Below are 126,649 nucleotides of genomic sequence, written 5' to 3' on the forward strand. Positions count from 1 at the left end.
CACATTTTCCAGCAGACCGTTATTCTTAAAAGAAACAACATGTCTCGGGAGCCTTGCGAAACAGCCCAGTAACTTCTGGTGTAGAAAGAATCATGTTACCAAATTAAACTGAATGTTCGTCTGGAGAGCGGTCAGGAGAATGCTGATCTGGCCCGTTTGTTGAATAGTGGGGAACCCTGCTCTGCATTCCAAATGGCACCCTATCCCCTTTACAGTGCATTACTTTCGACCACTACTTTTGATCAGAGCCCAGGGCTCTGGTCAAAAGTAGGGCACTATAAAGGGAATAGGGTGCCATTTGGGACGCTACCCTGAACACCCGGCCAACACACGGTGCGCTGCAGGGCTAGCCGAAACCCTGCAGATGGTCTCCCCCTCACCGGTTTTAATCTGTCAGTTTGGGTTGTGGTCTGGGGCGTCGGGAAGGGGAGGGAGAAGGGCAGCTCCATGTTCCCCACTCCCTACATACAGGTGTGTCCTGCTGTTCATGGCAGCCTGTCATGAGAAACCCGGACAGAGAATAAGATCCAGCAGCACTCAAGGTCACAACATGGCACCCCTGCAGTAATTGCCCCTGCAGTGTTGGTCCTCAGAGAAAATGGAAAATAATGCCCTAATGTCATCCACTAAATGTCTGTCTCCTCTACTGTGAACAGGGGGGTTGAGATGGGGTGCAGGCAGGCAGGGAGACAACCAGGCAGAAAGGCAGGGCAGGCAGACAGGCAGACCGGCAGGCAGGCAGCAACAGGATCATGTATTGGAGGAGGTATTTTGTTGAGTGAGACTGTGGAATATTAATTGCTTTTAGTAGGATACTATGACATTTCACTGTAGCCACATGGTCCCCAGTGAATCAGGCTGTTGTGTGTTGGTCACTGTCGGATCCATACTGCTAGTAAGGTCAAACTAGAAATGTCAAGATGAACAATGAGTTTCGTAACTTCAGAATTGAGAGTGGGTCGAGATTGTGCATTCAATATTTCATAAATAGATAAAGCAGCTACTGTACTACAACATATTTGTCACAATCTCTCTCCTCTTATTTTCCCTGCTATCCCTTACAAACAGTTTATCTGAACCTTCTGCTTCGATTCACACTATGCTTTCTTTTTTTATTTAATTCTAGGACACAAGGGCATCTCCCAGATAGAACAACTCCATTCTCCTGACCGTTCACAAGCTCTCCCAGCAGGACGTGACAGGACCTGGTCATCATGGCGATGAAAGGCCTGCTCCTAGGCTGTGTCACCGTGACCGTGTTGCTCCAGCTCTCCAGCGCTGGCCTGGTCAAGAAGATAATCCGCCACCGCAGAGAGACCCTGAGAGACCCGTCTGAGAACGTGACCCTGCCCCACCCCGACCAGCCGGTGGTCTTCAACCACGTCTACAACATCAATGTCCCCTCCAGCTCCCTGTGTTCCGTAGACGTGGAGAGCCCCGGAGGAACCGATGTCAAGCCCAAAGGAAGTCCAGTCCAGTCGGACATGCAGACCACAGAGCACCTGGAGCACACGGTGGACGGGGAGAACCAGATCGTGTTCACCCACCGCATCAACATTCCCAAGCAGGCGTGCGGCTGTGACAACCACATGCCCGACATGAAGGACATCCTGAGCAGGTTGGAGATGCTGGAGTCTGAGCTGTCCAGCCTCAGAGAACAGTGTGGCAGTGGAAGTGGCTGCTGTGGAGCTCAGATTACAGGTACAGTATGGTACAGTTGCCCTACAGACACTTTAGGGCAGTGTTTCCCAATCCTGGTCCTGACACACCTTATTCAATGAAAGGTTTGATAATGAGTTTATTAGTTGAATAACGTGTGTTAGTGCTATGACAAAAACAAAAGGACCAGGATTTGGAAATACTGCTCTCTGGGCAGTTAGTTGTAGTTTCGACTTAGATAACATTTTTAGATTGGTCTTAATTCTTCTATAGTTCAGTGACCCCTATTCAGACTTGTCTTTGTCTTTTTGAATAATATTTGTGATATAACTTTTAGTATTATAATCACCAAAATTGATTTCTGTGTTGCTCCCTCCATGTTTCCGCAGGTGAGGTGGCCATCAAGCCTTATTGTAACGGCCGTGGTAACTTCAGCACTGAGACCTGCAGCTGTGTGTGTGAGCCCGGCTGGAAGGGACCCAACTGCACCGAGCCTGAGTGCCCCAACTTCTGCCAGGACCAGGGGCGCTGCATCGACGGCAAGTGTATCTGCTTCGAGGGCTTCGATGGAAATGACTGCAGCATAGAGCTGTGTCAGGTGGACTGTGGGGTCAACGGGGAGTGCATCGACGCCATGTGTATCTGTGAGGAAGGCTTCACAGGGAATGACTGCACCCATACCAACTGCCTGAACAACTGCCTTGGGCGTGGCCGCTGCGTGGACGATGAGTGTGTGTGTGACGAGCCATGGACGGGCTACGACTGCTCCGAGCTCATCTGCCCCAACGACTGCTACGACCGCGGTCGCTGCGTCAACGGAACCTGCTTCTGCGAGGAGGGCTTTACCGGAGAGGACTGTGGGGAGCTCACCTGCCCCAGCAACTGTAACAACCGCGGGATGTGCGTCAACGGCCAGTGTGTGTGTCACTCCGGCTACAGCGGGGAAGACTGCTCCAAGCTCACCTGCCCCAATGATTGTACTGAGAGAGGCCACTGTTTCAACGGGAGGTGCATATGCGACCCAGGCTTTGAGGGAGTGGACTGTTCCATCTTGTCCTGCCCAGACAACTGCAGCGACAGAGGCCAGTGTGTCAACGGAGACTGTGTCTGCAATGTAGGATTCGAGGGCGACGACTGCTCTGAAATCTCCTGCCCCATGAAGTGTCTGAACCAAGGGAGCTGTTTGAACGGACAGTGTGTGTGCAGTAAAGGCTTCGCCGGGGATGATTGCAGCATTAAGACCTGCCCCAAAGACTGCCTGGGACACGGCGAGTGTGTTGACGGCAAGTGTGTGTGCTTTGTGGGCTTCACAGGCAAAGACTGCAGTGAGCTGACTTGTCCCAACAACTGTCTGAACCGTGGCCGCTGTGTCAATGGCCAGTGTGTGTGCAACCAAGGCTTTGCTGGTGAGGACTGCAATGAGAAGACGTGTCCCAATAACTGCCTGGAGAGGGGTTACTGCGTGGACGGGAAGTGTGTGTGCTTCGAGGGATTCCAGGGCCTGGAATGTTCTGTGCTGACCTGTCCAGGAGACTGTGAGGACCAGGGGAAATGCATGAACGGAGTGTGTCTGTGTAACGAAGGCTTCATCGGAGAGGACTGCTCTGAGGGTAAGAGCCAAAGGATGTGTCCACCCTATTCCCTTTATAGTGCACTATATTTGACTAGGGCCAATGCGGCTCTGGTCAAAAGTGGTGCACTATATAGGAGCCAGCCAGCCAGCCAGCCAGCCAGCCAGCCGATGTGTCCACCCTATGTGTCCACCCTATGTGTCCACCCTATTCCAGCAGCCAGACAGACAGACAGACAGATAGATCCTTTGGTTGATGGGAGTATTGTTTGATGTGATGTCATTTGTTTATGTTGGCTGATATTTTTGTGGAACATTTCCACATGATGACATTCATTGAAATGCTAATGTGTCTGGCATCACAACAAATGCTTTAAATGAATAACGTTGTAGTTTAATGTGGTTGTCGAATGATGACATACACTATCGGTCTAAAGTTTTAGAACACCTACTCATTCAAGGGTTTTTCTTTACTTTTAATATTTTCTACATTGTAGAATAATGGTGAAGAAATCAAAACTATGAAAACACATATGGAATCATGTAGTAACCAAAAAAGTGTTAAACAAATCTAAATCCAAACACATTTTATATTTGAGATTCTTTGAATAGCCACCCTTTGCCTGATGACAGCTTTGCACACTCTTGGCATTCTCTCCACCAGCTTCACCTGGAATGCTTTTCCAACAGTCTTGAAGGAGTTCCCACATATGCTGAGCACTTGTTGGCTGCTTTTCCTAAACTCTGCGGTCTGACTCATCCCAAACCATCTCAATTTGGTTGAGGTCGGGGGATTGTGGAGGCCAGGTCATCTGATGCAGCACTCCATCACTCTCCTTCTTGGTCAAATAGCCCTTACACAGCCTGGAGATGTGTTGGGTCATTGTCCTGTCGAAAAACAAATGATAGTCCCACTAAGCGCAAACCAGATGGGATGGGGTATCGCTTTAGAATGCTGTGGTAGCCATGCTGGTTAAGTGTTCCTTGAAATCTAAATAAATCACAGACAGTGTCACCAGCAAAGCACCCCCACACCATAACATTTTACATTTTAGTCATTTAGCAGACGCTCTTATTCAGAGCGACTTACAGTTAGTGAGTGCATACATTTTCATACTTTTTTCATACTAACACCTCCTCCTCCATGCTTTATGGTGGGAAATACACATGCGGAGATCATCCATTCACTCACACCGTGTCTCACAAAGACACAGCGGTTGGAACCAAACATCTCCAATTTGGACTCCAGACCAAAGGACAAATTTCCACCGGTCTAATGTCAATTTCTCATGTTTCTTGGCCCAAGCAAGTCTCTTCTTATTATTGGTGTCCTTTAGTAGTGGTTTATTTGCAGCAATTCGACCATGAAGGCCTGATTCACACAGTCCCCTCTGAACAGTTGATGTTGAGATGTGTCTGTTACTTGAACTCTGTGAAGCATTTATTTGGGCTGCAATTTCTGAGGCTGGTAACTCTAATGGACTTATCCTCTGCAGCAGAGGTAACTCTGGGTCTTCCATTCCTGTGGTGGTCCTCATGAGAGCCAGTTTAATCATAGCGCTTGATGGTTTTTCGACTGCACTTGAAGAAACTTTCAAAGTTCTTGAAATGTTCCGTATTGACTGACCTTCATGTCTTAAAGTAATGATGGACTGTAATTTATCTTTAATTTGAGCTGTTCTTGCCATAATATGGACTTGGTCTTTTACCAAATAGGGCTATATTCTGTATACCCCACTACCTTGTCACAACACAACTGATTGGCTCAAACACATTAATTCCACAAATTACCCTTTAAGAAGGCACACCTGTTAACTGAAATGCATTCCAGGTGACTACCTCACGAAGCTGGTTAAGATAATGCCAAGAGTGTGCAAATCTGTCATCAAGGCAAAGGGTGGCTATTTGAAGAGTCTCAAATCTCAATATATTTTGATTTGTTTAACACTTTTTTGGTTACTACATGATTCCATATGTGTTGTTTCATAGTTTTGATGTCCTCACTATTATTCTACAATGTAGAAAATAGTAAAAATAAAGAAAAACCCTTGAATGGTGTTCTAAAACTTTTGACCGGTAGTGTATGGGTTGACATTTTCCAAGGCTATTGGCTTTATCATGGAGAATTTATATATAATAACTCAGATCAGAGAAACATTTCAAATTATACTGTTCGAAGCTCACCCTCTATTGAATTGTAGTTGTGATGCTGTAATTTTGAGACCAAAAAGTATACACTTAGCCAATCTTGACATTTTAATTTCCCTGCCCTATAAAACTCTGGCCTACTTGAACTTGATAGTGATTTATAGGCATTGTTCTTTGCATTTGTGATACATATCATAGTTCTGTGTTTTTCCATGATTTGATCAAGCTTCCATGATATAAACAACAAAAACCGCTTATCACGTTAAAAAATATGAATATGTCCCCTAACATGTTGTGGTTTTGTGTCTCTCCAGTGTCTCCACCCAAGGACTTGACAGTGCTAGAGGTCACCCCAGAGACAGTGGACCTCTCCTGGGCTAACGAGATGCAGGTGGCAGAGTACCTGGTCAGCTATGTGCCCACCGCCCTTGGAGGCTTGGAGCTGGACATGCGTGTGCCTGGGGACAAGAAGACTGCCACCATCAGTGAGCTGGAGCCTGGTGTTGAGTACCTGATCAGTGTCTTCGCTGTCCTCAACAACAAGAGGAGTGTCCCTGTCAGTGCCAGAGTGGCAACACGTAAGTCAGGAGTAGCATAAAGTTGACCCAAGACGCTGACCTTGGGTCAGTTTAGCATTTTCCCCACTAATGGTTAAGGTTAGGATTGGGGGAGAGGAAGCTGTTCCTAGATCTGTACCTAGGGTAAACTTCACCTCGGAGCCGTAAGACACCTCTACGGTGCCCATATTCGAACAGTCTCAGTCTCAGCAGGCACTCGTGATAAGGCTGACTAAAGTCTGACTGAGACTGTCCTAATATGGACACCGTACACCCTTAACCTCACCTTTGATGCCTGACTGCTCTGGTGTAATGCAAAAGTGCCATTCATAAAGGGCAGTCAATAAAAATCAAATATAAATTTTAATATCAACAAATTGATTGCAGCTTATGCAAACATCTGTTGCCAATGTAATTTCATTAAATCACTAATTTGTACCTGGGATGTTGTAGTTTTTCAATGTTGTTGACCTTGATCTACCCGTCATTGGAACCAGTTAGCCGTGAATCCATGTCTGCTTCTCAAATGGCACCCTATTCCTTATATAGTGCACTACTTTTGACCAGCGCCCATAGGGCTGGCTCTGGTCTAAATCAGTGCACTATATAGGGAATAGGGTGCCATTTGAGATGTAGCCCATGTGCTGGGTGTCCTGAGGGTTAAGTAAACAGAACATCAAATATGTTCTAATTTGTCCGTCTCATCCCCTTAGATCTCCCTGAGCCTGAGGGACTCAAGTTCACATCAGTGAAGGAGACTGCAGTAGAGGTTCAGTGGGACCCCCTGGACATCCCCTTTGATGGCTGGAACCTCATCTTCAGAAACACTGTGAGTTAGCAACAGTAGTTCCCTCATCTTCAGAAACATTGTGAATTAGCAACAGTAGTTCCCTCATCTTCAGAAACACTGTGAGTTAGCAACAGTAGACACCTCATCTTCAAAAATATTGTGAGTTAGCAACAGTAGTTCCCTCATCTTCAAAAACATTGTGAGTTAGCAACATGTCACGATCGCTGGAGGAAGTGGACCAATGCGCAGCGTGATGAGTGAACATACTTATTTATTTATTAGAGAACAAAACAACAAAACGATAACGTGATGTCCTTTGTTACAAACACTAACCATACACGGAACAAGATCCCACAACACACTGTGGAAAACAGGCTGCCTAAGTATGGTTCCCAATCAGAGACAACAAGCAACAGCTGATTCACGTTGCCTCTGATTGAGAACCACACCGGCCAACATAGAAACAAATGAACTAGATAATAAACCTAGCACACAAAACACATAGAAACAACACACCCTGGCTCAACATAACAGAGTCCCAGAGCCAGGGCGTGACAGTACCCCCCCCCCCCAAAGGCAGACTGCGACCTCGCCAAACATAAACCGAACAGGGGAGGGCCGGGTGGGCATTCCTCCTCGGCGGCGGATCCGGCTCCAGGCATGACCCCCACTCCCTCTCTAACCCCCCAAAGCGCCCCTGGTCCGGTCTGGCCCTGCTGGCCGGAGCTGGACTGAACACTGGTGGAGCGGATTGCTCTAGCTCCGGAGTGGAGCAGCTGACCGGTGCCGGACCAGGCACCGGTGGAACAGGCACGGGCTGTGCCGGACTGACGACGCGCACCACAGGCTGGGTGCGGGGAGCAGGGACGGGCCGGACCGGGCTGACGACGCGCACCATTGGCTTGGTGCGGGGAGCAGGGACGGGCCGAACCGGGCTGACGAAGCGCACCACTGGCTTGGTGCGGGGAGCAGGAACAGGCCGGACCGGGCTGACGACGCGCACCTTTGGCTTGGTGCGGGGAGCAGGGACGGGCCGAACCGGGCTGACGAAGCGCACCACTGGCTTGGTGCGGGGAGCAGGAACAGGCCGGACCGGGCTGACGACACGCACCACAGGCTTGGTGCGGGGAGCAGGAACGGGCCGGACCGGGCTGACGATGCGCACCACAGGCTTGGTGCGGGGAGCAGGAACGGGCCGGACCGGGCTGACGATGCGCACCACAGGCTTGGTGCGGGGAGCAGGAACGGGCCGGACCGGGCTGACTATGCGCACCACAGGCTTGGTGCGAGGGGCAGGAACATGCCGGACCGGGCTGGCGACGCGCACCACAGGCTCGGTGCGAGGGACAGGAACAAGCCGGACCGTACTGGGGACACACACCACTGGCCCTACGCGGGGATCAGGAATGGGCCGGACCAGACTGGCAACACACCCCAGTACCTCTCGCCGTGCCTCTACATTCTCCTTCCCCCTGGTGACCAGTGACTCCCTTAACCTGGCGGCCTCCTTTGCCAACCCGCTGAACCACTCTATCCCGGCCTCCTGCTGCCCCGTCGTCCACGGCGTGAGCCCCCCCCCCCCCCCTAAACATTTTTTGGCCGTCTCTCCTCCCCGTGGGCCAGGCCTCCATGGCTCTCGCCAGACTCTCGCTCCTCTGCTCCCAAGTCCAGCCTCTCTCCTCCTCACGCTGCTTGACCCAGTCAAGGTTGATATTCATTAGAGTCCTCTCTGGCGTTGGCTCCTGGACACGCTGCTTGGTCCAGTTATGGTGGGATCTTCTGTCACGATCGCTGGAGGAAGTGGACCAATGCGCAGCGTGATGAGTGAACATACTTATTTATTTATTAGAGAACAAAACGATAACGTGACGTCCTTGGTTACAAACACTAACCATACACGGAACAAGATCCCACAACACACTGTGGAAAACAGGCTGCCTAAGTATGGTTCCCAATCAGAGACAACAAGCAACAGCTGATTCACGTTGCCTCTGATTGAGAACCACACCGGCCAACATAGAAACAAATGAACTAGATAATAAACCTAGCACACAAAACACATAGAAACAACACACCCTGGCTCAACATAACAGAGTCCCAGAGCCAGGGCGTGACACAACAGTAGTTCCCTCATCTTCAGAAACACTGTGAGTTAGCAACAGTAGACCCCTCATCTTCAGAAACATTGTGAGTTAGCAACAGTAGTTCCCTCATCTTCAGAAACACTGTGAGTTAGCAACAGTAGTTCCCTCATCTTCAGAAACACTGTGAGTTAGCAACAGTAGACCCATCATCTTCAGAAACACTGAGTTAGCAACAGTAGACCACTCATCTTTAGAAACACTGAGTGAGCAGCACGCCCCTCTCCTGTCTCCCATGGGGCATTGCATGTTGTTAATGGATCTCTCTCTACATATTCCACAAGGAGGAGGTTGAGATCTTCAGAAGCCCACAGCCTATCATTATTCCCATTATCCCTGTGGTAGAAATCATATACGCCGCATAACAGAACAGACACCCACTCCAAGCTTCAGTAATTGCCCTAGCTATGTGTCGGTGTCCCAAATGGCACACTATTCTCTATATAGTGCACTACTTTTGACCAGAGCCCTATAGGTCTATGGGTCCTGGTCAAAAGTAGTGCACTATATAGGGAATAGGGTGTAGGGTGCCATTTGGGATGCAGATGATGTGAAACAGGGTTAGTATCCTATGGAAATAGTTTAGCCGAGCCAGTATTCAAAGTCTGTTTTCTTTAAGTCTCTAAGTTTAAATGTGACTAAATGTTCTGTGAGGCTTCTGTTGACTGCTCTAATGGCCATGTACTGCAGCCATGAGGCACAGAATGATTATTGTTTCTAAAAGCTTTTTTTCTTTTCAAGAACATATGAGAAATAGTCCTAGGACATGAAATCCACAGTTCATTACATTCAGTTCCCCCCACACCCCCTACTGTAGTTCAAACATCACAGACAGGACCCCTGAGTATGATGTGGCTGCCCTATTCCCACACCAAGTGTTTGTCCCAAATGGCTCCCTACTGCCTATATAGTGCACTACTTTTAACCAGAGCCCAATTGGCCCTGGTCAAAAGTAGTGCACTGTAAAGTGAATAGGGAGCCTAAGCTTGACTTTGAGGTGGGTAATGATAGATACACTAGATAGATAGGTACTTTATTAATCCCCAAGGAGAACTGTGCCATCATGAAACATGCCATACCATTTTAATGATTGGTGTTGTTTGGTGTTGGCAGAAAGAGGAGAATGGGGAGATTCTGAACTCTCTGGGCAGCCCTGACACCATGTTTGAGCAGTCAGGGCTGGGACCTGGTCAGGAGTACGAGGTCAAACTGGAGGTGGTGAAGAACAACACCAGCGGACCCCCAGCACGCAAGAACGTTTTCACAAGTGAGTTTATATCCATTCGTTTACAGGACAATTGACTCCTCCAGGCCAATAACATTCAGTTGGAAAATTAACCTGAATGTTGAGCCTGCGTAGATGGTAGCTTGTAGGACGAAAACCCACCTAAGTATTAACACTTGGCGACAGCTATATGGAGCCAGGACACTTTCTTAACCCCCATCTTTTAAAAAAATCTAACCCTGAGAATGGCTTATTATTATAATTATGGCCCAGTTGACTAAGCCTTGAACTGTTCAAATTGTAGCACTGTGATACCCATGAGTATCACGATGGGTAAATGCAAGGTTTACAGAATCATATATACAGTAGGCCTTTGACTTAATGCCTCAAGGCTTGAATGACTTATCCCTGAAGAAGCTTTGAATTAAATGTTCAGAATTCATTCAGAATTCGATTTTTTCATCCTTGCCAATGCTGGCTACACACAATTAAAGGTAAATAACTAATTCAAAATATGGAGAGCTTCACACAGGGACCTGCCAGCATCAAGTGTATTGTAATCCTTGTTTTCATGACATATTTGCATGGGAATAAGCCATAAACCCCTCTTACGCCATTCTGACCGTCTGCATGACATTTTAAATATGATTTACAGCAATACAGACAGACAAAGAAGCGGCTTACAGCTGTCAAAGTTACACACAGAAACACATTGTCACCTTGATTCAATCGATGTCTTGAATATCCCCTCTGCTGCAGCTCTGAGTTTGTGTCCCAAATGGCACCTTATTTCCTATATAGTGCACTACTTTTGACCAGGGTCTGTTCAAAAGTAATGCACTATGTAGGCAATAGGGTGCAATTTGGGATGCAGTCGGACAGTCTATCCAAGGCATCCTGAAGTTCCAACATTGCGTGATTAGCTCATTACTTTTCATAGCATCGTCTTGATTTACTAGAGGCAGTAAAAAGCCATCACTACCCCCTTGGAAGGTTTAACAGTTATGAGGAAATCATATCTCCATCAGGCTGCTGCTATCAAGGCTAATGGCTTGTATCAGGGTTTGGGATCAATATAACTACAGGTTTTGGGGTTGAAACTATACTCCACCTGCCAGCTTGGTTCCCACCAACTCTCTCACCAGCCAAGCAATTTTTAGGTGGCTCGAGGGGAGGTTAAAATATACTGCACCACCAACACATTCAAGACTAGTCATGGAGAATGGTGTTTTATTATATATATATATATATATATATATATATATATATATATATATATATATATATATATATATATATATATATATCTTTTAAAGCTTTGTGGAACATTCCAGCACTGAAATGGGATCTGAACAGTGTGAGCTTTCACCCCTGCCCCAGAGAGTTCTGTTACAACAAATCAGAATAAGGCGATTTCAATATGCTGAAGCAAATGTTCTTCTCAAGGTTCTCTACTAACCTTTATTGCCTCACCTCCATCCCAAAGCAAGGTCAGACAATCTCTGCTTATTTATGGTTTGAAATCTGCCCCCGACTTGCCAGAGTAAACAGAACAAGGAAAGGAAAAGCCATTAGCTACCTGACATCCTCTTATACACCTCCTCTTTAGGATCGAAGAGTAGTTTACATTATAGCGTTGACTGACACTATAGGTCTAGCATTTATGTGTGTGAAGTCTATGGAGCTGTTGAACATTGGAACCTGAGCGCCATACTGGGTGGTGTTAAGCATACACCCACAAACACACACACACACACACACACAGCAGCACTGGGATTATGGGGTCCCCTAGATCTCCATGTCACTCAAGGCCTCTTTATGTCTGCCATTAACACACATAGACATACTGTAGTGGGATTTGCATTCTGGGGGTCTAATTGCATGGAGTGATCCCATCCCCCCTCACTCTCTCCTCCCCTCCCCCCATGGTGTGTATGTGTGTGGGAGGGAGGCACCACTCAGGAGACAATCACAACCCTGGAACAACACACACGCACGCATGCACTCACACGTATGCACGCACACGCGCACGCACACACACACGCACAAGCACGCAGCTAGGCTCATTGGGGGTTACATTTGTGCTAAGCTCCAATGCAGATTCCATGTCTTATCTGTCTTTTGCAGAAGGCTGACTTTCCTGAAGTTGCTGAATGTGACAAATCAGTTCCATCACACTGTAGGGAAAGTGCCTTTCATGCTCCAGGTTTTGATGTGTACTTACATGAACAACCTCATGCATGGATGCATACTAGAAAATACAGTGTTTTCAAACCATTATTGGTAGTAAATGCTCTCACTATTTATATTCAACCCTGTAGCAAAGGTTCTGATGAGAGCTCCTACTCTCCTCTCTCTGCAGAGATCGATTCGCCCAGAGAGGTGGATGTGCGTGACGTGACGGACACCACGGCGCTGGTGACCTGGTTTCTGCCGGTGGCCATGGTGGACGGGGTGAGCATGTCCTACTGGCCCAGCGACAACCCCTCAGACAGGAGCACAGTGGAGCTGTCCTCCAGCGACACACAGCACCACTTGGGCAGCCTGAACCCTGACACAGAGTATGAGGTGTCTCTCATGGCCAAGAGGGGAGAGATGACCAGCGTGCCCGTGTCTGAGACCTTCCTAACAGGTAAGACAAGAGCTGTATCCCAATTGGCACCCGATTCCCTTTATAGTGCACTACTTTTGACCAGGGCCCATTACTGCTCTGGTCAAAAGTAGTGCACTATATAGCATGGTTGGGGTCAATTCCAATTGAATTTGAAATGTAATTTAATTATTGAATTCACTCATGAAGTGGAGAATGTACATTGAATTAAATTCGATTTTTCAACAATCGTCAAGTTACGCAATTGGAATTGAATTGGAATTGTTTGGACCGTTTGAATTAGAATTGTAAAAACATTTTTATTTAATCTTTGGAATTTAATTTAATTGGAATTCAATATTTGTATATGTCCCAATTAATATAATTAATCCAGTATCAAAAATTGACTGCATGATTTGTTTAAAATCATTTCAACTTGTATTTCTATATTTCCAGTATAGCTAGGCTGTCTGAACAGATCAGCATGAAAGCCTGAGGGAATGTAATTTGAATTTGAATATGTAGAAGTTTTGGGGATAATATTGAATTGGGAATTATTGGAATTTACCTAACATTGGAATTGAGAGGAATTGAATTATCTCAGAATTCAAATAATTGAATTAAATGGAATTTATAGGGAGGGAATTTAATTAGAATGTAATTTGTGGAATTAACCCCAATCCTGCTATATAGGGAATAGAGCGCCATTTGGGAAGCAGCCAAGGGACCTGGAACAAGCCTTTCATACAGCACTAGGGTTGCAAAAAAGTGGTGGTCTGTTCTCAACTCGGAGTCTGGACCACACATGGTACTGTATTTACAAGAGAATCATAACATTCCCACCTCGACTGATCTGTGATTGGATGTGTTCCAGACCTGGATGCCCCATGGGATCTGCAGGCGGTAGAGCTGACTGACGAGAGCATCACTCTGGAGTGGAAGAACAGCCAGGCTAAAGTAGACAACTACCGCATCAAATACGGCCCCCTTTCTGGAGGAGACCACGGAGAGCTGCTGTTCCCTACCGGACCCCTGGACACCACCCAGGCCAAAATCAGTGGTAAGTAATTTCATTTTAATATCTGTAAAACCCTGATGAAAAAAACAATAAATATGTTTTTTTAGCAACTTCAACTGCCCTCCAAGAGTTTCTCTTCCAAGAACTTCCTCTTCACTTCTGTTAGCTCCTCAATTCAATCACCTTTGTTGGAGAGCACGGTAGTGGCAGTGTTCCCTTCCCTTTGGTAAGACAGAACCCCTCCCACTAGTCTAGAGTTATGACAGGATGCTGTGGTGGTGGTGATGTTGTGTAATATCTGGTGGTGCTAGTCTAATTTCACACTCTACAGAGGAAGTGAACTGTGCTTCTGGTACATTTTCAGTTTTTAGATACTTTTGTTTGCTTTGGGTTTACATTAACTCATTACCTCTTTAAAAATTGATTGAAAAATGATTTATTTCAATGTGATAACAGCTTTAAAACAACCATCCTGTCTTTGTGTAAATTAATAGATATTGTTTTTCAATGTAAACAGCGACGTCGTTTTACCAACTATTCCGCCGCCAAGCATTTGTGGTCCTCTTTCAAAAATGTTCTGTATTAAATTCAATGCACTTACTATATTTCCAAATGGGCTGCTTTGTTTTTGTGTCATGAAACATTTGCCCAGCCACAAAAGCCCCCCACTTTATTAGAAAACAGCCAACAGGAGATTGCATTCGGGCCTTAAATGGAATAACACTGCTGCTTGTTTCAATGTGAGCTCCATCCTGGTCAAACAAGAAAAGCAGGTAGGGCCTTTTTTCATCCTCGTGCACCGGCTCCCATAATGCTCCAAGCTTTGAGGCGGGCGGGCGGGCGGGCGGACGGACGTGTCTTTCTAAACCATGTGCCACTGCATCGAAGGATTAGGCTCCCTGGCTGAGAAAAAAAGGAAAAAGGTTCCAAACGGGTAATAGTGTCTTTGTCTGAGGCCCATTCTTTGTCCTTGGGTGCCCCATCCCCTGTAAATAAGGCAGTGGGTACGTCCCAATTACCTACATAGTGTTTTACTCCCTACATAGTGCACTACTCAAAAAAGTGTACTATATAGGGAATAGGTTGCCATTTGGGACACACACAATGTGTCTATTCAGCTGACTGACGTCCCCCTCCACTCCTCTCCGATCCTCACACACCTCAGCACTTTTTTCACACAGTTATTATCTGTAATTGCCTTCACACTTGTGATTTTATTGATAATGACTTTCCTCTGCATTAGGTGTAATTTCATGCTGCAAGACTCCTAGTGCCTGGCTGCCTAGTGACCTCTGTGGGAGTTAATAAAGGAAATAATGGCAGTTGGACTGAGGACCGTTAATTGCACCGCACACAGCGATCTCAAAAGCCTCTTATATCATAGCAAATGTTGTTTCTGGCCCATAGAGAGCCTCTTCTAGAGCCATCAGTGCAAATAAAGGTTCCAAATACAGGTTCCAGAATGAAGAGGCTGAAAATAAACCCAATTATGCTTGAATCTCTTAAATAGGCAATTAAGACCTTGAAGAGCTTCAGTCTTTTTCATTGTTGTCGAAGATATTAGCTGCAAACAGCTGGATGTTTTTCTATTACACTATTTTCATAGATCAAAACCTGATCATTGGTCAATACAAAAACATATATTCCTCATGCTATTTGCATGCATCCGATACAATAAGTGTTATTTGTCTGTGTGTTGTGTAGGCCTGAGGCCTGGGTCAGAGTATGGGATGGGAGTGACAGCCGTGAAGAGCGAGCGAGAGAGCCTTCCTACCACCACCAACGCTGTTACAGGTGAGATCTATTAACTTTTGCTGTATTGTAAATAAATACATTGTTTTCATTTACTGTCATGGATAGTAGTAATAATCTACTAATAATAATTGCCATTCAACTATTTACTTCCTACAATCCACAAATACACTACCGTTCAAGATATGGCTTTTTCTTTGCAACTCTGCCTAGAAGGTCAGCATTCCGGAGTCGCCTCTTCACTGTTTATGTTGAGACTGGTGTTTTGCGGGTACTATTTAATGAAGCTGCCAGTTGAGGACCTGTGAGGCGCCTGTTTCTCAAAATAGACACTCTAATGTATTTGTCCTCTTACTCAGTTCTGCACCGGGGCCTCCCACTCCTCTTTCTATTCTGGTTAGAGCCAGTTTGTGCTGTTCTGTGAAGGGAGTAGTATACAGTTTGTACGAGATCTTCAGTTTCTTGGCAATTTCTCGCATGGAATAGGCTTCATTTCTCAGAACAAGAATAGACTGACAAGTTTCAGAAGAAAGTTATTTGTTTCTGGCCATTTTGAGCCTGTAATCGAACCCACAATTACTGATGCTCCAGATACTCAACTAGTCTCAAGAAGGCCAGTTTTATTGCTTCTTTAATCAGCACAACAGTTTTCAGCTGTGCTAACATAATTGCAAAAGGGTTTTCTAATGATCAATTAGCCTTGTAAAATTATAAACTTGGATTAGCAAACACAACGTGCCATTGGAACACAGGACTGATGGTTGCTGATAATGGGCCTCTGTACGCCTATGTAGATATTCCATAAAAAAATCAGCCGTTTCCAGCTATAATAGACTTTTACAACATTAACAATGTCTACACTGTATTTCTGATCAATTTGATGTTATTTTAATGGACAGAAAAATTGCTTTTCCTTCGAAAACAAGGACATTTCTAAGTGACCCCAAACTTTTGAACGGTAGTGTAGTTCTCTCCGCTTGTCTTGCACTATTTGAAAACTACAGTCAGACTTCCTATTCTTGTTAGCCTGAAATACACTCCTTCTATACTTCATATTCTATATTCTATATTCTCCTTCTTTATTCTATATTCTCCTTCTATATTCTCCTTCTATATTTCATATTCTTTGTTCTATATTCTCCTTCTATATTCTACTTTCAGCATTGGATGCGCCTAAAAACCTGGAGGTGGAGTCTTCCACTGAGACTCAGTTGGTGCTGGTGTGGCAGAAGCCAGTGGCTAAGATCGACAAGTACAAGCTGCTATACGTGTCAGCCGACGGGCACAGGGCTGAGTTGACACCCTTATCCAATGACATCAAGTACACCCTGAGGAACCTGATGCCTGGCATGCTGTACACTATCACCCTGACCGCTGAGAGGGGACACAAGCAGAGTGACCCCGCCACCATCTCAGCAGCAACAGGTCAGTGAGGACAGTACACCTCTATCTCCTCTAGCCTTGTCCCATACATAGAATTAGAATGAATAGAGCAGGCATCCCCATTCAGGTCAGTTATGCCACAATGGGAAGACTGGCGGCCATATTGAGTGTCCCCTCATTCTATATACAGTATATGGTCCCATACTGCAGTAGCCACAAGTCAGTGTGGACAGAAGCTCTCCAAACCTGGTCCCATACATATGTTTTTATGGTCTCATAATGTATGTAAACGAGCCACAGGTCAGTGTAAACAGTACTGGAATTTAATTGACAATAACTGTCTTGACAATGACATCTATCAAGTTGGCAAGAGCACAAACTTATCTGGAACCAGGCTAACAGTACACCTCTCCTAGCCTGGTTCCATACTGTATGTACAGTATCTAGCCTAACTATCTTCTAACGTTGTCAAGCTGTTCATTGGCTAAAGCACAAACAGACTGGACAACTAGGCTAAATCTCTTCACATGATGAGTTTTAGAACAGAATTCTGTTAGGCTATACCTTAGTACTACAACTATTAATCTTCCAGGTGCATTAACTATCAACAATCTCTTACTGTATCTTAAAAAGCTATAGGAGGGATTTACACTGTCCATCATCCATGTTGATGCTTTATAATAGGGGTATGGAAGAAAGCAAAAAAAAAATGAATTCTGTGAGAATGAGTTTGGACTGTGTTTTGTGTTGTAGGGTTTTGTATTGTAGGACCCCAGCCTTTTTCTCATTAACCAAAGATTCAGTTTTCCCCTCCAGGCCATCAGCCAAACCTAGGCAATGAATTGAATTCATTGTTGCTACTTTTCTGTCTGTCTCTGTTTCCCCCCTCAAGCCTTTAATTTAACTGCATGTGGGTTTATTTTACTGAAATACGGAAAGAAAAAGAAAAGATGATTGTGACATTTTTTTGCTAGCGCCAGTGGTCAGGGTGCTTCCAAACCAAACATCTGAGAAGAAAGTCCTCCAGTTATGTAACAGGGTACCCATTACTGTGTATGGCTATGGGCTAAATTGATATGGCATTAGGAAAACGCTGGTATGGTTCAGAATAACTTTATTTTGTTGAATCTGTGTCCCATGCTGCCAAGGTGCAGAATGGAGGTGGTGTGTACTCCATACAAAGGCCATTCATGTGATAATTGTTCTTTTGTGCGATTTGACCACGATGAACTGTGGGTCTGTCAGATAAAAGGACACATGCGGGGGCCCCTGATAAAACATTGTGTCTCTGAAATCAACACTCCTCTAATCCGCATGCAGCATTCGTTCCTCCGACCGTTTTATAATCTCCAGACGTGTAATACAAACACAAAGCATGCTGCATGTTAGCAGGGATATAAAGGGATTGGACAAGGGGGGAGGGGTGTGGGGGTTGCCCACCCTTTGCCCACCCTTTCGCCCCCCAGGTCTGGGCCTTACTTGTGTTTGACAATCATCAGGCGTTGAAAGGCTTACAAGAATCTGAGTTCAAGTGTTTGGAGACCCACTGGAGAGAGCAAATAAGAAACCCAATACCTCTGGCAGGAAAAAAAGCTTCAGAACAGTGGTTCTGAATTTTGAGGCTATTTCAAATGCTGAGCAAGTAACCAAAATTCATTTGATATAATAAACCTCCTGCAGCTTTATTGTCTCCTGATCTTCCTGTACATTTCTGACTGCTGGACGGATCTGGTACTTTCAAATTACCAGGATTCTCATAATATAGGCTAATCAGTATATTCAGGGACCCATCGAGCCTTTCTGTAAATTGAAGGATCAGGCACAATGAGAGAGAACTGTTTGATTGATCATATCTTGAGCAATAGTCAATAACCATACTAAATATACAAAACATATACAGTGCCAGTCAAAAGTTTGGACACACCTACTCATTCAAGGGTTTTTCTTAATTTTTACCATTTTCTACATTGTAGAATAATAGTGAAGACATCAAAGCTATGAAATAACACATATGGAATCATATAGTAACCAAAAAAGTGTTAAACAAATTAAAATATATTTGAGATTTGAGATTCTTGAAAGTAGCCACCCTTTGCCTTGATGACAGCTTTGCACACTCTTGGCATTCTCTCAACCAGCTACACCTGGAATGCTTTTCCAACAGTCTTGAAGGAGTTCCCACATATGCTGAGCACTTGTTGGCTGCTTTTCCTTCACTCTGCGGTCCAACTCATTCCATTTAATCTCAATTGGGTTGAGGTCGGGAGATTGTGGAGGCCAGGTCATCTGATGCAGCACTTCATAACTCTCCTTCTTGGTCAAATAGCCCTTACACAGCCTGGAGGTGTGTTGGGTCATTGTCCTGTTGAAAAACAAACAATAGTCCCACTAAGCGCAAACCAGATGGGATGGCGTATCGCTGCAGAATGCTGTGGTAGCCATGCTGGTTAAGTGTGCCTTGAATTCTAAATAAATCACTGACAGTGTCACCAGCAAAGCACCCCCACACATCACACCTCCTCCTCCATGCTTCACTGTGGGAACCACACATGCGGAGATCATCCGTTCACCTACTCTGCGTCTCACAAAGACACGGTGGTTGGAACCAAAAATCTCAAATTTGGACTCATCAGACCAAAGGACAGATTTCCACCAGTCTAATGTCAATTACTCGTGTTTCTTGGCCCAAGCAAGTTTCTTCTTATTATTGGTGTCCTTTAGTAGTGGTTTCTTTGCAGCAATTCGACCATGAAGGCCTGATTCACACAGTCTCCTCTGAACAGTTGATGTTGAGATGTGTCTGTTACTTGAACTCTGTGAAGCATTTATTTGGGCTGCAATCTGAGGTGCTGTTAACTCTAATGAACTTATCCTCTGCAGCAGAGGTAACTCTGGGTCTTCCTTTCCTGTGGCGGTCCTCATGAGAGCCAGTTTCATCATAGTGCATGATGGTTTTTGCGACTGCACTTGAAGAAACATTCAAAGTTCTTGAAATGTTCCGGGATGCCTGACCTTCATGTCTTAAAGTAATGATGGACTGTCGTTTCTCTTTGCTTATTTGAGCTGTTCTTGCCATAATATGGACTTGGTCTTTTACCAAATAGGGCTACGTTTTGTATACCACCCCTACCTTGTCATAACACAACTGATTGGCTCAAATGCATTAAGAAGGAAATAAATTCCACAAATTAACTTTTAACAAGGCACACCAGTTAATTGAAATGCATTGCAGGTGACTACCTCATGAAGCTGGTTGAGAGAATGCAAAGAGTGTGCAAAGCTTTCATCGAGGCAAAGGGTGGCTACTTTGAAGAATCTCAAATCTCAAATATATTTTGATTTGTTTAACACTTTTTTTTGGTTACTACATGATTCCATTTGTGTTATTTCATAGTTTTGATGTCTTCACTATTATTCTACAATGTAGAAAGAAAGAAAGAAAAACCCTTGACTGATTTGATGTGTCCAAACTTTTGACTGGTACTGTATATGTTTAGTATATTTAGTATGGTTATTGACTATTGCTCAAGATATGATCAATCAAACAGTTCTCTCTCATTGTGCCTGATCCTTCAATTTACAGAAAGGCGTGAGTGTTTGTGTGTGTGTTGGAGTGACACTGTGTGTGAGTGTGTAGGGCCCTGTGAGTGTGCATAGAGACTGAAATAAAAGGTCAATAAAGATACAAGGTAAACTCGGTCCGTATAGCTATTTTGTTAGCTATTTATCAGTCGTATTGCTTGGGATAGAAGCTGTTCAAGAGCCTGTTGGTGTCAGACTTGATGCACTGGTACCTCTTGCCGTGCGGCAGCAGAGAAAATAGTCTATGGCTTGGGTGGTTGGGGTCTTTGACAATTTTCTGTTAGTCTTTTGACAATACTTTCTGTTAGTGTGTGATTTTGAGTCATTTGAGTGTAATCAGTACTATAGGGTGTGTCTTCAATGCCCAGCCAGTCATCCAAGTCCTCATCTGTCTTTCTATTTGTGCTGTATGTGTAAGTTACCAGTCCAGCCACTGTGGAAGTTCTTTGCTCATTAGTAATTTCCCCAATACAAAAACAAAAACCAGTTTTAACCTCTTCCCACTCAAATCATGCCTCTCCCATAACCAATTATTACCTAACAATACCTCCTCCCCCATTGTGTTTCCCTCACTTTGATGCAGTAACTGTAACATATATCTGTCCACATAATAGAACCACCCCACCCAGACAAAAACCATTCAGTTCAGATGAGGCCTGGCATGGCCTGCGGTGGATCTACCTTTGATCCACCCTAAGCAGACTATCTGCCTGTCAGGACCTGCCATGAGAGAAAAAGCACCTGGAACATTTCTGAACTGTCAGTCGGCCCCCGTGTTATCTGTACCATGGGTAGTGAGTAGTGATTGACTGCAAAGAGACAGCAGAGACCCAACAGGTGCATTGATTTATCCTCCCAACCAATCAATAATAGTAATTATCAACCATTCACATTCTGCGGATTACAATGTTGTGGACTGAATGGATAGTGAACAATGTACAGAAAAATCTCACTTCAAGACTACTTGCTTTGTTTGCTGTTAAAGCAATTGAGGATTTTGGCATGTGCTTTGAGAATGTAGAAACAGATTAAGCAGTTGTTACAATAAGTAATAATAAGTATTTATATGCAGTGTTTTGGGCATAAGCGACATAGGCGGTGACCCCGTGGCAAACTGTTTAGAAATTAACTTTAAAACTTGTTCTCTCCGCCATCAAGAGGGGTGACACTAAAATGTTTGCCCGCGAGGTAGGGGGGACTCCCAACCAAATCTTGCTTAGGGCACGAAAAAGGCTAGGGCCCAGCCCTGAGTGTTGTCCAATGTATCAGTAATCTATTTTCAGTTGGGATTTAAGTTGGGTTTCAGCCATCTGTTTTGACAGCTTAGAGTACATAGACGAACCTGGCCTCTGCATACTTCTGCTGTCATGGAGAGAATAATACCTGTCATTTCAGATCAGTTAGCCCCCACCCACTCTCCAATAAACACTCACATAGAGACCAGGCTGCACACACACACATAACTTTGTTATTTTGAGGTCTTCTATCACCTGCTAAAAAAACCTGCCTCAAATTAGTTGTCCCTCATCTACTTATTTGGTCACTTTAAAAGGGATATATTTGAAATTATCCTTTCAAAGCAAATTTAAAATGATTATTTATTTTGACAGATTTTAAGTTTTTCCATTGTATACGCACAGTATAAACAATACGGGTATTGTATCATTGTTAGTAAACATCAGTCAAAGCACATGATAGTTCAGCTGTTCCCAGATAATGATGATTCAGCAAATGGATGGATGGAGAGTCAGTGGTTTCTTCAAGTCCCTGAGGAGCTTTTGTTTCATTCTGTGAAGGCTCTGTTCTGTATGCACCCCCAGTTCTCCCTCCATCCCTAGACTCAGACCCTCTGCTCCACATTCTCATGCTCACATTGACACTGTGGCCTGGAGCCTGGAGCCTGGAGCCTGGAGCCTGGTATTGGGGTGCCAGGGAGTGTTGGGGCTTGCTGGGGCCATGGCTCAATGTGGCACACACTCAAGTCTGCTCTGAAGCCCATTGTCTGCATGTTAATGATCTGAAGAGAAACCAGCCCCAACCCCAACGTTTCGTAATTGTATGTTACTGTAGTTCATGGGAAAATATGGCTGTTTTTTCCATTTACTGAAAAGTTTGTTTTGGAGCTACCATGTTTTCTTCAGACAGCGACGATTGACATTAGCCAAAACATAATCTATATACAGTGGGGAAAAAATGTATTTAGTCAGCCACCAATTGTGCAAGTTCTCCCACTTAAAAAGATGAGAGAGGCCTGTAATTTTCATCAACTATGACAGACAAAATGAGGGAAAAAAATCCAGAAAATCACATTGTAGGATTTGTTATGAATTTATTTGCAAATTATGGTGGAAAATAAGTATTTGGTCACCTACAAACAAGCAGGATTTCTGGCTCTCACAGACCTGTAACTTCTTCTTTAAGAGGCTCCTCTGTCCTCCACTCGTTACCTGTATTAATGGCACCTGTTTGAACTTGTTATCAGTATAAAAGACACCTGTCCACAACCTCAAACAGTCACACTCCAAACTCCACTATGGCCAAGACCAAAGAGCTGTCAAAGGACACCAGAAACAAAATTGTAGACCTGCACCAGGCTGGGAAGACTGAATCTGCAATAGGTAAGCAGCTTGGTTTGAAGAAATCTATTGTGGGAGCAATTATTAGGAAATGGAAGACATACAAGACCACTGATAATCTCCCTCAATCTGGGGCTCCACACAAGATCTCACCCCGTGGGGTCAAAATGATCACAAGAACGGTGAGCAAAAATCCCAGAACCACACGGGGGGACCTAGTGAATGACCTGCAGAGAGCTGGGACCAAAGTAACAAAGCCTATCATCAGTAACACACTACACAGCCAGGGACTCAAATCCTGCAGTGCCAGACGTGTCCTCCTGCTTAAGCCAGTACATGTCCAGGCCCGTCTGAAGTTTGCTAGAGTGCATTTGGATGATCCAGAAGAGGATTGGGAGAATGTCATATGGTCAGATGAAACCAAAATATAACTTTTTGGTAAAAACTCAACTCGTCGTGTTTGGAGGACAAAGAATGCTGAGTTGCATCCAAAGAACACCATACCTACTGTGAAGCATGGGGGTGGAAACATCATGCTTTGGGGCTGTTTTTCTGCAAAGGGACCAGGACGACTGATCCGTGTAAAGGAAAGAATGAATGGGGCCATGTATCGTGAGATTTTGAGTGAAAACCTCCTTCCATCAGCAAGGGCATTGAAGATGAAACGTGGCTGGGTCTTTCAGCATGACAATGATCTCAAACACACCGCCCGGGCAACGAAGGAGTGGCTTCGTAAGAAGCATTTCAAGGTCCTGGAGTGGCCTAGCCAGTCTCCAGATCTCAACCCCATAGAAAATCTTTGGAGGGAGTTGAAAGTCTGTGTTGCCCAGCGACAGCCCCAAAACATCACTGCTCTAGAGGAGATCTGCATGGAGGAATGGGCCAAAATACCAGCAACAGTGTGTGAAAACCTTGTGAAGACTTACATAAATGTTTGACCTGTGTCATTGCCAACAAATGGTATATAACAAAGTATTGAGAAACTTTTGTTATTGACCAAATACTTATTTTCCACCATAATTTGCAAATAAATTCATAAAAAATCCTACAATGTGATTTTCTGGATTTTTTTTTCTCATTTTGTCTGTCATAGTTGACGTGTACCTATGATGAAAATTACAGGCCTCTCTCATCTTTTTAAGTGGGAGAACTTGCACAATTGGTGGCTGACTAAATACTTTTTTTCCCCACTGTACAACACTATGAAGTATCCATACAAACACTGTCGGTCTGTCTCCATTGGTTGATTCGTTTGTGTAATGTATGTTCAACACACTTCTGAAAGAAGTCTAGAAAAAAAAATTGCACTCCTGGGTTGCGTCCCAAATGGCTATTCCCACTATTCCCTATATAGTGCACTACTTTTGAGCAGGGCCTCCATGTCCCTCTCTACCTCCCTTCCTTCTTCCCTGACTGGCTGGCTGACTAGCTAAAGCAGGCCTGCTCCGCTCCTAACGAAGAGCGACAGCACCCGGGAAGTGTCTACTCTGGTTTTCATTTTCCACCACTTCTTCTCACAACAAGTTCCCTCGTTTCACGTCAGCCGAATCCTCTGGGTTCACCTTGCGACCTTAACGTTTGGTGTAGTGTTCTAATGAGTTATGTCCCTGTATCTAGCCAGGCAGCACTGAGGCGGCACTGAGGCCACTTCGAGGTCTGTATGCTGCTGTCTGTATGCTGCAGTCTGTATGCTGCTGTCTGTATGCTGCTGTCTGTATGCTGCTGTCTGTATGCTGCTGTCTGTATGCTGCAGTCTGTATGCTGCTGTCTGTATGCTGCTGTCTGTATGCTGCAGTCTGTATGCTGCTGTCTGTATGCTGCAGTCTGTATGCTGCTGTCTGTATGCTGCTGTCTGTATGCTGCTGTCTGTATGCTGCTGTCTGTATGCTGCAGTCTGTATGCTGCTGTCTGTATGCTGCAGTCTGTATGCTGCAGTCTGTATGCTGCTGTCTGTATGCTGCTGTCTGTATGCTGCTGTCTGTATGCTGCTGTCTGTATGCGGCTGTCTGTATACTACTGTCTGTAAGCTGCTGTCTGTATGCTGCTGTCTGTAAGCTGCTGTCTGTATGCTGCAGTCTGTATGCTGCAGTCTGTATGCTGCTGTCTGTATGCTGCAGTTTGTATGCTGCTGTCTGTATGCTGCAGTCTGTATGCTGCTGTCTGTATGCTGCTGTCTGTATGCTGCTGTCTGTATGCTGCTGTCTGTATGCGGCTGTCTGTATACTGCAGTCTGTAAGCTGCTGTCTGTATGCTGCTGTCTGTATGCTGCAGTCTGTATGCTGCTGTCTGTATGCGGCTGTCTGTATACTGCTGTCTGTAAGCTGCTGTCTGTATGCTGCAGTCTGTATGCTGCAGTCTGTATGCTGCTGTCTGTATGCTGCAGTCTGTATGCTGCTGTCTGTATGCTGCAGTCTGTATGCTGCTGTCTGTATGCTGCTGTCTGTATGCGGCTGTCTGTATACTGCAGTCTGTAAGCTGCTGTCTGTATGCTGCAGTCTGTATGCTGCAGTCTGTATGCTGCTGTCTGTATGCTGCAGTCTGTATGCTGCTGTCTGTATGCTGCAGTCTGTATGCTGCTGTCTGTATGCTGCTGTCTGTATGCTGCTGTCTGTATGCGGCTGTCTGTATGCTGCTGTCTGTAAGCTGCTGTCTGTAAGCTGCTGTCTGTATGCTGCTGTCTGTAAGCTGCTGTCTGTATGCGGCTGTGCAGGCGGTCGATCTACTCTCTCTCTTGCTCTCTCTCTGACTTCTGCCGAGCACTTCCTCTAACAGCTGTAGACTCCCGCTAGCTCAGCTCCTCTACTCAGCCATTATTAGCTACTGCTAATGACTAGTTAACACAGTTGACTTTTACAACACTGTATACGTACAGACCCATTTGCCCTGATGTCACCCAAGCGCTTAAAACTCTAGTAAAACTCTGGCTGACTTGAATGTTCCTTTTCTTCTGAATGTAGATGACTTTTCGTATTAGTGTATTAAGGAACTGATGCACAAATATCATGTGTTCTTTTGCAGTCATAGCATCAATAAACTGAGGGTTGAATTTGATCAAACTAGCTGGTAAATAACAATGTACCTACCTACACCAATAAAATGCATGTTGTTACTTTCATACTCACCTAGGGTTTCAAAATTCCTGGAACTTTCAATAAATTCCCTGGTCTTTCAGTAATCCTGGATGGAGGACTCCGGATTTCCTGCTTATTCTCTCCTGATCACGGGAATCCTCCAACCGGGATTTCGGGAAAACCAGGGAATGTATTTATTGATCGAATTTTGCAACCCTACACTCACCACAGTGGATGTGATGTACAGACACTAAGCACAAGGTTAGGATGCCTAAGTGGTATAAACACTTCACTTGTGCCTGACACAATGAATACTGTTTTCAAAGTCAACATGAAAATCATTATAATTCTTGGAAATAACCTCTTCATTTTCCCCAGGATGGGGTATGTAACAACTCTTAATTATTGCATCTTGTGAACCTGCTCTTCTTGTTTGAATCATATGGATCCATAGATTGATATGGATCCATAACCAATTGTGATGTCTATTGTACAGACAGATGGAATAACTGTCACTTCCTGATCTTCTGTAATCTTCATAAGAACTTATTTAAGTACTCTTGAGGTCTAGGGGACGAAAACAACATGTCTTCCCTTATCACCCAGAAGCTGAACCCATCGTGGAGAATCTCTCAGTCTTCGACATCACCCCAGACAGCTGTAAAGTGGCCTGGTCAGCTGAAGAGGACCTCTTTGATAGTTTTGTCATTATGATCAATGATACTAGCGACGACCTGGCTTCCCAACAAGAGGTGGTTGTGCCCGGGAAGGAGAGAACAACAGTGCTTACTGAGCTAATTGAGGACACAGAGTATGAAATTGAGCTCTATGGGGTCATTTCGGGACGGCTCTCCAATTCTATTTCCATGGTGGCAAAAACAGGTACGCGGTATGACATCACACCAGCAATGGCCTAGAGCTGCTGGATAGATGTTAGGAATGTATTCATTACAACTGTAAATTGTATATTCTCAATGTCTCCATTTTTACTATTAAATTAACAGCATGGAAACAGGGTCAATGTTGGGTCAATGTTGAATATCTTCATCATTGAAGCCATTTTTGTTTACTAACCTGATAACATTGTGTGATAATATTAGTTCAAGGCAGCAATCTGGTAGAATTATAATTAGTTAGCTTTGCAAATTAATTATTAAAACCTGCTTCGGCTGCCTTGTGTGTCTTGTGTCAGCAGCTATGTGTGATGTGGTTTGTTTACCCGGTTGGACGTGTCTGTTCAGTGTTCACTGTCCTGTCATTGTCTTGTCTGTCAGCACTCCTGAGTGGTTCCAGTGGAATCATCCAGCAGCCCTCTCATCTAAAACCAGCCCCAGTGTCTGTGAACCAACACACTCTCTGTCTGTCTGTCTCACTGTCTGTCTGTCAGTGTAAACACCACACTCAGCTTCTGATGGCCTCTCATTCACAGGGGTCCAGAGAACTGCTCAGGAGATTTACTAATCTCTTCATTTGCTCCGTTTTTTTTGTCTATATATCTGTCAAGTTGTCTCCAATGTTGTCTTTAGCTGGCTTGCCCCAAATGGGTTTGTCTAATTGTCTCTAAACCGTAAAGGGAAAATTGTCTGTCTGTGTGTTGAGTGTCTGAATGGCTCTCTTTCCCCTGAATTCTCTGGGGCTTCACTCTCGGGTCCAATGGCCCTGCTGCATGTTTCACTTTAGTATGTCTGCAATGGGGGCAAATTAATCTCCCACTGTCGTGTCTGTCACGCAAGATACTGTGGCTCAGTGCTGACGACAGGCGCTGGAAGCCCTGGCCTCTTTGTTTCAGTCTGTCTCCTTTTCTCTACTTTAATTAGTGGTTCTCAATGCCGGCGTATCTGCTCACACAAAATAACAGAGTAATGTGTATTTTCTGGGTTATTAATGGATTTAATATGATATTTATGGATGTATTTAGGGATGAGATCTTTAGGAATGCTTTAGGGATGTGTTTTCCAGTTGTTTAGAAAATATGTATAATATACACACTACCGGTCAAAGGTTTTAGAACACCTACTTATTCAAGTGTTTTTCTTTATTTTTGTACTATTTTCTACATTGTAGAATAATAGTGAAGACAGCAAAACTATGAAATATCACATATGGAATCATGTAGTAACCAAAAAAAGTATTAAACAAATCAAAATATATTGTATATTTGAGATTCTTCAAATAGCCTTGATGACAGCTTTGCACACTCTTGGCATTCTCTCAACCAGCTTCACCTGGAATGCTTTTCCAACAGTCTTGAAGGTTCCCACATATGCTGAGCACTTGTTGGCTGCTTTTCCTCACTCTGTGGTCCGACTCATCCCAAACCATCTCCATTTGGTTGAGGTCAGGAGATTGTGGAGGCCAGGTCATCTGATGCAGCACTCTATCACTCTCCTTCTTGGTAAAATAGCCCTTACACTGCCTGGAGGTATGTTGGGTCATTGTCCTGTTGAAAAACAAATGATAGTCCCACTAAGCCCAAACCAGATGGGATGGTGTGTCGCTGCAGAATGCTGTGGTAGCCAAGTGTGCCTTTAATTCTAAATAAATCACAGACAGTGTTACCAGCAAAGCACCCCCACACCATAACACATCCTCCTCCATGCTTTACGGTGGGAAATACACATGTGGAGATCATCCGTTCACCCACACCGCGTCTCACAAAGACATGGCGGTTGGAACCAAAAATCTCCAATTTGGATTCCAAACCAAAGGAACATTTCCACCGGTCTAATGTCCGTTGCTCGTGTTTCTTGGTCCAAGCAAGTCTCTTCTTCTTATTGGTGTCCTTTAGTAGTGGTTTCTTTGCAGAAATCCGACCATGAAGGCTTGATTCACACAGTCTCCTCTGAACAGTTGATGTTGAGATGTGTCTGTTACTTGAACTCTGTGAAGCATTTATTGAACTTATCCTCTGCAGCAGAGGTAACTCTGGGTCTTCCATTCCTGTGGCGATCCTCATGAGAGCCAGTTTCATCATAGCGCTTGATGGTTTTTGCGACTGCATTTCAAGAAACGTTCAAAGTTCTTGACATTTTCCGTATTGACTGACCTTCATGTCTTAAAGTAATGATGGACTGTCATTTCTCTTTGCTTATTTGAGCTGTTCTTGCCATAATATGGACTTGGTCTTTTACCAAATAGGGCTATCTTCTGTATACCGCCCCCACCCCACCTTGTCACAACAGAACTGATTGACTCAAACACATTAAGAAGGAAAGAAATTCCACAAATGAACTTTTAAGAAGGCACACCTGTTAATTCAAATCCATTCCAGGTGACTACCTCATGAAGCTGGTTGAGAGAATGCCAAGAGTGTGCAAAGCTGTCATCAAGGCAAATGGTGGCTATTTGAAGAATCTCAAATATAAAACATATGTTGATTTGTTTAACACTTTTCTGGTTACTACATGATTCCATATGTGTTATTTCATAGTTCTGATGTCTTCACTATTATTCTACAATGTAGAAAATAGTAAAAAATAAAGAAAAACCCTTGAATGAGTAGGTGTTGTAAAACTTTTGACCGGTAGTTTATTTGTAACCAGTATTATTTTATTTTGATATGTGATGAGGCATTATTTGATATCCTAGGATCTGGTATTCATTTCTCTTCACTTAAAAGCCTGCCCACTGAGTCTTTAGCTAACTAGCTACCTGTCTTCTGTTTGTTTGTTGTCCTCTCTATCTTTTATCCTATGCCAGGGCTGGGCACACCCAAGGGCATCCGTTTCTCTGAAGTCACTGATACCTCTGCCACCGTACACTGGGCAATCCCCAGAGCTCGAGTGGACAGCTACCGTGTCATTTATGTCCCTGCTCAGGGAGGTGAGTACATACAGATATAGCTATACTATACATACCAGTGGAGGCTGCTAAGGGGAGGACGGCTCATAATAATGGCTGGAACGGATCAAATGGAATAGCGTCAAACACATAGAAACCATTCCACCCCAGCCATTTCCACGAGCTCGTCCCACCCCAATGAAGGTGCCACCAACCTCCTGTGATACATACCTATACTGTACATACAGTGGCTGCAAAACCAGGGGTAAGTCATTGACACATGTGGTGTGGTCATATGGAATTAATGTTCTCTGTGAAGAGAACTGATCTATCCTGCCATCTAGTGGCTGTTCTGTCTATTTGAGAGGATGTGTCAGTTTGAAAGCAGGGAGTCAACACAACTTTGATGTCAACTGCTTCATTACTGGTTCACTATTTCACCTCACTACTTGATGATAATGAAAACATTCTATGAAGTTAATACACATAATGCTTGAAAACATCCTTTTTAATGCTGTGTATTATAATACACTAATCATTTGTTATGACACTGACTTTGTATACAGAATCAGACGTCTGACTGACCTTTTGACCGTCCATGTCTTCATGTGTGTGTGTGCAGGCGCTCCCAAGACTGTGACAGTGGGTGGAACTGAGTCTCAGACCGTGTTGCCCAACCTGACCCCTGGAGTCACCTACCAGGTGACCGTCATCTCTGTGAAGGGACAGAAGGAGAGTGAGCCAGGCTCCAGCAGCGTCACCACAGGTGTGGGTCACACCTGTTCACAACACAAGATCTGCATCCCAAATGGCACCCTATTCCCTATATAGTGCACTACTTTTGACCAGAGCCCTATTTGGGATGCAGCCAAGACTTTGGTTTATGTTAACGCAAGACTACATACACATACTTTAGACACTGAGTGTGCAAAACATGAAGAAGACCTTCCAAATATTGAGTTGCACCCCCTTTTGCCCTCAGAAAAGCATCAATTCGTCGGGGCATGGACTACAAGGTGTCAAAAGCGTTCCACAGGGATGCTGGCCCATGTTGACTCCAATGCTTCCTACAGTTGTGTCATGTTGGCTGGATGTCCTTTGGGTGGTGGACCATTCTTGATGCACACGGCAAACTGTTGAGCATGAAAAACCCAGTAGCATTGTAGTTCTTTACACACTCAAACCGGTGCGCCTGGCACCTACTACCATACCCCATTCAAAGGCACTTAAATATTTTGTCTTGCCCATTCACCCTCTGAATGGCACACATACACAATCCATGTCTCAATTGTCTCAAGGCTTAAAAATCATTTTTAACCTGTTTCCTCCGCTTCAGCTACACTGATTGAAGTGAATTTCACAGGTGACATCAATAAGGGATCATAGGTTTAACCAGATTCACCTAGTCAGTGTGTCATTCCTAATGTTTTGTACACTCAGTGTACATCATCACAACAACGATAGGTTTGTCTTGGTATGCTCTACAGAAATGGTTGGATTCATTCAATATTTCTAAAGAAAGCATCAAACATTTATGATGGTAACACGTCTCTAAAGGCTGAGCGCGTAGCCTATTGGGAAAGCTGTTAGTGTGTACAGATGGAGCATGGCTGGGGGTGGATAGGCTTTGTGTTTCCGTTCAACAACAGAACATGGCTCTATCCTTGGGGAGGTGTTTGATGTGGTTCTGCTCAGAGTAACCATTGTGTGTGTGTGTGTGTGTGTGTGTGTGTGTGTGTGTGTGTGTGTGTTCTATGTGACAGCTCTGGACAAGCCCCGTGGCCTGACTGCAGTCAACATCACTGACACTCAGGCTCTGCTCCACTGGCAGCCTGCCATCGCCACTGTAGACGGATATGTCATCACCTACAGTGCAGACACTGGTACGGTATCACAAACACACACACACCATCTGGATGTACTGTACTGTATATTACAAGGGATTATGGGAGAAAAGGCATTAGGCCTCCCATTGCGTGTGTTGTATGTTCCTTCATTGTTTGGATTTTAGAAGAGATCTAAATCTTCAGATTGCTTTAATCTCCTTACAGTATATTGTAGACAGATGCTGATCGGGTCCTTACTGTAAGGATACTCTCCTTTACTGTCTCTGTCTCTGTCTGTCTCTGTCTGTCTCTGTCTCTGTTTGTCTCTGTCTGTCTTTTTCTCTCTGTCTGTCTTTCTCTGTCTCTGTCTTTCTCTGTCTCTGTCTTTCTCTGTCTCTCTCTGTCTTTCTCTGTCTCTCTCTGTCTTTCTCTGTCTCTGTCTCTGTCTGTCTCTGACTGTCTCTACCTGTCTCTGACTGTCTCTGACTGTCTCTGCCTGTCTCTGACTGTCTCTGCCTGTCTCTGCCTGTCTCTGACTGTCTCTGACTCTCTTTGTCTGTCTCTGTATTCTTACTGTATCTGTGTGTTCTGTGTGTGTAGTTGCCCCAGTGATGGAGAGAGTGTCTGGGAACATTGTGGAGTTTGAGATGAGCTCCTTGACCCCTGCCACCCACTACACTGTCAAGGTCTATGCCATGAGAGCGGCTGCTAAGAGTGCCGCCACCACAACTGAGTTCACCACTGGTGAGTGGCCTAGAGGGCCTAGACCTAGAACATTCACTCCCACACACAAATTCAAACTCTCACTTCCAAGTCTGCCAGTTGTTTTTTACCCCCTACCATTTCAAACAGACAACCTGAACCTGCAAAAAGAAGGTAAAAAGAAGATGAAGTACTCAGTCTGAACTATGCAATCTCTCTCCTAGATGTGGATGCCCCTCAGGACCTGGCAGTCAGTAACATCCAGACAGAGAACGCCATGTTGACCTGGAAGGCCCCACGCGCTGACATCACTGGCTACATCCTCAGCTTCGAGTCAGCTGATGGCACAATCCGGGTAAGTAGTGGTCTGCTGGAACCATAGAAATAGAACCGTAGAAATATAGTAGATTATATTCCAATAGAATCTGTTATAATATGGAACCTATTTCTATGGGTGGAACAACCTTGCATTCCTTAAATTCTAAAATAGATTATTGTTTTGTCCAAGAGGTCATAATGATGCGTCATTGGGGTGTAAGAAAAAACCTTTTCTATTGATGAATAAATATTCAAGAAAATCACCTATATCAGTCTATATTAGGATAGACACAGTCTCACAGTCTCTATGGACACTGTCCTATCTAAATCCAATGTATTTTTATTAAGTATTATTCATTCTGTATCTCTGGCGTATATTCTGACTACTGGGTTGTGTTGTGGTGTTCCTCCAGGAGGTTGTTCTGAGCCCCACAGCCACCTCCTACAACATGGCCCAGCTGAGTGTCTCCACTGAGTACTCTGTCAGACTGCAGGCCATCGCAGGGCCCAAGAGGAGCAGAGTCATCACCACCGTCTTCACCACCAGTGAGTGTGTTACCACAGTGATGCCGGAGTCCAGTGGTAGCTCTGCCAACTCCGGACAGAACATATCCCCTGGCAATAGGGTTATGGATCCTGCCTCGGCCCCTACTCTCTGTTTTCCTCTGGATCTGTTTCCCTGACTGTCACTGTCCATAAATGCTAAAATACGAAAATATATATTTAACAAAGAGTGTAATGAATAATGAATAGAGATGGTCTCAGTGGAGGTCACTGCACCCTCTGTTCTGTTCACCATCCACTGAGACCATCTCCATTCATTATTCACCTCAAGCTTAGAGTTTGTTGGGCAGATGGAACTGTTTAGTAACTAATCCTCTGTGCGTGTGTTTGTGTGCGTTCCTGCATGCGTTTGTGTGCGTGTGTGTGTGTTTGTGTGTGTGTGTGTGTGTAGTTGGCGTGCTATACAAACACCCCAGGGACTGCTCCCAGGCCTTGCTGAATGGAGACACAGTCTCTGGCGTTCACACCATCTACCTGGGTGGAGATGAGAGTCAACCCATACAGGTCTACTGTGACATGGCCACGGATGGAGGTGGATGGATTGTAAGTCACTGGCTAGTATACTGTACAACCCAACTTGGTAACACTTCCTATGAAGAGCATACGTATAATGCTTTATATAACGTCCTTTATCATGCTTTATAATGTGTTATGACACTGACTATATAAACAAACTCATAAGAGGTTATAAAGCTTATTGATTCAGATGTATCTAATGTAATGTAATGGATCTTAGTCCATAGGATGTTTGAATGAGTGAGCTGATGTAGTTTGGCCCCATTCCATGCAGGTATTTGTCCGACGCCAGAGCGGTAAACTGGAGTTCTTCCGCAACTGGAGGAACTACACTGCTGGCTTTGGTGACATGAACGACGAGTTCTGGCTCGGTATGATCATATTATGTTAAACATTTCAACACACTAATTGATTTAGGTATAGGACTATTGTATGATTAAATCAAATCAAATCAAATCTTATTTGTCACATGCGTCAAATACAACAGGTGTAGACCTTACAGTGAAATGATTACTTACAAGCCCTTAACCAACAATGCAGTTTTAAGAAAAATAAGTGTTAAGTAAAAAATTGATAAGTAAAAAATAAAATCTAATTTAATCTAAATAATTAAAGAGCAGCAGTAAAATAAAATAACAGTAGGGAGGCTATATACAGGAGATACCGGTACAGCGTCAATGTGCAGGGGCACAGGTTAGGCGAGGTAATTGAGGTAATATGTACATGTGGGTAGAGTTAAAGTGACTATGCATAGATAATAAACAGAGAGTAGCAGCAGCTTAAAAGAGGGGGTGGGGGGTGGTGGGGTGAGGGGACAATGCAAATAGTCCGGGTAGCCATGATTAGCTGTTCAGGAGTCTTATGGCTTGGGGGTAGAAGCTGTTAAGAAGCCTTTTGGTATAGATGTCCTGGATGGCAGGAAGCTTGGCCCCAGTGATGTACTGGGCCGTACGCACTACCCTCTGTAGTGCCTTGCGGTCGGAGACCGAGCAGTTGCCATACCAGGCAGTGATGCAACCAGTCAGGATGTTCTCGATGGTGCAGCTGTAGAACTTTTTGAGGATCTGAGGACCCATGCCAAATATTTTCAGTCTCCTGAGGGGGAATAGGCTTTGTCGTGCCCTCTTCACGACTGGCTTGGTGTTTTTTGTAGTTTGATGGTGATGTGGACACCAAGGAACTTGAAGCTTTCAACCTGTTCCACTACAGCCCGTCGATGAGAATGGGGGTGTGCTCAGTCCTATTTTTTTTCCTGTAGTCCACAATCATCTCCTTTGTCTTGATCACATTGAGGGAGAGGTTGTTGTCCTGGCACCACTGTTGTGTCACCGGCAAACTTAATGATGGTGTTGGAGTCGTGCCTGGCCATCTGTGGATCTGTTGGGGCGGTATGCAAATTGGAGTGGGTCTAGGGTTTCTGGGATAATGATGTTGATGTGAGCCATGACCAGCCTTTCAAAACACTTCATGGCTCCAGCGTGAGTGCTACGGGTCGGTAGTCATTTAGGCAGGTTGTCTTAGTATTCTTGGGCACAGGGACTATGGTGGTCTGCTTGAAACATGTTGGTATTACAGACTCAGTCAGGGACTTGTTGAAAATGTCAGTGAAGACAATTGCCAGGTGGTCAGCGCATGCTCGGAGTACGTGTCCTGGTAATCCGTCTGGCCCTGCGGCCTTGTGAATGTTTAAAAGTCTTACTCACATCGGCTACGGAGAGCGTGATCACATAGTCATCCAGAACAGCTGATGCTCTCATGCATGCTTCAGTGTTGCTTGCCTCGAAGTGAGCATAGAAGTGATTTAGCTCGTCTGATAGGCTCGTGTCACTGGGCAGCTCGTGGCTGTGCTTCCCTTTGTAGTCTATAATAGTTTGCAAGCCTTGCCACATCCGACGAGCGTCGGAGCCGGTGTAGTACAATTCAATCTTAGTCCTGTATTGACTCTTTGCCTGTTTTATGGTTCGTCGGCGGGCATAGCAGGATTTCTTATAAGTGTCCGTGTTAGAGTCCCGCTCCTTGAAAGCGGCAGCTCTAGCCTTTAGCTCAGTGCGGATGTTGCCTGTAATACATGGCTTCTGGTTAGGGTATGTATGTACGGTCACTGTGGAGACGACGTCATCAATGCACTTATTGATGAAGCCAGTGACTGATGTGGTGTACTCCTCAATGCCATCGGAAGAATCCCGGAACATATTCCAGTCTGTGCTAGCAAAACAGTCCTGTAGCTTAGCATCTGCGTCATCTGACCACTTCCTTATTAACTGAGTCAATGGTGCTTCCTGCTTTAGTTTTTGCTTATAAGTAGGAATCAGGAAGATAGAATTATGGTCAGATTTGCCAAATGGAGGGTGAGGGAGAGCTTTGTACGCGTCTCTGTGTGTGGAGTAAAGGTGGTCTGGAGTTTATTTTCCTCTGGTTGCACATTTAACATGCTGGTAGAAATTAGGTAGAACATATTACGTTTTCCTGCATTAAAGTCCCCAGCCACTAGGAGCGCTGCCTCTGGATGAGCGTTTTCCTGTTTGCTTATGGCCTTATACAGCTCATTGAGTGCAGTCTTAGTTCCAGCATCGGTTTGTGGTGGTAAATAGACAGCTACGAAAAATGTAGATGAAAACTCTCTTGGTAAATAGTGTGGTCTACAGCTTATCTACCTCAGGTGAGCAAAACCTAGAGACTTCCTTAATATTAGAGTTTGTGCACCAGCTGTTGTTTACAAATATACACAGACCGCCACCCCTTATCTTACCGGAGTCAGCCGTTCTATCCTGCCGATGTAGCGTATATCCCGCCAGCTGTACGTTATCCATGTCGTCGTTCAGCCACGACTCGGTGAAACATAAGATATTACAGTTTTTAATGTCCCGTTGGTAGGATATCCGTGATCGTAGGTTGTTTATTTAGTTTTCCAATGATTGTACGTTGGCTAATAGGACTGATGGTAGAGGCAGATTACTCGCTCCCCGTCGGATCCTTACAAGGCACCCCGACCTATGTCCACGATTAGGCTGGACAATAGAATGAGTCAAATTTCACCCAAGTCTGAAAAACGGCCAAAGAACGTTGGTTGAGCCTCTTTTAATTCATTTGCAAGGCCATAGCAAATGAATTAAAACTAACCTTCGCTGAGCCTCTTTTGACTGGAATGGTCCTTAGAATTCAATTTTCCCTAAATGGCACAAAAAAATGAATACCTTTTCATTTTACTACTACAATCTGAAAAATAACAACTTGTGTAGAAAGTAAACATTCGCACCTCGATGGTGCCAAGTGTGCTTATGTCTGCATAACGAGGAAGTAGGAAAAAATGGCAACTTCTGACAATTTCTGGTCAACGATCGATGCTGCTATTTGCCTTTTTTTGTGTTAGAAATGTTGTGGTTTGAACTAGGCCTCTATGGGAAAGCGTGGCAATAACTTATTAACTTCTCATTAGTCACAGATTGACTTCTCTGATGACATGGCAGGCAGGCAGACAGGCAGCACACCTGAATTTCAGCAAAGCAAAGGCTATTTAAAGAGCTACCAGATTTATTTAAAAAGCACATTTTCTGTGTCCAGTGTCTGGGTTTATATGTTAAGGGGGTGTTACTTTGGCATATAATGTTACCCATGTAAAGAAAGTGTTTTTTAAATAATTAACTAAATCTATGGTGTTTTATGTACAGTGGGGAGAACAAGTATTTGATACACTGCGGATTTTGCAGGTTTTCCTACTTAAAAAGCATGTAGAGGTCTGTAATTTTTATCATAGGTACACTTCAACTGTGAGAGACGGAATCTAAAACAAAAATCCAGAAAATCACATTGTATGATTTTTAAGTAATTCATTTGCATTTTATTGCATGACATAAGTATTTGATCACCTACCAACCAGTAAGAATTCCGGCTCTCACAGACCTGTTAGTTTTTCTTTAAGAAGCCCTCCTGTTCTCCACTCATTACCTGTATTAACTGCACCTGTTTGAACTCGTTACCTGTATAAAAGACACCTGTCCACACACTCAATCAAACAGACTCCAACCTCTCCACAATGGCCAAGACCAGAGAGCTGTGTAAGGACATCAGGGATAAAATTGTAGAACTGCACAAGGCTGGGATGGGCTACAGGACAATAGGCAAGCAGCTTGGTGAGAAGGCAACAACTGTTGGCGCAATTATTAGAAAATGGATGTTCAAGATGACGGTCAATCACCCTCAGTCTGGGGCTCCATGCAAGATCTCACCTCATGGGGCATCAATGATCATGAGGAAGGTGAGGGATCAGCCCAGAACTACACGGCAGGCTCTGGTCAATGACCTGAAGAGAGCTGAGACCACAGTCTCAAAGAAAACCATTAGTAACACACTACGCCGTCATGGATTAAAATCCTTCAGCGCACGCAAGGCCCCCCTGCTCAAGCCAGCGCATGTCCAGGCCCGTCTGAAGTTTGCCAATGACCATCTGGATGATCCAGAGGAGGAATGGGAGAAGGTCACGTGGTCTGATGAGACAAAAATGAGCTTTTTGGTCTAAACTCCACTCGCCGTGTTTGGAGGAAGAAGAAGGATGAGTACAACCCCAAGAACACCATCCCAACCATGAAGCATGGAGGTGGAAACATCATTATTTGGGGATGCTTTTCTGCAAAGGGGACAGGACGACTGCACCGTATTGAGGGGAGGATGGATGGGGCCATGTATCGCGAGATCTTGGCCAACAACCTCCTTCCTTCAGTAAGAGCATTGAAGATGGGTCGTGGCTGGGTCTTCCAGCATGACAACGACCCAAAACACACAGCCAGGGCAACTAAGGAGTGGCTCCGTAAGAAGCATCTCAAGGTCCTGGAGTGGCCTAGCCAGTCTCCAGACCTGAACCCAATAGGAAATCTTTGGAGGGAGCTGAAAGTCCGTATTGCACAGCGACAGCCCCGAAACCTGAAGGATCTGGAGAAGGTCTGTATGGAGGAGGGGGCCAAAATCCCTGCTGCAGTGTGTGCAAACCTGGTCAAGACCTACAGGAAACATATGATCTCTGTAATTGCAAACAAAGGTTTCTGTACCAAATATTAAGTTCTGCTTTTCTGATGTATCAAATACTTATGTCATGCAATAAAATGCAATTTAATTACTTAAAAATCATACAATGTGATTTTCTGGATTTTTGTTTTAGATTCCGTCTCTCACAGTTGAAGTGTACCTATGATAAAAATTACAGACCTCTACATGCTTTGTAAGTAGGAAAACCTGCAAAATCGGCAGTGTATCAAATACTTGTTCTCCCCACTGTATATGCGAATGGTCCATCAGTTTTATTGTTATGCTGTAAATGTTTATTTTATGGTTGTAAAATGAACTAGAAAATATTTTATATTCAGCAATTCTGAGTAATTACTACTTCAGTAAGGATATACACTTTATTCAGTGACCTTAGGTATAGAAACGTTGATGGTCTGATCAGATTGTTTAAAAAAATTAATGAACTGCAACTACTATATAATTCCAATAGATGGAAGCATAAGGCCACAAATGAAATTTCAGAAGATCCGTTTTCTCCATGGATACACCACTTAGTTTTGAAATTATACTTTGTTACTATAACGATTATCAATAAGCCTGAACATTAATTCAGTCACCTCTGGTCGACAAAAACGTATTTTCCTAGTACACTCATTGTCAAATGTATCAACCAGAAAAGAGACGCTCTGCCTTCTCGCACAAGTAGCCAACTCAACAAGATCTTATGCTCCCATCTATTGGAAATATTTAGCAATTAAAATTTATTCATTCACATAAAGACATTGGTGAGGCAGCTGAGAAATAAAGTGTATCCAAATGCTGGACTAGTTTTACCAGTCAGGTTTAGGGTTACTGTTAGGGTTAGGGTTACCATTACAGCTGTAGGTGCATTGTGTTACCAGTCAGGGTTAGGGTTACAGTTAAGATTAGAATTACTGTGACCATTACAGCTATAGGTGCATTGTGTTACAAGTCAGGGTTAGGGTTAGGTTTATGGTTAGACAAATGGTGACCATTACAGCTATAGGTGCATTGTGTTACCAGTCAGGGTTAGGGTTACAGTTAAGATTAGAATTACTGTGACCATTACAGCTATAGGTGCATTGTGTTACAAGTCAGGGTTAGGGTTAGGTTTATGGTTAGACAAATGGTGACCATTACAGCTATAGGTGCATTGTGTTACAAGTCAGGGTTAGGGTTAGAGAAATTGTGACCATTACAGCTATAGGTGCACTGTGTTACCAGTCAGGGTTAGGGTTAGGGCTAAAATAGGTTATTCCTAGGGTTAGGTTTTTTAAGGCAAAAAAACAGAATGGGTTTATAGCGCTCTTGTTACTCCCTGTGGGCTTCTGTGGGTACTACATAACTCATTCGCGACACTTGCTAGGCTCATAATCTGAGGTAGCAACTGCGTCAGATCTACCAATCAATGAGCTAGACCTTTCCATTTGCTTTGCAACTCAGTGAACCTGGGCAGCATTCGCTCAATTCGATGCCTACGAACAAACAGATTTCGGCGCATTTCAAATTACTCAGCAGCCATTTGAAAACAACAAATCGTTAAAAAAAAGGTTATTTCTTAATTAAAGAATGTATTCTGGCTGTTTAAATCGTCACATCTTGAAAAAGACGATACGGACATTGGTTTTGTTCAGGTTTACACCTTTTTCTGAAAAAAGATATGGTTAACCATGACCAGAAAATGTTTAATGTTTAATGGGTATGCGCCAACCTGTACGACGAGGATATGGGCCTTGTCGGGTGTCTGTAGAATATTCTTCATGTCCGACTCGTTGAATAAGAAATATTCGTCCAATACGAGGCGAGTAATCGCTGTCCTGATATCCGGAAGCTCTTTTTGGTCATAGAAGACGGTGGCAGAAACATTATGTACAGAATAAATTACAAATAGCGCGAAAAAACACATAATAGCACAATTGGTAAGGGGCCGTTGAATCCATGTAGTATTTTGTCAAATGTTTAATCATCTTAAATCTTAAATCTTTTAGATTAGATCCACAGAGGAAATTCATTTCCACAGCTCCCACATTTACATAAAAAGTAGCCTAGACTTGATTTTATATCTTTTTCTCCAAAGGCCTGTCAAACCTCCATAAGATCACAGTAGCAGGACAGTATGAGCTTCGTGTGGACCTCAGAGACAAGGGGGATGCAGCCTATGCCCAGTATGACAAGTTTTCAATCTCTGAGCCCCGCAGTCGCTACAAGGTCCACGTTGGAGGCTACAGTGGTACCGCAGGTAAGCCTTCCTTCTATACAACCATTAGATACCTAATACAAAGTCCAAGAAAGCGTCCCAAATGGCCCCCTATTCTCTACATAGCGCACCATTTTTGACCAGCGCCCAAAAGTAGTGCACTATAGAGGGAATAGGGTGCCTTTTGGGATGCACATCAAATAGATAGGCTAAACCTAAGTTATAAAGTACTTTACATGGTGTTAGGTGTGAGTATGATGTGAGCATGGATTCAAAGCCTCCTTTCTCAAGACTGATCACTTTCTCTCTGCTGCGCTGTGTAGGTGATTCTATGACCTACCACCATGGTCGCCCATTCTCAACCTACGACCATGACAATGACATCGCCGTCACAAACTGTGCCCTGTCCTACAAGGGTGCCTTCTGGTATAAGAACTGCCATCGCGTCAACCTTATGGGACGATATGGAGATGACAGTCATAGCAAGGTGAGCGCACATATTCTTGAAAGTACAAAACTAACAGCAATTTCTACATCCCATATTTAAAAAATACTTCTGTAGTGCAGTATGAAACTGTTGACAGAAATGTTAGGATACAAATTGACTGTGTAAAGGTAAAGGAGGAAATTCAAGGCATTTGTGTTAATAAAATAACTTGTCACTACTTACCTTACTCTGTGTTCTTCAGGGAGTCAACTGGTTCCATTGGAAAGGCCACGAGCACTCCATTGAGTTTGCTGAGATGAAGATCAGGCCATCCAACTTCAGGAACTTTGAGGGAAGGAGGAAACGATCGTAAACCAACCGACCGATCCGCGCACCGACCCCTCTCTTTGTCGCTCCGCTTCGTGACCCCTGAACCCGTCCTCCATCCTCTGCCCCTGCTGATTCCAGGGAAGCATTCCAAATGGCACCCTATTCCCTATGTAGTACATTACTTTATGGGCCCTGGTCAAAAGTAGTGCACTACATAGGGAATAGGGTGCCATTTGGGACACAACCCACACCTCCCTGCAGCTACCAAAGCCACTGCCAAGAGCCCAGCCACTTCAAATTACACCCCTCCTCCTGCTCACTCACAGAAATAAGCACAGATACAGTCAAATTCACTACAAATTCCACTATCCAACCCCTCCTGATACAAAATGGTTGTGTGCAGTAAAAATACTGTCAAAGCCAAATTGATGTGAAAAAAAATGGACTTAAACGCAACAAACCAAGCCCACACAGATTAAACATGCACCAAAGAGAGCATATCTATGAAACCCAAGTATAAAGCATTTATTTCTTTCATCTCACTCATAATGTTACAGCACTAAGTGGAGGGGTGCATTTGAGTCTGGTCTGGCACATTAACATGTAGAATACTGATGTTTTCTGCCTCTACAGTGTGTCCATCTCCTCCAGCCACAGTAGCTAGTTCATTAGGGTGTTTGCAGAGAGGGCATGGCTGTCTACATACATGTGGTCTTGTTTTAGTGTCAGGGCCTCTTCAATAATACTGGTAACCTCTAAACTGGATTATAGAAATTCTATTCTTTGAATAACACACCACCCAACAAAAGCACATACTGTACAGTACGTACATTCAATTCAATCATCTGGATTGAGGTGATGTTATTGATCTTCTGGATTGAGGTGATGTTATTGATCTTCTGGTTTGAAGTGATATTATTGATCAAAAAGGATTTTCCTCATAAACTGCAAAACTCATTAAAATGTGTATGTAAAGTGGAGAGAGCTCACAGAGAAAGCTCACAGAGAAAGTCCTATCTTGTCATTCATTATTCTATGTGTGACTCATCCTTTGTCACTTTATCTTTCCTTCTCTCCCGAAATCCCTTCTTCACCTCAACTTGCAAACTGTCATCTGAAATGATATGGGCAAAATTAATGACATTCTGAATATAGATCATCTGCTGCATCCCACACAGGCATACGTGGATGACATGATGTGTTTCCATTGATTGTGTGGGCCATGCAGGTGCTGTGCAATTTTCTCTTACACATTTACCTGAGCTAGTACTATTTGATCCTCCAGCTATCATGCATTAGCTACAGTCAATGTGTTTGATTTGTTTTTATTTCCTTTATAAATCCAAGGCAGGACCTATTATTCAATATATAATGAAATGTTGGGTGATTGTTACATTTTTGGAAAATGTGAAATACATATATGGATTCAACAAGAGTCAGAGGGGAATATTGTGTTGAAATACAAAAGATATGGATGCTGAAAATAGGCTAATGGCCAATTCCAATTTACATTGTAAGGTCACAGTGTTCACTCTGTTCTGACCCCCCACCCCCCCTCCATGCCAGGAGACGAAACCACTGACCCCACCCCCTCCACCCCCCATGGAATACCTGTGTAAATTAAACGTTTCTGTGCTTCTGTGGTTTAAAAAATGTTTTGGTTTATAACTGGGTGAACAACAGGTGTTTCTCTGTAAGACGTATTACAATAAAACAAAGTTTGTTTAAAAATGACGAGTCATCAATATTGTCTGTCTAAAGCTAAACGTTTTATAATGCACTTAAGACGCCGATCAGGTACCGCCATAAATGTGTTGGTTTGATATTTGGAGTTGGCTCATCAATAGCTCTTAGACGCACACGTGAATGAGCCATGGAGTCTCTGTATAGCATATCTTAAAGGCTATTTATAGCACTGAGAAGAATGCACACCTCATAATTAGAATGAGATTGTATTTTTATGGTAGGTGGCCTACACATGTAGGCCTATCGATCACATGTATTGATCAATGACGCGTGAAGGGAGCACTATTGCAGCGCAACAAAGCACCGCTGTTATGATACTGATGGTTCGCCGAGACTGATGGTTTGTACAGTTGTGGCTACCAGTACAGCTCCATCTAGTTGTGACGTCGGGGATAACAGTTCTTGACAGCTGTAGCGTTGTAGCTAACCCCTAACTCTTTAACTAACCTTAACCTTATTCTCATAATCTGCCGCGTTAATTATCCTAACCTGCTATGTAAACAAACCACCAGTGCTAACAAAACGTCAGTATCACCACACCGGCCATTACAGTTTGACCTGTATACTGTTTAGTAGTCAGAGCTTTTAAGGAGCTCTGAGTCAGAGAGAAAGCTATTTTCTTGGTTTCTCTTTGGCCTGGGAGTGGCAACACGGAATCATAACAAGGAAACGATGCAAGTTTGATGTTGTCGCCACCATAAACGCTTTTCTTTTGGCATTACAGGAACCTAGCAATTAATCCGTTTAGGAATAAAATCATTTACACTCGAGATACGGATTTTATATGATTACTTTGCAATGCTTAAAACGTCTTACTGGAGGTTAGTAAAGTTCTTTATCATTGCAGGTGTACTCACATTTGTTGTCAATATCTTACTGAACAAAAAAGCTCAGCCAAAGACAGACTTATCAACACCAAGTCCTCTGTCTCAAGAACTTTACAAGGTGATTTCCCCAGAGACCTACAAATATGTTGTCAACCATGCATCTGTGTGTAAAGACAGAAACCCATTTCTGGTGCTGATGGTTCCAGTGGCACCCGCTGATGGGTTGTCCAGGGATGCTATCAGAAAGACATGGGGCCGACCAGGCCTCATCTCTAATGTGGATATCCTCACTCTGTTCTATGTGGGCCTGCCCAAGGAGGGCCAAAGCTCCCACATTCAGCAGGACCTGGAGAGGGAGAGCAAAGAACACGTTGACATCATCCAAATGGACTTCCTGGACAGCTACCACAACCTGACTATCAAGACCATGATGATCATGGACTGGCTCGCCACCCACTGTCAGGGTGCCTCTTTTGCGATGAAGGTGGATGCAGACATTTTCGTCAACGTGTTCTACCTGGTCAATAAGCTGTTAGTTGGTGGTGGCCTTCTCAGGCATAAGTACATCACAGGCTCAGTCATCAGTGACGGCAAGCCTCGTAGGGATAGGAAGAGTAAGTGGCATCTGTCTGAGGACGTTTACCCTGAAGACACGTTCCCCCCATATGTCTCTGGAGCAGGGTATGTCTTCTCTATTGACCTGGCCAACATGATCTCATGGGCATCCAGGTTTGTGAGACCCATCCCCCTGGAGGATGTCTATGTGGGGTTGTGTCTCAGGGTACTAGGGGTTCGGCCTGTGTACTCCCAAACGCTGCTTCCTCCCAGGAACCTGTTTGAGATCCGTCGGTTGGATTATGAGAGGTGTACGTACGCCACGCGGGTCATTGTCACTGGATTTAAACCACATGAGCTGCTGGACATTTGGGGTGACTTTCAGAAAAGCCATCTCACCTGCTGATGTCTCAATCCAGTCTTTCTTATGCAATAAAAGGAATAACTAGCCCTTAAATGTGTATGTTCCTTTGTTTTCTAGTGGAGGCAATGTTCTTTGATGTCATACACAATATCTTGAACTTGACTGGTGTTTGTTGGTAAAATGATAAGCTAACATTTGGTGAAAGGTTTATTATCGACCTTTAATACTAAGGCAAAAAGTTAGTTGATGTAAAATTAGATGTAATCATGTCAAACGTAAGCAAGATCTGTAGTTACACTTTATAAACAGCTGGTGGCATAGTTCACCCACTTTCCTATTACAATGAGGTGGAAGAGAACGGATCAGCATCACAGTGCAATGGAGTGGGGTATCATGACCAGAATATCACTACAAGTCACATATGTTATTTAATCTTATCAATTGAAGTGCCTTCTGATCAAATACTGAATCTGTCCAATTACTCCAATTCATTTTTATCCTCTGCACTGAATAGTGTCATTGAACAAGTAGGCCACACTCCAAATTCATCTGACTATCTTTAATGCATTGTAATTTAACTGAGAAATGTTATAGTATAGTAATCCATATCATCATAATGAAATGTTTGTTGTTGGTGGTGACTGTTACGTAATTGCTGTGGGAAAAGAATGAAGTAAACGGAGGAATGAAGATGTCCTCAGATGCTGTATAATTACAGGGTGGTTGGATGGTAAAATGATGATATAACGATATAATCTCTCTGCAGCAGAAGAGAGATGTGTCAGTGAGTGGGCTCAAAAATAGGCTGATGATTCATGAACATTAGAGTCGGCAGCCTGCTTCTCTCAGCTAGCCTGCAGCAGATGGCTAACACTCAGGCTGTAGGACCAGTCACACTAACCATAGCACCACAAGACAGTGACAAACAACACATTTCAGCCTTCCTTTTGTTTTGCTACTCTTCCTTTGCCTCTGTTGTATTCATTTGATTCCCATCACTTTCAGAGCGAGTTTATGCTTAGGCTGGTCCACTCAAGCCTGTAAAACAACCTTGTTCCTCTTTCCCAGCTCCAATGTTACCTTCATACAAACTCTGTTTGACGTCACAATGTTTCTAGAAATATAGCTGGTTCATATAATGTATGTGAGTTTAGTTACAGTGACTGTCTATGTCAACACTGTGTTAAATGATTATATATTAAAGACATAGCTAGAATAATGTCTATGTCTTCAATACTGCATCATTTTACGGATTGTTATATTGTGTTATTGGGGGGGGGGTTCTGACCCGGGTTAAGTACGTGTAAATGGAACGTAATTCCCTTTTATGAACTTTTCCCTCTATGCGTATTCTGACCTTGAACTTAAGCATGAGAATAGCATGCTATTCACCTGCTAGTCGTTGGCAGTGGATATCAAAGAAATGAAGGTGTGGCGGAGGTGTGTCTACAGATACAACGTATTCTGACCTTTACTTAATTCCCTCATAATTCCACCACCTTTACGCACAATTAAATGTTGAATAAGGTTGAGCAACCTGTCACTACCAAGTGGAACAACATATACTTTATTTTCCCCTTAGAAATAACACCATTCTCCATGCACTGTAATTTACAAATTGATAAGAGCTATTGATAAGAGCTAGGTAAATGAGTAAGACGGATTAGGGGATTGTAAATATCAATGACAATTGTTTTAGATCTATTTTACCTTATGATCGCTGGAGACAAATGTGAAACCAGTCATATGGCAGCAAACTAAAGCATATCAACATATCACCTTTTCCACAGTGAAGTTTATGAAATGCTGGCCTTATAACTTGGGATGAAATTTGAGACCCAAGCTATAGTCTTCTGTAGCCATGAGGGGGGTATATCGGCAAACCTACTGAGTTGATGATTTCTAGAATGTTTTAATTATATACCCAGACTTTTCAATGTATTTTCTTTTACAATTTGTAGTGTTAAATATTAGCCACTATCGGTAGCCACGCTCAGTTATACCCACATACATTTATAATTGTCACTAACTTTATTTGTTAGTCTCCTTACATTTTGCATCATTCCATTACATCGTCAGGTTATCTTTCTTTCCTCTGTCACGTTCATGTGGTTGTTCCTGAGGATCGCAAGCAATAGTGGATCATATTAGGCTAACATATTGAAGGTTGTGCGTTAATTTGGGACATGTAGCCTATTTGAATCATTATGGAACGCAGACTATACATAGCAGTTTAAACCCAGACCCTGGCACACGGTTCACGACAACTGGACCATTTTCATCACAGTTTCATGATTAGTGAGGGTTATCAGGGTAGATTTATAGGGCTACTATTCAACCCCTATTGTACACTTTTCTCACCTTCCAATATTTCATGGATTGAACAATTGAATATGTCAACTTTCAGGATAAATTAAACCATTGTATTTTTGATTCATCAATATATTTTGTGCAAGGGCGGACTGACCATTTGGCATTTCAGGCAAATGCCAGATGGGCTGGTCCATTTTTAGCCTAATGGGCCTATCTAACTTGTTTTTATTGCGCAAAATGATCATTATCTGACTAATAATGGGGGCCTCGAGGAAAAAAATGTGCCGGTGTGTTAGAAATGCCAAGGCCGATTTTTGGTCACAGTCTGCCCTTAATTTTGTGCGTAAAGGCTTTCCAAACCTGTTTGTTAACTTTACCTAAATACTTTCCTAACCCTAAATAATATAGAAGATCAGAGTATTTTTAAATCTACATATTGGTGCTGAAAGGAGATGAATATGCGTATATTTACATGGCTCTCTTTCATTGATCTCTAATATTCTGAACCGTTCCATATACACTACATGACCAAAAGTATGTGGACACCTGCTTGTCGAACATCTCTTCCCAAAGTCATGGGCATTAATATGGAGTTGGTCCCCCCTTTGCTGCTATAACAGCCTCCACTCTTCTGGGAAGGCTTTCCACCAGATGTTGGAACATTGCTGCAGAGACTTGCTTCCATTCAGCCACAAGAGCATTAGTGAGGTCGGGCACGGATGTTGGGCGATTAGGCCTGGCTCGCAGTTAGCGTTCCAACTCATCCCAAAGGTCTTCGATGGGGTTGAGGTCAGGGCTCTGTGCAGATCAGTCAAGTTCTTCCACACCGATCTCGACAAACCATTTCAGTATGGACCTCGCTTTGTACACGGGGGCATTGTCATGCTGAAACAAGAAAGGGCCTTCCCCAAACTGTTTCCACAAAGTTGGAAGCACATAATCATCTAGGATGTCATTGTATGCTGTAGTGTTAAGATTCCCCTTTACTAGAACTAAGGGGCCTAGCCCATTATTCCTCCTCCACCAAACTTTACAGTTGGCACTATGCATTCGGGCAGGTAGCGTTCTCCTGGCATCTGCCAATCCCAGATTCGTCCGTTGGACTTCCAGATGGTGAAGCGTGATTCATCACTCCAGAGAACGCGTTTCCACTGCTCCAGAGTCCAATGGCGGTGACCTTTACACCACTCCAGCCGACGTTTGGCATTGAACATGGTGACCTTAGGCTTCTGTGCGGCTGCTCGGCCATGGAAACCCTTTTCATTAAGCTCCCGACAAACAGTTATTGTGCTGACATTGCTTCCAGAGGCAGTTTGGAACTCGGTAGTGAGTGTTGCAACCGAGGACAGTCGATATTTACGTGCTACGCACGTCAGCACTCAGTGGTCCCATTCTGTGAGCTTATGTGGCCTACCACTTCGAGGCTGAGCCATTGTTGCTCCTAGATTTTTCCACTTCACAATAACAGCACTTACAGTTGACTGGGGCAGCTCTAGCAGGGCAGAAAGTTGACGAACTGACTTGTTGGAAAGGTGGCATCCTATGACAGTGCCATGTTGAAAGTCACTATGCTCTTCAGTAAAGCCATTCTACTGCCAATGCTTGTCTATGGAGATTGCATGGCGGTGTCCTCGATTTTATACACCTGTCAGCAACTGGTGTGGCTTAATTAGCCAAATCCACTAATTTCAAGGGGTGTCCACATACTTTTGTGTATATAATGTATTTTAGTGAGTGTCAAGAACATTCTAATTAAAGGTACACCAAATTTAAAGGGATGGCTTTAGATAAATGTACTGAAAACCCGATTGAATGAAAACCCTATGTGAAAATCTGTTGGCTAGCAAGTGGGTGGATTTTCAGTGGTTGAACAAAATGTATTCAGGGAGCACAAGGGAACCACCCCTGCAAAGCCCAATAAGCACCTGCATAAGGTAGCCTACTATAAATCTGAATACCAACTACTGAGAAGTGCATAAGAAAGGCTGCACAGGAAAGGCATACATTTCCTAAGTCTGAATTGGCCCCAGAATAAATGCATGAAATATATATATATATATATATATATATATATATATATATATATATATATCCATTGTCTTCTATTGCAACTGATTTCATAATGTAGCTTCAAGCTTCTTATTGCAGATTGGGTGGAGACTGAGTTGAGCCATATCAACCGACGTAATCAAAGTTGGTTCCTAAAACAAACCATCAAACATGCATTTCATCAAGATTGTTTCACCCCCCTCCGTCGTGATACCGCTTTCAGACCGTGAACCCTGCATGAGGCGAGTGCGTTCGTTGGAGACTGAAGAGCCGCACACCCTACACGGAAACAGTGAAGCGCGCCCAGAATTCGGTGCCCAGTGAATTATATCCTGTGTAGAATAGAATCAAGACATTTCTGGGCGAGCACGTTACTTGCCTTTATAAACGAAGTGGACTGTTGTTATAACCATGTAAGTAGGCTACAGTTTATACCGATCAAGTATGTGTATGTCGTAAATAGATGTATCAAAGGTTGGAGTTGTAGCCTAAAGTTTCCCATCTTTTTCTAAAAACAACATATTGATTGAAGACGTGACGATTAGGCTACATACCACTAAGGTATAGAATAGAACATCTATGATGACTGAGAAAATGGCTGGCTCTTATTCAAGAAAATCTAATCTCATTTTAAAAGATTTGTCATATAGCCTACTTTGCTTTTGTAATCCTGCTTTTAATTGAAATATTTTAATAGGTAGGGTAGTTTGGGGCAACTAGCTTTCTGTGTAACCCCCCCTGTAATTCTCACAGAAACCACCTTATGTCACCAGTTTTTTCCTAACACTTTCCCCTGACTCTTTCTCAACTAAAAATGTAATCTGTCTCATCTACATTTTTAAAGTCACTCCAACAAAACGGTTTAAACGTAAATTGATCTAATATTTTGTCATTTAGATTTTTTTTTATATATATACAGTATATTACCTAATGAAGTTAGATCTATACACTCCACATTTTGTTGTGTTAAACCTGAATTTAAAATGGATTAAATTGAGATTTTGTGTCACTGATCTACACACAATACCTCATAATGTCAAAGTGGAATTATGTTTTTAGAAAAGCTGAAATGTCTTGTGTGTAACTATTCAACCCTTTTGTTATGGCAAGCCTAAATAAGTTCAGGAGTCAAAATGTGCTTAACAAGTCACATAATAAGTTGCATGGACTCACTCTGTATACAATAATAGTGGTTAATTAAGAGTCTATAGGCGGACCTGTGCGTCAATCTAATGAACATAATATAAAAAATCCCCATCAAAATCCATAAATTTGCATGGGCTGCGTCTTAATCCACCGCATCCGACTATGTCACCCTTCCACATCTGCGGTGGAAAGTGGCAGAGCTACAGAACTGTTAGTCAGACCAGGAGACATCCCAAAAATTGGTGTTCTCCGATTTGCTCTATGACCGTTACATGTGTCACAGGACTCGTCTGAAGGTAACCCATCCAAATGAATGGAAATGATGGAGGTAGTTTGGTGCCAACAAAAATAAGGGGTTAAATATGTGTCCCCACATTTTTTTTCCTGAGCTTTCATATATCTCCTAGATATAGGACAGACACTGCAAAACCTTATTCCGTATGATTTATTTTTGGACTGTCTTTTTTTGCCATTTATTTATGTGTTATTCAATGCGTTTCTATGGGCTATAGTAATAAAGGCCAAATTCAATATTTTATCAAATAATTTGTAAATATTTTTTGGGATACCCAAAGGGGTCCTAAAATTCAAAATCAAATAACTAAATGATCCATGGTATGACCATCTTAAAGCAATTTCATATGTTAGCTTAGTAGAACATGATTTTTAAATGACTACCCCATCTCTGTACCCCACACATACAATGATCTGCTCTGTCGAGCAGTAATTTCAAGTACAGTTTCAACCACAGAGACCAGGGAGGTTTAATAATGGTTCGCAAAGAAGGGCACCTATTGGTAGATGGGTAAAAATAAAAAGCAGACATTGAATATCCCTTGAGCATAGTGAAGTTATTAATGACACTTTGGATGGTGTATCAATACACCCAGCCACTACAAAGATACAGACATACTTCCTAACTCAGTTGCTGGAGAGGAAGGAAACTGCTCAGGGATTTCACCATGAGGCCAATGGTGATTTTAATACAGATACAGAGTTTAATGGCTATAGGAGATAACTGAGGATGGATCAACAACGTTGTAGTTACTCCACAATACTAACATAAATTACAGACTGAAAAGAAGGAAGCCTGTACAGAATAAAAATATTCCAAAACATCCTGGTTGCAATAACGTACTAAAGTAATACTGCAAAAAATGTGGCAAAGAATATATTTTGTTTCCTGATTACAAAGCTTTATGTTTGCAGCAAATCCAACACAACACATCACTGAGTACCACTCTTCATATTTTCAAGTATGGTGGTGGCTGCATCATGTTATGGGTATGCTTGTCATCGGCAAGGACTAGGGAGTTTTTAAGGATAAAAATAAATTGAATAGAGCTAAGAAATCCATTTTAATCCTACCTTGTAACATAACAAAATGTGGAAAAAGTCAAGGGGTGTGAATACTTTCTGAAAGCACTGTTTATATAACATTAGGGAGCCTAAAGATAAATTATCCACTTGTTTAGAGAAATAAATTGTAATCAGTTTTTAATTAATGCAATCAATGGTACCTAAATTAGCAGTTTCCAAATCATGTCCAAATCATCTATTAATAAAGTTACATAGTCATTTTTTGATACTTTAGGATGATTTGGACATGAAAATGAAAAGAGGGACATTACATTAAAACCTCATCAAAGTGAGGATATTACTAGTGAGATGTGCAATGCCATTGTGTTTCAATATTTGATGTATTTAATACAAATAAGATACCTAGACTTTAGCGTTTAAGAGTTAATTACTAAAAAATTTCAAAATAAGTGAATGAAACAGGTTGCCAATTGAATTCATGTTTATGTCTGCCTCTAAATGTTGCCTGCATGAAAGAAAAGCTTAGTGTTTGTCACTGCACAGTAACAGTCCTGGGTCTGTGTGAGTGTGCTCATTGTTGCATGTATGTGGTTTTCCCCAGCTTCTGGATAAAGACTATAGCTACTGCCCAGCTGGCTTGGGTATTGTACTGACTGACGGCCAGTGCATTTTCACCCATCCTCAAGATGCATATGAATAGCTTATTAAATCAATGGAGTAAGTACTGTAAAAACTACCATTTTTTTCTTAGCCCTTCTAATTTCCCTTGCAATGGAAATACACTTTAAAAATCCCCAGCTGTCATATCCTATGATTCTCCTGTGACAACTATGTATAATATAGGAACATTTCACAGCTTTACAGAAGTAGTGCTTTGAATTTGGATCCTAAGGCCTATTTTTACTCCTAATCATATGCCTATGAGTCTGATTGATACTTCCTCAGACAGAATACCCTTTAAGCCCTGTTTATACCTGGTGCTAACATGCATCCTTTGTTCTGATCTTGTCCACATTCTGATTGTGCTCATATTTTTAGACAGGTGTAGACGATTAAAAGACACATTGTGATCTGATTGTGATCAGATCTTCCTCACCACCTCCGGAGGTAGTCAGCATGTATTGTGCCTGGATATCAATCAAGTGTAAACAGATCTGGAGGGTCAGACCATTTAAATCATCATTATACCGGCCTCTAAAATCATTGACAGGTAGCACCATTGACTTATGGCATCAGTAATTGTCTTAAAATAAATACATTCATATTATATCAAAATAATATTTGTCAAATAATTTGCAGGGAGGCACCAGTTAATCTGGTCACAATGTGGACACAGTGGACGGATCAGAGACACATTGTAATGCTCGATAAACCTTGATCAAATAGTGATTGGATCATATTGCTCAGATCACGAAACTCACATGTTAGCACAAGGTGTAAATGAGGCTTCAGACATAATTGTTTTATATCCTAAATTATCAGTTAAATCAAACATTTTGCCTGCTTCCCAGTGTTTGTGATTATAGCGTATGTGCATGGAGCTTCAGTTTCTAACCCTGTATCCTTGTTTAGATATTGAGTCTCTCCTATAGTGTGACTAATGAGTGTCTCAAATGGCACCCTATTCCCTATATAGTGTACTACTTTTGACCAGAGCCCATAAAGGAATAGGGTGCATTGTCCTAATATAGAAACTCCTCTCCTCAGCATATCCTAACCTTGTTCAGAGATGTTGAGTCAGGGAAGTGTCCTGTTACCCTGTTACCTGTATACATCTATCCTGATCAGAGACTCATTCTCTAAACAGACTCCAGCTAAATAAATGAGATGAGAGTGATGCACAGGCATGTTAGAGACTTGAGCATCTAAAATAGCCTTTGGAGCCATGCCAGAGTAGGAGTGCTGATTTAGGATCAGGTCCCCTTGTCCAGTCATTATATCGGTAATCAAAAATGCTAACTTGATCCTTGATCAGAGCACTCCTACCCTGAGGTGGTTTATGAATATGTGCCCTGAAGACTTGCTGTAAATTGTTGTTTTCTGTTAAAGTGGTTGCTTGTGGTTGTTAAGTGGATGTTTACTGAACATTTTACATTTTAGTCATCTAGCAGACGCTCTTATCCAGAGCGACTTACAGTAGTGAGTGCATACTTTTTCACAGAAGCGATAGAGAATGTGCAGGGCCTTTTTATGTTTCTGTTTGCCATCTGACCAGCACAGAAACAAATGGTCTGGTTCATGTGAAGCCTGTCTGTGGTGGGGGTCAGTACATTGGAGCAGAGGGGAGGGGAGGGCAAAGGGAGATGAGGGGAGAGAAATGGAGGGGAGGTGGAGTCAGGAGAGAGGACTCAGAGCAGGGAGGGGCTGGCATGCAGGGACCAAATAAATCCCACTCTTCTCTCTGGGTTTGTTGTTGTTTATGATTATGTAATCAGAGGGGTTGAGGCTTTTTGTCTGTCCTCCTCAGAACCAGGATTCCCATAGTGCTGGGCAAATAGACAGACTGACTTACAACGTGTATGTTCTGTCCTTTTAACTTCTTAGCCAAAGCTCACACACAGATGTCACAGTGTATGTTACATAGTGAATGATGCATGGGGATAACCTCAGGTTTCTGTAAGTCTGTTGTCATCTGTTATGGTTCCATCCCAAATGGCAACACTACTTGTGCACTCTATTACGAATTGGGGGCCATTTGGGACTCACTATATATGTTTTTCACTGATGTACGGCATATTTTTTATTATGTATCGAGTGGTGTATTTAAACACCCAAAACTATTTCTATGAGGTTTTTTCATTTCTTCCCACTGACACGCCACTCTTCCCTCACCTGACCGATGACTTTCAAATTATGGTGTTCCTTCCTATAAGCGTTTCCCGTCCAAGACTGTCCAGGAAACAGACTGTCATTTACCCTCCCAACGTTCCTAATACATCCTCCCTCACTAAATGTCAATTCCTAAACAAACCCTAGCTCCAGTTGGTTGTTTGACCACTGCACGGTAGATGATAGGACAAAGCTGTGTCTGAAATGGCACCCTATTCCCTATATGGTGCACTACTTTTGACCAGAGCCCTATGAATGACCTGGTCAAAAGCAGTGCCCTATATAGGGAATAGGGTGCCGTTTAGGACACGCACAAGTTGGAGAGGGACAGAGCTATATTGTGTCCTGCTGACATTTTGTGTGACCTCCCATACAGTACAGCATCCAGCCTACTCCCTCCCATCCCACAATGCTCTGTTGTTCTCAAAAGTCATTATGCTGCCGGAAAGCATTTAGTGCACAGTTGATCCATGTTGAGCAAAGCCAGCGTTTCCACAACTGTTAACAACTACAGTGTGTTGTGGGCCTGCATGGTCTGCATCAGTATAATTTGTAAACAAGGCTTCATCATCAAAGTAAGGGTGCCTTTTATACTGTTTCTTCCCTGCTTATACTGTATATTTAATTAAATTATAATATGTATATTTTTTATCCTATAGCATCTAAGCAATGTTACACTGAGTGTACAAAACACCTGCTCTTTCCATGACATAGACTGACCGGGTGAATCCAGGTGAAAACTATGATCCCTTATTGATGTCACTTGTTAAATCCACTCCAATCAGTGTAGATGAAGGGGAGGAGACAGGTTAAAGAAGGATTTTTAAGCCTTGAGACAATTGAGACATGGATTGTGTATGTGTGCCATTCAGAGGGTGAATGGGCAAGACAAAAGATTTAAGTGCCTTTGAACAGGGTATGGTAGTACGTGCCAGGCGCACCAGTTTGTGTCAAGAACTGCAATGCTGCTGGGGTTTTCACCCTCAACAGTTTCCCATGTGTCTCAAGAATGGTCCACCACCCAAACGACATCCAGCCAACTTGACAACTGTGGGAAGCATTGGAGTCAACATGGGCCAGCATCCCTCTGGAACGCTTTCGACACCTTGTAGAGTCCATGCCTCGAATAATTGAAGCTGTTCTGAGGGAAAAAGGAGGGATGCAACTCAATATTAGGAAGGTGTTCTTAATGTTTTGTCCACTCAGTGTATATGCGCTTACATAGTTTTGGCTGGACTGGATAGTGTTCATTGGGAGTAGCCTAATACATGGAATATAGAGGTTGGAGTTAGGCTTTGTACCAGGTAGGTATTCTACTGCAGCTCCTTAATAATTAAACCCTGGGTACCTGCTACCATGCCTCCCATTGAGGCGATGAACCAGTGCAGAGTCTGTGACAGCCTGAGAAAGGCCTAAATGGATAGAGTTATAGACTAACAATGGAGGTGAAAAGATGCGTGAGGCAGAGCTGAGAATGCCCTCCAAATAATTCAATGGATTCAAGGGGACGCATGGCCCTTTTCTGATGCTCTCGCTGCATGGCCATTAATGGCGAATGCATGTACTGCACAGCATTACGGTCTAGCTACTTCTTTATATAGAACCCTGTTTTACTGTATCCTCCAGAGGTACTGTATCTTCACATATTTATGGTTACTGTCTGACATGTTGATATGGTCTGTTCTTGCAACAGATACTGTGCTAAATTCACGTGTTGCTTTCATGTGACCATCATTTGTTGAATTCAACAAGTTCTTGCCTCTTGGAATGATGGTAGAAGACAGCCTATCTTTGTGTTATGAAACTCTGAGTTTATTGATGAAGAGCTCCCAATTTGTGAACAAAACAAGGACAGTAAGCAATCGATCCAGAAAGTATTGGTCCATGCTTTGATTCAAGGAATGCCTCCATCTTTTTCACCTGACTGGGTGTGGTTTGATTGGTTAAATTAAACACCTCATCCCAGTACATTATTGAATACTTATGGACTCATTTGTTGACTATATGGCAGCCTATCTGATTCAGTCAGCCACTTAGACCTTGTTTGTGTCCCAAATGACACCTTATTCCCTATAAAGTGCACTACTTTTGACCAGACCCCTATGGACCCTGGTCAAAAGTAGTGCACTACATAGGGAATGGGATGCCATTTGAGACGGAACCCTAGTCCTGATCATTCTGGGAACCAGGCCTAGGGCTGTGTGATTGCATGTACACCGGCTCTGCATCACAACTTGTTATTTTTTTAAACGTTTTTCTCATAATCCTAGTACATTTGATTAGGCACTGGGAATTAGTTTGAGTTTCAGGGGATTATAGCTAAGTAAGCACTGTGTATAGTGTACATTGTTCCACACTTAATTAAAATCGTTTTTTTTTTTCGTTTGCAGAGGAAATGGATGTCAATGGATGGTCAATAGGCCTACGTCAGTTAGTGACAACTGCTAATGTAAAATGGGTTTCTAAAATAAATGTGATTGACTGATTAGTTAGGATTTCCAGGTTAGTTGATCAGTTGCTGGTCACTCCCGTGGAAGCTATGGTCTTTGCTTTAGGCTGCTGGTACTAAGATCTAGTCCAATAGTGGGTTAATGTGAGATACTAGAGGTCCCACCCACATGATCAAACAATGATATACAGTAACAAGAAAATATGATGGGATTTTTCTGAATAAATACATTGTATAAGAGACAGAGGAACTGTAACACTGATGCAATTACCTATCTTATTCCTGGCAGAAATGTTCTCAATGAAAGTATACATTTTTCTTTCTTTCTTTCTTTCTTTCTTTCTTTCTTTCTTTCTTTCTTTCTTTCTTTCTTTCTTTCTTTCTTTCTTTCTTTCTTTCTTTCTTTCTTTCTTTCTTTCTTTCTTTCTTTCTTTCTTTCTTTCTTTCTTTCTTTCTTTCTTTCTTTCTTTCTATCTCTCTCTATTTTTCTCTCTTTCTCTAGAAAGCATTTCAGCTGTTCATGCAAATTGAGTTATACATGATTTGGACTCTCAGGCCACTAACTACAGGCTTAGCAGTAACCCAAACTCAGACAGACCGCCATACATAGCACATGCATATACTACCAGTCAAATGTTTGGACACACCTACACATTCAAAGGTTTTCTTTATTTTTACAATTCATTATATTGTAGAATAATAGTGAAGATATTAACACTATGAAATAACACAATTGGAATCATGTAGTAACCAAAAAAGTGTTAAACAAATCTAAACATATTTTATATGTGAGATTCTTCAAAGTAGCCACCCTTTGACTTGATGACAGCTTTGCACACTCTTGGCATTTTCTCAACCAGCTTCATGAGGTAGTCACCTGGAATGCATTTCAATTATCAGGTGTGCCTTCTTAAAAGTTAATTTGTGGAATTTCTTTCCTTCTTAATGCGTTTGAGCCAATCAGTTGTGTTGTGACAAGGTAGGGGTGGTATACAGAAGATAGCCCTATTTGGTAAAATACCAAGTCCATATTATGGCAAGAACAGCTCAAATAAGCAAAGAGAAACAACAGTCCATTATTACTTTAAGACATGAAGGTCAGTCAATACGGAAAATGTCAAGTACTTTGAAAGTTCTTCAAGTGCAGTCACAAAAACCATCAAGCGCTATGATGAAACTGGCTCTCATGAGGACCGCCACAGGAATGGAAGACCCAGAGTTTCCTCTGCTGCAGAGGATAAGTTCATTAGAGTTACCAGACTCAGAAATTGCAGCCCAAATTAATGCTTCACAGAGTTCAAGTAACAGACACATCTCAAAATCAACTGTTCAGAGGGGACTGTGTGAATCAGGCCTTCATGGTCGAATTGCTGCAAAGAAACCACTACTAAAGGACACCAATAATAAGAAGAGACCTACTTGGGCCAAGAAACACGAGCAATGGACATTAGACTGCTGTAAATTTGTCCTTTGGTCTGGAGTCCAAATTGGAGATGTTTGGTTCAAACCACCGTGTCTTTGTGAGACGCAGTGTGGATGAACGGATGATCTCCGCATGTGTAGTTCCCACCGTAAAACATGGAGGAGGAGGTGTTATGGTGTGGGGGTGCTTTGCTGGTGACACTGTCTGTGATTTATTTAGAATTCAAGGCACACTTAACCCAATTGAGATGGTTTGGGATGAGTCGGACCGCAGAGTGAAGGAAAAGCAGCCAACAAGTGCTCAGTATATGTGAGAACTTCATCAAGACGGTTGGAAAAGCATTCCAGGTGAAGCTGGTTGAGAGAATGCCAAGAGTGTGCAAAGCTGTCTTCAAGGCAAAGGGTGGCTATTTGAAGAATTTCACATATAAAATATATTTTGATTTGTTTAACACTTTTTTGGTTACTACATGATTCCATATGTGTTATTTCATAGTTTTGATGTCTTAACTATTATTCTACAATGTAAAAAATAGTAAAAATAAAGAAAAACTCTTGAATGAGGTGTGTCCAAACCTTTGACTGGTACTGTACGTTTTAAACATAAAATGACAGTGTCTTTGGCATATTCCACCTATATGAGGTGACCTATAGTTGATACTGAGCACAGTCAGCACCACAGATATGTGTGGTCTGGCAGGGTGCTGTATGTTTCAGACCTATTGATCAGCTGTAGAGCCACACAACATGATCTCTCCATACTGTTCCTGTGTTGATCACAGAACTGCAGACGTATGCAGGAAGCATCAGGGCTCCTGTGGCAGAGTCACTTTCTTTGCGTGTGAGAGGGTGCAGCACGATAGTCAGAATCTCTGTAGTGAAACTTGTGTCGGTTGCGTATCTGTGTGAAGGTTGTGTAATCCCTTCAGACCTGTTGATGTGATTTCATCTCAGTCCGGAAATGACTTTGCTGAAATGTTTAGTTCAGATGCCTCTGACTCTCTCTCTGTGGCCCACATTTATCACACAGAATATCCACTAGAAACCCTCTTCCGCTCTCTCTGCCCTGAACTAAGAAAGCAGTCAGATCTGTTGGACTTCCTCAGAAAGAGAGTCATTCCCCTGAGGAATAGTCTCACCCTGGTGTGAACTGATCTCACTGTTAAAGTCTCATAACACACATTCCTTATCTGTAGGTGGGACGTCAGTAGGGCGGTCCTACTTGTGGTGTTTCCCATAAAGGTCTCTGTGGTCAGACGCTAGTCAAAGGTCAAACTAGTTTAGTGTGATAACAGGCCTTTCCACAGGAATCACATAACTAAGGCCTGTGTCCTAATTGGCACACTATTCCATTCATAGTGCCATACTTTTGACCTTTGGGCCCTCATCTAAAGTAATGCACTATATAGCGAATAGGGGGCCATTTGGGACGTCCACTAACACTGCTTTTCTAACCTCTATGTGCCTTCTAAATGTCATACTTTTTTGCAGCTCTTAGCTCAGTGACAAAGCTAAAATAGACCAACTAAGAAATCTGATTTGTTAACACAAATTGAATCCAAACACTATGAAATTCAATTTAGAGACAGAGATTTGTTGTTTGTATACCGAGATTCACTCTCAATTAAAGTGAAGTACAAGCAGACTGATGCTAAGGGGGCCTGTCACAATGACCTGATTAATCTACCAACATGTATTCATGCAAAACAGTGTTCCAAATGGCACCATATCCCCTACATAATGCACTACATTGGGGCTCTGGTCAAAATTAATGCAAGATATAGGGACTAGGGTGCCATTTGGGATGCATGCAGACTCTCATCCACATCCATATCTTCTGTGTACCATATACTGTAGGATGTCATGTGTTTCTGTGAAAGTGACTGTGTGATTGATGAGGGTTGCAGTGTAGATCTGGTGACTGTGGAACCGTCAGTGTGTCTCTATGATATACAGTGGCTTGCGAAAGTATTCACCCCCCTTGGCATTTTTCCTATTTTGTTGCCTTACAACCTGGAATTAAAATTGATTTTTTGGGGGTTTGTATCATTTGATTTACACAACATGCCTGCCACTTTGAAGATGCAAAATATTTTTTATTGTGAAACAAACAAGAAATAAGACAAATAAACAGAAAACTTGAGCGTGCATAACCCAAAGTCAATACTTTGTAGAGCCACCTTTTGCAGCAATTACAGCTGAAAGTCTGTTGGGGTATGTCTCTATAAGCTTGGCACATCTAGCCACTGGGATTTTTGCCCATTCTTCAAGGCAAAACTACTCCAGCTCCTTCAAGTTGAATGGGTTCCGCTGGTGTACAGCAATCTTTAAGTCATACCACAGATTCTCAATTGGATTGAGGTCTGGGCTTTGACTAGGCCATTCCAAGACATTTAAATATTTCCCCTTAAACCACTCAAGTGTTGCTTTAGCATTATGCTTAGGGTCATTGTCCTGCTGGAAGGTGAACCTCCATCCCAGTCTCAAATCTCTGGAAGACTGAAACATGTTTCCCTCAAGAATTTCCCTGTATTTAGCGCCATCCATAATTCCTTCAATTCTGACCAGTTTCCCAGTCCCTGCCGATGAAAAACATCCCCAAAGCATATGATGCTGCCTCCACAATGCTTCACTGTGGGGATGGTGTTCTCGGGGTGATGAGAGGTGTTGGGTTTGCGCCAGACATATTGTTTCCTTGATGGCCAAAAAGCTTTTAGTATCATCTGACCAGAGTACCTTCTTCCATATGTTTGGGGAGTCTCCCACATGCCTTTTGGCGAACACCAAATGTGTTTGCTTATTTTTTTCTTTAAGCAATGGCTTTTTTTCTGGCCACTCTTCCGTAAAGCCCAGCTCTGTGGAGTGTACGGCTTGACAGATACTCCAATCTCCGCTGTGGAGCTTTGCAGCTCCTTCAGCGTTATCTTTGGTCTCTTTGTTGCTTGATTAATGCCCTCCTTGCCTGGTCTGTGAGTTTTGGTGGGCGGCCCTCTCTTGGCAGGTTTGTTGTGGAGCCATATTCTTTCAATTTTTTAATAATGGATTTAAAGGTGCTCCGTGGGATGTTCGAAGTTTCAGATATTTTTTTATAACCCAACCCTGATCTGTACTTCTCCACAACTTTGTCCCTGACCTGTTTGGAGAGCTCCTTGGTCTTCATGGTGCCGCTTGCTTGGTGGTGCCCCTTGCTTAGTGGTGTTGCAGACTCTGGGGCCTTTCAGAACAGGTGTATATATATATACTGAGATCATGTGACAGATCATGTGACACTTAGATTGCACACAGGTGGACTTTATTTAACTAATTATGTGACTTCTGAAGATAATTGTTTGCACCGGATCTTATTTAGGGGCTTCATAGCAAAGGGGGTGAATGCATATGCACGCACCACTTTTCCGTTATTTATTTTTTATTAATTTTTTTCACTTCACCAATTTGGACTATTTTGTGTATGTCCATTACATGAAATCCAAATAAAAATCAATTTAAATTACAGGTTGTAATGCAACAAAATAGGAAAAACGCCAAGGGGGATGAATACTTTTGCAAGGCACTGTATTGTGGGTTGTCAGTGAGAGACATGATAAGGCTGCACTGTAAGCGTTTTCTCTGACAGCCAGTTGGGCTAGGGTGGTGGTGGTGGGGGTGCAGTTTAGCTGAATATGCTGTGATTGTTTGTGCACGCCTGTGGCTGTGAAGACAATGGCAGCATGTGTGTGTGCTAGCTTTTCTCCCATGCTGAATAATACCATGGTGGGGTTGATTCCCACTTGATTGTCAAAGCCCTGCCAATTGTGTCAGCGTGTCAGTCCGTGCTGTTCACTGTTGTCATTGTCAGGACCGAGTTTGTTGTTGTCCTGGAAAACAAACTCCCACTGCCCTTAACTATGTTCCCCCAATACCGGAAGTCAAGTTAAGATAACCTATTTTAAGTAAGATGTAGTGATGTGCTTAGAGGCTTATGATTGTCCAGTGGGTGAATGTTATACTTGTAAAATAAACGTTGTTTGATTCAATAGACTGTATGTGTGTTGTAAGGGAAGGACAGTTCTGTATGTTATAAACCATATAATGTCTGTGCCACACAGCATAGGAGCCTGTCCTACTGCTATAAAAACAAACAATGACAGTGTGGTTTGGTTTGCTGCACAAGCTTCCTGTTCGAGGTTCTCTTCTCAGCTACAGTTTCCTGTATCAAGTGATTCCAATAATTTGTGTTTGATGTCTGATAAGGGCTTGGTACAAGAAGGCCTCAAAACCTTAAAGGACTCCTTAAGGAAAGAATCACATATTGATATTTATAAATAAAGCAATTGAGGAACATAATCTTATGAGAAAAAGCTGGTTACAAATTAATAAATCATCAAAAGAACACATTTTACTTTCAAATGTCTCCCCCTCATCCTGTGAGTGGACTACATGTCCCACTCATTTCATCTCATTAAAATGAATAGAACCCCTCTCCATCTTTCTTGTTATGATTAGCCAGGAGGGAAAACAAGTCACTTGACTAGAGTATGCTACACTGGACAGTCTCTCACCTGCATTGACCAGGCCTGCTACACTCTATTTTAAGGAACCATTATTCATGCCTCTTTGTTTCACTCCATAAAGGGAAGGCATAAAGGGTAGGCACTTTCCCTCCTATCTAGCTAACGAGTGTGCGATTTAATTATTGTGTTCTTGTCTGCTCTGTCTTTCACCCACTGTACTTTATTTCTGCACAGGGTTATTTGGGGGTTTTGCAGACTCTTTGTTTGACAGCCATTCTTTCAATGTAATCTGTCACAGAGGTGAGGGGTGTGACTAACGTGTGGGTGTGTGTATGTATGTGTGTGTGTGTGTGTGTGTGTGTATGTGTGTGTATGTGTGTGTATGTGTGTGTGTGTGTGTGTGTGTGTGTGTGTGTGTGCGTGTGTGTGTGCGTGTGTGTGTATGTGTGTGTGTGTGTGTGTGTGTATGTGTGTGTGTGTGTGTGTGTGTGTGTGTGTGTGTGTGTGTGTGTGTGTGTGTGTGTGCGTGCGTGCGTGTGTGTGCATGCATGCGTGCATCTTCATGTTCGTGTGTGTGTGTTTGTGTACCCTAGCAGACATCACTCCCCACTCCAGGATGTGTGACTGTGACGTGGACGTGTCCTCGGAGCCCAACAGCCCCACGCTCTACGGCGAGTCCTCTGACAAATACTACCATGTGGACCGCTGGCAGAAGCTCCGCACTGCCGTCCGCAAGCTGGAGTTCTGGGAGAACTTCACAGCCGAGCTCATTGGAAGCGGCTTCTTCTCCAAAGTCTACAAGGTTCCTGTTCCCTCCCTAGCCATCTGTATTGAACGTAGCATATATTACCTATATAGTGCACTACTTTTGACCAGAGCCCTAGGGGTGCCATTTGGGACGCATTAGGACAAAGAATGCTTTGTGTTGGATCTAATTGGGACATACAGTAGTTGCCATTACACGATTAGTTTACACTCCATCATGGATGCCTGAGAAATGGTACCCAACTGTGCTTCAGCTAACATAACTTCCCCAATCTGCACTCTGTACAGAAGCAGAGCAAATGGAGGAGTAACATGGCATGCATTTAGATTTTGAAGTGGAATGGGCCTGGGGAGAAAGACAGATGGGATGATTACAGAGTTAATCTATTAGTCTACTAGATTTGAACACTGGATGTTCTGAGTAGAGAGAACACTGCTGGAGATAATACTGGCCATCAATATGTTTTATGTTATGTGATGATTTAATCATATTAAGCTATTAATAGAATTGAGCAGTGCCAGTGAGATGGTAAGGTAATACGTCAGAGGGACTGAGTGGAGGTCACTGTAAAACCATGGGGGCTGTTCCGAATTAAAATTAGGGCAGTGTTAATTAATGGCGGTGTTAATGAATTTACTTGCAAAAACAGCTCCTTTCAGACAGACACCTAACAGTTTTTTTTGTACAGGTTTCATGACTAAGTCTTGAGCAGGTATTTTAGTGGTTAAAGGCCCAGTGCAGTCAAAAACTGGATTTACCTGTGTTTTATACATATTTCCACACTATAAGGTTGGAATAGTACTGTGAGATTGTGAAAATTATGATAATGCCCTTTTAGTGTAAGAGCTATTTGAAAAAATCGCCTGAAGTTTCAGTCTGCTTTGGTGGATTGGAGTTCTGGCCTTCCATGGTGACATCACCATGCTGTAAAATAGTTAATAATAGACTAATAACAAAGAGAGTTCCAAACCTCTCTGCCAATAACAGCAAATGTTCTGTTTTTCCCTCCCCACTCGGACCACTCCCAGACAGTTCTGGCAATATTCTTGCTTATGAAATTGCTCTTTGCTGAGAAGCTATTTTTGTTTATTTTAATTGAAAACAATCAAAGTAAGGTACTTAATTGTTGCCCAGAATTATTAGAAATTGAGATTGAAAAAAACAGCTGCATTGGACCTTTAATCTGTAAACCCTTGTCTGTTTCTCTCAGGTGATTCACAGTACGACTCGTAAGGTGATGGTGGTGAAGATATATAAGAATGATGTGGACCAGGATAGCATCGTGCGTGAGATCAGCCTACTGCAGAAACTCTCCCATCCCAACATAGTCAGGTATTAGTCAGTTACTCACTTATACATTTTGGTATATGTCCTTATTGATACCAATTGGAATGTAGGGAAGGTTTGCTTTGTCTACTATGTGGTGCAGTCAATGGCACAGGAACATAATAGCCTAGTAGTCACAAAGGTAAATTACCTCTCTGAAGTGGTTACATAAGCTGTGAAGGCATAGTTTCAGGTGGATATTATGAAGTGCACCACAGAATCATGGCATACCTTTCCTGCATTCCAGTCCATAATATAGGATATTATACTGTATACTGTATTTACATACTTATATACTGTATATTATGTTGTACACGCTCAGAAATGTACCTTAAAAGTGCCAATAGTGTACCTTAGGGGACAAGGTAGTACAGGCACGAAAGCGTACCTTTGGAAAGGGTACAAATCTGCCTGTTTAGGGTACACCACAGTGACAAAGCCGTTTGTTCCTTTTAAATGGCAAACATTGGGTGTTGTTTTACACTGCAGGGTGTATGTACCAACAAAAAAAAAAGGGTATTGTTTTAACACTGTAGGGTGTAAAGCCTTATTTGCATATTTCCCAGGGTGCCTTTCAAGTGCATTTTAGAGTTTACCCCATCTGTGGTCTGAAACTGTTGGTTTGCAGGCCACATCAGGCAAGGAACATTATGCTGTCTTGTAAAGTGATATGTAATTCCTATTGAAATACAGGCAGAGTTAGGATATCCCAAAATTGGAACTTTTAATCACCCAGATGATGCATTTAGAATGACTGCCAAGGTAGGGAAAATGTATAAATGAGACTACCTAAACCATCTAAACGGGAACAACCATCTCAGTAACGGGTGCAATAAGTCCAACTACTAACAGATTGGATTAGTTTCGAAAAATATATGTCATTTATCTTTGTGTAGCATAAGATCAATCAATCAATGTGCATGCAAAAAACACACATATTGAAACAAACAATTCTAAAAATCTAACTACAATAGAGCATGCTGGGAAATATGATAATGATTGCAATAGTTTTTGAGAGTGTGTGATGATTGTACCTTTATATTCAAAATATTGGGTACAAAAATGTACCATTATACTAGATTCTTCGCACATTTACCCTAAATGTACCGAACAGGTACCTCTGAAGGTACATTAGGTGTATTTTGATGTTTTTGAACCCCAGGGAACAATACTGTACCCTAACCATACCCTTTTTATCTGAGAGTATATATTGTATATATATATATATTTTGGACTGGAATGTAGCGGAGGTACGGGTATGCTGCTGAGTCTGTGAGGCGCAGTCATGGGCACAGCAGGAGGCATACAATAACACCTTGTCACGTAGGCCCACTCTACCGCTATGAGAAGTGGTTACATAAGGTGTGAAGGAATAGTGTTTGTCCAAGCAATCTTATTAGCCTTTTCGCAAGGTCACAGTATCAGAGGGAATCAAACAGCGCAGTGTATCTGCTGATGTCAGAACATAGAGAGTCAGTGATAATGCAATATGTACCTGGCACAGACAGGGCATCCATCCCTCTGTGAGTGGGCACTACTCAAACAATGATGTGAAAACATAGCCTTCCTCAGACACAGTGGGTGAATCCCAAATGGCACCCTATTACCTACATAGTGCACTTTATTTTACCAGAGCCCATAGGGTGCCATTTGGGACGCACTCACTGTGTTTGAGGAAGGCAATGTTCTCAGGCTCCGACGTCAGAGCACTATAATAAAATGGAGACTGAGTTGTTCATGTCATTGGTAATAACATTTCAGTGAAGGATGGAGTTTTTAGGATGTTAATCTCGGCAGCCCAGGCGCGTTTCTCGACATTTTGTCTGTCCACAAGAGACTACCCAGCAAACTGGGAACATTCCCAGGCCATTAGCTAACATTGCTGTGAAGTTAGGGTTCGAGCAACATTAGAATGAAAACGTCCCACAAACGTTCAAAGAATGTTATTTATCACCAAATATTATTTCAAAGTAAACTTTTGAATTGAAATTTCCTTGGAATGTTCTCTTAACATTCACTAACATGTTGTTAACAACATCTGTAATAACTACCACAGAACATTCCCCTAAGGTTCTTATTAGGTTGCCAGGGAATGTAATAATACAATGTTCCTGTAATATTCTTCAACATTCTGCTGCAACAAAATGTGGGAGCAATGAAAGTAGTTCTGAGGAAACATTACAGGAACGTTCTGCTAATGTTGAAGGATATGTTATCCTAAACAACATGCAGCGAACATCCCCGCAAGACTGTCATATAGTTATAGTGTGTTGTTATGTCATGATTGTTCCAGTGACTTTCCCTGAACATACTGTACTTCAGCAATACAATGTTGGAGCAATAGAAGATGTTCTGAGAAAACAGTCCTGGAATATTCAACTAATGTTGATAGAGATATTACTACAAACACCTATAACAACAAAAAAGAAACATTCCGTCAAATTATTCTGTAATGTTATGACATATGATGTTCCAATAATGTTCTGAAAACATACTTCAATGATAATGGAAGTAGTTCTGAAACATTGCTGCAATGTTCTACGAATATTGATGTGTAGTGTTACATTATTATATGAAGTTGCGAAATGTTTAAACAAATGGCATTTCAATCTTCTTACGTCATGATATTTGATAAGGATATTGTTCAAACATAGTAGGCTGCGTTTAGACAGGCAGCCCAATTCTGATTTTCTTTTCACTAACTGGTCTTTCAATCAATCATATCAGCTCTGAAAAAGATCTGATGTGAAAAGATCTGATGTGATTGGTCAAAAGACCAATTAGTGGAAAAAATATCAGATTTGGGCTGCCTTTCTAAACGCAGCCCATGTCTGCTGTGCCACCAGGATCCTTATGTTTCAAGTGGATTTCCCTTTGCACTGAAATGCTTAAATTATTCATCAAACTATGGCTAAATGTCTTAGTACCTATGCACATATATGTACACCTCACCACTATCTGTCAGGCAATAATTTAACATAATTTCTGAAATCAAGTGCGTAGGGAAAATAAAAGTCAAAACATCCCAATTTTAGGCTATATAAAGAAGATTGTCAGAGTAAGAAATAACAGAGGATGATTCATTTTCTAGCTTTAGTCATCCTCTCTTTTGCAAAGACAAAGACCACAAGCTGGAAATCAGAATAAAGGTGTGAACAGCTATATATTTGTGTAAATCCCATCCCAGTGGTGCAGTGGATTAATTCCAGGGATAACACTCAAAAGTTCGATCCGAGCTTGCGACTATCTACAAAATACGGTAAAACTATGTTTGTACAATCAATGTGTAATAAACTTCAAAAACCGTATATGTTTTTACAAGAATTGTTCTACAAACAAATTCCTCAAAAGTAAGATAGCACTAACACATTAAAAAAACTCCATGGACGTTTGAAAACTTCATTTGATCATTCTAGGAATAAGAACATTGAGGGAATGTGTTGTGCACCCTGATACAAACATTGCAAGAATGTCATCACAACTGGACATATTTTGTGTTTTGGGAACCTATATCCAAAATACTATATATCCATTTTAAGAAATGTTGGCAAATTAATTAATTAACTTAAAAACGGGAAGCATAGAAATAGTGCACATAGAACATATCTATCGCTTCTTAGACTTGCTTTTAATGAGAATGACAGATCGATAACTCACATTTCTATATGAATTTGGTCAGGTCGCTTAAAAAGTTACATATTGCAGCTTTAAATGTTTTAGGAACTTCAAAAGAAAAAAAAAATCTGTTAACATTCTTGCAACATCAGAGAAATGTTTTGTCCACCCTAATACCAACATTGTATAATCATCAACACAACTGGACATATTTTTTGAACTTATATTATTAGAACTTTTAGGGGGAATGTTCTTACACCTTTCCCACAACTTAATGAAATGTTCTGGGAACACTCACAGAACCAGGTTTGCTGGGTAGGTTGTTGATGAATATCTGTCTCAGCTGGTCCTCGAAAATTAATTAACCCCTGATCATCTTATGTACCCTTACTGTATAAATTTTATACAGTAATGAGCTGGGAGACAGATAGTGTGAAGACCGAAGGGGCCGGGATCCGATCGCATATGTACCAACCGCTCAAGCACATAAATTGTATATTCTAACTGTCATTATGTTTCCACATTATAATTCTGTTGTCATTCATTCTAGGTATCTGGGGATCTGTGTGAAGGAAGATAAACTCTACCCTATTTTAGAGGTGATTGTTACTTTCTCCACCTTGGATTGATGACGTGTTCACACTAGTGAGATAAGTGAGGAGACACACTAATGTCTATTTCTGAGACATGTACGTATGTACACTATTATATACAAAAGTATGTGTACACCACTTGAAATTAGTGGATTTGGCTATTTCAGCCACACCTGTTGCTGACAGGTGTATAAAACCGAGCACACAGCCATGCAACCTCCATAGACAAACATTGGCAGTAGAATGGCCTTTCTAAAGAGCTCAGTGACTTTCAACGTAGCACTGTCATAGGATGCCACCTTTCCAACAAGTCAGTTCGCCAAATCTCTGCCCTGCTAGAGCTGCCCTGGTCAACTGTAAGTGCTGTTATTGTGAAGTGGAAACGTCTAGGAGCAACAATGGCTCAGCTGCGAAGTGGTAGCTCACAGAACGGGACTGCCGAATGCTGAGGCGCGTAGCGCGTAAAAATTGTCTGTCCTCGGTTGCAACACTCACTACCGAGTTCCAAACTGCTTCTGGAAGCAACATCAGCACAATAACTGTTCGTCTGGAGCTTCATGAAATGGGTTTCCATGTCCGAGCAGCCGCACACAAGCCTAAGATCACCATGATCAATGCCAAGCGTCGGCTGGAGTAGTGTAAAGCTTGCCGCCAAAGGACTCTGGAGCAGTGGAAACGCGTTCTCTGGAGTTATGAATCACGCTTCACCATCTGGTAGTCCGACGGACTAATTTGGGTTTGGCGGATGCCAGGAGAACTCTACAGCATACAATGACATTCTAGACGATTCTGTGCTTCCAACTTTGTGGCAACAGTTTGGGGAAGGCCCATTCCTGTTTCAGCATGACAATGCCCCTGTGCACAAAGTTAGGTCCATACAGAAATGGTTTGTTGAGATCAGTATGGAAGAACTTGACTGGCCTGCACAGAGCCCTGACCTCAACCCCATCGAACACCTTTGGGATGAATTGGAACGCTAACTGCGAGCCAGGCCTAATCGGCCAACATCAGTGCCCGACCTCACTAATGCTCTTGTGGCTGAATGGAAGCAAGTCCCCGCAGCAAATTTCCAACATCTAGTGGAAAGCCTTCCCAGAAGAGTGGAGCAAAGGGAAGACCAACTCTATATTAATGCCAATGATTTTGGAATGAGATGTTCGACGAGCAGGTGTCCACATACTTTTGGTTATGTAGTGAATATAAGGTTGGGTTGTGTGTCTGTGTAAGTGAGCCCCTCCATCTGGGAAAATATGGCCTGCAGCGGCCAAAACATGTTTTTTGTTTTCAATAAAGAAGCAGTTTTATCAACTTCCAAGAATTTCCTCTTCACTTCAGTTTGCTTCTCAATTCATGCACATTGGTTGGAGAGTAAGGTAGTGGCAGTGTTCCTTTACTTTTGAACTTAACCCTCATTTCCAGGTCTGTTTTAGTATGTGAGGCTGATTGGTCTTTTGGGCTGTTCTCAGTATGTTAGTAGGGGCTGATGGGGTGTCTATCTGTTGCAGTATGTGAGTGGAGGCTGTCTGGAGGAGCTGTTAGCCAGGAAGGATGTGTCTCTGTGCTGGAGGGAGAAGGTGGACCTGGCCTGTGACATCACCAGGGGAATGATCTACCTGCACTACAAGAACATCTACCACAGGGACCTCAACTCCAAGGTACAGTAGACCAGGGACCTCAACTCCAAGATACAGTAGACCGGGGTCCTCAACTCCAAAGTACAGTAGACCAGGGACCTCAACTCCAAGGTACAGTAGACCAGGGACCTCAACTCCAAGGTACAGTAGACCAGGGACCTCAACTCCAAGATACAGTAGACCGGGGTCCTCAACTCCAAAGTACAGTAGACCGGGGTCCTCAACTCCAAGGTACAGTAGACCAGGGACCTCAACTCCAAGGTACAGTAGACCAGGGACCTCAACTCCAAGGTACAGTAGACCAGGGACCTCAACTCCAAGGTACAGTAGACCAGGGACGTCACTGAAAAAAAGGAAAACCCCAAGCATATCTAATTGTAGATTATTGTAACCCTTTATGTACAGGAAAAGTAGGAAGGTCCACACTCAGGAAAAACAGTAGGGGTTGTCACATCACACACTGGCTGTGTCTGAATTGGCATCCTATTCCTTATATAGTGCACTAATCTTGGTCTGGCTACAGCCACTGACTGCTCTCCTTGACATCAGGAAAACCCCTACTCTTACGTCAAATGTTTGCAACATCAGTGCTGTGGCATAATGTAGTGATCCCATTGGCTGGTCACCCTTGTAAAAGAGGTCTCCTGATCTCAATGAGACTTCCTGAGTAAATAAAGGTGAAATAAATAGTTTTTTGCTGTTGTGGACAATGCAGGATAAGGTTGAATTGAGGCTCATTCAGTAGTCAGACTGAAGCTGAGGATAACTCTCTCCCATGTGGAGAAGACAGCAGCGTAGACACATCATTTGACTCTCTCTCCCGGTTGCCAGGTTCCACAGAAGTGCAGGTCAGACATGTTATGCAGAGGAGCCGAGCAAAAGGCACAGTCCATTGTCATGTTAATGTACTCCCACTCTGAGCGGTGTTATTGTACACTCACACAGACATGTACACACACAGGAACGCACACACACACAGGGTTGGGGAGTAACTGATTACTTCATGGATTACTTTTAAATTCAGAAAGGATGTTTGCGAGAGAAAAAAAATACATTATGACACCTTTCTGTTTTCTCAATGACATTCAATTCAGCATCAAATTGACCACAAGTCAGAGACCACTATGATGACACATTAAATGCATTTCATGGACCCCTTTTGTCTTCTTCTAGTGCCTCTTAAGGGGAAAGTAATCTGATTACTTTGTTGAGTTTGGATAATCCAAAAGTTACGTTACTGATTACAATTTTGGACAGATAATCAGTAACCGTAACAAACTACATTTAGAAAGTAACCTACCCAACTCTGCGCATACACACACACACTCACACACGCAGGCAGGCACAAACACACACACACATACAAACACACACACATCCAGACAGTCTCGCTTAGTCTGGGAAAGTAGGGTCAGTGAGCAGTGAATCAATAGTGGAAGCCCACCACCCATCCTCTCCCTGTCCCTCCACTCTCTCTCTCTTCCCCTGACCAAGTTTTTACAGCGACCCCTCTTTCTCTTCCTCGCTGCTCTAACCCTGGGAACACTGATGGTGACACTGACGTGTTCCATACTGACATTTAGCACGTCACCCAGAGAGACAATCCATTTGGCTCTGGTCTCAATGGTGACATTTTACCGGAAACTAATTGGTGTTTCTGCAACATAATACTGTTGTTTTTCCCCCCTAGACCCCCCACCGGTATCATTAGAGTTGGCACTAGGATGCAAACATCTATCTTATGACCAACAAACAATTGCTTTCTTCACAATTACAGAGTCTTTCAAAAGAGCACTGGAAGGATGTATGACAGAAGTATATAGACAAGACAAGGCATCTTCTCATGTGCAGTCTATTTCAATCGTGAAAGAAGGGACTTCGTCCCTATAAATAACATAGGATCCAAGCTAGACATGCAAGGTCATTTATTACGTCCAATAAGACATGTGCAGTGTATTTTCTGAAGAGGTAATTTTGGGTTAAATCCATTACTGTTTCAGTTAGAGACATGAGGTTTGGCTGCATAGTGCAGGTCTTCTGACATCTCTCCTGTAGAAGCAGTCATTACCAGGGTAAGGAAAGGCATGGTGGATGTAATTGCAAACATAGATCATTTTAGTGAGCTTTACAAGAGTAACTGGAATCCAGAGTTAGCTCTGAAGGTCTTGCTGTGAAGGTCTTGCTGTGAGTCCCAAATTGCACCCTATCCACTATAGTGCACTACTGAGATCATAGGGCTCTGATCAAAAGTAATTCACTGTATATGGAATAGGGTGCCATTTGGGACAGAGCCTTAGTTGCAGTTTAGGCCAATTCCTCAGAGTTCCAGTGGCACAGCCTTTTTTTATTTTCCATCAAACTCTCCATTCTAGATCTGTTACTTTCTTTGGCTCTGAGGTGAGGGCCCATGCTAAATTTAGCGGTCAGTTCTGGTGCTTGGAGCGATCTCCAGATAGCCCAATAATCACAGGCTACTGAATGGAAACGCTGGAGCGGGAGAGAGGGCCTGTGGCTCCCTCCATAATGGGATCCAGATGCTTAGGAGACGTCAGCCAGCAGGGCCCTCCCTCACTCCCTCCCTCCGCCTGTTTTCCCTCATCAGCAGTTCCTGCTCTGCTCCACACCCCTGTCTGCTTGACTCTCTGCCTGACTCTCTTTCTCTTTCTCTCTGCCTGCCTGTCTGTCTGCCTCTCTACACCCTAACCTCTCTGCCTGCCTGTCTCTCGGCCTGTCTGCCTTTCTGCCCTGCTTGCTTGTCTCCCTGTCTGCCTGCCTATATTTCTGTCTGTCTGCTTGCCTGCCCTGCCTGACTGTCTCTTTGCCTGCCGGCCTGTCTCACTGCTTGCCTGTCTCTCTGCCTGCCTGTCTACCTCTCTTTCTGCCAGTCTGTCTGCCGGCCTGTCTCACTGCTTGTCTGTCTCTCTGCCTGCCCGTCTACCTGTCTTTCTGCCAGTCTGTCTGCTTGCCTGTCTGCCTGCATGCTTGTTGCCTGCTTGCCTCTCTTCCTGACTCTCTCTCTACCTCTGTCTGTCTACCTGTAAGCCTGCCTGCCTGTTTCTCTACCTGTCAGCCTTCCTACCTGCCTGCCTCTTTACCTGCTCGACTTATGTAACCACTCCACTATCTTAGGTCCTCTAGAGTAGCTTACCTACTGTTACTGAGCCCAGGCCCCAGTCATCTCCCTGGTGCTCTCTCCACACTTACAATAAACAGTCTACTATGGTAATCACCAACCAAACACACAGTTGGGCTTTGTTCTCTGTAAGCATAGATGCCAAAGCAGGTGGATTATCTCCTCTGTAGCCCATCAGCAGAGCCCAGGTCAGGACTGAATCAATTAGCATGGCGGGGAGGTGATGAGTGCAGACTCCATTGAGTCAGGCTATTTAGGAGTGTCTGGTCTGGCTGTCTGTATGTAGGGTATCCCCTTCATAACGGCTTCGTCCCAAATGGCACCCTATTTCCTACAAAGTGCTCTACTTTTGACCAGAGCCCTATGGGGCACATACAGTTATATCTGCTTACACTATGGAGAGAATTAAGAGTTGTGCCATGACATGTCTGTCATCACGTTTTCTCAGCTTTCAAACCGCCTGATTTGATTTGCTCAGGTAGTTAAAGCAGTGAGTGCATCAAGTAGACCCACATACAGGTGTAATGTTGAACACATCAGGTTGAGGATCATGTGTGAGATTCCAAGGCAGAGAATGTTCAGTTGAGTTGCCTGTATATTCAGACACTTTCACTTTACTCAATATGTTGTGTTACAGTATGATAGAGCTTTATTATTGCTGTGATTGTACTTTAACAGTGTTACACTACCCTCTGCTGGCTAGCAGATGTCATAACAGAAATGCGAATGGTGGCAGCACTACTGTAGGGAAAAAAGGGACTGAATGAAATCTCCTAAATATGACATGTTGTTTATTTGACTGGATCTCACCATGTCATGTTGAAATGTTTTGGCATACTGTTGTGTATTGTGGAAAATCATATTCGATATAGTATATTGATAGATGTTATTGGTATATTGTGGACTGCCCTCTTCAATTCAAACCACAGGTTATCAATGGGGTTCAAGTCCAGAGACTGAGATAGACATTGCAAAATGATTTTGTGCCATTTCTTTGTGGATTTTGTTGTGTGCTTGGGGGTCATTGTCTTGCTGGGAGATCCACTTGTGGCCAAGTTTCAGCCTCCTGGCAGAAGCAACCAGGTTTTTTGGCTAAAATGTCTTGGTACTTTGTAGAGCTCATGATGCCATTGACCTTAATTTGGGCCCCACGACCAGTGGACGCAAAATAGCCTCATAACAACAAATATCCACCACCATATTTTACAGTAGGCATGAGGTTTATTTCTGCATATGCATCTTTCTTTTGACACCAAAGCCACTGCTGTTGTGTGTGGACAAAGACCTATATTTTCGCCTCATATGACCACCTGGTTCCAATCCAAGTGCCAATGCCGTTTATCAAACTCCAGGCGTTTACATTTGTTGGTTGCTCTTAATAAAGGCTTTTTGCTTCCAACGTGCTTATTGGAAAGGAGGTGGCGTCTAATTGTAGTTTAAGGGACTAGGTGACCCAGAGATGCGAGCCTAACACTGTTTAGCTTTTCTGGCGGCTCTGGTGGCTCGTTGTGGCCCAACGCCCTATTAAGACACTTTATGTTGGTGTTTCCTTTATTTTGGCAGTTACCTGTAGCTCAGTATTTGTATTATTTGTTTAATACAGTCCTTTTTGCTCATCTTTATCAAGGGTGCCAATCATTTTGGAGGTGACTGTATATATACTAACATGATTTCTTATGTCTGTCTCTACAGAACTGTCTGATCCGTGTGACGGCGCGGGGCAGGGAGGCCCTGGTCACAGACTTTGGCCTGGCCAGAGAGGTGGTTGAGCTGCCAGTTAAAGACCCAGAGAGGAAGCTCTCCCTGGTGGGATCTGCCTTCTGGATGGCCCCGGAGATGCTGCGCGGGGAACCCTACGACCGCAAGGTACACATGTCACCAAGACCCTTCATTGGATAAGATGTGGTTAAGAACACTCTGTGGAGGCTAATGGAAAGATTTCTTATTTCTTAAAGTTTTCTCGTAGTTGGAACACAGCTCATTGTTGGTTGGATGATTGGTATGTGGTTCTGTGTTTTCATCAGGTGGACGTATTCTCCTTTGGGATTGTACTCTGTGAAATACTGGCAAGGATCCCTGCAGATCCAGAGATTCTACCAAGAACCCAGGTAAAGCTCAACTCTGTATTCACCTTATCTATGACCATAAGTGAAAAACATTTGTTAATTTTGACACACACTCACACAAACACCCATACTGTATGGAGCTGCATGAGACATACAGTACTAGACATAGATCCAGGTTTTCTGCCATGTACCCTCTGTGGAAGCTCTGCCGTATGCACCATGTGTAATGTCTGCTGTGCATGTGCGTGTTTGACAGGACTACGGCCTGAATGTGAGTGCATTTAGGGAGCTGGCGAGCGGGTGTCCTCAGCGCGTGTTGGAGCTGGCAGCCAGCTGCTGTCTGGTGAGAAGACACATTACAGTATACTTTACAGTACAGTTCATTGCTGCTTACAGATACAGTATACTTTACTGTACAGTTAATGGCTGCTTACAGATACAGTATACTTTACTGTACAGTTCATGGCTGCTTACAGATATAGTATACTTTACTGTACAGTTCATGGCTGCTTACAGATACAGTATACTTTACTGTACAGGTCATGGCTGCTTACAGATACAGTATACTTTACTGTACAGTTCATGGCTGCTTACAGATACAGTATACTTTACTGTACAGTTCATGGCTGCTTACAGATACAGTATACTTTACAGTACAGTTCAAGACTGCTTAAAGATACAGTATACTTTACAGTACAGTTCATGGCTGCTTACAGATACAGTATACTTTACAGTACAGTTCAAGACTGCTTACAGACACAGTATACTTTACTGTAGTAGATACAGAAATAGATATCATAACTTTACTGTAGTAAACGGTACATGGCTGCTTACAGCCTGATGACCAGTAGAGAGCCCTAGCTATGTGTAAACTTAAATGGAAAGTCAACATTTATTTGTCTCTGGTCTGGTGCCAGACAAACTTCATCTATCAGAAGTAGTATTTCAGGACCCATATTCACAAAGCAGTAGGAGTGCTGATCTAGGATCAGGTTCTCCCTGTCCAAAATATCTCATTTATCTTAAAGACAAGACTGATCCTATATCAGCACTCCTACTCTGAGACGGTTTGTGGATACAGGCCCTGATGTTGTTTTAAACCCCAGACAAGGCCCGGTGCTGATCCATATGTTTCCTCTGTGTGTTCAGATGGAGTCCTTCAGGAGACCGGCATTCATAGAGCTGCTGGATGAACTGGGGGAGATCGCTGAGACTCTGGAACCGCCCCCTAACCCGCCTCCTAACTCAGAGCAGACCACTGGGTGAGCAGCCTGGGCTGGCCTGGCCGAAGCCCTGCCCACTCATCTATCCTGAGGAGGACTGGAGGACTTGGGACTTTGGACCAAGTTCTGTACTTATATATGGGCTGAATCTCAAATGGCACCCTATTCCTTGTATAGTGTACTACTTTTGACCAGGGCCCTGGGTTCTGGTCAAAAGTAGTACACTATACAAGGAATAGGGTGCCATTTAGGACACAACAATAGACAGCTGCACAGGGCCAGGGGACAGAGGCACAACAGTTCCCCAGGATGATCTCTCTATAGGGGCTGACCTCTATGTCTGTGCCTACCTACACTGCACCCAAACTGCACCTACTGATGTGTAGGTAGGTGGATCTACAACTTTCAAATTAGACTGGTGGATTGATGGATGGAATAGACTACGGTATATGTGTCTTCTTGAAGAGAGGGTTTCTTTGGAAGCTGGAATGCTTTACTTAACCAGTTGACATATTTTGTGTACAGTTGAATATTTCACCTAGGGTGATAGCAGTTGGGCATAATTATGTTTAGAGGCATGTCTTACCTTATTTCAACGTTCTTAATCTTTCCGTAAATTCATCTAATATTTCTGCTTTTTGTTTTAGTTTGTGTTGTTGTTTATGTTGATGACAGTATTTTGTGTTGATGATACAGACATTAATCTGTTGATTTCTTTCCTTCCCCCGTTGTTTTCTATTGTCTTTCTAATTATATTTTTTATTTTTTATTCAACTCTACGTAAATGATCAGACACTAGAGAGACGTCATTCACAGCTCCATGTCACCTCTTTTCAGACATGAAATTGCCTCTGTCAGTTCAGTTAGCTGAGCTGTGAATAGAGCTGTTGTTGTTCACAGCCTACAAGGAGCTCAACAAAGACATCCCCACAGCCCTGATTCTGACCTTCTGCCATCAGTTCAGCTAGCTAGCACAATACAGACGGCAGGCTGATACCAGTGGGTGGGTACACAATGTAACAGAGTTTGATTCGTAACCTCACACCTCAGCTTGAAATGTCTCTACTCGTGCTATCAAATTGATACCTTTTCTATAGGGTAATTGGCTACTGTTGAGCAAACACAGTGACACTTTACATTCAGTGGATAGGTCTAACATTAGCGACAGTACAGTAATATCAATTCATTGTCCCCGAGCTCACTCTAACTGGCCGAAGATCTTATTTCAATAGATCTGTATATTTTGTTCTTATATACAGTGTGACACTTCTTGTCCTTAGCATGTTTAATCATCGGTCCTATTTATTTATTTATTTTTCCACTTTTTGCAATCTACTTGTGCATATTTATATTCAGGCGTCTACAGTACCAGGTATTACTTTTGATATCCAATATCCAATCTGATATTTCTTGTCAATGAATAACGTGGCTCTAAATCTTGCCCATAGTTGCCCATAGTTTTTAACCTAAATGTAAAAAGTGCTGACACGTAGGAAATTCAGCCTATAACAACTGCTGTGAGAACTTTCCAGTGAAGTCAATGCTCTTGCCAAGTAACCAGTATTTACCAGTGAATGTGTGCTAATCTCAATCTGATTAGAGTGGAGACAAAACCAGTCAGCTGCTGTAGGAACATTGCAAATATTTTATTAGCTTTTTGACGTTGTAAAAAAGTATATTTTTATTGAGCTATTGTTTCAAAAATATATATAAAATAATATTCCAAATTGAACAATCTAGACATTCCTCCTGCCATATAACTTTTTAGAATGTTTTTTTTTTTTTTTATCCCCTCCCCCTGCTCTGCCAAATCTTTGTGATATTCTATGAAGGAAAGTCTTACTTTATTTTGACTTTGTGTGCCATTACTCTGAAAAGCTAAGTACATTTGTAAAAAATGAAAAACAGGTATTAAAAGAAAAAAAGTTATATTTGAAACATGTACATGTATTTTACAAATGAATTGCTTCTTTCAATAAAGGTTTTTCAGTACAGGGTAAGATTGAGGTGTGTTTGGCATAGATTGGATCTTACATCATCAATGGCGGTCTAGGTCCAGGATTGTAACTACTGTATAACAACCTTGTTGGGGGTCAGAAGTGGCTTTGCTTTCATGTTTGGTTACCTGGGCAACTCCCCACCTCCTCAGGTGTTCTTGACCATGCTAATCAGATTTCAGACTGGCTCTAAGCTCTTTGAAGCTTGGTCATTGGCATAGTTAATTTACTAAGTGATTATGATTATCATGTAGTGTACATAACTTATCTGAAACATCTGGGTTGGCAGGTAGCTTAGTGGTTAAGAGTGTTGTGCCAGTAACCGAAAGGTTGCTGGTTCTAATCCCTGAGCCGACTAGGTGAAAAATCTGTTGCTGTGCCCTTGAGCAAGGCACTTAACCCTAATTGATCCTGTAAGTCGCTCTGGATGAGAGCGTCTGCTAAATGACAAAAAAAAATAAAAAAAATAATAATGTTCAAAGGAAATTAAATGCAAAACGTTTTGAAACTGAAATTAGCTAGCATTCTGTACTTGTTCAGGTGGTACCTCCCTGCCTACTGAACATGATCCTAGTTCCTGGTCTGGTTGTTCACTTCCTGTTGTGTGAACAAACAAGCTGCATCCCTCTATAGTGCACTACCTTCGACCAGAGCCCCATGGGCCGTGGTCCTATGGGCGGTTGTCAAAAGTAGTGCACTATAGAGGGAATAGGGTGCCAATGTGTGAACAATCACGAAGTCATACGAGGCTCCTTTTCTTTCCAGGTGAGCTGTTATGAAGAGGTCATGTTAGTGTCACCCTTGGGAAGAGGCAGCTGTGCTGTCAGAGATGCCCATCATTCAGATGGATGTCCTGGTCTTCACCTGTCACTCGCTCACCCACACAGCTTGTGTCTCTTTCAAAATTACAATAATGAATAGATCTATACTGATGAATTATGCAGGACTGTTTCTTGCTGATGGTTTTGTCTGATGAAGCTTTGTTCCCTGCACACAATGTAAGGGCTCTGGCCCTTGAGATCAAGGCTTTCATCCCTTTCCTCTCATACAGTGTATTAGGAGCTGTTGTTGTTTATTATATCTGTGTGGTGTTAACCTGAGCAATAACACAATCTGATAGGAACCAGAATCCACTGGGACCACTGGGTTTCTCTGTCACAGAGGTTTGGTTTAATTAGCACAGTGTTGCATGGGGAAATGCATGATGGTGTTTAAGAAACATGATTCGTTAGGATGATCTGTTCCCTAATCACTTTGTATTTCATTCAGGCTGTTATATAACGCTTGACTGTACTTCTGTTAAGTATTAGCAGCACAGGAGGTTTTTGGCACCTTAATTGGGCAGGACAGGCTCGTGGTAATGGCATGGTTTGATGCCATTCCATTAGCTCCGTTCCAGCCATTATTATGAGCCGTTCTCCCCTCAGCAGCCTCCACTGAGTAGCAGGTATGGGAGTGTTGTGTAGTCATTAGTAGTAGTTTACCCAAAATTCAAGTACTGCATTATGTATTGACTTAAATTGCCCACCAGGTTGCAGTGTTTTGTAAAACATGTTTTAAAAGACCACATTTTTGATAGCTTTTCTCCTGGGAAAAAGGGCCTTACTTGGTTGCTTCTGTTCAGTTTTTTTCTTCTTCCCTCTAGTCATTTATAGCAGGGAAGTATAGTATAACTCTTGTGAAATAGTAGTGCATCAAATTTAAACCCCTTGTTTCCGTGCAAATGAGCTTTCACACAAATATGTTTACTGGTCATATTGTTTGGCTAAAAATGCCTTCATTCAACAATAGCTTCACTGTTGTTCCCCTTTTAGCTTCTACTGGTGTTCCTCTGTGGTTTAAGGATGATGTCACTCCATTTATTGCACGTAAGTGGGTCTTTGTGAGGTTGTCCCTTGTGTGACTGTGGTGAGCCGATGCGGTAATTGTTTGCACAGCAAATATCTTCTTTTTTTTCTGCAGAGGGTTGAATAATTAAACACTAGTAGGCAATATCTCTTATTTTATTAGATTGTGCTGAGCACAAAGAACACTGGTACCATGGGTATATGGGGAGGTGTGATTCTACTTAGGAAACACTGCACACAACAATCTCCACAAACTAACGGCATAGATTCATAATATCCCCCAAATAAACCATAAAAGTGAGTTGAAACCTTTTTTTAATACGCATTGCACAAATATGTGTGCCAAAGCACAACCTGAACTGTTTTTACGCTGCACAGGGAATACACTTGTGTTTGAACTTAATAGGGCTAAGACTGGGCAGATACAGTAGAGTGAGTTTCTTGGTTTCAGTAAATCGACCAAAGCTTAATCACCACTTGAGATTGAACAGGCACTGCAGCAGTCACTTAGCATACTGAACCAAGTAAGCATTGGTATAAATATAATGTAGGCTATTGAACTGTGCATGTGTTGTGTGTGTGTGTGTGTGTGTGTGTGTGTGTGTGTGTGTGTGTGTGTGTGTGTGTGTGTGTGTGTGTGTGTGTGTGTGTGTGTGTGTGTGTGTGTGTGTGTGTGTGTGTGTGTGTGTGTGTGTGTGTGTGTGTGTGTGTGTGTGTGTGTGTGTGTGTGTGTGTGTGTGTGTGTGTGTGTGTGTGTGTGTGTGTGTGTGTGTGTGTGTGTGTGTGTGTGTGTGTGTGTATGTATATATGTACAGTAAGTGTGAATGTGGTAGCTAGCGCATGAAACCAGTGATCGATGAATAAGAGCCTGTAAATGTCAAACCCAGGCATGGAAACGTACTGGAAGGAAACAGCGCTGTCCCAAATGGTACCCTATTCCCTATAAAGTACACTACTTTTGACCAGGGCTCATAGGGAGCATGAACGAGTTTACCTTTATGACATCAATCCATATTCAATATGACCTCCAAGGCTCAAATAAGAGAAGTAAGAGAAATGATGCATAAAAGTTGTGTTGTTGGAGAAATCTTCAGTCATAAATCAATAAGTATAATAGTACGTTTTGGTGGGTAGAATAAGGGGAATGCTGCTAGGGTCAGGGCGTGTGTCAGCGAGATTGAATGCCTGCATGTTCCGAGCTAGAAACTGGACGTGTGTGCATGCACGTATGTGTGTGCGTGTTTGTCTGTGTTTACAAAGTAGGTCAGGGAGAGACTGGAGGGGTGTTCTGACTCAAGGTGACCCAACATTTGTAAATAAAACCAGAATCAATCAGGAAGATGGATTGGAGGGAGTGCAATGGAGAATATTTTTCTATACATCATATATGTGTATATGTATGCACACATGACTGTAAGTCTCTTTAGATAAAAGCATTTGCTAAATGGCATAAACAGTATTATTGTATATTACAATTTCCCCTCATATTACGCCTAGAGAAAGGGGATGAATGCTCAGTCATAAAATCAGATTTTAGGAGGCAGTTAAATATTTTAACTGCAATGTGTCCAATTAAGGTTACTATATCATTTAAACCAACATGGTCTTTCCAAGAAAACAGGGGAGAAACATGGTGAAGTGGTCTGCGTGTGTTATTGAAGCCCTCAGAAAGTATTTCATTAAATTCAGCCCCACGAGGTCCACAGCTAATTCATTCTGCCCCAGCACCACCATGACCAGTAACCCCTAAAGTGCTGAATGGAGAAGAATGCAGAGTAAATGAATGGGTCTGATGGGATGTTTCAGTGTTAATAGATATTGGGAGGGAGAGATCTATAAACCCTGCTTCTGGGATTGAATCTGTATGCAGGACCTACAGCTAGAGGTCACAGTGTCAGCGTCCCAAATGGCACCCTATTCCCTACACCCAAATATAGTGCACTACATAGGGCTCTGGTCAAAAGTAGTGCACTATATAGGGAATAGGCTTCCATTTGGGAAGCATACAGTATGGATGGACCGAGGAGAAGGGAGCTCTGTCATTGGTATTCTGGGAAGGCTCTCTCCTCTCCCGGCCGGCCCAGTACTTTCGGTGTAAATGGGATTGTACATTACTGTTGTTTTCGGTAATTGAAGTGCCGTGGTGACAGAGGATTTACTGTTCTGCCAATAGCAGGCGTTTGAACATAGATCAGAGCTGTCAGAGCCCTGGTAGATTGTGTTGAGCTCCGTGACGGAGTCTTTTGTTATCTGATGACCACTAGCCGAATCCTTTAAGTGGGCACGCGGCGGAGAGTTGGGGAGTGAAACGTAAGCAAAAAGAGATAAATAACAGCCTAAGAAGAATTTTGGCCTGCCAAAGAGAGGGAGGGAGGATATGCAGAGAGAGGGAGATGGGGGATATTCAGAAACAGAAAGATGAGGTAGAAATAACCTTTGAATGACAAAATGAAAATAATAATATCTTCCAAACGGAGTGTACTTTTAGGTGTTCCAACAGGGCTGCAGTGTAAGACTTAATTTTTTACATCTACATACATGTACAAACATTAAGAACACCTGCTTTTTCCATCAAATCAAATCAAATTTTATTGGTCACATACACATATTTATCAGATGTTATTGTGGGTGTAGCGAAATGCTCGACGTTTGCCTCTCCTGAGCTCGTTGGGGAATTGCAGTGATGAGACAAGATCGTAATTGGATCGCAATTGGATATCACGAAATACATTTAAAAAAACAAATAATAATAATTAATTGCCTTTGAAAGGGGTATGGTAGTAGGTGCCAGGTGCACCGGTTTGAGTGTGTCAACAACTGCAATGCTGCTGGGTTTTTAACGGTAAACAGTTTCCCGTGTGTATCAAGAATGGTCCACCACCCAAAGGCCATCCAGCCAACTTGACACAACTGTGGGAAACATTGGGGTCAACATGGGCCAGCAACTCTGTGGAACGCTATCGACACCTTGTAGAGTCCATGCCCCACGAACTGAGAGAGAGTTTTTAAAAATACTCTTCAAAGAGGTAAAGTTAGGGTTAGGGCTGGTAATGATGCTAGGTTCAGGGTTTAATTGAGATGTGGAAATGAAGCTAGGGTTAGGGTTGTGGTTGAGGCTAGGGTTAGGGTTGAACCGGGATGTGGACATGAAGCTAGGGTTAGGGTTATGGTTGAGGCTAGGGTTAGGGTTGAACTGGGATGTGGACATGAAGCTAGGGTTAGGGTTGTGGTTGAGGCTAGGGTTAGGGTTGAACTGGGATGTGGACATGAAGCTAGGGTTAGGGTTGTGGTTGAGGCTAGGGTTAGGGTTGAACTGGGATGTAGACATGAAGTTAGGGTTAAGGTTAGGGTTGAGCCTGGATGTAGTCATAAATACCCCGCCTAACCCTAGCTTCATGTACACACCCCAGCACAACCCTAACCTTAGCCTTGACCTAGTCCTGAAACTAAGTGACTGGTGTTTCGAAACCTTCATTAATGATTTTATGCATAGTGCAATATTACTCCACTGTAGCTATGTTTCTAGTTACAATACAGACTAATTCAGTAATGTACTTACATATTTCCAATTATATCAAACCTAAATGTTTCATCCTTCGTACAAATCAATACAGATCTACTGAATGCGTTATGTGAGTAATGATGAACAGTGGAGTAAGTGTGGTTCCCTGGTGTACAGTCCAGAGGGCAAAGCAGTGGCACTGTAAATAAAGAGAGTGGGAGGGTATAGATGACAAAAATGATGACATTGAAAATTCAGCCAGGAGGGAAAAAAAGAGTGATACGAAACTGGGGATAGGAAGGTGAAATGAGAGAAAAGAAGAATGAAGGTGGGAGTGAAGGAAGGAGGGAATGAGAACAATGCAAGGATGATGAATGTTGGACAAACTGTGAAGAGGCGTATTGTATAGGAGACAATAGGTTTTCTACTGTTCTGGGAGAGTGACATGAAATAGGTGGTGCTGATAGAGAGGAAGGGGAAATTAATGGGAGGAAAGTTTGTGAGTGCCTGTGTGTGTGTCTGTGTCTGTGGCTTTGGCAGTGTCTGTGTCTGTGGCTGTGTCTGTGTCTGTGTCTGTGTCTGTGGCTGTGTCTGTGGCTTTGGCAGTGGATGTGTCTGTGGCTGTGGCTGTGGCAGTGTATGTGGCAGTGTCTGTGTCAGTGTATGTGTCTGTGTATGTGTCAGTCGCTGTGTCAGTGGCTGTGTCTGTGACTGTGTCAGTGGCTGTGTCTGTGAATGTGGCTGTGTCTGTGTCAGTGGCTGTGGCTGTGTCAGTGACTGTGTTAGTGGCTGTGTCAGTGGCTGTGTCAGTGGCTGTGTCAGTGGCTGTGGCTGTGCATGAAAAACCAGAGAGTGGGTCAGGCATGGTACAGTGCATTCGGGAAAAGTATTCAGACCCTTTGACGTTTTCTACATTTTGTTACGTTACAGCCTTATTCTAAAATTGATTAAATAGTTTTTTCCCTCATCAATCTACACACAATACCCCATAATGACAAAGAGAAAACAGGTTTTTAGAAATATCTTATTTACATAAGTATTCAGACCCTTTGCTATGAGACTCAAAATTGAGCTCAGGTGCATCCTGTTCCATTGATCATCCTTGATATGTTTCTACAACTTGATTCGAGTCCACCTGTGGTAAATTGAATTGGTTGGACATGATTTGGAAAGGCACACACCTGTCTATATAAGGACCCACAGTTGACAGTGCATGTCAGAGCAAAAACCAAGCCATGAGGTCGAAGCAATTGTCCATAGAGCTCCGAGACAGGATTGTGTTGAGGCACAGGTCTGGGGAAGGATACCAAAACATTTCTGCAGCATTGAAGGTCCCCAAGAACACAGTGGCCTCCATCATTCTTAAATGGAAAAAGTTTGGAACCACCAAGATTCTTCATAGAGTTGGCCGCCCAGCCAAACTGAGATATCGGGGGAGAAGGGCCTTGGTCAGGGAGGTGACCAAGAACTCGATGGTCACTCTGACAGAGCTCCAGAGTTCCTCTGTGGAGATGGGAGAACCTTCCAGAAGGACAACCATCTCTGCAGCACTCCACCAATCAGACCTTTATGGTAGAGTGGCCAGACGGAAGCCACTTCTCAGTAAAAAGCACATGACAGCCCGCTTGGAGTTTGCCAAAAGGCTAACATTTTTAAAAACTGTTTTTGCTTTGTCATTGAATCCATTTTAGAATAAGGCTGTAACGTAACAAAATGTGGAAAAAGTCAAGGGGTCTGAATACTTTCCGAATTGCTTTTGTGTATTGTAAAGAAAGAAAGAGAAATAACAAATACCGGTATGCAGAGAGACTGACTTCAGGGTGTTGTTTTGAGTGTGAGTGTGTGTGTGTGTGTGTGTGTGTGTGTCAGGGGGGATTACAAAAATGTTTTACTCGTCCTTGGTTTTTGTCCACTTAATTTCCATTTATGAATTAAAATCATTTTTGTTACCAATCCATGGCTATTGTTTGCTTCAATCACTTGAGCCATCTTTGTTGTGAGAAGTGCTGCATAGCAAAAGCATCTCTGCAGGCTATTCCATTTCTTTCATTGTCTGCTTCAACCATGGGAACATCTGGGCCATCCTCATCTTCAATGCTAGGATGCTGTTTGAGGTAATTGTGAAGCACTGCTGTTGCAATTATGACAATGCAGTATCTTCTTGGTTGGAAGCACAATGTGTTTCTGAGACACTGGAAACGACTATTCCATGCACCAAACATGCACTCCACTGCACCTCTGGTGCGTATATGTGCTTGGTTGTGCTGTTGTTGCTCAGGTCCTATTGCATGAAGATAGGGGGTGAACAAGAAGTTGGTCTGTGAATACCACTGTCACCAAGTATGAGTCCACTATGTTGTCCTCCTTCATGTTGAGTCATTTGTTGCACCTTTCATAGTGTATTGATGTGTTTATTGTTTTGTGATTACAGAGCTAATCTGTAAAAGAGACCTTGGTCTCAGCATGACTTCCTGTCAAAATAAAGGTCAAATAAAAAAAACACAGGATTGAGAAGCAATGAGGCTGATATTACACAGTAGTGCTGTAATATATTAAAAACTTGCACACTGTGCCAGTACCACTTTATTTAGCTTTACAGTACGTATCGGCATCACAGCCCTCGTCAGAGCTTTCTCCTAGAATGCAGTTCACCACAAGGAGAAGTGTCTCTTTTTCTCTTTCATTCTGTTCAGCTCATCACTTTGTGCCCACAGGAACATGATTTAAGCTTGCCCTCAGAACAGCCTCAATTCATCTGGGCATGGACTCTACAAGGTGTTGAAAGTGTCCCACAGGGATGCTGGCCCATGTTGACTCCAACGCTTCCCATAGTTGTGTCAAATTGGCTGGATGTCCTTTGGGTGATGGACCGTTCTTGATACACACAGGAAACTGTTGAGCGTGGAAAACCCAGCAGCATTGCAGTTCTTGACACACTCAAACCGGTGAGCCTGGCACCTACTATCATACCCCGTTCAAAGTCACTTACATTTTATGTCTTGCCCATTCACCTTCTGAATGGCACACATACACAATCCATGTCTCGATTGTCTCAAGGCTTGAAAATCATTATTTAACCTGTCTCCTCCCCTTCATCTGCACTGAATTAAGTGGATTTACCATGTGTCGTCAATAAGGTATCATAGCTTTCACCTGGATTCACCTGGTCAGTCTATGTCATGTAAAGAGCAGGTGTAGTTCATGTTTTGTACACTCAGTGTATATTCCTGGCTGATTATATGTCGTTCTGGCCTGGTCCCAGATCTGTTTGTGGTTTTGCCTACTCCATTTTCATTGTCAAGCCAAACATGGCATGACAATTCCATAAGGAGATGGCAAGAGAGCAGAAACGTTAGCACCCAGGCTAATGTCGCTCTAAGAAACAGTACTAAACAACTCTCGTCAAAAACAGTGCCCTATAAAGTGAATAGGGGAGCCATTTGGCATGCAGCCTGTGTTGTTTTGGGGAGAGTGGCTGTGAGGATGTGCTATTAGAGTGATTGCTATTGACAGGGCCATTGTCCTCTCTGGTCTAATCCCATCACTGACAGTGCCCTTCCTCAATGGACGAGCTCCCAAGGGAACCCTGAACCTGACAACTGCAAAATGATAGCCAGGAGGAATCAAACACACGCACCTCAACACACACACGCTTTTGGACAGGAATTAATTATTTTATGTAGGACAAACAGAATTTCAGACACAGAATATATAGACAAATGCACGCACGCAACCACACACACCCACAGAAACACCCGCACTACGAATGTGTCTGTTTGTGCGTGCCTCTACATATTCTATAAGTTATATGTGTGCACGCCTCGCACGTACACACACACACACACACACACACACACACACACACACACACACGGTGCGGGAGTATGTGTGTGTGTGCATGCATGGGTGCGTGTGGTGAGGTGCCCCACATGAACAAATACTACAGTTTACTATAGAATACAATGGTACTTACCATACAATTATGTAGTAAACTGTAGTAAAGTGTAGTATACTGTAGAATACTATACTCCACACCTCGATTGTGTAGTGCTTACTATATAATATGTTTGTATACTGTAGAATACTATACTACACACTGTAGTATCCCTCGATTGTGTAGTGCTTACTATAGAATTTTGTAGTACACCGTAGAATACTATACTACACACTGTATTCTACCTTGATCCCTTGCTTACTATAGTAGATAATATAGTGTCTTAACTATAGTATTACAACAGTATTAATACTATACAAACATGTAAATACTACAGCTTATTATAGTAATGTCTGCAAAAACACTACAGTAAATACTACAGTATACTACAGTAATGTCTGCAAAAACACTACAGTAAATACTATAGTATACTACAGTCACGTCTGCAAAAACACTGCAGTTAATACTACAGTATACTACAGTCATATCTGCAAAAATTCTACAGTAAATACTACAGCCTACTACAGTCATGTAAATACTATAGCATTCACTGTAGTGTTTTTGAGGTCTTTAGTACACAAAAACACTACAGTGGGGGCGCTGTTGGAAGCCAAGGATGTAGCACGCGTATCCCTATCGCTCCTGAGTTAGTGACCAAATTTATATATTTAACTTTGCAAAATTGCATACATTTCTGTTTGCCCAGGCGTCTGAAGAGACCCATAAACAACTCAGCTCAAGTTTAATAAATTTAAATTCGTAATGACATCAACCCGGCCAAAAACAGAGTCTGCAAGAGCAGGCCGCAACAAGCCTGCAACTTCTCCCGACTCACCCCCGCCACCGAACGCTGCCAATGCCGGCTCCACGGAAACACTGACTGTGGAGATGCTGCAATCCGTGATAGGCACCCTCAAAACCGACATTTTCGGAAAAATTGACTGTCTCTCTACCAATCTCAGGTCAGAGATATCAACGATCAAAGACGAGCTTAAAAAATCTATCGAGAGTATACAGAATAAGCTCGACGCACATGGGGTGACTTTATCGGATTTGGAGCGAGGTGCTACAGACCACAGCACTCGCATTAGCGAGCTAGAGGCTAACGTCGGCTCATTGACAACTAGGGTGGCATTCCTCGATAATAGATGCGAAGATATGGAAAGTAGAATGCGGAGGAACAACATTCGTCTACTGGGAATACCGGAGGGAGTGGAGGGCCCAAGGCCCACGGAGTACATGGCCCAGCTACTTCAGGAGCTGCTCGGGCTAGAGGAGAAGCCATTGCTAGACCGGGCTCACCGCACTCTGCGTAGCCGACCCAGGGATGGAGAACCCCCACGACCATTTGTCATCAGGGTGCATTTCTTTCACGTCCGCAACGACATACTGAGAAGATCGGGAGAAGCATCCCCCCTTCTACATAAGGGTAAAAGAGTCTCGATATTTGCGGACTACACAACAGCTGTGGCTAAGAGGCGGGCTAGCTTTGGAGCTGTGAAACGCCAACTACACGCCTGCCCGGGCGTGAAGTTCGGCCTCATCTACCCTGCGGTTTTGAGACTGACTTTACCGGACGGCTCCATGCACAGATTCGAGGACCCGGCTATAGCGGCAGATTTCATCAACAAGAACGTGAAAGCGGCTGTTGTACCGCATGGTGTGTAACAAATGGTTGGCTAGCTGGTCTTCCTAGCAGGCTAGTTAGCAGGCCGAATGGGTGACTAACGAAGCCATCTTTGCTGGGTTCATCGACATATGAATGTCATTCTCTTTTTTCTCTTTATTTCCAGCCCAGGTTTGCCGCCTCTAATGCCAATATCTGGGGGTCTGCATGGCTGTTTCAGTTTGATCATTTACCATCTGCGTCGAGGTTAAACCTCTCTTAATCGAGGATAGTTTTCCTTAGACTCTGTTGGGGACCATTCTATCCATGTTTGGCTTACTCTAGTTAAATGGTCACTAATCTTAGGTAGCACAGAGTAAGAGTTATCATGCTTAGCTCTAAACTTTCTTTGTATTTAGGGTTTTGCTTGCATCTCATTTGGGGAGATGCTTCGGCAAGAGCGGGTGTGAGGGAAGGGTTTGTTCACTCTCTATTTGTATATAGTTTGTATATGTTTTTTGTGCCTCTTCGCTTGTTTTTGTTTTTTACATTTGCGCTTTTAGGTTCAACTAAGATCTTCAGTTTACATTGTACCTTGTCCTTTACACATCCTCTCTCTCTCTTAAGATATGACTCAGCCTAGTGTAGCCCATACTGCTGGAGGGAATGGCTTTAATTTTCTTACTTGGAACTGCAGGGGCATAAATAACCCAGTTAAACGTAGTAAGGTGCTACACCATCTTCATCATTTGAAAGCTCACATCATCTTTCTCCAAGAAACTCATCTGAAGGTATCACAACACTCAAGTCTTAGGTGCAGATGGGTGGGTCAGGTGTTCCATTCCTCATTTCAGAGTAAGGCGAGAGGGGTGGCTATTTTACTTCACAGATCGGTACCTTTTACATGTTCTAAGGTGATCGCAGATCCCCATGGTAGATATATAATTGTCAGTGGTAGGCTGCTCAATACAAAGGTTCTTCTTGTTAATATCTATGCTCCTAATTGGGACAATGGTGATTTTTTCAAATCGGTTTTCTCTACACTCCCAGATATGTCCACCCATATGTTGATTTTAGGAGGTGACTTTAACTGTTGGTTAGACCCACAATTGGATCGATCCTCCACTAAACCTACCACCTTATCAACCTCAGCTAGAGTTGTTCGAACCTTTATGTCTGAATTCGCAATCTCAGATCCTTGGAGAATGGTTAATCCAGCTGGGAAAGCATACTCTTTTTTCTCATCGGTTCACCACACTTTTACGCGCATAGACTACTTCCTTGTTGATGACCGGCTCCTCCACTCCATATCTTCATGTTCATATAACCCAATTGTTGTATCTGACCACGCCCCTGTTACTATGGAAGTAGCTTTTCAAAATGTTGACAATCAGCGACCGCCTTGGCGACTAAAAACTCAACTGCTCAGTAATGAACACTTTGTCAATTTTGTTTTGAGTCAAATCGACTTTTTCATGATTACAAATAGAACCCCAAACATCTCTGCGTCTACTCTCTGGGAAACTTTGAAAGCTTATATCAGAGGTGAAATTATCTCCTACACCGCACATGAGAACAAATTGAAAAGGAATAGGTTATCTATGTTAACACGCTGTATTGCCCAATTAGATGACATTTATGCCGTTTCACCATCCCCGGATATTTATAAGGAACGTTTAACTCTGCAAGCAGAATTTGACACACTATTAACAGACCAGGTTACTGAAATGCTTGTCAAGTCTAGGAGCACTTACTATGAACAAGGAGATAAAGCCAGTAAATTATTAGCTCACAAGTTACGTCAACTATCATCATCATCTCAGATTACAAAAATTCGTACATCATCTGGGATATCATTAGATCCTGGGGGGATCAATGAGGAGTTCAAGAGATTTTACCAGTCTCTATATACCTCTGAAAGTAAAGCGGATACACTGGAATTGGATGATTTCTTCCACTCACTTTCTGTGCCTTCGGTCGGCCGGGATTTGGTTAAAAAATTAGAGCAGCCGATCACTGTTGAAGAACTGTCTAACGCTGTCAAATCCCTTCAATCTGGGAGAAGCCCAGGGCCTGATGGCTACCCGACAGAGTTTTATAAAAAGTTTATCACCAAAATAGCCCCTATTCTAATTGAAATGTACAATGATGCATTTGTAAATGGTGCTCTCCCACATACTCTCACTCAAGCAACCATTTGTGTTATTCTTAAAAAAAACAAAGACCCTCTTGACTGTGCATCATACCGTCCAATTAGCTTGCTAAATGTGGACTATAAAATTCTAGCCAAAATTCTGGCAACGCGGCTAGAAACAGTCCTCCCATCAATTATCTCTCCGGATCAAACAGGATTTATAAAAAATAGACACTCATTCTTCAATCTCCGAAGATTATTTAATATTATATACAATCCTTCTACCGACAATACCTCTGAAGCCATTATATCCCTGGACGCGGAGAAAGCGTTTGATCGGGTGGAATGGAAATACCTTTTTTACACTCTAAATAAATTTGGCTTTGGCTCCAAATTCATGACCTGGATAAAACTTCTGTACTCATCCCCCCAAGCCTCTGTCAGGACTAATAACACTCAATCAGATCGCTTCCCTTTGCAAAGATCGACACGTCAGGGTTGCCCTTTAAGTCCCTTACTGTTTGCCCTCGCCATAGAGCCACTTGCAATAGCACTTCGCTCCAACCCCCTCATCAAAGGCATAGTCAGATACGGGCACGAACACAAACTGTCCTTATATGCAGATGATTTATTAATATACACATCCAATCTTTCTGTCTCTGTCCCTGCTGCCCTTGCCACTTTCGCATCCTTCGGTCACTTATCAGGGTATAAACTAAATCTCAGTAAAAGTGAATTGATGCCACTTAACATGGCTGCAAAAAAATCCCCTTTACATAACTTGCCATTTAAAATAGCTCACAGTAGTTTTATTTATCTCGGGGTACATGTCACAATTAGGTTTGAAAACCTTTTTCAAGCCAACTTTACTCCTCTCTTAACCCGTACTAAGGACGATTTGGAACGGTGGTCTTTGCTACACCTCTCCTTAGTTGCTAGAATTAACTCTATTAAAATGAATACTCTCCCTAAATTCTTATACCTCTATCAGTGCCTTCCAATATTTCTACCCAATACATTTTTCAAAAAGATCGACGGCCTAATTCTACCCTTTATATGGGACAAAAAGCCTCCTAGGATGCGAAAACAGCTCTTGCAGAGGCCCAAACCAGACGGCGGTCTAGCTCTACCAGATTTCAGATTCTATTATTGGGCCGCTAACCTTAGGATCATTCAGTACTGGTTGCAGAGCAGAGTGATATTCCCACCCCCAACTTGGCTGGAGATGGAGGCTGCCTCGTCTACACCGGCATCATTGTCTTCCCTCGCTCACTCCTCTATTACAGGCCCTTACTCCTCCTTCACCAATAATATATGTGTCAAAACAACATTGAAGATCTGGAATCAATTTAGACGCCACTTTGGGTTTCAAACAACCTCTTCCTTGGCTCCGGTAGCCTCAAACCCAGCTTTTCCCCCATCTATGATTGATGGTGCTTTCTCAACATGGTCTAATCTCGGTATTAAAAGATTCAGAGATCTGTATACTAACAATACATTTAGTACGTTTCAACAATTATCAGCTAAATTTGGTCTCCCCAGACATCATTTTTTTAGGTTCTTACAAGTCCGGAGTTATGTCCGCAGCATAGATCCAGGATTCCCCAACCTTTCTGGTGGAACACAGTTCGACACATTTCTCACCCCACTTCCTAATCAGAAAGGCACATTGTCAATAATCTATAGTCAAATTTGCTCACTACAAGCCATCTCATTAAACAATATCAAATCCTCTTGGGAGGAGGAACTGGGTGAGGAAATATCTGATGAACTATGGGAAGGGGCACTCAAAAGGGTACATAGCTCTTCTATTTGCGCTCGACACGGCCTCATCCAATGCAAACTCATTCATAGGGCCCACTGGACCAAAGCAAGACTATCAAAAATTTACAAGGATGTGAACCCTAATTGTGTTCGATGTAACCAGTCCCCTGCTAATCATGTGCACATGTTTTGGTGCTGCCCATCTCTTGTTGGTTTCTGGAAAGACATCTTTAACACACTCTCAGAATTAAGCGGCACACAGATCGAGCCAGACCCTCTCATTGCATTATTTGGAGTTTCCTTACCCACAATACAATTGACCAAAATGAATAAGGATGTAATTGCCTTTGTCACGTTGTTAGCGAGACGATTAATTTTACTTAGATGGAAATCCTCTGCAGCCCCTTCTCATGCTCTTTGGATTAAATCTATTTTGAATTGCATAAAGTTGGAGAAAATAAAACAGACACTCAATGGGTCTGTAGACAAATTCTATGCAAAGTGGGCTCCCTTCTTTTCTTATGTTAAAAGAATACATTTCCCTGCAGTTCCAGAGTGATGTATATTTATATATTGGTGATGTAAGAAGCCTGGTATGTGCATATACGACATCTCGGATGTTAAGGACGGTAATAACTGTGCTAGCTGACCTATAACAACTGGATCAAAACAGATATTTTTCCTTTTTTTTTTTTTTTGTGTTTTATCTTTTTTATGTATTTAATGTCTATTTTTTCTTTCATGTCTGTCTCTCTATGTTTTGCTGTATCGTTGTCTTCAAATTGTTGTTCCATATTCATACCAAATAACTTTCAAGTGCAATTATTTACTAAATGCTGGTACTGAAAATTCAATAAACAAAGTTTAAAAAATAAAAATAAAAAAAAATAAAAAAAAATAAACACTACAGTGAATACTGCAGTAAAGTCTGCAAAAACACTACATTGATTACTATAGTATTAACAATGCATTTGGAAAGTACATCAAAAATGCATTTGGAAAGTATTCAGACCCCTTGACTTTTTCCACATTTTGTTACGTTACAGCCTTATTCTAACATGGATTTAAAAAATCTATCTGCGCACAATACCCTATAATGACAAAGCGAAAACAGGTTTTTACAATTTTTTGCAAATGTATTAAAAATTTAAAACAGAAATACCTTATTTACATAAGTATTCAGACACTTTGCTATTAGACTCGGAATTGAGCTCAGGTGCATCAGGTTTCCATTTATCATCCTTGAGATGTTTCTACAACTTGATTCGAAGCCACCTGTGGTAAATTCAATTGATTGGACATGATTTGGAAAGGCACACACCTTTCTATATAAGGTCCCACAGTTGACAGTGCATGTCAGAGCAAAAACCAAGCCATGAGATCAAAGGAATTGTCCGTAGAGCTCTGAGACAGGACTGTATCGAGGTACAGATCTGGGGAAGGCTACCAAAAAATGTCTGCAGCATTGAAGGTCCCAATAACACAGTGGCCTCCATCATTCTTAAATGGAAGAAGTTTGGAACCACCAAGACTCTTCCTAGATCTGGCCAAACTGAGCAATCGGGGGAGAAGGGCCTTGGTCAGGAAGGTGACCAAGAACCCGATGGTCACTCTGACAGAGCTCCAGAGTTCCTCTGTGGAGATGGGAGAACCTTCCAGAAGTACAACCATCTCTGTAGCACTCCACCATTCAGGCCTTTATGGTAGAGTGAACAGACAGATGCCTGCTAGGAATTTGCCGAAGGGCACCTAAAGGACCCTCAGACCATGAGAAACAGGATTATCTGGTCTGATGAAATCAAGATTGAACTCTTTGGCCTGAATGCCAAGCATCACGTCTGGAGGAAACCTTGCACCATCCCTACGGTGAAGCATTGTGGTGGCAGCATCATGCTGTGGGGATGTTTTTCAGCTGCAGGGACTGGGAGACTAGTCAGGATTGAGGGAAAGATGAACGGAGCAAAGTACAGAGAGAGGACCTCAGATGGGTGTGAAGGTTCACCTTCCAACAGGACAATGACCCTAAGCACACAGCCAAGACGATGCAGGAGTGGCCTCGGGACAAGTCTCTGAATGTCCTTGAGTGGCCCAGCCCAGAGCCCGTACGAACCGATCGAACATCTCTGGAGAGACCTGAAAATAGCTGTAAAGCGACGCTCCCCATCCAACCTGACAGAGCTTGAGAGGATCTGCAGAGAGGAATGGGAGAAACTCCCCAAATACAGGTGTACCAAGCTTGTAGCGTCATACCCAAGAATACTCGAGGCTGTAATCGCTGCCAAAGGTGCTTCAACAAAGTACTGAGTAAAGTGTCTGAATACTTCTGTATTCCAATTTTCTAAAAACCAGTTTTTGCTTTGTTATTATGAGGTATTGTGTGTAGATTGATAAATAACAATTTAATCAATTTTAGAGTAAGGTTGTAACGTAACAAAATGTGGAAAAAGTCAAGGGGTCTGAGACCCTCATCCTCCGCACTGACTTCACCCATCTCAAGGGTGCAGCTTTGAAAGAACCCTCTTCTCCAAACCTAAGGAAAGGTGTGTGATCCATGATGCCTTCACTGCCACAGGTTTAGATATCACTGAACAGATCCTATCCAATAAAGTCACTTTGGCGACGTCATGCTCACCTAAGGGATCTCCCTCTGCAGCCCTTCAGCGAGGTACACCACGGGAGGTTGGTGGCACCTTAATTGGGAAGAACGTGCTCGTGGTAATGACATGAGTGCAATGGTATCAAATACATCAAACATGGTTTCCAGGTGTTTTTATAATTCCATTTGCTCCGTTCTGGCCATTATTATAAGCCAATCTCCACTCAGCAGCCTCTTTTGAGGTACACAGTCTCCTGTTGATCGGGATAATACCCACCTGATCACACCCACAAAGTCAGAACGCCTAGGCACCAAAGGAGGACCAGCAGCAGTCCGTATAAAGCTGGACCCTACAAGGCTATGAGGGCCTCCTTACCAGTTACACACCAGTGCAACAGTGCCTTCTGTCTTCCCCGGTTATGCCCTCTGACACCCTATACTGTCAAATGGAGAAGCCAAGTTCACAGGTCCTTGATTACCCAGCAGAACTGGAAGGACTTACCCTCTGCAGCTCTACTTTCACAGATGTAAAGAACCATATCCCAGATGCTGCTCAGTATGCTTCCTGGAAGGAGCTAGTAGAGTTTAAGCCATTTGAGTATTGCTACCTTTTTGCACCCTTTTGATTAGCATTATATGGAAAAGGTGTATTGATGAATTGTGTCAGGGTAATTGTAGCTTATTGTGGATTTATGTTGATAATTGTCACTTGTTTTTTTTTGTTCCTGGAACCATACATACTAACCTGAACAAAAATATAAACTCAACATGCAAAAATGTATACGATTTTACTGAGTTACAGTTCATATAAGGAAATCAGTCAATTGAAATAAATTAATTAGGCCCTAATCTATGGATTTCACATGACTGGGAATACAGATATGCATCTGTTGGTCACAGATACCATAACAAAAAGTAGGGGCGTGGATCAGAAAACCAGTTAGTATCTGGTGACCACCATTTGTCTTATGGAGCGCGACACATCTCCTTCGCATAGAGTTGATCAGGCTGTTGATTGTGGCCTGTGGAATGTTGTCCCACACCTCTTCAATGGCTGTGCAAAGTTGCTGGATATTGGCGGGAAGTGGAACATGCTGTCGTACATGTCGATCCAGAGCATCCCAAAAATGCTCATTGGGTGACATGCCATGGAGTATGCAGGCCATGGATGAACTGGGACAATTTCAGTTTCCAGGAATTGTGTACAGATCCTTGCGGCATGGGGCCATTCATTATCATGCTGAAACATGAGGTGATGGTGGTGGATGAATGGCACGACAATGGGCTCAGGATCTCGTCACGGTATCTCTGTGCATTCAAATTGCCATTGATAAAATGCAGTTGTGTTCGTCGTCCGTAGCTTAAGCCTGCCAATACCATAACCCCACCGCCACCATGGGGCACTCTGTTCAATAACGTTGACGTCAGCAAAACGCTCGCCCACATGACGCAGTACACGCCGTCTGCTATCTGCCCGGTACAGTTGAAAACGGGATTCATCCATGAAGAACACACTTCTCCAGCGTGCCAGTGGCCATCTAAGGTGAGCATTTGCACACTGAAGTCGGTTACGACGCCGAACTGCAGTCAGTTCAAGACCCTGGTGAGGACAACGAGCACGCAGATGAACTTCCCTAAGATTGTTTCTGACAGTTTGTACAGAAATTATTCAGTTGTGCAATCACACAGTTGCATTAGCTGTCTGGGTGGCTGGTCTCAGATGATCCCGCAGGTGAAGAAGCCGGATGTGGAGGTCCTGGGCTGGCATGGTTAAACGTGGTCTGCAGTTGTGAGGCCGGTTAGACATACTGCCAAATTCTCTAATATAATGTTGGAGGTGGCTTATGGTATATAAATGAACATTAAATTACTGGCAACAGCTCTGGTGGACATTCCTGCTGTCAGAATGCCAATTGCATGCTCCCTCAAAACTTGAGACATCTGTGGGATTGTGTTGTGTGACACAACTGCACATTTTAGTGACCTTTTATTGTCCCCAGCACAAGGTGCACCTGTGTAATAATCATGCTGTTTAATCAGATTCTTGATATGCCAGAACTGTCAGGTGGATGGATTATCTTGGCAAAGAAGAAATGCTCACTAACGGGGATGTAAACAAATATGTGCACAACATTTGAGATAAACAAGCTTTTTGTGCATATGAAACATTTCTGGGATCTTTTATTTCAACTCAAACATGGGACCAACAGTTTACATGTATAGTTTTATATTATTGTTCCGCATACATTATTTAACTTCAATGTCCTCTGACGATTGACCTGCCTAAAATAAAACATCTCAAAAGAGAAGTCCTGAATTTGAGTCTCTCAGATGGGAGCCCTTTGACGGCCATCACCGTTCAATAAAACCAGCCATAAAGTCCTTTCAAAACTGGACAATTTCTTGCAAATATACTAATACTACAGTTTTTATACTATAGTATTTTCATGTAGGTTGTATGAAATTCTATTTGTCCTACTTAAAAGATGTCATGCCTGTCATTTAAAAAAGTCCAAGGTCTGAGAGTGTTTGTGAGAGAGAAACAGCTTGGTAAATGTTGCAGATCTGAGTTTGTTTAAAATATGTTCACCGACAGTTCAATACTCCCTGAGTCGTTATCAGAAGAGACAGAACACCTGCAGAAGTGGACGTAGGCACAGAGCAATGAAAAATACATCTGAGAGCTGATGGATAAGACATGACGTCCCAGGGTCAAGGCGACCCCATTTCTAGAATTTAGACCAGCTCTGTCACATCCTGTGGGACAAACATTGGTGTAGGACCATTCGTGAGAGAGAGATACAGAAGGGGGTGGGGTGGGGTGGAGTGGGGGGCGAGTAGAGATTGATTGATTGGGGACAGAACATCTAGACCAGGCCACATGGTGAGCAACTCACCTCTCCTCAGGAGTCCAGGTTCAACCAGGCCAGTCACAGTTGGAGAGCCACAAACAACTCTCACAATCAGTCACCAAGTGGTATTTCATCCAAAATAAGCCTTACGTAACACACCACTGTAACCTAACCTTTCTGCTCGAGGAGAGGTGAGTCATTTCTCTGCCAATTTCAGTGGCTCATTTGGATCTGTGACTCATGGTAGCTTGCTTCAGGCTCTGACTGTCTCCATAATGGGGAGTAAACACCTTTGACTGGTGCTTTGGATCAACCAGGAGGCCAGGGCCAATAAAGATATATCATATGGAATATAATTGGAGTTATGGTAACACCATTTGAATTCAATTTATTTAATTGTACACGGCAGGCGATGAATGCTATTTGAGTGCTGATGCCTCCTGCCTCTTTGTTCAGTGTCAGCAGCCACAGCTCTCTGTTGGATGCTTGATGTGTGAAAATGCTCCAGCTCTGTCACTTCCCCATTACAGGCCAGAGCTGAACCAGCCACCTCAGCAGCCTTCCTATCCACATACTGTTCTCTCTCTCTCTATCTCTCTCACTCCGGAGCAATTAAAACACCCTGATTAGGTAGATTAGGTGTAAACCTGTGAATGAGCTCAGCTGGAAAGACAGAGACAACATAGGAAACAGTGTGCATGAACGCTTCCTCGGAATGAATACCTTCTTATATAAACAGTGTATTTATGATATGAGGAACACATTATACATGTGTTATACAGTGGTGTAAAGTACTTAAGTATAAATACTTTAACCTCTACGGGATCAGTGTCCTCTGAAAATAAATAATGTACTTACATTCAGTAATCTTGCTCTGATTTGTCATCCTGAGGGTCCCAAAGATAAAAATGTAGCATAGTGTTGTTTGATCAAATCCATTTTTATATTCAAATGTAGGAACTGGGTTCGACAGTTTGAACCCTTGCTGTCTCTGGCTCCACACCCACCCCGCCCGGCCATCTAGATGTGTGAAAGTTAGTGTATAAGCTGATGATCCATCATGTATGACATTCCTGGGAGTGTGTAAACTTACATTTTGTATTACCATATCATTTTGTATGTTCTCTATAGTTATGTACATTAACATGTATAAATTGACCAATTTGGCACATTTGGGCAGACTTTAAACAAAATAGCCCAGTATTGCAATGCTTCACTGGATCAATCTGAAACTTTGCACACACTGCTGCTATCTAGTGGCCAAAATCTAAATTGTGCCTAAACTGCAATATTATATTGTGGCCTTTCTCTTACATTTCAAAGATGATGGAACAAAAACAAAAAATAGAAAACAATTTTTTTTTTGTATTATCTTTCACCAGATCTAATGTGTTATATTCTACTACATTAATTTCACATTTCCACAAACTTCAAAGTGTTTCCTTTCAAATGGTATTAATAATATGCATATCCTTGCTTCAGGTCCTGAGCTACAGGCAGTTAGATTTGGGTATGTCATTTTATGCGAAAATTGAAAAAAAGGCTGCGATGCTTAAGAGGTTAAAGTACTACTTTTCATACTTAAGTATATTTTAGCAATTATGTTTACTTTTAATACTTAAGTATATTTAATACCAAATACTTTTAGACTTTTACTCAAGTAGGATTTTACTGGGTGACTTTCACGTTTACTTGAGTCATTTTCTATTAAGGTATCTTTACTTTTACTCAAGTATGAAAATTGGGTACTTTTTCCACCACTGGTGTTATATGTGAAGCGGTATGAAGAAGTCATTCATGTTGAGTTCACACTTCACACGTTCAATATTTAAACACTACTGACAGTCTGAGGTGGAGTTCAACCAGCGTTCATACTGCATGACAGGCTGACGGAGTTAAAGTCATCGGGTTTAGATTAAGATAGGACAGGACACCAGAGGCATTGACTTCTTCAAATATCAGATTTGCCCCCAAAAATGTTTAAAGCCATCTTCCAACTAGACCCAGATGTCATGTCTTGCATCAGCCAGGAGTATATGTGGGTCAAGATGCTGAGAGGACGGGAAACATGGATCGAAATGCAGTCTGGTCACACCTGATGCCCTGCAAACTGTTGACTCTCTCTGGCCATTAGAAAAGAAACATACTGAGACCAACTCAAAGACAAAACAGACTCAGCAGCAAAGAGAAGGTGCATCAGTTCAGCTGTCAGTTCTCTTGTCTCTTCTCTCCATCTCTCTGTTTTCCTCTCCTCCCCTGGGCCTGGTAATGTGCCATAGAGGCAGGTTTCTACAAAGTGAGAGAGGAGAGCTGACTGAGCATGTTGGAGAGGAATAGAATACAACATGTAGAGAGACACTGAACAAACAGGAAAGCTAACAGTATATATCTCCTTGGGGTGTATAAAGAATGTCTATACAAAGAACTATAGCTACCTTTGCAAAAAGAGGAACTTAGTAATAAAACCTAACTTCTGAAGTTCAGAGCTACAGGGGAGATCAAGGGGAGATCAGAGAGAAGCTTCCTCCTACATAGCTGGCCTGGGGTCAGGATTAACAGTATTTAGGCTACATAAAAAGTTACACGGTCATTAACGATTGAAAGTAGGTTAAACACACTGGCCAATTCATGGTAGATTTAATACTAGATGCGATATTTGACTAGAATGGCGTTGTAAACAAAATAAAAACTTTCCGGGACATAGACATGTCTTATATGGTCAGAACGCTTAAATGATTGTTAATCTAATGGCAGTGTCCAATTTACAGTAGCTATTACAGCGAAAAAATACCATGCTATTGTTTGAGGATAGTGCACAACAACAAAACACTTTTATCAAGGCAACTGGTTTGATACATTCACCTCTGACGGTATATAATGTACTTACACTCAGTAATCTTGCTCTGATTTGTCATCCTGAGGGTCCCAGAGGTAAAATGTAGCATCGTTTTTTTTCGCATGAATTCCAACTTTTAACTTGCAACAAAACAATCTATGAAATCTAAATGGCTAAACCTTATTTCACCTGGTCAAGTTCGGTTTCTGTGCAATCCTCAGACACTCTAGAAGGCAACCAAACTTTGTTTCATCATTCTACATTACGTATTGGCTACACAACACCTCTATTAGCCCACGAAGGACAGACATCATTAAAAATCGACAGGACACATGGGAGTTTACATTACGTAGTGTTCACTTTCTTCTACAAAGTTCTCAAAACGTAAAAAGTACAATATGGCTAATAAGAGAATAAACGCTAACTCGAAGTATACACATTTGGATGAGATTATTGCAGAAATTGACCGGGAGAGTGACACGAGGAGTCCTGCGATCAAAGAAAGATTGGAAGGAGAAGGTAATGTTAATTTTAGATCAGTAAGTAAAATACGTTTTTGCTTCTCATGCTAATCCAGTTTTTTCAATGGTTGCATATTCATTTAAGATATTTGTCTTTGAATTCTGTATAATATATAGACCTGGGGCATACAATATATTAGTATAGTCTATGCGTCTTATTGCCTATTGATCCACATATTTCATTATAGTGATTGTTTTCCCCATAGTCTATATATATATATATATATATATATATATATATATATATATATATATATATATATATATATATATATATATATATATAGATATGTGTTGTGTATTTGATGTATTGATGCAGTGCTCACCCCCTGCTTGTCACGATCGTTGAGAGACGGGTCAGACCAAGGTGCAGCGTGGTATGCGAACATGTTTATTAAACTGAATACACACTGACAAAACAACAAAAGTCAATGAAAACGTGACGTTGGAAGGCTATACACAAACAACCCAAACTCACCGAAACAAACAAGATCCTACAACCCAGGCAGGAAAACCGGCTGCCTAAGTATGATCCCCAATCAGAGACAACGAGGGACAGCTGCCTCTGATTGGGAATCACACCCGGCCAAACATAGAAATACAAATATAGAATGTCCACATAGAAATACACACACATGATATTCACACCCTGACCAAACTACCTCGAGAATAACAGTCTCTCCAGGTCAGGGCGTGACAGTACCCCCCCAAAAGTGCGTACTCCGGCCGTACCAACCTGACTCATTAGGGGAGGGTCCGGGTGGGCATTCAGCCTCGGAGGCGGATCCGGCTCCGGGTGTGACGACCTCTCCCTCTCTGCCTCCCCGTTGCACCCCTGGTCTGGTCTGGACCTCGGCGCGATGCTTCCCCTCTCCTTCCTCCCACGATGCACCAAGCCCTGTCTGGACCCTGGTGTGGGAGACCCCGAACCTGGAGAGGGGCTGACGGCTGTGCCTGGAGTGGAGCCGCCGACCGGAGCTGAACCCTGGTGGAGCGGACTGCTCTGGCTCCGGAGTGGATCCGCTGACCGGAGCTGGACTAGGCACCGGTGGAGCGGACTGCTCTGGCTCCGGAGTGGAGCAGCTGACCGGTGCTGGACCAGGCCCCGGTGGAACGGGCACGGGCCGTGCCGGACTGGGAACACGCACCACTGGCTTGGTGCGAGGAGCAGGAACGGGCCGGGCCGGACTGGAGACACGTACCACAGGTTTGGTGCGAGGAGCAGGGACGGGCCGTACTGGACTGGGAACACGCACCACTGGCTTGGTGCGAGGTGCAGGCACGGGCCGGACTGGGAACACGCACCACTGGCTTGGTGCAGGGAGCAGGCACGGGGCGCACCGGGCTGGCGACACGCACCACCGGCCTGGTGCGAGGACTGGGAACCGGCGCTGGGAACTGGCGCTGGAGGTCTACGACTGTACCAGTCCTTTACTCTCCGCGCCCAGTCCTCCTCCAGTGAGGACTCCTCCTTGAGCCCCCACTAGTGCAGTGGTCGGGGCTCTTCTCTATCGATCCCCGACCACCCTATTAGCCCCCCAAAAAAAGTATCTTGGGGCTGTCTCTCGGGCTTCCTCCTCGGCCGGCGCCTCCTGTGTTGCCGTTGCTCCTCTCTAACCCGGGCCTCCACTGTCTCTTTCCAAGGACGGCGATCCATCCAGCCTGGATCGCCTCCCATGTCCAAGATCCCTTACTGTCCAGGATCTCGACCCATGTCCAGGATGTCCGCTCCTGGGCACGCTGCTTGGTCCATTGTTGGTGGGATCTTCTGTCACGATCGTTGAGAGACGGGTCAGACCAAGGTGCAGCGTGGTATGCGAACATGTTTATTAAACTGAATACACACTGACAAAACAACAAAAGTCAATGAAAACGTGACGTTGGAAGGCTATACACAAACAAGCCAAACTCACCGAAACACAAACAAGATCTCACAACCCAGGCAAGAAAACCGGCTGCCTAAGTATGATCCCCAATCAGAGACAACGAGCGACAGCTGCCTGATTGGGAATCACACCCGGCCAAACATAGAAATACAAATATAGAATGTCCACATAGAAATACACACACATGATATTCACACCCTGACCAAACTACCTCGAGAATAACAGTCTCTCCAGGTCAGGGCGTGACAGTGCTAAAATAAAGGTTAAATAAAATAAGTAATAGTAAACATGAGTTCTAACTGATTTTCTTTGAATCCTCAATAGTGGTAGAGAGTAACATGACCTGTGGGAGCCAACTTCAAAGAGAGCACATTCAAGTCCTCCATTCCCCACTCATTCAAATGTAGGAACTGGCTTCTCCAGTCTGACCCCTCTGCTGTCTCTGGCTCCACACCTACCCTCGCCCGGCCATCTAGAGGTGTGAAGGTTAGTACCTTTTATGTAGGGAAGCTAATAATCCATCATCTATGGAGGAAACAAGTACAAAAGTATCTATATCCACAGTAAAACGAGTCCTATATCGACATAACCTGAAAGGCCGCTCAGCAAGGAAGAAGCCACTGCTCCAAAACCACCATAAAAAGCCAGACTACGGTTTGCAACTGCACATGGGGACAAAGATCGTACTTTGGGGGGAAATGTCCTCTGGTCTGATTAAACAAAAATAGAACTGTTTGGCCATAATGACCATTGTTATGTTTGGAGGAAAAAGGGGAATGCTTGCAAGCCGAAGAACACCATCCCAACCGTGAAGCACGGGGGTGGCAGCTTCATGCTGTGGGGGTGCTTTGCTGCAGGAGGGACTGATGCACTTCACAGAATAGATGGCATCATGAGGAAGGAAGATTATGTGGATATATTGAAGCAACATCTCAAGACATCAGTCAGGAAGTTAAAGCTTGGTCGCAAATGGGTCTTCCAAATGGACAATGACCCCAAGCATACTTCCAAAGTTGTGGCAAAATGGCTTAAGGACAGCAAAGTCAAGGTATTGGTGTGGCCATCACAAAGCCCTGACCTCAATCCTATAGCAAATTTGTGGGCAGAACTGAAAAAGAGTGTGCAAGCAAGGAGGCCTACAAACCTGACTCAGTTACACCAGCTCTATCAGGAGGAATGGGCCAGAATTCAACCAACTTATTGTGGGAAGCTTGTGGAAGGCTACCCGACATGTTTGACCCAAGTTAAACAATTTAAAGGCAATACTACCAAATACTAATTGAGTGTATGTAAACTTCTGACCCACTGGGAATGTGATGAAAGAAATAAAAGCTTAAATAAATCATTCTCTCTACTATTATTCTGACAATTCACATTCTTAAAATAAAGTGGTGATCCTAACTGACATAAGACAGGGAAGTTCTACTAGGATTAAATGTCAGGGATTGTGAAAAACTGAGTTTAATTGTATTTGGCTAAGGTGTATGTAAACTTCCGACTTCAATTGTATATCTATTATGTGCGGTATTACTTTGGAAAATATTTCTAAAATTAAAACCACTGAGCTGAATTGCTGGTGTTTTTACAGTCTTTAATGTATATATATATATATATATATATATATATATATATATATATATATATGTGTGTGATCGTATACAAATGTAAGCAAGTTTTGAAGTGAGTATGTTTTTGTCAAATATTATCTGTTTGGGCTTCTTACGGTCAATTTACAGTCTACAAATGTGTAAATTATGTTCCGGCCCCCTGACCAGCTGCCCAAACAGATAATATTTGACATAAACATAATCATTTCAAAATCTGCCGCTGAATTGCTTATACCTGATATAGACTGACCAGGTGAATCCAGGTGAAAGCTATGATCCCTTATTGATGTAAAATGTTAAATCCACTTCAATCAGTGTAGATGAAGGGGAGGAGACAGGTTAAAGAATAATTTTTAAGCCTTGAGACAATTGAGTCATGGATTGTGTGTGTGTCCTTCAAAGGGGGAATGGGCAAGACACAAGATTGAAGTGCCTTTGAAGAGGGTATGGTAGTAAGTGCCACGCGCACCGGTTTGAACTGCAATGCTGCTGGGTTTTCCACACTCAACAGTTTTCCCGTGTGTATCAAGAATGGTCCACCACCCAAAGGACATGCAGCCAACTTGACACAACTGTGGGAAGCATTGAAGTCAACATGGGCCAGCATCCCTGTGGGACACTTTCTACACCTTGTAGTGTCCATGCCCCGAAAAATGGAGACTGTTCTAAGGGCAAAAGGGGGTGCAACTCAATATTATGAAAGTGTTCCTAACGTTTTATACAATCAGTGTACACTATATATACAAAAATATGTGGACACGCCTTCATTAGTGGATTTAGTTAATTCAGCCAAACCCGTTGCTGACAGGTGTATAAAATCGAGCACACAGCCATGTAATCTCCATAGACAAACATTGGCAGTAGAATGGCCTTACTGAAGAACTCAGTGACTTTCAACGTGGCACCTTCATAGGATGCCACCTTTCCAACAAGTCAGTTCGTAACATTTCTTCCCTGCTAGAGCTGCCCCGGTCAACTGTAAGTGCTGTTATTGTGAAGTGGAAACCTCTAGGAGCAACAACGGATCAGCTGCTAAGTGGTAGGCCACACAAACTCACAGAACGGGACCGGTGAGTGCTGGAGCACGTAGCACGTTAAAATTATCTGTCCTCGATTGCAACGCTCACTACCAAGTTGCAAACTGCCTCTGGAAGCAACGGCAGCACAAGAACTGTTCGTCGGGAGCTTCATGAAATGGGCTTCCATGGCCAAGCAGCCACACAAGCCTAAGATCACCATGCGCAATGCCAAGCGTCAGCTGGAGTGGTGTAAAGTTCGCCACCAATGGACTCTGGAGCAGTGGAAACACGTTTTCTGGAGTAATGAATCACACTTCACCATCTGACAGTCAGACAGATTAATCTGTGTTTGGCAGATACCAGGAGAATGCAACCTGCCCGAATGCATAGTGCCAACTGTAAAGTTTGATGGAGGAGGAATAATGGTCTAGGGCTGTTTTTCAAGATACGGGCTAGGCCCCTTAGCTCCAGTGAAGGGACATCTTAATGATACAGCATACAATGACATTCTAGATGATTCTGTGCTTCCAACTTTGTGGCAACAGTTTGGGGAAGGACCTTTCCTGTTTCAGCATGACAATACCCCTGTGCACAAAGTGAGGTCAATTTAGAAATGGCTTGTCGAGATCAGTGTGGAATAACTTAACTGGCCTGCACACAACCCTGACCTTAACTCCATAGAACACCTTTGGGATGAATTGATACGCCGACTGTGAGCCGGGCCTAATCGCCCAACATCAATGCCCTACCTCACTAATGCTCTGTGGCTGAATGGAAGCAAGTCCCCGCAGCAATGTTCCAACATCTGGTGGAAAGCCTTCCTAGAAGAGTGGAGGCTGTTATAGCATCAAAGGGGGGACCAACTTCATATTAATGCACATGTTTTTGGAATGAGATCTTCGACGAGCCAAATACATTTAAACTCAGTTTTACACAATTCCTGACATTTAATCCTAGTAAAAATTCCCTGTCTTAGGTCAGTTAGGATCACCACTTTATTTTAAGAATGTGAAATGTCAGAATAATAGTAGAGAGAATGATTTATTTCAGCTTTTGTTTATTTCATCACATTCCCAGTGGGTCAGAAGTTTACATACACTCAATTAGTATTTGGTATCATTGCCTTTAAATTGTTTAACTTGGGTCAAACGTATCAGGTAGCCTTCCACAAGCTTCCCACAATAAGTTGGGTGAATTTTGGCCCATTCCTCATGACAGAGCTGGTGTAACTGAGTCAGGTTTGTAGGCCTCCTTGCTCGCACATGCTTTTTCAGTTCTGCCCACACATTTTCTATAGGACTGAGGTCAGGGCTTTGTGATGGCCACTCCAATACCTTGATTTTGTTGTCCTTAAGCCATTTTGCCACAACTTTGGAAGTATGCTTGGGGTCATTGTCCATTTGGAAGACCCATTTGCGACCAAGCTTTAACTTCCTGACTGATGTCTTGAGATGTTGCTTCAATATATCCACATAATATTCCTTCCTCATGATGCCATCTAGTCAAGTACGTTCATCTCTAGGAGATAGAACAAGTCTCCTTAGTGAGCGGTATGACGGCTGCGTGGTCCCATGGTGTTTATACTTGTGTACTATTGTTTGTACAGATGAACGTGGTACCTTCAAGCATTTGGAAATTGCTCCCAAGGACGAATCAGACTTGTGGAGGTTTACAATTTCTTTTCTGAGGTCTTGGCTGATTTCTTTAGATTTTTCCATGATGTCAAGCAAAGAGGCACTGAGTTTGAAGGTAGGCCTTGAAATACATCCACAGGTACACCTCCAATTGACTCAAATGATGTCAATTAGCCTATCAGAAGCCTATCATTAGCCTTTTCCAAGCTGTTTAAAGGCACAGTCAACTTAGTGTATGTAATCTTCTGACCCACTGGAATTGTGATACAGTGAATTATAAGTGTCATGCACAAAGTAGATGTCCTAACCGACTTGCCAAAACTATAGTTTGTTAACAAGAAATGTTAGAGCATGGAGGCGCTACCAGGAGACAGGCCAGTACATCAGGAGACGTGGAGGAGGCCGTAGGAGGGCAACAACCCAGCAGCAGGACTGCTACCTCCGCCTTTGTGCAAGTAGGAGCAGGAGGAGCACTGCCAGAGCCCTGCAAAATGACCTCCAGCAGGCCACAAATGTGCATGTGCCTGCTCAAACGGTCAGAAACAGACTCCATGAGGGTGGTATGAGGGCCCGACATCCACAGGTGGGGGTTGTGCTTACAGCCCAACACCGTGCAGGACGTTTGGCATTTGCCAGAGAACACCAAGATTGGCAAATTCGCCACTGGCGCCCTGTGCTCTTCACAGATGAAAGCAGGTTCACACTGAGCACATGTGACATACGTGACAGAGTCTGGAGACGCCGTGGAGAACGTTCTGCTGCCTGCAACATCCTCCAGCATGACCGGTTTGGCGGTGGGTCAGTCATGGTGTGGGGTGGCATTTCTTTGGGGGGCCGCACAGCCCTCCATGTGCTCGCCAGAGGTAGCCTGACTGCCATTAGGTACCGAGATGAGATCCTCAGACCCCTTGTGAGACCATATGCTGGTGCGGTTGGCCCTGGGTTCCTCCTAATGCAAGACAATGCTAGACCTCATGTGGCTGGAGTGTGTCAGCAGATCCTGCAAGAGGAAGGCATTGATGCTATGGACCGCCCGTTCCCCAGACCTGAATCCAATTGAGCACATCTGGGACATCATGTCTCGCTCCATCCACCAACGCCACGTTGCACCACAGACTGTCCAGGTGTTGGCGGATGCTTTAGTCCAGGTCTGGGAGGAGATCCCACAGGAGACCATCCGCCACCTCATCAGGAGCATGCCAAGGCGTTGTAGGGAGGTCATACAGGCACGTGGAGGCCACACACACTACTGAGCCTCATTTTGACTTGTTTTAAGGACATTACATCAAAGTTGGATCAGCCTGTAGTGTGGTTTTCCACTTTAATTTTGAGGGTGACTCCAAATCCAGACCTCCATGGGTTGATAAATTTGATTTCCATTGATCATTTTTGTGTGATTTTGTTGTCAGAACATTCAACTATGTAAAGAAAAAAGTATTTAATAAGATTATTTCATTCATTCAGATCTAGGATGTGTTATTTTAGTGTTCCCTTTATTTTTTTGAGCAGTGTACTTTGGAAAAGATTTCCAAAATTAAAACGACTGAGCTCATTTGCTGGTATTTTTACAGTCTTTTATGTCCAACAAAAAAAAAAAGTAAAAAACTTGGAGTGCCAAAATAAAACACCCCCTGGCCAATTTCGGCCGTCAGTTGGGGAACACTGGTCTATGTCATGGAAAGAGCAGGTGCTCCTAATGTTTTGTACACTCAGTAATATACAGTGCATTCGTAAAGTATTCAGACCCTTTGACTTTTTCCACATTTTGTTATGTTACAACCTTACTCTAAAATGTATTACATTTTTCAAAAATCCTCAGCAATCTACACACAATACCCATTAATGACAAAGCGAAAACAGGTTTTTAGAAATGTTTGCAAATGTATTAAATATAAAAACAGAACAAACCTTATTTTCATAAGTATTCAGACCCTTTGCTATGAGACTCGAAGTTGAGCTCAGGTGCATCCTGTTTCCACTGATCATCCTTGAGATGTTTCTACAACTTGATTGGAGTCCACCTGTGGTAAATTCTATTGATTGGACATGATTTGGCAAGGCACTGATAAATGAATTTGTATGTTTATTGTAATGACTAAAATATTCCACCCGATGCTGTATAACTGTGTGAACTGTGTTATAGTTATAAGACAATAAAACATTCCAATAGGGACGGGGACCTGGAAACTGTCAAACTTAAACATTCCAACAGGGAAGGAGACCTAGAAACTGTTAAACTTAAACATTCTATACTGTGGAAAGTCACAGGACGTCTAAAGGTGGGTGGAGCAAGTTCCTTTGTGTGAACGCATATAAAAAGACTGTGTTCTTTTTAGCGGCAGTGCGCTTTCTGAATAAAAGGACTGATCAATTGCAGACTGGGAATTTGTTTAATTCTTCATTAACCAGAGCCTTACAACCTCTGGGAATTATTCAAAGCTTAAGTGATAGTTGAGTTCAACCATTGAGATAATGAAATTATCATGACAGGCACACACCTGTCTATATAAGGTCCCACAGTTGACAGTGCATGTCAGAGCAAAAACCAAGCCATGAGGTCAAAGGAATTGACCATTGAGCTCCGAGACAGGATTGTGTCAAGGCACAGATCTGGGGAAGGGTACCAAAACATTTCTGCAGCATTGAAGGTCCCCAAGAACACAGTGGCCTCCATCATTCTTAAATGGAAGAAGTTTGGAACAACCAAGACTCTTCCTAGAGCTGGGCCCCCGGCCAAACTGAGCAATCGGAGGAGAAGGGCCTTGGTCAGGGAGGTGACCAAGAACCCGATGGTCACTCTGACAGAGCTCTAGAGTTACTCTGTGGAGATGGGAGAACCTTCCAGAAGGACAATAATCTCTGCAGCACTCCACCAATCAGGCTTTTATGGTAGAGTGGCCAAACGGAAGCCACTCCTCAGTAAAATGCACATGACAGCCCGCTTGGAGTTTGCCAAAGGGCACCTAAAGACTCTCAGACCATGAGAAACAAGATTCTCTGGTCTGATGAAACCAAGATTGATCTCTTTGGCCTGAATGCCAAGCATCACGTCTGGAGGAAACCTGGCACCATCCCTACGGTGAAGCATGGTGGTGGCAGCATCATGCTGTGGGGATGTTTTTCTGCGGCCAGGACTGGGAGACTAGTCAGGATCGAGGCAATGATGAACGGAGCAAAGTACAGAGAGATCCTTGATGAAAACCTGCTCCAGAGCGCTCAGGACCTCAGACTGGGGCGAAGGTTCACCTTCCAACAGGACATGACCCTAAGCCCACAGCCAAGACAACGCAGGAGTTTCTTCGGGACAAGTCTCTGAATGTCCTTAAGGGGCCCAGCCAGAGCCCGGACTTGAACCTGATCGAACATCTCTGGAGAGACCTGAAAATAGCTGTGCAGCAACGCTCCTCATCCAACCTGATAGAGCTTGAGAGGATCTGCAGAGAAAAATGGGAGAAACTTTCCAAGCTGGTAGTGTCATACCCAAGAAGACTCGAGGCTTTAATCACTGCGAAAGGTGCTTCAACAAAGTACTGAGTAAAGGGTCTGAATACTTGGGTAAATGTGTTATTTCAGTTTTTTACTTTTAATAAAATTGCAAACATTTCTAAAAACCTGTTTTTGCTTCGTCATTATAGGGTATTGTGTGTAGATTGATGAGGGGATTAAAAACAATTTAATCAATTTTAGAATAAGGCTATAACGTATTAAAATGTCGAAACATTCAAGCCGTCTGAATTCTTTCCGAATGCATTTTACACTGTTTGGACCTGAAAAAATTACCAAGGATTTCAATGGCCGAAAAATCCCTACATTTGATTTGTTTCCTTGGTTAAGATTAATACATTATATAACAGAAGATGGTTTTGAAAAACAATCAATATTTGAATATTGGAAATTTCCATCAGCAGAAATATTTTGTTGAAGAGTTCAACATTGATTTGAGTGGTGTACATGAAGGCTGATATCTAGGTATCGAAGGTAAAAATATGGATGTACTCCACCTACCACCAATTCAGAGCTCAATAACCATCCTTCACCCTCCCTGAAGAGTGTGTATGATGAATGCCTGATGCACCCCAGCAAGCATATGGATGCGTCCCAAATGGCATGCTGTTCCATATATAGTGCAATACTTTGGACCGATAGGGCTCTGGTCAAAAGTAGTGCACTATGTAGGAAATAGGGTGCCATTTCGGACTAAGGCATTGGTGAACCTGACAGGGCCCTGTCGCTCCCCCACCACACCCTAACCGTTCCCCCACCACTCCTGTACTTGGGGTTTGAAGGTTAATTGGGTTGAACCCAGATACACATCATAATGGTCAGATCAATCATCAATCAGGTCTTTACTGTGTGGGGGTCAGAGGGGGCGAAGAGTACAGACAGCAGAGCTCAGAGTGCGTCTCAAATGGCACCCTATTCCCTACACAATGCACTATTTTTGGCCAGAGCCCTATGGGCCCTGGTCAAAAGTAGTGCACTATATAGGGAATAGATTGCCATTTGGGACGGGGCCTTAGAATAGATTCAGGCTGAGACTGAGAGGGAATTGAATGCTTCTACAGTGTTATCATGCCCTCAAAGCCATCCACCCTCACTAGTCCTCACCATCCTTTAACAAGAAATTTGTGGAGTGGTTGAAAAACGAGTTTTAATGACTCCAATCTAAGTGTATGTAAACTTCCGACTTCAACTGTTCTTGTATATATCATTTATTTATTTTTTAATACATTTTGGGGATGGAAAAACGCTTTCAGTGTTAAACGACTAAAACCAGATATACAGTGACTTGCGAAAATATTCACCCCCCCATGGCATTTTTCCTATTTTGTTGCCTTACAACCTGGAATTAAAATTGATTTTTTGGGGGGTTTGTATCATTTGATTTACAAAACATGCCTAACACTTTGAAGATGCAAAATATTTTTTTGTGTGAAACAAACAAGAAATAAGACAAAAAAAAACAGAAAACTTGAGCGTGCATAACTATTCACCCCCCCAAAGTCAATACTTTGTAGAGCTACCTTTTGCAGCAGTTACAGCTGCAAGTAATAATAATAATAATAATAATAATAATAATAATAATATGCCATTTAGCAGACGCTTTTATCCAAAGCGACTTACAGTCATGTGTGCATAAATTTTTCCGTATGGGTGGTCCCGGGGATCGAACCCACTACCCTGGCGTTACAAGCGCCATGCTCTACCAATTGAGGACCAAGTCTCTTGGGGTATGTCTCTATAAGCTTGGCACATCTAGCCACTGGGATTTTTGTCCATTCTTCAAGGCAAAACTGCTCCAGCTATTTCAAGTTGGATGGGTTCCGCTGGTGTACAGCAATCTTTAAGTCATACCACAGATTCTCAATTGGATTGAGGTCTGGGCTTTGACTAGGCCATTCCACAGACATGTAAATGTTTCCCCTTAACCCACTCAAGTGTTGCTTTAGCAGTATGCTTAGGGTCATTGTCCTGCTGGAAGGTGAACCTCCATCCCAGTCTCAAATCTCTGGAAGACTGAAACAGGTTTCCCTCAACAATTTCCCTGTATTTAGCGCACTCCATCATTCCTTCAATTCTAACCAGTTTCCCAGTCCCTGCCGATGAAAAACATCCCCATAACATGATAATGCCACCACCATGCTTCACTGTGGGGATGGTGTTCTCGGGGTGATGAGAGGTGTTGGGTTTGCGCCAGACATAATGTTTTCCTTGATGGCGAAAAAGCAAAATTTTAGTCTCATCTGCCCAGAATACCTTCTTCCATATGTTTGGGGAGTCTCCCACATGGCTTTTGGCGATCACCAAACGTGTTTGCTTATTTTTTTCTTTAAGCAATGGCTTTTTTTCTGGCCACACTTCCATAAAGCCCAGCTCTGTGGAGTGTACGGCTTAAATTGGTCCTATGGACAGATACTTTGCAGCTCCTTCAGGGTTATCTTTGGTCTCTTTGTTGCCTCTCTGATTAATGCCCTCCTTGCCTGGTCCATGGGTTTTGGTAGGTGGCCCTCTCTTGGCAGGTTTGTTGTGGTGCCATATTCTTTCCATTTATTAATAATGGATTTAATGGTGCTCCGTGGGATGTTCAAAGTTTCAGATATTTTTTTGTAACCCAACCCTGATCTGTACTTCTCCACAACTTTGTCCCTGACCTGTTTGGAGAGCTCCGTGGTCTTCATGGTGCCGCTTGCTTGGTGGTGCCCCTTGCTTAGTGGTGTTGCAGACTCTGGGGCCTTTCAGAACAGGTGTATATATATATATTGAGATCATGTGACACTTACATTGCACACAGGTGGACTTTATTTTTATTAATTATGTGACTTCTGAAGGTAATTGGTTGCATCAGATCTTTATTTAGGGGCTTCCTAGCAAAGGGTGTGTATACATATGCACTCACCATATTTCCGTTATTTATTTTGTATAATTTTTGAAAAGAAATATTTTTTTCATTTCACTTCACCAATTTTGACTATTTTCTTTATGTCCATTACATGAAATACAAATAAAAATCCATTTAATTTACAGGTTGTAATGCAACAAAATAGGAAAAACGCCAAGAGGGATGAATACTTTTGCAAGGCACTGTAAAATATGTAGAAACGATAATGGTTTATATACAGTTGAAGTCGGAAGTTTACATACACTTAGGTTGGAGTCAATAAAACTTGTTTTTCAACCACTCCACAAATGTCTTGTTAAAAAACTATAGTTTTGGCAAGTCGGTTAGGACATCTACTTTGTGCATGACACAAGTATTTTTTTCCAACAATTGTTTACAGACAGATTATTTCACTTATAATTCACAATTCCAGTGGGTCAGAAGTTTGCATACACTAAGTTGATTGTGCCGTTAAATAGCTTGGAAAATTCCAGAAAATGATGTCATGTCATGGCATTAGAAGCTTCTGATAGGCTAATTGACATCATTTGAGTCAATTGGAGGTGTACCTGTGGATGTATTTCAAGGCCTACCTTCAAACTCAGTGCCTCTTTGCTTGACATCATGGGAAAATCTAAAAGAAATCAGCCAAAAATTGTAGACCTCCACAAGTCTGGTTCGTCCTTGGGAGCAATTTCCAAACGCCTGAAGGTACCACGTTCATCTGTACAAACAATAGTACGCAAGTATAAAGACCATGGGACCACGCAGCCTTCATACCACTCAGGAAGGAAACGCGTTCTGTCTCCAAGAGATGAACGTACTTTGGTGCGAAAAGTGCAAATCAATCCCAAAACAACAGCAAAGGACCTTGTGAAGATGCTGGAGGAAACAGTACAAAAGTATCTATATCCACAGTAAAACGAGTCCTATATCGCCATAACCTGAAAGGCCACTCAGCAAGGAAGAAGCCACTGCTCCAAAACCGCCATTAAAAAGCCCGACTACGGTTTGCAACTGCACATGAGGACAAAGATCATACTTTTTGGAGAAATGTCCTCTGGTCTGATGAAACAAAAATAGAACTGTTTGGCCATAATGACCATTGTTATGTTTGGAGTAAAAAGGGGGTTGCTTGCAAGCCGAAGAACACCATCCCAACCGTGAAGCACGGGGGTGGCAGCATCATGCTGTGGGGGTGCTTTGCTGCAGGAGGGACTGGTGCACTTCACAAAATAGATGGCATCATGAGGAAGGGAAATTATGTGGATATATTGAAGCAACATCTCAAGACATCAGTCAGGAAGTTAAAGCTTGGTCGCATATGGGTCTTCCAAATGGACAATGACCCCAAGCATACTTCCAAAGTTGTGGCAAAATGGCTTAAGGACAACAAAGTCAAGGTATTGGAGTGGCCATCACAAAGCCCTGACCTCCATCCTATAGCAAATTTGTGGGCAGAACTGAAAAAGTGTGTGCGAGCAAGGAGGCCTACAAACCTGACTCAGTTACACCAGCTCTGTCAGGAGGAATGGGCCAAAATTCACCCAACTTATTGTGGGAAGCTTGTGGAAGGCTACCCAAAACGTTTGACCCAAGTTAAACAATTTAAAGGCAATGCTACCAAATACTAATTGAGTGTATGTAAACTTCTGTGCCTCTGGGAATGTGATGAAAGAAATAAAAGCTGAAATAAATCATTCTCTCTACTATTATTCTGACATTTCACATTCTTAAAATAAAGTGGTGATCCTAACTGACCTAAAACAGGGAATTTTTACTAGGATTAAATGTCAGGAATTGTGAAAAACTGAGTTTAAATGTATTTGGCTAAGGTGTATGTAAACTTCCGACTTCAACTGTATGTTTTAATAATATAATATTTGAGAACTAATAATCACCAAAATAAAAGCTAGACAGGGAGAATTGAAAATTCCAAAAACAATTAATTTATCAGTATATATTTTTTTATTTGCATTATGTTTGAGCAAAGAACATCGCATTAGCAATGGCAAAATGCGTAGAATTGCAGGAAATTAGCTTTAAACTGAAACAATTTCTCTCAGCTCCATGGAGAAATTTGTAGAATTGCAGGAAATTACCTTAAATATAAACAAAACATGTCTACACCTCTAAGATGCGGTGCCTCTAAAATCATTGTCACGTTCCCTGCCACTACCCATGCGAAGCCGCTGTTTGATCCAGAAAAAAACCTGCAATGAGGTTTTTGATTAGAATATTCAATAATGATCTCAAGATGGTGGTAAGATAAGAAAAAATTAAGCGGAAATTTCAAACCACACAATTATCGAGAACAAACAGCATGATTCATCAACAAAAAACAAGAAAAATAATGCCTAGACTTCCATTTGTAATGAATTCAACTCAAATGAAAAAGTAATCTCTCGCACTCCCATAGTAAAACATATGTAATGAACTAAACTCTTGAAGAAATAATGTTCTCTAATGCAGCAATATAAAAAATTTCTAGAGGCATATCATCACAGCTTGGAGGGGATAAGACAGGATGAAGGTCAGCCTGCTACATCTGCAGCAGCCAGGAGGGAAGATTGTGTCTCTAACCTGGGCCAGAGGACAAAGACTGGCTGAGCATGCATGAGAAACTTCCATGGAATTTCATGTTGAGTTGGCTATAGCAGGGGAGGAGAGAAACATGAAGCAGCAGCAGTACCAATGTTCTTCTCAAACCAGCACCAGTTCGGGGTCCCGATATTTCCATTGGTGAGTTTGTTACCAATCCATGGCTGTTTGCTTCAATCACTTGAGCTATCTTTGTTGTGAGAAGTGCTGCATATCAAAAGCATCTCTACAGGCTATTCCATTTCTTTCATTGTCTGCTTCAACCATGGGAACATCTGGGCCATCCTCATCTTCAATGCTAGGATGCTGTTTGAGGTAATTGTGAAGCACTGCTGTTGCAATTATGACAATGCAGTATCTTCTTGGTTGGAAGCGCAATGTGATTCTGAAACACCATACCCCAAACATGCGCTCCACTACACCTCTGGTGCATATACAGTGGGGAGAACAAGTATTTGATACACTGCCGATTTTGCAGGTTTTCCTACTTACAAAGCATGTAGAGGTCTGTAATTTTTTATCATAGGTACACTTCAACTGTGAGAGACGGAATCTAAAACAAAAATCCAGAAAATCACATTGTATGATTTTTAAGTAATTAATTAGCATTTTATTGCATGACATAAGTATTTGATCACCTACCAACCAGTAAGAATTCCGGCTCTCACAGACCTGTTAGTTTTTCTTTAAGAAGCCCTTCTGTTCTCCACTCATTACCTGTATTAACTGCACCTGTTTGAACTCGCTACCTGTATAAAAGACACCTGTCCACACACTCAATCAAACAGAATCCAACCTCTCCACAATGGCCAAGACCAGAGAGCTGTGTAAGGACATCAGGGATAAAATTGTAGACCTGCACAAGGCTGGGATGGGCTACAGGACAATAGGCAAGCAGCTTGGTGAGAAGGCAACAACTGTTGGTGCAATTATTAGAAAATGGAAGAAGTTCAAGATGACGGTCAATCACCCTCGGTCTGGGGCTCCATGCAAGAACTCACCTCGTGGGGCATCAATGATCATGAGGAAGGTGAGGGATCAGCCCAGAACTACACGGCAGGACCTGGTCAATGACCTGAAGAGAGCTGGGACCACAGTCTCAGAGAAAACCATTAGTAACACACTACGCCGTCATGGATTAAAATCCTTCAGCGCACGCAAGGCCCCCCTGCTCAAGCCAGCGCATGTCCAGGCCCGTCTGAAGTTTGCCAATGACCATCTGGATGATCCAGAGGAGGAATGGGAGAAGGTCATGTGGTCTGATGAGACAAAAATAGAGCTTTTTGGTCTAAACTCCACTCGCCGTGTTTGGAGGAAGAAGAAGGATGAGTACAACCCCAAGAACACCATCCCAACCGTGAAGCATGGAGGTGGAAACATCATTCTTTGGGGATGCTTTTCTGCAAAGGGGACAGGACGACTGCACCGTATTGAGGGGAGGATGGATGGGGCCATGTATTGCAAGATCTTGGCCATCAACCTCCTTCCCTCAGTAATAGCATTGAAGATGGGTCTTGGCTGGGTCTTCCAGCATGACAACGACCCGAAACACACAGCCAGGGCAACTAAGGAGTGGCTCCGTAAGAAGCATCTCAAGGTCCTGGAGTGGCCTAGCCAGTCTCCAGACCTGAACCCAATAGAAAATCTTTGGAGGGAGCTGAAAGTCCGTATTGCCCAGCGACAGGCCCGAAACCTGAAGGATCTGGAGAAGGTCTGTATGGAGGAGTGGGCCAAAATCCCTGCTGCAGTGTGTGCAAACCTGGTCAAAACCTACAGGAAACGTATGATCTCTGTAATTGCAAACAAAGGATTCTGTACCAAATATTAAGTTCTGCTTTTCTGATGTATCAAATACTTATGTCATGCAATAAAATGCAAATTAATTACTTAAAAATCATACAATGTGATTTTCTGGATTTGGGTTTTAGATTCCGTCTCTCACAGTTGAAGTGTACCTATGATAAAAATTACAGATCTCTACATGCTTTGTAAGTAGGAAAACCTGCAAAATCGGCAGTGTATCAAATACTTGTTCTCCCCACTGTATGTGCTTGGTTGTGCTGTTGTTGCTCAGGTCCCATTGCATGAAGATAAGGGGTGAACAAGAAGTTGGTCTGTGCATATGTACCCACTGTCACCAAGTATGATTCCACTATGTTGTCCTCCTTCATGCTGAGCATGAAGCATCCTTGAGTCTTGAGTCCTACCTTTCCAAAGTGCAACAATGTTGGATAACTGCAAATTGGAAGTGCACACACTTTGTACATTTATTGAGAACTAGTTTTTACTATTCCTGTACTCCTCAGCACCTGCTGTAGAGGGACACTTGATGGGAATATGACATCCATCTATACAGCCAATGACTATAGGGAAGTTGCCATATTCCATTAACTCTACCTTCTAGTTGGCTTGGGCAGCAGCTTCAGGGATCTTGATGTACAGTAATTGTCTTTCAGTTCACATATAGTACTTGTAGGGAAGGCGGGATCGGCCTTCCCCTAAGAGAGTCAGATTAAGTCCTTGGCTCAAGCTAACAAATGTCAGCTGCATTTTCTTTGTCCATATGGAAACGTTACAGAAATAGATTTCATCAAAATGATTCAGTCTATAACCTCCTGTCTATAACCACCCTTCTATCTGGCCTTGGTAGATTAGGCTTAATCGGTGGCCGCGAAACCGCCCCAATGAGTCTGTTTGTCTATTGTGAAGAAAATTAGCCGCAGCACACACACCTGAATGCACTCATGACTTTTCTATGTGCACCAAAATTACGATATTGTGAAAGCCTAACACTGTAATCTTATATTTTATAGCTAGTCATGTTAGAAATAGAACAGGCTTTTAAATGACGCCCACCTGACCCAGATTGTGATTTACAGTATAATGGACCGTTTTTGGATTGCGCAAAGAACAACAGTAATTGTGTGATGGTGGGGATGCAGGGTTGTGTTCCAAACAAAACAACTATAAGTGTGCTTGCTCCAGTTCCTCAATGGCACAGCTAGGAGAGCTGAAAAAAGCATCTTATAGTTGAAGACTCTTCTTTGAGTCATAAAAGTGCATTGAAATGACTTAGGAACTGTGCACACTTTGGAGAGGTGTGTGGCCACTTGGGGTCACAATTAGTCCTCTCACTCATACCCTTGTCATTTTTTTGTCTGATGTTGCACCTACCCCACATATTCTTATCATGTTACTGAATGTATCCAGATTATTTATAGATTTCGTTATCAACAAATGTGGCGAAAAGTACAGTAAATGTAAAATGTACATAAAACCAACAGTGTATTGTTTGGATTCAGTCTTGTGTCAAGTGAACTGTTGTCATCACCTTTGGTCTAATAATTTTCCCATAATATCCACACTGTTCCCTTTCAATTGCTACCAAAGTTCTGCATTTGATTTTCATATTTCTTCTGTAAGAAACATTTCAATTTAGCCCTATCCATATAGGCCATTTCCCTCGAGTGTAAAGGGTTAAGATTTAAGGGTCGTACATGACTATAAAGCCTCCTCTATGGCCTCCATTCCTCAGCTGTGAGGTGTGAAGTGTAGTGAAGTGAACCAGGAGGGTCAGGACCCTAGTAGTGTGTACCAAATGGCACCCTATACCCTTTATAGTGCACTACTTTTGACCAGGGTCAATAGGGCTCTGGTCAAATGTAGTGCACTATATAGGGAATATTCTATGAGGAGGCTGTGTAGTGTGGAATATAGCACCCTTCATCAGTGAAGACAGCGGAAGGGTTGAAGCAGTCTGTCTCCTCCAAGCGTGTCTTACTGGCCCTCATTCATACAGGCTGTAAATGCCTGGTGAAACCTACATCCTAGGAGACAAACCTGCTATAAAAGTGCTTCACTCCACTCTGAGCCATGCATGCATGCACACACACAGGCAAGTACACACATACGCAGGCGCACACATACATGCAGACATTCGCACAAACACATGTGGAAGCGCACACGCACACACAAACAAAGAGATGCACGTGTACAGGTAAAGAGACGTGTTTGTGTTTGTATACAGGTACTGTACAGTTGTCCATAGTAAGCCCCACTCGCTGTGTGTGGTTTAACTTTTTGTTTGTCAGTTGAATGTCTTTGATGAGGCACAGAAAACACTCTGAGCTAATGGAAGACCCTGACTCATTATTTTTTATGATTAATATCCCTGGGGACCTTTTTTAAAATGTGTCGCCAAAAGCCACAACACCAATTAAACACCAAAACTCGGCGAATGTCACGTAATACAATCGTGTGCCCTTTGGGGAATGTTAACTTTGGGGCTTAAGACAGAGGGAGGAGAGTGGCCCAGATTCAGACTCCGTCACGTGTAATGGCTTGTTACCCCCCCCCCCCTCCCTAACAAATGCGGCGAATTTGTTCCCCCCCCCCACCCCTCCCTCTCATTCTCTCTACCTGCTAATGAAAGGCTGCAGCCAGCCAGCCAGCCAATCCCATGAGTGCTCAGCATCACTTTGTTCTTGTTTTGCAGTGTTGGTCTCAGCAGCTCCATCCTCCATCTCCCTTCAACAGTTCTGTAAAGTAAAAATACTTTAAAGTACTACTTAAGTCGTTTTCTGGGGGTATCTGTACTTCACTATTTATATTTGACATATTTTACTACATTCCTAAAGAAAATAATGTACTTTTTACTCCCATACATTTTCCCTGACACCAAAAATGACTTGTTACATTTTGAATGCTGAGGCAGGAAAGAGTTATGGTCCAATTCACACACCTATCAATATAACGTGTTTTCATCCCTACTGCCTCTGATCTGGCAGACTCACTAAACACAAATACTGTGTTTGTAAATGATGACCGAGTGTTGTGTGCCCCACTGAAAAAAAGAAAAATAAGCTGTCTGGTTTGCTTAATATAAGGAATTTGATGTATAGCATTTACTTTTACTTTTACTCAAGTGTGAACATTTAGTACTTTTTCCACCACTGTATTTAAGTACATTTAAAACCAGATACTTTTACTTAAGTAGTATTTTACTCGGTGACTTTTACTTATGTCATTTTTTATTAAGGTATCTTTACTTTTACTCAAGTATGACAATTGAGTACTTTTTCCACCACTGCCCTTCAAGTATTCACTGCCTGCTGTTTACAACCATTGCTCTGTGAAGAGTCACACTTAAGTACATCTCCTATGAGCTGACAACCTTTAAGCACCAGCTGATGACCAGCCAGAGACTGTGGAAGGTGTGTAAGAGATATTGTGTGTGTGTCAGGGACAAATAGTTTATCAGCCATTGTGTGGTATAGGCAGAGAGGCAAGAGATGATTGAGGATAAATTGAGATGCTGGACTGGATGGATAAATCACCTAAATAGTAGGGCTAATGTTGTGGTTATCTATCACTGGGCTGCTTATTCCCCAACTCTCAACCCAAAAAAGCTTAGAAAATAAACATTATCTGCAGTTATCTGTGTTTTTGCATTTGTGGTCTTTCCCTCCTTTTCACTCTGTCCCTCTCCAGACATCTCTCTCTCTTTCGCTTTCATATTTCCAACAGTTCGTTCTAAAATAGGGCAAGTTATTTACAGATTCAGGTGAGTCAGCCAATAAAGAAATAATGAAGGCACAAACTGATTACAACTGGATACATTCTTTACTGAAAAAAAAAAGAACACTAAAAACATTTTACACTGGTTAGTACCAATATTGTACAATGCGAAACATACTGTACTGCTTGTGATATTAGTTCAGTTACAGCAAGTTTTAAATGTCAATTAAATGTCAATTCAAGACATATGGCTATTCTAAGTAAAGGTACAGTGCCTTGCAAAAGTTTTCATCCCCCTTGGCATTTTTCCTATTTTGTTGCATTACAACCTGTAATTTAAATGGATTTTTATTTGGATTTCATATAATGGACATACACAAAATAGTCAAAATTGGTGAAGTGAAATGAAAAAAATAACTTGTTTCAAAAAATTCGAAAAAATCTATAAAGAAAAAGTGGTGCATGCATATGTATTCACCCCCTTTGCTATGAAGCCCCTAAATAAGATCTGGTGCAACCAATTACCTTCAGAAGTCACATAACTAGTTAAGTAAAGTCCACCTGTGTGCAATCTAAGTGTCACATGATCTGTCACATGATCTCAGTATATATACACCTGTTCTGAAAGGCCCCAGAGTCTGCAACACCAATAAGCAAGGGGCACCACCAAGCAAGCGGCACCATGAAGACCAAGGAGCTCTCCAAACAGGTCAGGGACAAAGTTGTGGAGAAGTACAGATCAGGGTTGGGTTACAAAAAAATATCTGAAACTTTGGACATCCCACGGAGCACCATTAAATCCATTATTAAAAAATGGAAAGAATATGGCACCACAATAAACCTGCCAAGAGAGGGCCGCCCACCAAAACTCACAGAACAGGCAAGGAGGGCATTAATCAGAGGCAACAAAGAGACCAAAGATAACCCTGAAGGAGCTGCAAAGCTTCCACAGCGGTGATTGGAGTTTCTGTCCATAAGACCACTTTAAGCCGTACACGCCACAGAGCTGGGCTTTACGGAAGAGTGGCCAGAAAAAAGTCATTGCTTAAAGAAAAAAATTAGCAAACACGTTTGGTGTTCGCCAAAAGGCATGTGGGAGACTCCCCAAACATATGGAAGAAGGTACTCTGGGCAGATGAGACTAAAATTTAGCTTTTTGGCCATCAAGGAAAACGCTATGTCTGGCGCAAACCCAACACCTCTCATCAGCCTGAGAACACCATCCCCACAGTGAAGCATGGTGGTGGCAGCATCATGCTGTGGGGATGTTTTTCATTGGCAGGGACTGGGAAACTGGTCAGAATTGAAGGAATGATGGATGGCGCTAAATATAGGGAAATTATTGAGGGAAACCTGTTTCAGTCTTCTAGAGATTTGAGACTGGGACGGAGGTTCACCTTTAGCATACTGCTAAAGCAACACTCAAGTGGTTTAAGGGGAAACATTTAAATGTCTTGGAATGGCCTAGTCAAAGCCCAGACCTCAATCCAACTGAGAATCTGTGATATGACTTAAAGATTGCTGTACACCAGCGGAACCCATCCAACTTGAAGGAGCTGGAGCAGTTTTGCCTTGAAGAGTGGGAAAAATTCCCAGTGGCTAGATGTGCCAAGCTTATAGAGATATACCCGATGAGACTTGCAGCTGTAATTGCTGCAAAAGGTGGCTCTACAAAGTATTGACTTTGGGGGGGTGAATAGTTATGCATGCTCAAGTTCTGTTTTTTTTTGTCTTATTTCTTGTTTGTTTCACAATAAAAAATATTTCGCATCTTCAAAGTGGTAGGCGTGTTTTGTAAATCAAATGACACAAACCCCCCAAAAATTCATTTTAATTCCAGGTTGTAAGGCAAAAAAATAGGAAAAATGCCAAGGGGGGTGAATACTTTCGCAAGCCACTGTACACTACCCAGTCTATTTTCTTTAGTATCTCCTAGTATTAAAATCACCAGAGACAATCATTATCACTATCATAATTAGCATATTAAACAATACTTTTATCAAGACATTTGGATATTCAACCTGACTAAAGACTTACAGTAGTGATAGTTATCACTTCTAAAAGTAGTATGCTTTGTAAATCTACCTAAAGAAATCTACTGAAAATGCAATGCCCTGGCCCATACATTACTTTGTGAAAAGTTAAGATCGAGGTTACACTATGAGAGCTTTGTGCACTCCCCCTCGTCCCAAAATACAATCACTTCACAACATGAGGCGTCAGAGCAATCACAGCAGCATCAATCAATCATCATAACTCAATCAGCATCCCCAACACAGAGCAGAGCACACAGAGCAGAGAACCAGGCAATGGCTCAGTCCCAAATTCCACCCTTTCTCCATAGGGTTCTGGTCAAAAGTAGTGCACTATATAGGGAATATGGTGCCATTTGGGATGCAGCCAACGTGGGAGAAACTCATACATTAAAAATAGGATGAAAGTTCATGGAAATGTCTTATTTTCTCATTGGTGATGACAGAAGGTTTCATTTTGAATTAATAGGACGTGTGAGGCGTTGAAGATATATGTCTTGATTTGTGTAATTATATTTCTCCTCACAGAAATGGAAATGGCTGCTTCGTTGGCCAGGATGATAAGTCAAACCACGACGACCAGTCAGTGCTCGCTTCGCTGGTTCTGGCTCCAGTATAAACATTACAGTCAATGCATTCACTATAGAGAGTGCACTACTTTTGAACAGAGCCCTGGTCAAAAGTAGTGCACTAAATAGGGAATAGGTTGCCATTTGGGACAAAGCCAGTAGCTCTCATCTAAATATGGGCCAGATCAACTTTTAATTTACACGT

General features: G+C 42.8%; 3 protein-coding genes across 3 annotated transcripts; all 3 read left to right on the plus strand.

The window, feature by feature from the left end:
* Positions 1 to 1,214: 1,214 nt before the first annotated feature.
* Positions 1,215 to 43,461, plus strand: LOC311141493 (tenascin-like; the record flags this gene model as incomplete). Its single annotated transcript, XM_084176836.1, has 21 exons — positions 1,215 to 1,701; positions 2,049 to 3,269; positions 5,692 to 5,955; positions 6,648 to 6,763; positions 9,979 to 10,132; positions 12,453 to 12,722; positions 13,555 to 13,740; positions 15,403 to 15,492; positions 16,612 to 16,875; positions 26,669 to 26,944; positions 29,762 to 29,884; positions 30,465 to 30,608; positions 31,606 to 31,725; positions 32,269 to 32,412; positions 32,595 to 32,725; positions 33,102 to 33,234; positions 33,644 to 33,795; positions 34,043 to 34,139; positions 40,865 to 41,026; positions 41,308 to 41,471; positions 41,674 to 43,461. The coding sequence occupies 21 exons, from the start codon at positions 1,215 to 1,217 to the stop codon at positions 41,782 to 41,784; spliced, it is 4,809 nt and encodes a 1,602-aa protein (XP_084032962.1). The 3' UTR covers positions 41,785 to 43,461.
* A 706-nt stretch (positions 43,462 to 44,167) lies between these two features.
* Positions 44,168 to 46,441, plus strand: b3galt8 (beta-1,3-galactosyltransferase 8). Its single transcript, XM_084177081.1, has one exon. The coding sequence runs from the start codon at positions 44,286 to 44,288 to the stop codon at positions 45,273 to 45,275; it is 990 nt and encodes a 329-aa protein (XP_084033207.1). The 5' UTR covers positions 44,168 to 44,285; the 3' UTR covers positions 45,276 to 46,441.
* A 17,429-nt stretch (positions 46,442 to 63,870) lies between these two features.
* Positions 63,871 to 77,653, plus strand: LOC311141132 (dual specificity testis-specific protein kinase 2; the record flags this gene model as incomplete). The annotated part of the gene is made up of 8 exons (XM_084176388.1): positions 63,871 to 64,056; positions 65,231 to 65,352; positions 69,512 to 69,560; positions 71,060 to 71,209; positions 76,014 to 76,187; positions 76,346 to 76,429; positions 76,644 to 76,730; positions 77,537 to 77,653. 8 exons carry the CDS (start codon positions 63,871 to 63,873, stop codon positions 77,651 to 77,653), a joined length of 969 nt encoding a protein of 322 aa, XP_084032514.1.
* Between the last annotated feature and the right edge of the window lie 48,996 nt (positions 77,654 to 126,649).

The sequence above is a fragment of the Coregonus lavaretus genome, assembly GCF_964263955.1.
Source record: "Coregonus lavaretus genome assembly, chromosome: 14".
Lineage (NCBI taxonomy): Eukaryota > Metazoa > Chordata > Actinopteri > Salmoniformes > Salmonidae > Coregonus > Coregonus lavaretus.

Coding starts and splice junctions, on each gene's coding strand:
- b3galt8 (XM_084177081.1), top strand. CDS start 44,286: ATGCTTAAAACGTCTTACTGGAGGTTAGTAAAGTTCTTTATCATTGCA.